The 143,242-nt window shown below is 50.6% G+C and overlaps 1 protein-coding gene across 6 annotated transcripts; it reads right to left on the bottom strand.

The window, feature by feature from the left end:
* Positions 1–79,576: 79,576 nt before the first annotated feature.
* On the bottom strand, positions 79,577–141,344 carry Lpin1 (lipin 1). 6 transcript variants are annotated; one of them, XM_013144449.3, is made up of 22 exons: positions 141,093–141,344; positions 123,066–123,122; positions 106,544–106,744; positions 105,132–105,227; positions 103,952–104,259; positions 102,326–102,451; positions 100,193–100,297; positions 97,669–97,798; positions 96,492–96,792; positions 95,561–95,654; positions 95,031–95,221; positions 94,511–94,604; positions 93,824–93,893; positions 90,773–90,865; positions 89,739–89,818; positions 86,090–86,216; positions 84,469–84,617; positions 84,170–84,256; positions 83,650–83,802; positions 83,147–83,261; positions 82,720–82,823; positions 79,577–81,385 (listed from the first exon to the last, which is right to left on the bottom strand). In XM_013144449.3, exons 1-22 carry the CDS (start codon positions 141,171–141,173, stop codon positions 81,226–81,228), a joined length of 2,922 nt encoding a protein of 973 aa, XP_012999903.2. In that variant the 5' UTR covers positions 141,174–141,344; the 3' UTR covers positions 79,577–81,225. The 6 variants fall into 6 exon arrangements, with proteins under 6 accessions (XP_012999903.2, XP_063110373.1, XP_023417678.2 ...); XM_063254303.1 differs by lacking the exons at positions 123,066–123,122; positions 141,093–141,344 and adding exons at positions 91,014–91,091; positions 118,613–118,631; XM_023561910.2 differs by lacking the exons at positions 123,066–123,122; positions 141,093–141,344 and adding exons at positions 91,014–91,091; positions 114,160–114,310.
* Positions 141,345–143,242: the final 1,898 nt, after the last annotated feature.

Here is a 143,242-nt window from a genome sequence, read left to right as displayed (position 1 = left end):
AGAACAGGGGTATTCACTCAATGACAAACCCTTTGCCTACCCACCACTGTATGGTGAGCCCCTGAAGCCCTCAAAAAACACAAAGTAGTATTTGGTGCCATCATATTAAATGTAATTTCCAAAAGAAATAATTTTTGTACCCAAGCACTTTGCAGTGAGCTACATACATGCTGAGTCCTTCATAAATTTTTTTCTTTTGAGACAGGTCTCAGTCACTAAGTTGCCCAGGCTGAGCACCAACTGTCTCAGCCCCCTGGGTGCTGGGATGGCATGTGGGCACTGCCAGTAATTTCCAATGCAAGTAACTAGAAGGTGTCATTTTATAACAAAAAGTAGATGGTGGCTATGAACATTCTTAATATTGCTGCCGAGATTCTGCAGGACTCTATGTGGCACTACAGAAATCAGGTAGATTTACCATTCAAAGACTGTAATCGGAAGTCAGTGACACTCATGCTGTCATCGTGACAATTCATCAGGCCTCCTCCCCCTAGGAAACTGTCATCAGGAATTACAGGGGGTTTTTTCTGACATGTAAAGACCACAGAAATTTTCTATTTTTAACAATTTCACCTTTTCTGGGCCTATCACAGTCAACAGTTTAAACAGGGGCAGAAACATAAGGCTACTTTAATGTTTAAAAATCTACAGGTTTAGTTGGGCCTGGTGGTGCACACCTGTAATCCCAGAACACAGGAAGCTGAGGCAGGAGGAGCGCCATGATTTTGAAGCCAGCCTGGGCCACACAGTGAGTCCAGCCTGCCCTGAAGTGTATAGTGAGAGCCTGTCTCGAAATTTAAAAAACAAAGAAATCTGCACACTTAAAATCCTAATCTTGACCGCCCCCAAAAAAATCTTACAAATGGGAAAGAACTCAGTTTGTAATGCAAGAATGTCATTCAAGCTCTGAACTTCAAAATAACTTAGGCTTTTCCAAGTTCCACTTATTTTTCCAAATAAACACAAATATCTTCTTCCAAATTATTTCCACCCAACTTTGAAACATGCCTGCTAAATTTCTCAAATAACAAATTTTATGTGTTTCTGGGTGTTGAGAAAAGCCAGGAAACCAAGCCAGGCAGTGACAGACACTCACTGATCTGGCCAGGGATACACAGGAAACGATGACTTTATGAGTCTTCCAGCAAACACAGACCTCTCCAGACTTCTTCAGGCTCCAGCATAACAGCCAAAAGTCATCGGCACAGCCTGATTCCACTGTGTCTGGGGCACAGGTCACATAGGTGAGTGAGGAGTGACACATAACTAAGCAAAGAAGTAAAGGAGGGAATTATTTCAATGTGACATGCTGAAATCCTTCCTTCTTTCCTTTTTTTTTTTTTTTCTTTTTAGTTACTAAGACCATTTCTATGTAGCCCAGGCTGGCTTCAAACTCTCAGTAATCCTCCTGCCTCAACCTCCCAAGTGTTGGGATTACAGGTGTGAGCCACCACGCCTGGAAATTTGCTGAGATGTCTCTAAACAAAACAAAAATGCCTTCAATCCCATGATGCTGTCACTTACAAAGCTCCAGAGGTGCAGCACCCGCTCTAATCTACACAGCAAGTCAGTCCCAGTGGGCACAGCCAGCGTCCCTGCGGTTCACACAGGAGCCACCTCGAGGAGGAGACTGTGCGTTCTTCACAGCACCACAGCACCCGGGGAGTGTGATGTGGTCAGAGAGAAACAGCCCAGGTTTCAGGGCCAGACTGACTCAGGTCGAGCCCAATCCTGTGCTTTCCTGCCCGTTCTTCAGAGTTGCACATTTATTATCTTGGCAGAAGTGTGGAATTTGAGGAGATGTGTAAGCCAGGAAAGTCCCCAGGGATCACCAAGATGATTGACATCTGTCAACAACCCAACCTATGTAAACATGTGGAAAAGCATCTTGGTCTACTCAGACTGCTAACAAAATACCAAGGCCTGGATAGCTTGTATAAGGTGTGATTGGAATACAGGATAAATGTTTACAATTTTTTAGTGTATTACAGTAAAAAACACATTGCCTTGACTCTCCCTCAAAATCCTCCGCTGGCTTCAAGCACACTCCTCCCATCATCCTTGCCACTTTCTGCAGCAGCTCTGGAGCCCTGTTTCCTGAGGGTCTTTACCAGAGGACATCACAAATGCAGTGACTGCTGCCACCATCCAACAGAAAAGCAGCTCGGAAAAACATGACACTGTGTTCTCATCCACCTTAGTCACCATATCTGGCACCGTGTGACTTCTGGCTCTTCTCCAAAGTCACAATGACCAGAAAAGGGAAACATTTTGAATTGATTCAGGACATTGAGGCAGCCAGGACAGTGCAATTAAAGACTTACAGGAAAGGGGACACCAGAGCTGTGCAGAAAGTGGTAAGGATGACATGACGGGAGGAGTGTGCAAACTGAGGGGGAGGGTTCTGAGGAGGGTTCATAGCAATGTGTCTTTCACTGCAATAATTTCTTTTTAAACATTCACCATATGAGTAAGAGATGGTTTGTATTGGTCACATTTGCATTGCCAGCACAAAAACCTGACTTCCACAACTTGCAGGAGGAGAGGTGGTTCCCTGGTTGACTGGCTCAAAGGCAGGCACATTATGGAAGGATGTGGCAGAGGATATATGCTCTCCTCATGGCAGTCAGGAAGCAGGAAACAGAGGAAGTACCAAAGAGGAAGAATCCAAACACTAGATGGACCCCAACGCCACATCCCTCGTGACCTACCCAGACAGACCCAGAAGGCCTTTATTCATCTCTTAGGCATCTCCCAAGCCAATCAAAGTGATGACCAAGATTAACCATCACACAGTCTGTGTCCCCCAAGGAATCCACACCCACAGAGGTACCACTTATAAATGCTGGTTTTTAATTAATACGGAACACGTTGGATAGCACAAGGTGAGGTGTACAGGGACCCTTGAGAGTGAGGACAGAGAAACAGCAGCTCCTCAGGGACAGGCATTCCAAAGTGCTGACCTCAGCCAAGCCTCGATGGTCTGGGCAAATAGGACCCATTTCCTTTGAAACTGTACCCCCTGCCAGCGGGCAAAACACTGTAAGTGTGCCCTCAAACACGCCAAACACATGAGCAATGGCATTTCTCTTAAAAACCTGTAATGCCCTCACAGTGCAGTTTGCCTTGACTATTTTGGCATCCACATTACTCGGCTGGTTTGCAGAGAGCACATAATCCTCTCAAATACTGAGAATCTCTGCTAAGCACCCCCTGCCAAGCTGCACTGATACAATGATTTTTCACTGTTTAAATAAGCTTTAGAACATTTGCAATTATTACCTTTCATTCTAACCCTTGCCCTGCACTCCAGCCACCACCCCGAGCTATTCCTTTGCGAGGAATTCAGGTTTCTGAGATTCTCTCCCCGCTGATCGACAAGGTTGAGGGAAAGTAAAACCGAATTCTGGGAAGGCCAGCAAGCCACAGGCTCCTGTGATTTCCAGCTTTTCATGTCCCATTGGAGTCAAGCTAACACTGTTACTTCCATTACAGGAAAAAGGTACCAAAGCAAAATGGCTACATCTCCACACTCCTGGAACAGCCCTGATTTCTCAGGTTTTGTCCATCTCATTGTTTGCAACCATCAGGGGAATGGCCTAAAAAGTGCAGGAATTTAGTGTCTGTATTTATTGTAGCTCCCAGATTGTCATAGCATCACAAACATTACTAGTGTCCTTTGTCAGAAGAGGCAGCCTTGATCTTGTCTGAAACAAGGTTGGGTGAGCTCAGAGGGGTGATACACAGAAAATCTCTTACAGCTGGAAATGCTGTCTGTATTCCAGTCCACATGCCTCCCGGGGTCACCAGAGAAAGTGGGCCAAGTCAGGGGTAGATTCCCTGCTCCCTGGAACATTCTACTCCTGCTCATCTGTTTCTACATGGTTGGGTTTTCTTTTTCTTCTTCAGTACTGGGGATTGAACCCAAGGCTTTGCACTTAGCTACAGCCTCGGTCCTTTTTCATGTTTTATTTCAAGGCAGGGTCTCACTAAGTTGCTCAGGCTGAACTTGAACTCAGGATCCTTCTGCCTGGATTTTTAAAATTTTATTGTTTTTTACTTTTTGTTGTTGTTGTGCCGGGAATCAAACTCACGACCTCACACTTTCCAGGCAGGTACTCTGTCCCTGAGCTACATCACCAGCCCCTGCCTGAACCGCTGGGCTTTGAAGTCTGTATTATTTTCATACACCACACTCTTGATAGCTATGAGAAAGTCAGCTCTGGAGAACATCTGAATGATATGTACTTCCGCATACTTATTTTTCAGATGAGGCCCTGAGACCGCTGGAGAAAACAGCTATCTTTTGGGGTTAGTTAACAGCTGGTCCACAACTGGGACCCAGGTGTCCTAAACCCCAACAGGATACGCTTCCTCCTGCACCACTCTAGCTTCCCTTGCCCAGTGAACTGCCATGCAAAGGACAGCTTAGCTCCTGCTGCGCCATAGCCCAATCATAAGAAAGCCAAGTTGGTAACTAAGCCAGTGTGAGCCATCTAACATAAGAGGGAGGCACGAAATAAATGAAAGATGTCATATCCTCACTGGTGGTACAAAACACCCAACACCCACACCTGAAGGGAGGAGAGGTTTATTTGGGCTCACGGTTTAATGGCACAGTAGAGGGGCCCAGGGCAGGACAGCTACTCACATCTCGGAGACCAGGAAGTACAGCAGAAGGGAGGAGCCAGAGAGACAGAACCCTTCCAGGCCACGCCCCCATTGGCCCTCCTCCAACCAATCACCTTCTAAACCCCTGGCCTCCGCATCCAGGAGAGTTGAGGAAACATTTTAGACCTTAACCATAACAAAACATATTTGAACTTGACTGCGTACAAGAAGCAAAAGTTGCCTGTGGGCAGCCTTAGAGGGGGTCTTCAAGCAGCCCTTTCTCTGAACTCCGCTGAGCCTGGAATCCAGTGTGGTGACTGCCTGTTAGGATAACAGTACAGACAGCTCAGGAAGAACAGTGAACCCATCTTGAGGAATTCCATTAGATGTGCAATACTGTGGCTTTCTGTGTGACTGATCTCTTACCCAGGCACGGTGCTCCAAGCTCAGTGCTCAGGGAAGCTGAGGCAGGAAGATCACAAGTTGGAGCCCAGCCTTGGCAACTTCACAACTTTGAGACGCCCGTCTCAAAATAAAAAATAAAAAGGGCCCTAGGATATAGCTCAGTGAGAAGGCCTGGGGTTCAATCCCCACTACCAAAGGAAAAAAAAAAAGATTAATCTCTTCCATATGGCCACTGGGCAATAAAAACTCTCTTCTATAAAACTACCTAAGGGGAAAATATACGTATCAGAATTACATGAAAGGTTCTGTTCGAGAAACAATGTATAAATGACAGAAGTAAGTCCCTTACAAACGATGGAAATATTTGAACGTGGAAATGTTCCAAAAAGTGTTTCTCTTCTCTAAATTGAACAAAATGGGGAAGCGTGGAGGAGACGCTGGGTGGAAAAGTATGATTTTTATTTAAATGGACTTCCAAGATGTAGCGCACTGATGGTAATGCCACTTATAATTAATTAGCAAATCAGAATGCAGACATAAGAACAGTCCTTGGAGTCGGTCTATTTTTACAGGATGGCATTTGCCTTTAATGTGATCATTGGTATTAAAGTCCCTGGATTAGGTCTGCTCCAGATGAGCCAGGAGGCTTTTTATAATGCTCTTCTCTCCAAAAGCAAACCACAGACTAAACTAGGTCACAGATGCTGTTTGGAAGTAATGACGAACATCTGCAGGGCCCCGTCAGGGCTGAGAGAGGGAATGCACATCCATTATCTCACTGGATGCACACAAAACTCCTGTGCGGCAGATATTATACTTCCATGGAGGCTCAGAGTTTGTGGCCAAGAGGAGAAAATGAGTTTGTGACAATATCAGGGTTCCTAGAAGTCCCCTCAAATCCCTGCCCAGCAAACAACTATCAACCAGACCCCAAACTCCCACGAGGTCAAAGTTACTGGAAGCCGGAAGCTGGGCTCCACACAGGCCTGGCCGCTTTGTTTATTCATTGTTTGTTGTTGAAGACAGAAGAAAAAAAATGCACAAACAATATTCCAGGCAACACAACTCTTCAGCCCTCCAACACTTTCCTAGATAATTTTTGGTTTTCCCACTAAGGACCTAAAATTAACTTCATCATCAAAAAATAAAAATTAGTTTCCTCCAACATCATGTTGATTGGGTTCCAAATTTTATTGCATTTATGTTTTTAAAATGTGGGGAAGGGAAGATTTTCCTGCTGATCCAAGAAAGCAAATGACTGAGAAGATTGGTTCCTGAGCCGCAGAAATATCGCTACATGAAGATGATCTTCCAGTCTACCGGCAAACACTGGCAGGGTTCGCTTTCACACTTTCACTGTTATTTCCTTTCTTCAGAGATGATAGCTGCAGGCAGGAAGTGAGATGTCAACAAGGAATTTTCAATAATTTTTATATGTATTTGTGCTGAAGTGTTGGAATCCAGACATACAAAACCCAAGGTCAGAAAGAAGCCTGTAAGGAGAGATCTAGATATTCTTCAGAGGCTTGGGGGGAGGACAGAAATGGTCAGACATATTCCTAAAGGGGAGGTTCCTCCATCCTGAAGTTCCTGTAAGAGGAACGCAGCCAATTTTAGATCCTGGGGCTCCAAAAGGTGTCTGAAAGCAAATCTTCAACTAGGGGAGCCTGAAATCTATATTAGAGATGAGGATGTAATGGAGGAGCCCCATTAGAGCCCAAAGATTGTCATTCCCAAGAGTTTCTGCACTTGAACCACAGTGTGATTTTACTTTTTACAAGGAAAGGAAGACATTCTTGCTAAAGCGAAACAGATTTGCCATATGATCCTCAGAAGCAAACGCTGCTTGGGCCATTAAGAGAATAAATTTGAGAGAATGAAATTTTACATTTGAAGAAGCCAGAAGTGGATCGCACTGTTTCCCTGAAAACCCCAAAGTATAAGAGCAAAACAGGCAGATGACAGGAAGCGGGGAGGCAGATCTGCCCGGATGGGAAAGAGGTCGGGAGGTAGAGGAGGGCGCGCAGGGGAAGGAAAAGGGATGGAAACCAGAATTGACATGTGCTGTGTGCAGCTCACAAATTTTCCCCCTGCTAAACGCTTTCACTGTTTTTGGTGGCTGGGTGACTTTGCTAAGAGCACCACAGTGAAAAGCCACCCACAAGGCAGCTTAAATCCCACACACTGATCCTCCTGTGTTTGTGGGAACAGAAGTTCAGGACTGAGGTGTCAGGGAGGCTGGATTCCTTGGCAGCCTCTCCTCGCCCTGAGAATTGCTTTCTCTCTGAGCGCTATGTAATGACACCAATCAGCGCGATTAAAGCCCACAGTGTGACCTCCTTTTACTTCGATTCTTCTGAAAACCCCCAACCTCCAACACAATCCCATTCTGAGGTACTAGGGGTCAAGGATTCAATATACACACTCAGAAGGAGCCCAGTCAAACCCTAACACTGTCCTCTGCTCACGTCCTTCTTGAATGTATCATACAAACAACCTCAGTATCCCCAAATTCCTAACCCAGCCCATTGTGAGCTCCAAAAATCTCTCCTAAAAATCACCCTTATCAGCTGCATATAAGATTGATCCTGTAGCCTGATTCTTCTCCAGCTGGGCACCAGTGAAACCAGGCAGACTGCTTCCCAAGTGCAATAGGAAGAGAGGCGTAGGACTGACATCTCTGCTCCCAAAGGAAAACTCAGGACAAAACGATGACAGGTCCCAAGCAAGTCTGAGTCCCAGCACTGCAAATTTCCTTAGATTTTAAGGCTCAAAAATAATCCTCCATGGCTCTGTCCTCTGTCCCCTGGGCCACCAAGGAGGCATCCCTACCCCCCAAGCTCCAAGCCAGAGAGATCTAGCATGGGTCGTTTTTTCATTTTTCTAGCTCTTCTGCCATGTGGGGCTGCCGCGGCTGGGCACCATCTTAGAAACTGGAACCAGGCTCTACCCAAACAGAAAACCACCAGGGGCTTCATCTTGGACTTGCCAGCCTATGACCTCCAAAACTGTGAGATATTTCCATTGTCTGTGTCGCCTGGGGTATTGTTATAATAGTACGAAAGAAAGATCCAACGAAAAGAGTTAAAGCTCAACTCAAAAAGTGGTCTCCTGGGAAAATTCCCCCTTGACTGATGAGCCCCACCCACAGTATGGAGGTAATCAGCTCCAATCAATGTCTACTGATTTAGACATTGATCTCACCTAAAAATGAAGCCTCTAGAGTAATGTTTGAGGGGAACCCACTCAGGACCCCTTCTGTCTGTCATACAAAACTTTCTTTCTCTCATTGAATATATTCTGCTCTTAACCTCCATGGTTCCTAAACTTCATTCCTTGATTTAAAGAACATGAACTCATACCTGACATCTGGTAGGTTGGGAGTTTCTTTCCCCTATGTCGTTTGGAGGTCCCACCAAGATCATTGGATGGAGGTTAGAGATCGCTTTTGTTTCATAGACTCTGGACTGGGACTCATTTAGGTAACAAATTTTTATGCTTCAAATTTTGTTATGTCTGTGCCCATTATTATAATTGCTTCTGCTTTGTCTCTTGTATAGTTTTGTTAAAGTGATGATAAATCTAGAGTAACGTTTGACCGGGTACAGTGGCCGAGCCATGTTGTCACAGGGAATTGGCCAACACACTGACACACAGCCATGGATTTCCAAGTCCTATTACTGGCCTTGCTTAAGGCCTGAGGATGAACCTGAGATATGAACTCAGAAGATGCCCAGCACCCTGATAAGAACCCTGAATATGACATCAAGGCAGACATATTACCTGGCAATTATGAATCAGCGTGTCAGTATGGTGCAATATATGATGTAGTTTTTAAATGAGGAAGTGGGACTAAAAGCAACACAAACCTCAGAGAAGTCAGATTTGAGGACTGAATAGCAAGGGCAGCATTAAAGATAGAAAATCATGGCCTCATTCTTTAAATGAACAAAGATAATGTCTGGAGTACACAGGAAACTGGCTTGTCAGCCAGGAGTGGTGATGCACATGTATCATCCCAGAACTCTGGGAGACTGAGACAGGAGGGTCATTAAGTTCCAGCCTGGGCAACTTTGCAATTTAATGAGATACTGTTTCAAAATTAAAGGATGGGGATACAGCTCAATTAGAAGGCCCAGGGTTCAATCCCTAATACAACAACGTTTCCTTGGCTTGGAAATGGAGTCCCGTCTCAGGAAACAGTGAGGAGGAAACTTTCACCCTGCTCAGCATGGGAGGCAAGGAAGGAGGTTCCCTATTTTAACTTTGTTTTCTAAGGACAGCAAAACACAGATCTGTGCAGGGTCTCTCTGTGCAGCTCTCACAGTGTAGCGCTAGGCTGTGGTCCGCACAGTCTTCCTTTAGTCTCCCTGATGTCCTGCAGTGCAGACTTTGTCCTGAGTGGCAAACAGCACCAGGGGGCTGCCAACAACTTGGAAACCAGGGAAATAAAGTTAACAACACAGAGCTATTAATAGCACTCTAGACTCAGGATGCTATAATTAATGGGGAAAATGGGAACCTTGGAGGGCCAAAATTAATAACAAGAGACACTCACACAGTTGGAGCTGAGCAGGGGAAGCCTGGTCACTCATGGATGCAAAAAAGAGACACATAACAGAGCCAGTGGCTTTCAGTAACAAGTTAGATTATAACTTCTTTCCCCATGCAGTTGGCCCACAAGAAGAGAAGCACTTGGGCCCATCCAAGTGTGTGGGCCAGTGTGACAGGGCTATGTTAATCTTCCCCAAACGACAACACTCTCCGTAAGTTAACCCTGGACGAGACTGAACATCAGGCCTTGAGCAAAGGAAAATTTTCTTCCATTCTATCACCTTGTGGAACACCCAGTGTTAACAATGGATTTTGCTTCAACTTTCCATATGAGTCCAATTGGACATTTCGATCCCGTTATTTGTTGTATATAACTTTCCCAATGCTTCTTTGTCTAGAAAACTCCTACTCATACTTCAAACCCTGATAAAACATTAGCGCCATCTCTGCTTTCCCCAAGTACAGCGATCTGCTTCCTCTTTTGTAATCAGGCACAATTGTGTACGCGATTCCGCTCACAGCGCTGTCTACGTGTGCATCTCTGAGGCCCCAGTCCAGGCTGTGTCTATCTTTACTGCTTTAAAAACATGTGTCTGATAAATGCTGGCAAATTTTTTTAAAAGATAACATAAAACCTAATGATTTGTTCTAATTTACTGCCATGGAGCATTTAAAGCAAATTCAAGAAAGTCTTGCTTTCAGTAACAAGTAGATTGATTACCTGGACTCTCCCCAAAATATAAAATGATACAGAAAGGAGAGAAATGCAGATTTTTGTGATTGGAAAGACACACAGCTCTAAGCTGGGCATACAGCATGCCTTGGTTCACAAATACATCCATTCACGATTTTGTTCACAAGCAGAAGCATTTGGTAGGCTTTTGTTTCCATTTGCAGTGCTTGACAAACATGAACTCGGCATCTCCCCCAGAATCTCAGAAGGAATTAGGCTCATGAACTGAGGTACCACCAATGCCTGGACCTCACCACCCCAGACTCACCAGGTTCACCTCCATGACCGCCTCGGAGCCTGCACTTCCTGTTCATAGAACAGGGAGGTGGTGGTCAGAAATTAAATGAGATAATGTCAGTCAAGAAGCAAGCAAGAGTCATTAACACAGAAACTCAGCAGCTGTAGCACAGGCAGTGTCCATCCTCTTTTCTTCTGGACCCCAGGGGTCTGTTCTTGGAAGTTAAAATCACAGAACATTATACCAGAATTCTCCTCCCTCTTGGATGAGAGTTCTCCATTCCCTAAGCAATATTCACTGGTTCCACCAGCTTTCTAGAGGTCAGAGCCCCTCCCTTCCCTGGGGGTCCTCAAAACAAGCGTGGGAAGATGAGAGGACACTTAATTATCAGGCACAGGAGCAACTTAACAAAGCTGTGACAGCCATAGATCCCCGGGGTCCTAGGGCTGAGAAGGAGGCTGCCACGTGGTAACCAAGCGAGGTGCAGCGGGCTTGCCGGGTTGGATCTGAATCCACTGTCTCTGGCCGAACGCCCCACAGGAAGAGGACCCCACACAACGGCCAGGCCAAGGCAACGCTCACTGTGCAGCGTCTGTGGTCACTGGCAAAGCCTTGGGGTCCACGGATCACCAATTCCCAGGTGTTCTTGTTTTCTTGGTCATAGACACGATAATAAAATGGGTTATTGCTGCTCTGGACAAATTTGAAGATGAAGAGAGTCGTGCAGTGCAAAGGAAGGAAGCTTTCCAAGGTGATTTCCTCCCGCAGTGAGTTCAGCCATGTCCAAGTTGGCCAGGCTGAACACACAGCAAGCCATGAAGCACACTGTCTGACACGGCTGAACTCCTCTCCTCTTCTTGAACGCTTCAAGATGTATTTTTATGGCAGCAGGGGGAAAGGAAGATGAATGTCTGGAAGGAGACCCAGGACCATATCTCAGCCCAACAGGAATCAGACAACCAAGACAAGGCCAGTGAGGGTCAGGGTTAGCGACTGGGCTGGCAGCACCGTAGCAGTGGAAAGAATCCGTCTCCTCTGGACCCCTCGGAGGAAGACGTGCATTTCCTACAATAAAGTCTCTTTCCATCCAAGGTCACCGACATCCATCCAGCTCAGCTTCTGTTGACACACAGGAAAACCAGGAAGCCGAAGTCATTTAACTGAAGATGAAATGGACATGCTCCAAGCAAAAGTTTGGACCAGGAACACTCTTTGCAGACTCTGGCGTCAGAGTTTTGAGTTTCAGTGCAGACTTGGTTCATGAGAAGGCACTTGGAATGGGAGAGGTGGAAAATCAGAGATAGAGACAAGGTCCAAACCCCAGAGCAAGCTTTGGAGCCAAAAAAAAAAAAAAAAACCCTGTCTCAGGCTCCAACTTGCACCACTAAATAAGACTGACCTGATGCACGTAATTTAAGCTCCCTGAGCTTGAGGCTTGGGTCCTGCAATCAGGACGCTGATGTGACCTTTTCTACCGGGCCGCTGTGCTGATTAAATAACAGAACGTACCCGAAGGTGCATGGCACAGCCCTGGTTTTGAGTGGATGCCAAGCAAATGTTAGTTTCTTTCCTCTTCCAATTACCTTTTTAGGATTTCTGAATGCATTCCTGCTGGGAGACACCGTTCAGAAGGGCGCCTTCAATTAAACTTGATTGAGATACAGAACATATGGGAGGAAGATATTGATCCCAAGCTGCCAACATTATTTTGGGGGAAGGAAAATTCCGAGTCACTCCAGACACACTGCGCTCCTGCTGCAGGTGTGCTCCTGAAGCGTTTGACAGGATGGCTCCCAATACATTCATTATGACACAAATAGAATTTGTCGAGCAGCTTCATTCAGGTTGGAGCCACGAGTGCACCATCCCCTTGGAATCCTCCCACTGGGGCTGGATCAACACATTTGGAAATGTCAGACAAGGAGAGGAAGTTTTCTCTCTGGAACTGGAACACCTGGTGTGAGAAAATCTAACGGAAAGGTGACAGCAGAGAGAGAAGAGAATAAATCTTACTTCGTATAATATGTTCAAGCAACACAACAGATCCTCCCGATACTTTCTTTGGATGGACTTTTTTTTTTTCATAGAGCTACATCTCTGGTCTCTTTTTGTTTATTTTGAGACAGGATCTCACCGAGTCACTAAATTCACTTGAATTTGTGATCCTTCTGCCTCTGCCTCCCACAGTGCTGGTATGACAGGTGTGCGCCACCGCACCTGTGCACTGTGTGTCTTTATTCTAGATCTGGTTACTGTGGGCCAGGTCCGGACCTCCTCAAGGTGGCCCTATCAGTGCCCCTCCTCACTGTACCATACCACCTAGTCACCTGGAGCAGCCTGGAGACACAAATCAAGAGGCCATGGCATTTTGAGTACTTGCCCAGACTTCTAGAAACCTAGGAAAGATGGTGAAGAGAAACTGAGGCAGAGAAATAGAACCAATATGCTGAAGTAGGTGCTGTACAAACCAAAAGACACAGTGACTCCCAGGGAAAGCTGCCTAGTTTTTACACCACGTGTCCAGTTCCACTCCAAGAGGGTCCCCAAGGAAAGCCAGGGAAAGCACTGTCTATCCTCAGAGAGGCATGGGGCATGCTGCAAAGTTTCTGCCCTGAAAGCCCTGGACTCCCGCTTCCCCCAGCTTCCTGGGGACCTGAAGCCCTGCAGAACCCCACTTCCAGTTCCCAGCGGCCCTCCCCTGCGTGGTCCCACACTCCAGGGAACATTTGACTCACACCCTGGACATTGCCTGAAGTGCCATGTAGAGTGGAGGCTCTGCCACCAGGCCCCACCGGGATGAGGGTGGTGTGGACCCCGTCCACTGCTCTCCACTGGCAGCCCCTTCCTTCCAGCGTCCCTGGGCTGCCAGACTTCCCTCCTCAGGAGCCTGGTCTTCTTGGGGTAAATGATCAGCTCAGAACTACAAAAGCCCAGCTCCTGCACCCTGACCCAGGAGCAAGACAGTACCACTTGAGCTTGCATGCCCACGTGGCTTGACTGAGGCCTTAGCTAGCTCTGTGAGCCCAGCCGCCAGTTCGCCCCGCTCCTGTCACTGCCCAACCTGTTTCCTGGCCGGTCCTGCAGTCAGTGTGATTCCCACAGGCACTGCAGCGTCCTGCGTGGCTTCCGACCAGCCAATCCAGCTCGAACGTGGCTCCCCAGGAAACCCAAGTTGTGTAGGTTTATGTCACTTCCACTTCTGGGACACTGACCCAAACTCAAGCCAGTGGCAACCCTGAGCTAAAGAGAGTCCAGGGGTCCAATCATGCAGCGAGCACCCAGGAGAAGAAAGGACAGGAGGCCAATCGGCACCGGCCACTCCCCGCCCTTCTTTCCTGTGTGGTCTTTACACTGAGCTACATCCCCGGCACTTCTTACTTACTATTTTGAGACAGGGTCTTGCTAAGTCTCTAAATTGCCCAAGCTGGGTTTGAATTTGCAATTTTCCTGCCTCGGCCTCCCAGAGTGCTGGAACTACAGGTGTACACCACCACACCGGCTTATTCTGCCCTTCTTTGCACGACTTTTCAGCCCAGTGCAGAGCCTTCCACCGACCACCGTGCAGTGTCTGCGAGTGGAGAGCACAGAGCATGTTTGAACCTGAGCAGACGGCTCCAAATCTCTGGCCCTGGACTCGGAATGTGAGGCCTGAGCCAAGCCCCGTCACTTGCCAGGATCAAGAAAACAGCATTTTCTTCCTTCACCTTGTAAACCCCTCTGAAATCTGAACACAGTGAAATACATGGAGCAGCCATGAGGATTCATACAACAATCCATCAAATTTGAGAGCCCCATCACTCGACATGGAAAAATACTTCATCCAAACCTGTCTTCTGACATTGGCTTGGTCCGTGCAAAACCCTGACCCATTTGCCTATCATCGGGTGGCTTCAGGCCCTCAGACATCACGTCCTAGCCGCAACTGGCCTAATGGAAAGTAACCTGCAAACTGCAGACTTAAATATCATCTGTGTTTCATTTTCCTTTGGTATGAAACCACTTGATCTCTGCTCAGGATTCTACAGCCTGAACTGCCCCTGAGTTCTGCAGTTTTTCAGGAACTGGATAGGGACCGGATGGTGGGTTCTGGGCTTTATTAGAGGCAAGGCTTGGCTAGAAAGGACCGAAAGGTTCTTCCTGGATTCCCAGCCTCTACTAAAGAACAAGCAGCCACTGAGAGAAGAGGCCAGCTGGACAAGACAGGCTGGGAAGCAGTTCCAGGACCGAGTCCTCCCTGGCCCATCATCTGAATCAAAACAGCATCAACCTACAATATAACCTAACCATCAGGGAGCTCTGGGAAGTGAATTCAATCTGTGCCATAGGCACCAAGGATGCTTGGGGAGACCAGCCCCATTTCATTAATAGCTGGAGTCCCTACGCCTGAGCCTTAGCACCCTTAGCTTGGGATGGAAGGCTTGAACTTGCAGAGACAGCTCCAGTCTCCGCCTCATTCTGCAGCCAAGAAGACTTCCAGTTCTCAGCCTCTGATTTCCATCCCGAGATAGTTTCTCTTCTATGAACACGCCCTACTGAAGCCCTATTATTCACCAGTGCAAACTCCATGTGTAGAAAATATTGCAGTCAGCATTTTGCATTTGTCACCAATGTAAGTGATAAATGTCTCCAAAGTCCTGCTGCTCATCAAGCGTGGATCTCACTGCAGGGACCCCATCATCCTTGAGTTCAGTGAGCCCCAGAATCAAACACTGGCTGTGTGGGAGTCAGACTTCCCACATTCAAAATATTAACTCTCTCATTTATTGACTGTCTGATCTTGGGTACATTTACTCTCTCTTGATTTACATGTCTGTTAAAAGGGAATAAAAACACCAACTTTGCAAGTTTGTGATCATTACAGCTGCAAAGTTATTAAAATTGTAAAGATTATGGACAGTGTGTGTAAAACATTTATCACAGTGCTTAGCACACAGAAATGCTCAAAAAATTAATTAACCTCTTATTGAAATGTACCACACATATATGAAAGTTTGTGAAGTCAATTCTAGTGTTCAGCTCAATGAATATTGTTTTGGTTGGGGTTCTCTAAAGGAACAGAATCAATAGAAAATATATGTATCATTAGGCAAGGGGATTCAGGAGGCAGGAGAGTCCACAACGACCAATGTGAGCTGGAGAAGTGGAGGACCCAGCAGCTGCTCATTCCAGGGTGCTGGAAGCTGCAGAACAATTGGGGTCAAAAGTGAGGCAGCTCCAGTCCAAGACAGAAGGGTTGGAAGCTGCCTGGAGAGCAGCTGGGGCGATTCATCTGAGACTGAGGAAGCTGGAGTCTGATGCCTCAGGCAATGACAACAATGAACAATGCCACTGCTCACAAAGAATAGAGCTTTTTAAGTGCAGACTGACTTCCTCCTTCTTCCCCTTCCATTACATCCATGCTGCAAATCTATTGGATGGCACCACCCACAATCAGCATGGGTCTTTTGCCTCTATTTGCTGGTCCGCCTGTCAGTCATCTCTGGAACCATGCCAGACACACCCAAAAGTGAGCTACCAATCTATCTGCCAGGGAGCTGTTAATCCAATCAAGTTGACAACCAAGGAAAACAGTCACAGATATTTAAAATTGAGCATGCTCATGCTACTGACCCCTAAACCCAAAACCAGACTATGCCCAATACCCAGGAGTCCCTTGGCATGCTCCAGAAGCCACCAGACCCCCCACCCCAAGACGACCAGCGTCTTATTTCTCCCGCTATAGCTCAGTCTTGCTTGTTCTCCATTCTGCATAAAATCAGATACTCTGCAATCTTTTAAATCTTGGTATTTTTACAGCATTTATATATGAAGTATTGTTATATATATAGGTGCAGTTTATTCCCAACACAGTTTTGTTCTTGTCCCTTGTTCAGCCTGTGAGTGGTCACCATGAAACAAAATGACCATCAGAGAAAGCAGCAGAACCAAGCAGCAGAACTCCTATAAGGGCCCCAAATGATGCACTAAATGCAGCTAGGCTGCTAGTTTAACCCCAGGAGGAGTCACATAATTGCCCCCAGAGAAAAATACATGAAGCATCCTGCAGCATCAGTGAAAGAAACCAAGCAGCAGCAACCAACGGCTGTTCAAATAGAAGTAGTCACAGATCAAACCCTTCTCAAATCCCAAGAAGAAAGGCCGGATTCAGACGAGCAGACCTCAGAGACCCGTGGCAAAGGGGAAGGAGGGAGAGCAGCATTACCTGAGGCCACCAGCATGAAACACGGCACTGGACAGAGCTGGCCTCAAACCTTGACCCACGCTGGTCGTTGACAGTGGGAGCTTGACCATATTGCTTCTCTGAGTCTCGAGTTCTTCATTTTAAAGATGAAAATCATAGAACCTATTTCTTAGGGTTGGTTTGAAGATAAAATTAAACTAAACCATTGTGAATGATACCTCATAGGTTTTATTGACTTTTGTTTTTAGTTTTGTTCTTTTTTGGGGGGGGGGTTGGTTGGTTGCTTTGTCTGTTTGTTTGTCTGTCTGTCTGTCTGTTTGTTTGGCAATACTGGGCATTGAAACCAGAGCCTTCGCCCTAAGATGCATCACCAGCCCTTTTTAAAATTTTTTAAGTTTTGAAACAGAATCTAAGTTGCTGCACCTGAGCTCTTAAAGTTCTTCCTGCCTCAGCCTTGTGCCGTGCTGGGATTATAGGTGTGCACCACCACACTGGCTTCACGGTAGGTTTTGCACTTAGGAAAGAGATGCCTCTTCATACCTTGGACTCAGATAAGCTTGACCCTTATGATGTGACCATTTTGAAGACAGAAGCTGAACCCTATTGGCCCCTGAATCCCCACCCTTAGCATCTGGTCCAGGAGATTAAAGCTGGTTGAATTTTCCTCATGGTGAGGCACACCTATGGCTGTGTGCAGAGGCTTACACATGGGAAGGCAGACAGGAGCCCTAACATCTATCATTTCTCCTGCGCATCAGCTATGGTGAAAGGCGTTTTGTAGCTGGAAACGGACCTGGATTGTTCTCTATAATAATTCCACACTACGATGCCAAGTCTGATGGCTCAAATCTATAATCCCAGCACTCAGGAGGCTGAAGAGGAGGATCATTATGACACTGAGGCCAGCTTGGGGCTACATATTGAGTTCAAGGCCCGCCTGAGTTACATTGCGAGACCCTGCATTAAAAACCAATATAATATTCATAATTATAATAGTAATTGTAAGAAACACTTTTACAGACCAGGAACTGAAAAGCAGCAAGGTTAAGGCCATAGATCCAGTTAGGAGGAGACAGCAGAGGCCCCTCTCTGCATGCTTGCTGATGCTTCCTCCCCACCACACCCCCTGGCTTCCTCCCCACCACACCCCCTGGCTTCCCACGCCCTCCCTCACAACCCCAAACAAAGACAGGCAAGGTGCAGACTCATGGCTGACCTGTGACCCTCAGACAGGACACCCAGACTCGGGGGGGGCTGCCCAGGGCCTCTGTAAAGGCCTCCTAGAGCGCTGGGGTTGTAAGTGTGTGCTACCACACACGGCTTCCTCCCTAGGTTCCCACTGCTGACCTGGAATACACTTTTCTTGCTATATACCTACCTCTTCTGTTATGTTCTTTTGTAATCCCCCTGCTTCAGTTTCCCAGAATAGAAAACCCAACCTTTTAATGGACTCTTTAAATGACAAGGAGGACTAGACTTGGGCTACAAACTTCAAGGTCACCAACATTTTCTTCCCACCAGAAATCACATGGGAAATCAAATTACGATCAGGAGGTTTGGGTATGAGTCTGTAATCCCAGCACTCAGGAGGCGGTGGCAAGAGGATCTTCATGAGTGTGAGTTCTGCTTGCACCTACAGTGAGACCTTGTCTCCAAAAAGCACCAAACACACACAAACAAAAATCAAGAGGTTTCCTGGTAACCACAGAAGCAGAACAAGAATGACTTGCTCACAGTCAAAGCTTTCTCCTTGGCTTTGAACTTATGGATGACTCTTGTCTCCACCATTCATTTTCATCTTTAGGCTTTTTCTGACTGTCCTCTTCCTCTTCTTAGAGGTCCTCACATATTCACTCGAGTTTCTTCACATTTCGTGGATCAAAAAAACACGTTTTCCTTGGGAGATGATTTTGCATGACCCTCTTCTGATCTTCCAATATTGGTTTTATAATTCACAATCTATCTACCACACCTACTGGCAGGGTTGCTGGGAACAGGCAGTGACAAAGACTGTGTAGAGCATCTGGGACATAGCAGGTTCTGCAGAAGGTATTGTGGTGACGATGTTTGATGATGCAATATGACTCTTGAATGCATTGGTCAAAATGAGCACATACTTCTCAGCTTTCCTGTTGCTGGGCCTTTGGTGGCTCCAAGGAAATAGCATGGCAGAAGGGTCTGGTGGAGGAGACTGCTCACGTCATGGAGGCCAGGAAGCAGAGAGAGAAGGGAGGAGCTGGGCAGGGAGTGAAGCCTTTCAGGTCATGCTTCAGTGACCTCCTCTTCCAGTCAAACCCCACTGCCTACTAGTGGTCACCCATGAACTCATCCTTTCATGAATCCACTGACAAGCACAGCAGCCCATGACTCAGTCAATTTCCAAACACCCCATCTCTAAACACATAAGATTTGGGGAGAACATTCTAGAAATCATAATAGCACTTATGTTCCAAATCAGGTGATCTTTTAAAAGACACAGCAGCAGATGTAAAGGGTGGAGGATAGGCGCATTTCAAATCATCATCATTTCTTCATCAAAAATCAAAACCTGTCCTCAAGGGGTGGGAATGAATATGTGACCCAAACTGAGCTGCTCATGATATCTGGACCCTATGACAATAGAGACTGCTCATAGGAAAGACACAAAACCAGCAGAGTCCTTGCAGTCCTTAGAGGGGCATTTGTGCCCTGGAATTTTGGACCTGCTCAGAGCACAAGGAGGTGACTAAGTGTACCCTGAAAATAGAGGAAACTCTCTACGTCTTGGAAAAAAGGGTACATCATGAGAGAAGAAATAGAGACTTAGAAAGTGGACCTTGGAGGGGGCGAGGACAGAGATTCTGCCTGTTCCAAGTTCCATTCTGTGGTAGTGAGGCTTGACTGTGTTTACTTGGCTGGCTCGGGGGGACGGGTAGAGCACATGTCTTGGTGAAGGATTGAAAGGTGACCCTGGAATCTGTGTCTGGCCTAGCCTCTTCCTCTCCAGCACTGTTTCCCTGCTCTTCTTCCCACCCACCATGAACCATGCAGCTTTGCTCCCCAACTCCCTCTCAACATGTTGTTCCTGCCTAAGAGCGAGTATCTGTGGACTGAACCCCCTGAACCTTAGCTCAGTACACTTTTCCTCCTTTAAGCTGTACATTTCAGGCCTTTGGCCCCTGCAATGAAGAGCTGACTAATGCATGTCCTTGGGTCCATATTGTGAAGAGTAGGATACAGTCAGGACACACTGGAAGGAGGATAAGCAATACTCTCTGCCTCTTCTGGTTAATCGGGACCAGCTAGGAAGATGGAAGCAGCACAGAAATCCCACATGAAGGAGCCAGGGCCATCTTCCATGAGAGGAGGCACATCACTCGGGGTCCCTGGTCAGGAGCTATTGTGTGAATCCCTCCTGTTATCCCAGGACTCACCTGCACTCTGAGGGGATGTTAGGGGTCCGCAGCTATGCATGGGATGCACAATGGGGAGTAGCAGCAGCTCCAAACCAAACCTGGGTACAACCAAAAAGTCAAAAAAGAGACCACATGGGACCCAGGAAGAGAGAAGCCAGGTCGCCTTTCCTGTGAGCCACTCAGAGCACAGGTTGAAAATTGAGAACCACCCACCATCACCCATAAGCAATCAGCTGGTTCATAGGACAGAGAGTTGATAGCAACTGAGGTACAAAAACAACCAAGTGCTTGTATTGTTTGGTTGACATTGCAGGCCGGGGGCCGGTGGTCTGAGCATCTATCAGGAGGACGACAGTATGCAATGTAGCAATATGGGGGATTTCCTTCTGTCTTATTTTTGAAATCCAATATTGTTCTCACTGTTTGGTTTTGCCGCATTTCATTGTTTTGCTTTATTCAATGCTCTGTTTTGATTGGTTTTATTCTGATTTGTTTTATTTGATTTTACTGTGACTGAGGAATAGATAGCTATTGTGAAGATAACAAGATATACTATGGTAGCCACTGCTGATGACCCGATGTCCTGTTTTGAAGCTCTGTACCACTTTCACTGCTTTGTTTTGGTTGGTCTTATTCTGTTTTGTATTGTTGGGTTCTGTTCTCTCTAAAATAATAAAAAGTCAAAAAAGTTTAAGTCAGAGAAGAGTAATTCAATTCATCATAAGTTAGGGACAGACCATCCCCAGTGAAGATTGCTATCTTGGTTACTTTGCTCTCATTGCTGAGATTAAACACCTGATACCCCAAGTTAGAGAACAAAAGGCTTATTTAGCTCACTGTTTGTGGAGATTTCGGTCCACAATCAGCTGGCTCCAAGGCAGGGTGGCATGGCACGGGGGCAACACTTCAAGGCAGCAGCCAGAGAAAAAAAGGGGAAAACCTCTTCTCCTCCTTTATATGCTACACAGGCCACCACCATCCCACCTTCAGGGCAGGTGTAGCACTCACAAAATCTCTGTGCCCTCCTGTTGCACAGGATGAGGATATTTTCAGAGGAAGGATGCTGGCTTCCTGTTGAGTCCCTCAGTTAAAACTACTAAACTTCTCAAGTTGACACAATGTATCAGCCATAATAGAAAACTAATTTTTTTAATATTTGTAATAGTTGTTCCCCAAAATGACATTCTTTGATGCAAAGGCAATAAAGAGATGCAAGGAGAGAGAGAAGGAAGAGGAAAGGGCCAAAAAAGATTAAGATGTGCTGTATCTGTGCACCAACTCCCCACAAGGAATGAAGTAATAAAATAAAAATTAAAAGAATAAGTAAAGTTTACACAGAAAGACAAAAGAATTAGATGAGCTAAAACTTATCGTTTAATGTCTAAAGTTGGAATAATTACACCACCCAATTTTAAAACTTATTACAAACTACCATCATCTAGGCAGTGTGGTGTTGGCAAAGAAATACATGCTTCAGGGGAGAACCGAAACAGACACGCAAATGTGAGCAGGTATCTGCCCTCCTCCTCCCTTGATACCTCTCCGTTTCCTGAGCCCCGTGCTATGAGCAGCCAGCCACCGACTGAAACCACAACAGCTGTGAGCCCAAATAAACCTTTCCTTCCTAAGTCATGGATGTCAGATATGTTGTCTCGATGACCAAAAAAAGTACAAAGACAGGGATGTAGGGAAATATATTAAAAGCATAACTAGTGAAAATATTGATGAACTGGACTTGATCAAAATTAAAGCTTTGGCTGTAATAAACTTCCTCTGTATCCGTTCACTGAGATAAAGAGATGTGCATGGGTGTTTAAATGAGCAGCTACCGGAATGCTTTTAGGTTGGATCCTGCTCCTCCATGGTCTCTGTGGTGCACAGGGGCTGTGGCCCTGCATTTCCTGGAAGCTACTATTAAAAAACATCCTGCCCTTCTCCCAGAAAAGACAAAACTTAGAAAGCAATGCCGAGGAGAAGCACCCAAGAAAATAACAAACTACTTGTTACATTTTTACCATGAAACTTGACAGTCTCATTTCTTCTTGAAATGATTCCTCTGAAAATTCTAATGCTGTAGGTAATTTTAAAGGCACAATCAATGGAGCTTTAGCCTGCTTCCTTTGAAAAGACTTCAATACCTCCGTCATAGGGCTTTCTGGTATTCGGGCTGGCATTCAACGTAGTAGCAAATACTTTTGGTGGCTTCCCTAGTAAGAGGCAGAAGAAGCAGGGCTTGGTGGCACATGCCTCAAATCCTAGCACTCCTGGAGGCTGAGGCAGAAGGATTGCATGTTCAAGTCCAGACTGAGCAACTTAGTGATATAGCAAGAACCTTGAAATAAAAACAATAGGGGCTGGAGATTTAACCCAGCGGCATAAGCACCTGCCTTGCAAACACACAGTTGTGAGTTCGATCCCCGGTACCGATGTACGATCATGTGAAGGCCCTGAGCTCAACCCCCAGTACAGCAAAACTAAAACTAGAAGACTCAGGTTTTACTACCAGGGAAAATACATGCACACTGGTATGCAACAAAACTAGGCCTCAAACAGTGACACCCCTGAGAGGTGGTCTTTTCTTTCCTCTCTTCTGAGCTCAGCTTATTTCTGCTCTGTCAAGCATATTGATTTCACAGCTCAGTCTACTGAGTAAACATTCAGGTTGTACAATCTACAGGCTTCTTAGCCATCCTGGAATCTGAAGCTACTCAAGCTCTGGGAGACGGCGGCTTCTGTTCTGTTGTCCTTTGAACCTGCCAAGAAGGACCAGGCCACAGAGAGAGGGATGGGTCTAGTGGACAAGGGAGAGGCAGAAAACAGCAGGCAAAGTGACCATTTCAGTGAGAGATCCTGGACCCCGCATGTATTTGGATTGAGCTACTCTGGAAGCTCCACTGCTGGGAGGTGACAGGGACATCTCTCTGCTCTACGGGAAGCCTGTGGCAGTGGCCTGGGGAGACAGACACAAAACGAGAGACACTGTCCTGCACAGGACTTTACTTGCGTTCTGTCTGGCTGCTAAGTATGCGTGAAGCATTCCTGCTTGGGTCAGAGATTTTAGTTACGTTTCTAATGGCCAGGGTTTCACTGTAATAGCCGATGGAAAATTCCATGCACTCTTCAAACTGCAGAAAGAGTAACCAGCCCAGAATAGCAAGCCACATTCACGGGAGAAACTGGAGCAGTCCGTGAAGGCCAAACAGCTGAGACCTGCCCAGACCACAGGACTAACCTAGAGGGTGACATGCTGGATGCAGAGAGCCAGACAGGACCAGCAGCCACAACTGCCAACGTGTTCAGCCCATGCGACCCGTCCCAAGACGTCCTGGGCTCAGGACGGAAGTGGGGCTGGAAGAGCCTGAGAATTTGACTTGGCCAAAGTCAGGGTGTTGAGGTTAATCTTGTTTCGTCTTCACCTCTAGCCAGTAACTGCAGTTCGAGGGTGGAATTTACTGGATTTTTAAGTCAAAACAGAAAGAGCTAGATTATCCCTGCCATACTAGCAATGGGAGAGAGACAGACAGACAGAGTAAAAAGAGGGAAAGAAAAAGAGCAGAAATAAGCTTTCTATGTGGCACTTCATAAATATCCACCCTTGTGCCAGGGACTCATAGCGAGACTCATCCCCTAGACTCTATCAAAGTCACAGTCTCGTGATGAGCACCCCCATCTCTGTCCCCCACACTTCTGGGGCTAAGGCTGTGTGCTGGAGCACAGCATAGCTGGGCCACCTATCCCTGTGGCTGGGCAGTGCTGTCTGATAAAGATGTGATGGGACCAGGGACCCACAACCTTTCCTGAAGCTCCTTCTTGCGTTTGCTGTTTCAGTGAGTGCCTGGTATCACCAGCAGCTTAACAAAGCGGGGAGGCTACCCTGACGGGCTGCAGTCCACAGGTTACCCACCTCTCTGTAAGAAACCCTAGTAATCTCATTTCCTTACTGACCCAGACTTGCCCCAGCGGCTCTTAGGGCTGGGCCGCCTTCTCAGCCCAGAGGCAGGCATTCTTCTATATTACTCTGGAAAGCCATGCAAGGGTTCTACCCAGAATATCTTGAAGCTAAGATCCAGCCAGGATTGAATGAATTTCGCCATCCTGTGACTCGTCGTGGAAGACAGGACTCTTTGATTCCAAAGGACCTCAGCTCTTGAGTAAATGTTGAATCCTATTTTTGGGAAGTAGCAGAAAGCTTCATTCCAATAAAATCAAGAAACCCCATTCAAAAGCAGAGAAAAGTGTAGCCATGCTCACAGACAATAAATGAGTTTCCCAACTGAGAAGAGTTGCCGAGAGAATCCAGCAGGAGCTCATCTCTATCTATCCCAGCCCTTCTCCTTGTCTCCTTATGCAGCCCTAATAAATCTCCCTGAATTCCTGTCTCCTCTCTGAGATGATAAGCCTGAAGGCAAACGTTAAATCTCAGGCACTGCTTTTTATCTGCCTCATCACGTTGACAGGACTAATGCACACACCAGGCTTGGAGAAAATCTACAGACAAACCCCGGGGGATTCCTCGCTAATGCAGGGGCACAAGGTGCCTCTGAAGCAGGTAAAGGAGGTGTGGGTGGAAGTGGGGCATTTGACGCCTCCCTCTTTGGGAGTAGGTGTGATCCCTCTCTTTGGGAGCAGCATTTTCTGCACAGCCCGTGGGGACAGCAGATGGGAAAAGGGTTCCACGTAGAGACAGGCAGAAGCCAGGGCTCCTGCAGACGTGTCCAGTAGAGTTTTCCAGAGCAGTACAGTCATGGAGCTGACCCCAGTCCAGAGTGGACAGAAGGGCTTCAAGCCAAGGAGCATCGCTCACGAGGGTGAGAACCTGGGACCCACACAAAACTAGAGAATGCACCAGGGTCTGAGGGCAAGAGATCAGGACAGGCCTGAGGCTGATGCTCAAGAAGAGGGATTCGCTGTGGAGAGCAGGCGTGCTTGCATATCCAATGCAAAACATGCATTGGAACAGATGACTAGACTGCCTCTCCTCCTCTCCTTCTCTCCCTGCTCTGCTGTGCAGGCTAACTAAACCGCTGTGGGCTTCAGGGCTGGGCCAGGGAGCTCACTGCAGGCATCTGCGGTACTCGGGCGGAGTGCTGAGCACCAGTCCAGACGTCCTTCCCTTCTCGTGTCCTTCCCTGTGAGTGGCAAATGGAGAGACTCTGCTCCTTCCAGGCCAGGGAAACACAGCCTGGCCCTCAAGAACAAAGAGTCTGCAGAAAAAGCTCAGGGGCTTTCAGTTCAGTTAACTCAGTGGCTGGGACCAAGTAGATGCTCAGTGCGCATCAGCAAAAGGAGGGAACAGGAGAGAAGGAAAGAGGAGGGGAGGGAAGGGGGTACAGGACTGGGCAAGGAGGGATGGGGAAGGGAGAAGGAGGAAGGGGAAGGGAGAGGGACACCCAGAGGAGGGCAATTGATATAGTGTAAGGTACCACGTGATTGCCTGAAAAATCATTGATAAAAATGTAATAAACGTAAAAAGAATTGTTATATTTAGAACACTTCACATTTTGCAAAGCACGCCTGTATGAAACATCTCATTTACACCCACAGCACCAGATCAGAAAGGGTAATCATCATCCCTTAGGAGTAAGACCCTAAAAATCCAAGAAACAGCAGGGCACACAGCCGGCACAAGTTGGGGCCGGGGCTGCTATCAGTTTGTTCTGACTGCAAAGGTTGTCTGTTTTCCGGAATCTCAGGCTGCCGCTGAGAATTGCCATGTCTCCGATCTCCACTTGAAACCTGCCCACAACGTGCACTATGACCGTGGCTTTGCAGGGGACCCTGAAGGTGTCATTTCAACCCCCAAGCCAGGATAGGAGGAAGCTGACTCCCAAAATATCTAGAGCTGTCCCGGCACCTCAGAAAACAAATGATGAAAAGAACAAGTTTTTAAAATAATATTCACACAGTACCATAGTCTCTGTCAAAAGTCCATTAGATGACCGCAAATTGATGACCATCACCAATGCCAGGTCTGAGGGAAGGTGAGGTGTTCACCTGCACCTGGAGGCTCTCCGGGAGTGGGGAGCCCCTACGCCTCTTCACATCCCCATGAGAAACAATTTGGGCTGTTAATGAGAGCTCTGAGGCATGACACTGCCTGTACACAGTGTCCATTGACAGTCAGTTCATTGTCCAGTTTGCTGTGCACCCTGGGCCTGGGAGGTAAAGCCATGTCTGCGCCCATGAGCCCTCTCCCTGCAGCCCAGCCAGCCCCACAATCATCTCACCTGGCCGCGGCCACCTCCTCGCTCAGCTGTCTCCAGCCTTCCAGAGCACTGCCAGGCTTGTCCTCTAAGACACAATGGAACCAGGTCACTCTCAGCTCCCCATGCCCTGCTTCCCGTGAGGCATAATGACTGCAGATGAGACCAAGGCCCTGCACCTAGCTCGAGGCCCAGGGAGGGCTCACTCAGGTCTCCGGTGCTAACGCGTGGTGAATAACCAAACAGCAGTCACGATATGAACATTGGCCCTCACAGTTTTGAAACTGGGCTATCTTATCCCTAACATGCACGGCTCATGAGCAAAGTTATTATTAAGTGAACAGTGCACTTTAGAATCAAGAAAACGAGGGAGGCGGGGGACCTGCCATATCTACTGGGGAATAGAATGGTTATTTTGAAAACTGAGGCGCACAATTGTTTTATGATCACTGTTTTTTAAAGGCAGGAAGGGAACAGCAGCCCTATATGCTGTCCAGTTCTGATGCTGTCCAGCTTTGGCGCTGGGTAAGTTATTTTGCTTGTTGAATCTATCATCCTGCTTTGTAAGTTGAATGCTACGATACCCACTTCTCGGTATTATTCAAAGAGTGAAATTACATGAGGTATGTCAGGCATTCAGCACTGGGAAGAGAATATCTAAGAAATGGAATTTCCTGCAATAGGACTAATACTGTCATTGATGATATTAAGTATTATTCACCATGAAAGCATTGCTTAAATGTCATTCTGCTCTGTTCCTCAATTGAGATCCATGACCATAGCAGAAATAAAATGCAGTCATGATGGATTAAGACATGTTACCTTCCCGAACCAGCTTCCCAAAATAAACCCCATCGCCATGGAACCTGAGCACGTGATAAACAATGTAATAAGAAAAGGAAATGGCTATTTATGAAAGACACAGGAATGTTTTCTTTTTTAAAATGCAATGGAGTGAAACTTTAACATAACTCTGATTGCTTACAACACAAAAATGCACTTATAAATTTCTAACTTTAAAAAGCTCAAACCCTACCCTAGCATTCCCACTATGAGTAATTATAAAATTTTCAAATTTGCTGTCACAAAATTGGATTCACTGGCAGTGAACATAGTGGCTGGCTCTGTGCTTCACAATGCTTGGAATCAGAGAGGAGCAGTAACCGCGCTGTGTGTTAAACTGAGTGAAAATCAGCATAGCTTCTCCTTCATGAGCCCTGTATTTCTGATCTTGTTGAAGGAGCCAGTGAAATTCTTCCCAAGCTTGCGCCATCCATGTCAATCAATCCAACAAGCACAACAGACTTGGTCTGTTTACTTTATCAGCACGTGGAATCAGTGCTACTCAAACAACAGCCAGACATCAAGACAGGGCTGATCATCCTCGACCAATCAGAGCGTAGTATTTATCCAAAAGATTTAGTCATTTTAAATTAATTAGCCTCTCCTCCACCTCATAATATTAGGGCCAAGTGAGGACAGAGGCAGGGCAGGTGAGAGGCAAGGCGTGCGTGCCCACTCAATTGACTTTTGTGTAATGTTGATGGTGGCTGTGCCCAGTGCTACCCATCCAGGACCCAGGGGCAGAGGAAGAACAAGGAGCCTGCCCAGGGAGGGGGACCTAATGGGCAACCATGCAACTACGGATCTTCACACACGTTTGAAAACAATGGACTGTGACAAGGAAACAATCACCACCTCACCATCTCATCTGCACATCCACATACAGTACATCAGTGTGGAGCTGAATCAGCGGATGAGGCTGTGTTACAACCTTCCGGCCTGGCTTTCTGATTTCTCCAGCAGCCAGAGTGGTGAATGAGCCCCAAAACCATGCCAGTGACCTCACCACCCTCCCCATCCCAGCCCTGACACCCATGGAACTGGGCCAGCCTCTCATCCTGGCTCCTGGCCAATGGTAAGAAGATATTACACAGCTGAAAACGAGGAATGCTGGTCTCAGACACTTCCCCAAATGGTGCTGTTTCCAGGACTCCTACATCGTTAGCTTGATCCCAACAAAAGCCCCTACGAACCTTCCCAAGTCTCAATCACTCCAAATCTAAGCGATGTTTGGAGGTTACAAGGAGCATGTAGGCTGCAGCACAATCCCCTGGAAAAGTCTTTGAAAACGCAGCTTTCTAGCTGAAGATGTAACAGCGTGGCTAGTGTGTGTAAGGCCCTGGCTTCAATCCCCAGCACCATAAGAAAAATAAAAATTAAATATCAATTCCTGGGTCCCCAAACCAGATGCACCAGATAGGAATCCTTGGAAGTGAAGCCCAAGAAACTGTGTCTGCAACAAATTCCCCAGATGCTGAGTCCACCCACTCCGGAGCCAATCATGAAATTTCTTGATGATCCAACAGTGATTCTGGTTCTGGAACTTGTCACGCTTCTCTTTTGATCATGGCACAGGTGGATCACTTACTGGGTATCAGCCAATCCTGGTTCTATCCCAGACTATCTCCCTGAACTTTTGAACAGACCCTGAGGAAGGGCAGCACAGCATTGCTTCCTACACCAGGCTCCTTGTCCAGCCTGTTCTCGGGGCTCCTTCACCTCTCTCTCATCTGCAAAGTCACATTATTTACACAAGTCCCTCTTTCCTGCTGGACAGTGAGTGCCACGGAGCTGGGGACCTTGTGTGCTCCAAGTTGGTACCTGGTAGGAGCTCAGTGACTCCAGGCTGCATGGACACCCGAAAGACAGAACTAGAGAAAGATTAGGGAAGGAACCTCAAAGCATAGATTATCAAACTGAGCTAACGTACACATACATTTTTTGTTTGTTTGTTTGTTTTTTATACCAGAGATCAAACTCACAACTTCGCACTTGCCAGGCAGGTACTGAACTCTGTCCCAGGCCCTGGTATTCTTTATGTCTGTCCCAGTATTCTTTTCTAAATTGTCAGCCTCCTTTATTGCAAGAGAGTCTGAACATACATCTTGGCAGCCATCCTGATGAGACCACTGCATTCAGATCTTGGATAGGAGTTGGCCTCTGCGGTCCGAGAAGTCACACCTTCGGGGGCTCTCACAAACAGGGAGATTCAGTCACCTGGCACACGCCTCAGCGTCATGGAGCAGGTGTGTCGCCTTCTTTCAGTTTAACAGTAGCCATCAGCCTTTGATAGATGAGGACACTAAAGCTTAGAAAAGTAACCCTGCCCTGATTACCCACCCGGGGGCATGGCCAGTGGGAGCTGGGTTCTGCTCCCTTCCCCCAAAGAAATAAACAGCCCAAGGTTGAGAGTTTCACCTCCAGTTTTAGTTAGCCACTAATTACCTAGGGGAAACTTGGATTTGGTTCCATGCTAGAAGATGCTGTAGTGCACTGTCTGGCCTGATGCTTAGCTTGGATAAGGAAATCTATCTTGGATAAGGAAGCCGGCCTGAACTGAATCCGATGCACCTACCCTAACTCTGCTGCCGATTCACTTTACCTAGCCTCTGGCTCGTTCACCTTGGGGATCCTGGCTTCCAGCCCCACTGGTCAGCCTCACCCATGGCGTGATGTCAGCAGTGCAGCCCCAATGTGTGCCTGGGCCAGCGTTAACCAACCGCCACAGAAAAGAAATAAAAAGGAGCCCTGCTCCCAGGGCCACCTCAGGAAGTTTCATTTCTGCTTTCCCTGATGTTTGTGGTTGAGTCAGCAGCAGAAAGACAGTTCCACCCATGGGAAATCAGCAGCCCCAAGTGCACTACGTTTGTTTCTGTTTCTCCCCAGCTGCTAAAAGCAGGCTGAAACACCCAGTGTTAGTGAAAGGCTGCCACATAAAACGTCAACGCCAGATGCAGAGGCTGCAGGTTAGAGAGCAGAGGATGACGGCCATGAACAGTCACACAGGTGTGAGGACCAGGCCGACCTGCTTCCCATCCCAGCCCAAACCCGAGCCCGAGGAGCTGAGTTAGGAGGAGAAAGCTCCTGAGTCTACTGTGCAGGGGGAGCCTCAGAACCTGCCTCAAATAAGGCAGGGGGTGAAGACAGAATCAAAGCGCACACAGGCTGCCCATAGCGGGCGCCTGCTATGGTGAAAAAACCCCCGGGGAATTTCACTGTCTGGGGTTGCCGTTATCCCTCATCAACTGCCATTTGGGCATAGGGAATGGAAAATTTCAGAAATAGACAAGTCATAAGTTTTAAACAGGGGCCAGGAGTTTAGCTCAGCAGCACAAGTGCCTGCCTGGCAAGTACAAAGTCATGAGTTTGATTCCCAGTACCAAAAAGAAAGTTTTAAATAATGTACCACTCTGAGGAGGAGGAGGAAATTGTACTCTGTCCTACCTGCCTCTCAAAGGGACACGATTGTCCCTCTGACCCACATCTATACTAGATGTGCTACCTGACAGGAGTCACCTCGTCATGCCTGTGTCTGTGTCATCTCTGTGTCATGGTGTGACAGCACATTCCAGGGCCTCCTTTGCCACACTTCATCTCATCACAAAGCCTTGCCTGATCCAACCTCATTCCCAAAAACTAAGTCCCATAGGCTAAGACGTTGTGAAGCCGGGGATGGCGGTGCACACCTGTGATCCCACCATTTGGGAGGCTGGGGCAGGAGGATTGTCCTGAATTTGAGACCAGCCTGGGCTACCCAGTGAATTCAAGGCCAGCTTGGACTGCATATTGAGACCCTTTCTCAAAAACAAACAAGCAAAAAAAAAAGTCAATGAGAACACTTTTCCACTAAGTCACTGTATAGATGTCACACAGGTGTTCATTATCATAACAAGATAATTTTGTGACAGCAGGGAGTTCAAGGCATGAGAAGAACCTGTCATTGTAAGGAGAAAATAAAAACAAAATAATGTCTGTGGTGCTACAGACCGGTCTGCAATTCCAAGGACGTAGCTTCGGAGACCCATCTTGGTTTTCTTGATGGAATCAGTGTGGTAAGAGACCACCAGATCAGCACCAGTGAAAATGACCGCCAGCCAAAGGGCAGATCCTCAGCTGGCCGAGCTCTAAGCCACTCAGAAACAGCACTTCCACAACCCAAGCGCCCGTGTGCCCAACCCAGAGCGTGAGGTGGGGGAGAAGGACCAGGGGCATCCCCTAGACCTCCCCTCCCAGCCCTGCACCCACCAGGGCCTGTGCACCCCCAAGTCTCCACTCACCCTCACGTGACCCCACGGTAGGGGTACAGCTGTCTAATGCAGTAAATGAGAGAATTAAAGCTCCCTGAAGTAAAGAAAATGACCTGGGACCCCGATTAGAAAGCATTGAGGCTGAGACCAAAGCCCAGCTCGCTCCACACCCCGGTCTTCTCACCCCAAGTCTCTCCCAAGCTGAAACCAACCAGCCGTGACTAAAGGATTCCATACCGTGTGAGGCGTTTATAACTTCACCCTCAGTTCTTTCCTGTGTACGGGAAGGCTTGCATGTAATTAACTTAAGGATGAGTCCACCATAAATCATCCTTCAAACTGCTACTATATTTGAATAATTAAGTTTACAACCAAAAAACTAATGAAACTAATGGTTACCCAAATTACGAGATTTTGAAAATCACTGATTTTCTCATGTGCTTGCTAAAATTAATTGAGGTCATTTACATACACAGATTGTCTTTACTTTAGCTTTGAGAAAATTCGTCTTCCCAGTCTCTCCACCAAAGTTTCAAAATCCATTTGCAAAACTCAGCTCTATTTCAATTATGCTTATTTGCACGGAAACCAAAGCAATAAACTCTTCTAATTATTACTATTATGATCACTCCCTTTATTTGAATGCAATGCCCTTGTAATTTAAAGAATAAAACTTTAAACCAGCCAAGTAACTTCAGAAATACATATGGAAATGATCAGTATAATACAATTTCTTTGGGTAAATAAAATAAATAAAAGCAAATTCTCCTGTTACAAAACACACATGCACAAAAACATTTTACGAAATACCTCTTTAACGATTTCCACGGCATTATACTCTGAGCTATTACAACCATGTGATACTAAGTGTTTATATATTGCATAATGAGAAAGTATTTCTTAGTATACTTAATGAACAGGATAAGCCCAAAGGCATTTCCAAGCTATACAGAAACATAAGGACCCAATGATTTGAAAAAGGATTAAATTTTTATAATTCACTATTTTTCAAAGTGCAGGTCACCACCCACAAGGGTTATAGTCATCTGTTTTCTGTAATAACATACAAAGTTAATGGAAAATACATAGAAAGAGCAAATATTAGTCTATGAAGCTTTTGTTTTGATATATATGTAGCAACATAAATATAAGCATGCCTCGGGGAAAGGTGTTCATACTCACGCCCCAAGTCATGCTCAAAACATAAAATATATTTCTTACTGTAGGTCAAATTCAAAACATGGAATAACCACACATCCAATTGATTCTTCAACCAGATAGTGTTGAAGGATTAATAGTTCGGGGACTTCTGAAGATAATAAATAATGAATTGTGGCACCAAAGATCTGGACTCAAATCTAGACCAATAATTCAGTTCCCTCCTGTCAGTGTTTTTCGTGTAAATGGGAGATGGTAAGACCCAGAGTTTGTTTCAGCGATGTAGTGAGATGCAGTAATGCCTAGAAAATGCCTGGCACAAGGCTCTACTGGGACACGTGAGAATATATAACAAAACGTAAAACAAACTGGATAACTGCACGCAGTATGTAAGTCCATAATGTGTCAGTTTTGCCCGTAGGGCTAAAATTTAAAATGGATTAAGGAGAAAATAGAGAAATGGAAAAAGAGAAGGACAGTAAGGTTGGAGGACAAAGATGGGTGGGCCAACTTGGGGAAACTGGTACAGAAGATTGAAGGAAAAGGGAGGTGAAAGGGAAAAAAGGTGGAACAGAACAGAACCACACCCGCAAAGAGGTTGGGAACCACGTTCACACTCATAAAAAAAGTAATGAAAGGGAAAGAGAAGTAAAAAAGCAAACTGAATACAAAACAAAACAAACATTCCACTTCCAGGACTCTCTCTGGGTTCACTAGTAGCCTGTGGAGACAGCATCCCGAAAGCTGCCACTGTGTCCCAGCAAGCCAGCCATTGCTTTACAGCAGAGCAGTAGATAACCTCAGCAGGCCTGCCTGAGACCAGACCTTTGGCCTCAGCCACGGTCCGGCCCAGCAATTTCCACAGGTCTGCACTCAGCAGCTAGGGCTGCTGGAGGAAGCCGGCAGCAGTTCTGGTTCCAGGCTTATTCAGCCCAACCCCAAATGGCCAATCGCTCTCTCCCATCGGAGGACCGAATCCTCTGCACGCACTGCCCATCAGTGCAGTCCTCCAGGTCTGCATGGCTCCCCTCCACTGCCACATCCCCTCCACTGTCGCACAGTGAGTCCAGATCTGGGCAAAGGCCCCACCTGCTACCGCCTTCTTCACTGAAGTTTTTCTTTTCACTCTTTCTGTGGCCTTCAGTTCACACTTCAGATTCTTCCTGGACCCAGGGGACCCACTTCCTTCCTTCTGGGCTTCCTCACAATGCTATATTCCAGCATCTGGACAGTGACTCTCAGAGAGGCTGTTGTCTCTGCTGCTCCTTGCTCCGCCATCTTCCCGGAAGTCTAAAACGTATTTGATACGTCAGTTACCATTATTTTCGAAAACAACAGAAGAGTTTCCCTGTCTCTGATTAAAGCTAATCTGCTTCAGCGTATACTCAGTTCCCTCAGGGACGTCAGCGGCTGTCTCACAACCTCTCACCTTTAGGCCATCTTCAGTTCCTCCTGTCAGCCACAGACTGCAGACAGGATGCAGCGGTGCGATAGCCGGGTTTCCATCACTGTAACAAATGCCTGAGATCATCCACTGACAGACAGAAAAGGTTTATGTTGCCTGACAGTTTGGAAAGATTTCAGTTCGTGTTCACTTAGCCCTATTGTAAAGCTCATTGTGGTCGCAGCATATGTCAGAGCAAAACCACGTCCAGCAGGGAGGAGAAACAAAAAAGAGGGGCTGTCCTCCCCTTCATGGCCATGCCCCCAATAGCCTGAATACCTCTCACGGGCCACAGTGATTAGGGCTTCTGCCATTTCCCAATACCACCAAGCTGGGTTCTGAGCCTCCCTCCCATGGATTTTGGGGGACGTTCTGGGTCCCAACAACAACAGCAACCAGCTCCAAGCATAGGGAAGGACAACCTGTCCTTCTGCCCACACACACCCTGACCCCTGCACAGATTCCAACCCTGGGGGTCAGGAGAGATGGAGGAGTAACAAAGGCCACACCTCCTTCCCCCCAGTCCTAAGCTACCTTCAAATAAGAACACCAGAACTACTAAGGAGACCCTGAACACCAATAACCCTCCATGACCTCTGGATCACTTTATTTATTATACTTGAAAGAGTTTACAGAAGACAGTCTTAAAAATCACGTGAAAATAATAAAAAATTGCCACTGGATCCAAACACAGATGAGTCCTGGCATCTGAAATGTAGGGTGGCTAGGAGAGACACAATGTACCAAGTGAGAAATCATGTGGGTTTTGCATCTTATTAAATTCTTTTTCTATTAGTCCATGTTTACAATACACAGTGATCACATTCATCAGAGGCATTTGGCACATGAGCATAACACATCTTAATACATTCTGTGTCTCCTCGCCTCCCCCTCTATACCCCCACCCCTGAGCTCTTGGTCCCCTTTCCTGTTGCCAAAGAGCTATCACATAGTGCCTTTTTAAAGAGACTTATAAGGCAAGATAAGGTTGTGACCTTTCTAATATGATAGTAAAAAGTAGATAAGTACTACTATTTCTTCCTAAGTATGCACAGGACAGCCAGAGCCTTACACCCTTTACCTAATTAATGCTCAAGATATGCACAGGTACATTTTCCAGTTATCTTCCATTTTTGAATGGAAAAGCCAAAGACTCAAGAAGCTAAGAAACTCAGGTTAAATGAAGTTGGGGTTCACATCATCTCGCTGTGTGACTCTGAGGTCATTGCTCTTCAGATTCCAGTGCCTCCCATGGGCCAGAGGGACATTGACACAAAGATACCAGGGTTTCCTCTGCTCCTTCTGCAGACTGGAGCTGGGAGAGACCCCTGGGAACCTGTCAGCTAATGCAGCGGTCCAAGTAGAAAGACAAGAAAGAAGGCTTCGGGTGGGGATTTAGCTCAGTGGCATAAGTGGCTGTTTGGCAAGTGTAAGGTCATGAATTTGATTCCTGGGAAAGAAAGAAAGAAAGAAAGAAAGAAAGAAAGAAAGAAAGAAAGAAAGAAAGAAAGAAAGAAAGAAAGAAAGAAAGAGAGAAAGGCGGGCTTCGGACCTCAGCATTGTAGGTGGAGCAGATAGCTCAGGACTTCACCTAAATGTGACAGGTCAAACTGAAATAAACTGAGGCGTTGTTCACATAGGCGCTCAGGGTTACAGCAGGAGCAGGTCTGGAGGCAGCATGATGAAGTCTTTTGGGCCTGGTGGCTGAAGCTCACCCAGAACAGCATGGGAAGCAAGACAAAGCAAATTTGCACACAAAGAGCTATACAGGCTCTGGAGCCAGACTGCCGGCAGCCAAGAACCTCGCTTGTGACACTGAGCAGCTCTGTGATGGAGGGCGAGTCAGTGGACCTACGTAAAACATCCTCAGAGAGGTCTGGAAGCCTGGCCTCAGGGGTGTCTCCACCAAGTGAAGAAAGACAGATCACCCACCAACCGCAGCCCCTTCCACCCAACCTGGCTTTCCTACAGCCCACAAGTTGCCTGGAAACCTCTTAGTGACAAAAGGAATTAGCGGACCCATCCTAAAGGGGTGCTTTCCACTGGTTCCCACGTCAGCCTTGTTCGCAGTTAGACCCAAGTTGAACAAGGGTGCTGTAGTTTAGATCTCAAATGTCCCCAGAGGTCTCCTGAGTGTACCGTGAGGGCTTTGGAAGGTGACCTGATCACTGGGCACCGCGGTCATCAGTGGATTTGGCCACGAATGAGTTCATGTTGCTTGTGCTGTAAGAGGCGCGGTCTGCTTGGAGCAGGTCACTGGACCTGTGTCTCTGCAGGATCTTTTGCAAGCTCCTTTCTGCTTCCTGGCTGCCATGGATGGGCTGAGGAGTTTTCCTCAACCAGGCCCTTCTACCATGGTGTTTCTGCCACACACACACACACACACACACACACACACACACCATGGACTGAACCCTCTGAAACTGAAATAAATTGTGGGTATCAGGTACTGGGTATCAGTGATGGTGCCAATACAAATGGGCTTCTTTCTCTCATTGTTCTTCTGAGTTGTGTATTTGTCCCGTGTTGGATTTTGGAACCAGTGCCTTTTGGGAGCATCAGTGACTCTTTTTGATGTGAATCAGTGAGCTGTGTCTCAGCCAGTGGAAGAGGATGCACCTCAGGCTCCCCACCAGGCCTGGCTCAAAGGTGCAAAGGGGACAGAAGGGAGAATCAGCACCCACATTGTCTTATTTACTTTTCTCTCATTGCTGAGACAAATACCTCACATAAAAGGTTAAAAATAAAAAGGTTTATTTAGTTCACGGTTTGCAGAGGTTTCAGTCCATGACCAGCTGGCTCCAAGGCAGGGTGGCGTGGCAGAGGGTCTGCTTTCAGCCTCTTATATTGTATGTAGTCTACCCATCCTAGGACAGGTACAGCAATCACACTCTCAATCCCAGCGCTAGAGGATGAACCAATCAAAACTCTAGAATCAGCTATCTCCCAAAAATGGCCCTGCATGACTGCATGAAGTTTAGGAGGCACATCCAGACACCAGCCATAACATGCTGTCTCATTTGCACCTCCCTCCCACTCTGATGCAGACAGTAAGCAGCTCAGTGAGGTTCTGCACCAGATCATCGACCCCAAATCTGGTCTCCCTGTCACTCCTAAGAGCCACCATCGCTCAGTTTAGCATCAGTGTTAAGGTCAGATCTAAAGCCCAAAGAGCTCACACTAAAATACTGTGTCCATGTTTCCAAGATTCACCACTCATGAAATGATTACTGAACTGCAGTGAGACTGGTGTTGCACACCTGTAACCCCAGCACTCTGGGAGGCTGAGGCAGGGGGATCCCAAATTTGAACCCAAGTTTGGGCAACCTGGCAATCTAGCATAACCCTCTATCGTAAGAAAAAATAAAAATAGGCTGGGAGTGAAACTCAAAGTATAGGTTCTGGGTTCAAACCCTAGTACTACCAAAGAAACAGATAAGCAAATCACAGTGGGGCATGGGAGTAAGTACATTACTATAACCCTGCACTCAGGAAGCTGAGGCAAGACCATCACCATGAGTTTAAAGCCAGCCTGAGCTACACAGTGAGGTCAAGGCCAGCCTGAATTAAATAATGAGACTCTGCCTTAGAACACACACACACACACACACACACACACACACACACACACACACACACATATACACACATGCAAATCACTACACTGCAGAGAGCACTGGATTGCTGCAGTTATGCTGCCCTGAACTCCTCCAGCTAAGCCCGTTACTGCTCTCTGCTTGCCCGGTACTGCAGGAAGCAACTGAAAGTTGCTTACAGCTATCAGCAAAAATAGAACATAAAGCAGTATGCAAAGAAATACAACCACCAAGATTCAGCTATCCATCTGCTTCAAACACTGTAACTTAAATATTGATTGAATCTCATCTGATTTCAGCCCATCAGGGATTTTCTGAGATCTCCCGGAGTCACAGCCTCTGTCCGCAGATGCCTGGGCCCTGAGCCCCTCCAGGGACTCAAAGGTTCCCCTCCTGCTCAGCTCGGTGACATCACAGTTCTGCATTTCCTCCACCCTGGGTCTTCACTGCTTGTGCTGCTTGGGATTTCTTTCTTCCTTATTCCATCTTGTTCCCACGGAGTGCTTCGAACTAACTAACTACTTCTTCAAGGGAAGCAGGTATTTTTTCCCACCAAGTGTTTCCAGAATCCCATCCAGCAGAAGAAGATGCACTTGGTGCAAACAGCCCTTTCTCCAATACAACAAGATCTGCCAGTGCAGAGAGAAGACTGAGTCTGCTTGAAGGCCCTGGAAGATAAGGGCGGGATGCAGGGGCTAAAAATCTGCAGGGAAGGGAGCCCAGGGAGATATCAGCTCTGGAATGCCAGAGGCAGAAATAAGAAACTCAGCAGACTGTGGTCATCCCCGGGAGAAACCGCCCTGGTGATGCCCAGACTTTCCATTGGGACTTCAGATAGATAATCCCTGGAGTAGGAGAAATCAAATCCAATTCCATGTCAATTACATCACACACACACACACACACACACACACAGAGGCACACCTTCAAATTAAGGATGCAGGAGCACTACAGGTAAAAAAAAGAATTAAGCATGATGGTGATGCCCGTCATCCCAGAACTCTGGAGGCTGAGGCAGGAAGATCACTGTGTTTAAGGTCAACTTGGACTATATAGAGAGGCTTTGTCTCAAAAAAAAGAAAGAATCAATGAGTTGGTTTTCCTTTTCCTTTCTGTTTTTATCATTCTTTCCCTTGCAAATTCCCAAGAAAAACCTTACAACACAAAAGTACTTTGGAAACCATTCCTCTGCAAATCTGTGTGCTTTTCCTTTGTGTTTCTCCCTGGCCACTAAGAACTTCCCCGGGACCCTAGGGACTGTCCCTGTGATTGGCAGAAAGCTGGTACCAATGAAAACATCATGCACCGAGCTGGTAGTCCAGTGAAATATGCACATAATTTAGCAAATACACACACCCACTTGCCCTGCTTCTGCACTGTCAGCAGCCCCAGCCCACCGGCTGGGAGTCACCATCACAGGCCGTCCCACTACCAGTGTCCCCAGTACTGATGTCAGCACAGCTCTGACTGTCTACAGCATCAGGATGTGGCTTCCGTGTAGCCTGACAATGTGGCTTTCCATGGGACTTGACGCTGGGATCAATGTCTGTGCAATTCTCCTTGGCATTCATATAAGCTTTGGCAACCCCCAGCCAGCTGGAATCCCAGGGTTCCAGAAAAAGAAGAAGAGTGATGTATCTCCCAAAGTGTACTTCCAACAGTGTCCTTCTGACTGTTCTTAGAAGATCAGTACAGAGCCTGGTATGGCTTGTCATCCCAATAGTCTGAGGAGTGGAGGCAAGAGGATCTCAAGTTCTAGCCCAGCTTGTGCAGCTTAGTGATGTGAGTCTCTGATTCTTAGATTTTTTTGTATTTCCACTTTTCAATTCACCTTCTTGGAGAACGAGCATCTCCAGGGAGAGCAGACCCGCCTTCCACCAGCCTTCATCACTGTCCCTTGTTAATAAGGCAGGAGGTTAGGGGCCGGTCAGATGGCTGGATAAGTGGGTGTGGCCTCTCAAACATGGTGCTTTAGGATACATGCGCAGAAAAAAAAAAAAAAAAAAAACAAAACCTCACCGTATGTGGACCAATCAGAAAGCACTAGCTTCAATTCTTCTGGGGTGGAATCAAGCAGATTTTTGATAGGCTGGCCTAGCTCTGATGGCAGCTTAAGCATAGAAAATAAGGCAGATCTTGGCCATTATCATCATTCTGTTCTCTCTCCATCTTCAGTGGCCAGCTCTCATTTGGCAGAGCAAACTCCTCATACTGCAATAAATGTAAAACCTCATTACCATTTGCACATATCTTGCCCCGTTCTTTATTCAGGACAACAAGGACCTGGAAAGAATCTATAGAAACACCCCATGGTGCCCCAGAACCGAGGTAAGAATAGCATCCCCGTTCCCCATGGGGTCACCTTGAACTCAGTCTCCAGCCTGATGGCCTTGGCTCTTCCAATGAATCCTGGAGATGCAGTTAGAACTACTGAGTCTCACACTGCAGGCAAGGCATCTGTGTTCTGGCTGCTCCTGGTTCCAGCTGCCCTGACCCAGCCTTGCCCAGCACTGGACCCTAAGGCCTGTCACCTTTACCACACAAGGCCGCTCATTAGGCCTCAGCTACCTGAGGTGACAGCCGGCTGCTTTTATTTTCATTTTACAAACAGTGGAGACCCATGATAGTCAAACTACAAGTGGTAAAATCAGAGATGGGGCTTTTAATTCTGTTCTTCCTACTTTCTTAAATGACAGAATAAGTTATTTCATCTCCTTGACACTCAGGTTCTTCATCTGCAAGATAAGAACGATCCACCAGGTCACAGAGAAGATGTGATGAGACAGCATGGACATATAAACCCCTGTCCAGAAAGAGAGATGAGTTATACATGGGTCAGGGAGCCCTGGAAGCAGAGAAAGCCCCTGGCTGCAGGCCAGCTGAACTTAATCCTGGAAGGACGTCTGGGTATCTGTGATGGCTTGGGTCTTAAATATCCCCCAAAAGCTCATCTGCTAAGGGCTTGGTCACCAGCTGTGGGCTCAGCCTTTAGCATGGTAGGCAGAGGAACTTTAAGGGGCGTGGCCTCGGGAGGCCCCCTTATCAGAACCCCACCTCTGCCTTCCAGAGCAGGCACAGCTAGACAGATGTAATGGTGATGAGGCGAGAATGGGGTGATGGGACGGCATTTTTGACCTCTGGTTCTCCATGCTATCTTCTGGCTAAGTCCTATTTCAGGGCAAGGTGGTCGCTATGAGGATTTTGTAGGAAGACATATGTTTGCATCCAGACCTGCAGCTCAGAAGATGATTTCAGAGTCAAAAAAATAAACAAATAAAACAAAAAGTACTATTACAGAGTCTAGCTTTCACCTTCCCACCATGCCAAGGCTCATGGACCACTTCGGTTGCCACCAAGAAAGAATTCAGTGAATCCATAGAAACTACACTCCACGTCCAGAAAACACAAGCACTAATTTCTCAATGCAAAAAAATACCCCTAACTCTGAGTGTCTTTGCCAGGTGAGATCAAAATATGGTAGTGCTGCTGCCCATCACCAACCAACAGAAAAGCAGCTCGCTATTCACCAGAGCTGGCACCTGTGACTCCCAGCTCTTCCCCAAAGTCATGATGACCAGGAAAAGGAAACGTTTTGAATCCATTCAGAACACGGAGGCAGCCAGGACCACACAGGTAAAGACCCTCGAGAGAGAGGACTCCAGAGCTGCTGCAGGAAATGGCAAGGTCGACTAGATGAGTGTGCTTGAAGCAAAGGAGAGGATTTTGAGGAGATTCATGGCAATGAGTCTTTTACTTCAATATGTTTTTAATTTTAAACACCCACCCTCACTCCTGATCACAGAGTAGACACAAAGACATGGAGTGAGAGAACAGCTAGAAGGAGATGCGCCCTCTCATCTGTCTTCCTGGGAAAGTCTGAGCAATACACACAAACACCATCCTTTACCACAAAGAGCAGCCCTGTGGGACAGGGGATTTGTCCCCAGTGCAAGGCTGGGCATCCTGCGAGGGGCTCACTGTGCATGATTAACACCCCATCAAAAGGCCCAGGTAGGCTTGAGGTCAGAGGGCTGAACTGTCCCTGTCCTCCCTGCCACCCACCTGAGCCATCAGCACATGGGCCGCGGGACCTTGGAGAATGACAAGCTAATTCCACCTGGGCCCATTCCTCCAAGGCTAATTTGCAGTGGAATTGGTATTGAGCTGACATTCACTTTCCATTCTAATTAGCTGGGCTGTGGTAAGGAGAATGTCATCCGTCAACAGAAAGCGCTGGAATAGAGGACCTTGGATTCTTATTCTGCCTCCAAATCTGCCGCCCCGATGGCTGGGACCTTCTCCCCAGCAGCTCTGGACCGCTGCCTCCCTCTGCTCCTGTCAGCCCTCACCTTTCCTCATTTCCATGCTAATGAGCCTCCTCTAATCCCAGCCGCTCCCTCCTTCCTGACCTCCACCCAGGTTTGAGGCTTCCCGCCTGGGCGCTGCAGCCCCAGCCTCTTAATTACTCCTTGCTTTATCCTCGGTGACCTGACCAGCGCCAGCACCGCCCTGTACTTCCCATCAGTCATTTTAACGGCTCCGCAGCTGCCCCGAGTGGCTTCTGTGCAGTTCATCACCGAGTACTCAGGGCTTCCTGAAGAGAACATAAACGCAACCACACTGGAGAGGGCAGGACGGATCCGCGGTCCGCTTTATAACCTTGTCTATAATAAGTGCGCTAAAAATTACAGTGGGCAGAGCTGGAGGGAAGAGAAGAGAGAATGTGACAGCCGGTTGGGCACTGGAAGAAACAGTGACCTGTCCGTTTGGGGGAAGAAAGGCAAGGCATGCCTGAAGGCTGGGGAGCCAGCGCAAAGGGTCCCCCAAAATTCAGCCCTTGACCCAGCAGCCTGCAAGGGCAGTGTCACAGTGGAGTGACAGTGTCTTGGCTTGGGGCAGGGGCTGGCGTAGGGAAAAACTAAGGTCTTAGAGCTCAGCCAACGCCAGTGGGTCCCTCACAGCCTGTGACTCCGTCCCACAGTCACAAGATGTCCATGGCAGATGAGGACGGTTATGTGGCTGCCCATGCCGAATCCTGCCTGCTGGAGTGCAAGCTCTTACACACAAGGCGCGATCAAAACTATGAGCAATGTTTAAATTTTTTTAAAGTATCAAGGTAAAAAGACATATTGTTGCTACTTCCTCTCAAAATAATCTTTTCTTTGAACTCATTCATCCCATCATCCTTGCTGCTTCCCGCAGCAGCTCTGGAGTCCTCTTTCCTGAGGGTCATTAGCAGTGTTGTCCTGGCTGCCTCTGTGTCCTGGATGGCTTCAAAATGTCTCCTTTTGGTGGTTGTGGTGGCTTTGGGAAGGAGCCAGGAGTTGCACAGGGCCACAGCCAGTGATTAAGGTGGATGAGGACACAGCGTCGTGTTTTTACAAACCTGCCTCTGTGCTGGATGGCACTTAGCAGCACACTCACTATATTATTAATCAGATCTCATAAAGACCCTCAAGACAGTGGGTTCCAGAGCTGCTGCAGAAGGTGACGAGTATGATGGGATAAATGTGCTTGAAGCCAGGGGAAGGACTCAGGGGAATTCCTGGCCTGGTTTCTTTCCTTTTTTTTTTTTTTAAACCAGAAATTGAACTCACAACCTTGTGCTTCCCAGGCAGGCACTGTTCCGCTGAACTATATATCCCCAGTCCGTCTCTTTTACTGCTAATAAAATTTTTAAAATTTAAACCTCCATCATATTGTTTAATCACCCTTCTAGGCCCCTCCATACTAGCTTGAGGTTGTCATGTGAGTCACTCTGGCCAATAGGGTATCAGTGAACACATCCCAAGCAGAGACCAGGTAACTCGTAGGGTTGGGAGCATTGGAGCACGGCTGCCATGATGCTCAGTGTGTGAAGCCCAGTCCTAAAGGGACCAAGAGAGCACAATTGTGCCTTCTGGGCTCACAGCCCTCACCAGTGACCTGAGGTCATCTGAAACCCTCCCACACCAGTAGAGAAAACACATAGCATATGTGGCCCCAGACCTGCCCAGGACATGAGCAAGCAGCCAGGTGTGACTCAAAGCCACTGAGCGGAAAGGATTTGGTAGGCAGCAGTGCATACTTGGATCCTGCACTCATCACTGAGGGAACCTGCAACAATTCAGAGGAAACAAAACACTACAAAAGTCCACCATTCCGGTGGGATTTAGAAATCACACAAACCAGTCATGAGGAATCATCCTGCTGTCCGGTGGTCATCCCACCATGTGGTGAGGTCACAACATGCACACAGCAGGGAAGGGACCACTATGTCACCATGGGGAACCATGTAGGCCTTGCAGACCACGTCAGGTCTCTTGGCACTGGTTTGGGGGACCACGGAGGATTGAATTGGGCTTCAAATCAAAAGGTGACACAGCCAGACCTGCATTCTAGAAAGGTCCTCCTGGCTACCAAGCAGAGAATGGAGAAGATGGAAACAGATGAGGGCCAGAGAGACCAAGTTGGGTCTCATGGAAGCCACATGACCACACTAAGCCAAGACTGAGCAGGTGAGTTGATGGAGGAAGCCAGTGACGTGAGAGCTGTTTATGAAAAATGGATTTGGGGCTGGGGATTTAGCTCAGCGGCATAAGGGCCTGCCTTGCAAGCAGGCAGTCGTGAGTTCAATCCCCGGTGCCGGTAAAAAGGAAAAAGACAAAAAAAAAAAAAAAAAGCAAAAAAGAAAAATGGATTTGTATTTATTTTTTAAAGTAACAGCAAGTGTGAGGCTTGTGATTATTCTGACACCCCAACAGTATATGTTGCAAGACAGTATCACTGTGGGTTTATGACAGACTCATTAACGCTCAGGGAGCCACTCCCAGACAGCCTGAGAAAAAGCCCACCACCATGGTTCATCCTAATCTATTGAATCCCAGCCACAGTGAAGACCACAGCACTGAGCAGAGGCTGCTGAGCAGCAAGATAGAGTGGGCCCTACTGTGGCCCTGCACCCTGCACAGGACCAGTCTAGGACTTGGGGTACCCAGTCCCATTCCAGTTATCAGCACCAGGATCCTTCATGTATCTGAGTCACTTTTCTTGTTGCTAAAACACAATATTCAACATCTAGAAGAGGAGAGGTTTATTTTACTCAGCTTAAGGTTTGCAGAGGGTACAGTCCATGGTCAGCTGCTCCAAGGCAAGGGCGGCATGGCACAGGGGCCTGTCGGAAGAGAGCTGCTCACAGCATGGGAGACAGAATGCAGAGTCAAGGGAGGATCCCAGAGACAGATGGACCCTGCCCTAAAGCTCATTTCCCTGGAGGAAGGGTCCTGCCACACTGTCCAAATCTCACCCTGTGACTGTTCCTCCCAGCTTTTCCTGGGGGCCCATGCCTCTCCCCCAGTGGCTGTGCATTGGAACAAAGGGAATCTTCAGACTCTTGGTCCTGCTGGGCACTGGCTTTTAGTGGGCACTGATTCCAAGAGACCCCAAATGTTGCGAGGGTCCACTATTCAGAGTGGGAGCTCACAGAGATTGGGTATCAGTGTGAGTTTTGTTCAGGTCCATCTCACCATGGATACTGGGTGGATGAATGGATAGTGCATGAATAGATAGTGGGTGAATGATGGATGATGGACAGATGGACAGATGGATGGATAAATGGATGGATGATGAGTGGGTGAAGCATGGTTGGATATGGATAGACAGATGGGTGGGTGGATGATGCATGATGGCTGGGCAATGGATGATGGAAAGATAAAGATGATTTGGCTGGATGATGAGAGGATTCATGGATGGAGGATGGATAGACAACGGAGTGATGATGGAAGGGTGGGTGGATGATGGATGGGTGATGGATAGATGGACAGATGGATGGAGGAACAGCACTCCCTGAGACTAGAGAGCTGCCAAGGGCCCCTCTGCCTGTAGGTGAGGAGCCTGCAGTGCACAAGGGAAGCCCAGACACCGGAAAGCAGCCGGCATGGTGCAGGAGGCACCACACCTGGCCTCCCAGGTTAGTTCTTAGGACCAGATGTGCTGAGAGGAGGAAACTGAAATTGCAGCAGTGCCTTCTGAGGCTGCTTGCTCCCTGCTTGGCCCCAGGGCCTTAATAATTCTCACATTCTCAGCTCCTCCAGGGCTCCTTCCTCCACCTCTCTTTGTCTCTGAAACCAGCTCTGCTCAGGATGGCTACAGAGGACCTACCCCGCCTAGCTGCACCGAGTTCAGCTCCGCCCAGATGCCTCACTCCCTGCAGCCCCTGAGGAGCCCACAGGTGCCTTGCAGGTACCCTGGTTGTGGCTTCTTTGTGCCTCTTCCTCAGAGCTGTTTGCAGCCTTCTTCATGCCAGGAGGATGCCCAGAGGTGACAGGCCCAAGGGACAGGAACCCCAAGCCTGGTAGAAGCACTTGGCAGGTAGGTGGCAGATGGGCAGCCGGCAGGGGCTGGGGTACCAGGCAGTGCCAGGTGGAGACTTGTTGACGAGGGCAGGGACAGGACGCTCCGAAGCCACTGGCTGCAGAGGGGAGAGGGTGCTTCTGCCGGCGTCTTTCACCTCATGCGACTGCTCCAGAAGCCAGGCGCTGCCCAGCCCTGGGAGTGCCTGGGTTTCCCAACTGAACTCTCATTCCAGGATCTTCGGGAAACTCTCATTCCCAGCTGGCCAGGGATTGCCGGCTCTCAACCCCCCCCCCCCCAGGGGTTGGGAAAGTGACCACAGAGCAAGCACGGCCACTGCCCCGGGGAAGCCCAGCCCTGTGGCCTCACTTCTGTGCACACATTGGGCTTGGGGCGCAGTGGGCACATGCAGGAGCAGGGACAGTCCCAGCTTCACCACCGGCTTCCCCACAGTCACTCCCTGAAGCACTGACACCTTTGTGATAACTCACTGAAGACAAGGCGTTTGGTTTTATTTGGGTTTGGTTTTGAGCAGCGCTAGAGATTAAATCCAGGGCCTGGTATATGCTAGACGGATGCCCTGCTACTAAGCTAAGGTTAGCTTTACTGTCTGACTCTGAGAAGTTAAGGGCCCTGCTGTGGAATGGCAGAGCTATCCCGGAATCCCAGTGCTTAGGAGGCTGAGGCAGGAAGATTGCTGTGAGTTTGAGGCCAGCCTGAGCTACACAGTAGGTTTTTTTGTTTTTTTAATTTTATTTTGAAAGTAGTAAAAATGCAACAGCACAAGACAGAACAAAGCCAATTGAGACAATGCAGTGAAATTGGTACAGGATCGCACAGTAGGATACTGGGATAGTAGTAATAAGTACTATGGTGTATCTCTTTAACTTCACAATAGTTGTCCAGTCAATTAGGTACTACAAAATCAAACCAAAAACAAAACATTATAAAACCAATTGAGAATACTGAATAGAGCAAAAGAAACATAACAAAACAAAACAGTGAAAAGAACCTTTGCCTTCAAACAGAAGATAGAAGGAAATCCTCCATATTTGCTATACTGCATATGGTCATCCTCCCAAGAGATGCTGAGACATCTATCCCCAATAGCTATGGGGGGAAGGGGGAAGGGTGCTTGATTTTCAGCCCTCCTGGCAGTAGGCTCACAGGTAATGGTTCTCCTCCTGGCCCTCGCCGGGGCGCTTACCAAGAGGGTGGATGAATAAGCTGCCTGAGTCCCACCATGGCTGGATCTCGGGAGTTCTGCTGCTCCTCCTACACAGTAAGTTTAAGGTCAGCCCAAAGCATATATCAAGACCTTGTCTCAAAAAACACAAAACTAAACTAAACTGAAGTACCATTCTCTGCAATCGTGTGAGCTCACAAGCACAGGATCTCACTCCACGATGCCTCTCTCCAAGGACACAGACAGCTCCGGTGACATGAGCCTTGCATGTCACCACGGCACCCTTCAGCGCTGCAGGTGGTGGAGTCTGATGTAGCCACGAAGTTGGAGCAAACTGGCAGAGGCAAAGGTCTCCCGAGCCATTCTGTGCAGCAGTGGTAGGATGCAAAGTTATTTCTAATTTGTTCCATATGAATTGTGAAAACCATGGCCCTTGCGAGGGGTTTATCATAAAGCTAGATGAGATCAATACTGTGTGGGCATGCAGTAAAAAAGAAAATGGAAAATATGTATTTAGTCCAAAACCTTCATTTTAAAGCAGGTTTACATAAGGAACTGATTTCCTAAAGTCTGGGACAGGAGACCAACTTACACAGTCTGGGACAGGAGACCAACTTACACAGATTAGACTGACCACGTGGATTGTGTTCCTGGACTAAGATACAGTTTAAGGCATGAATTACCCAATCAGCAAGATAATTATGGTCGCACCGAGCTTACATCCATTTCCTAGCTGTGCATCCTTTGACCAGTTGCTGGCTCTCTCTGAGCTTCTGTTTCTGACCACCATCATAGCCAGCTCCCACAGCAGGCAGGAAAAACCGATGAAATAGCAGAGCTTGTCGGGTAGCATTCAGTACCTTGGAAAAGTTTACAGTCAACCGAACTCCTGGATGTCACTGGGTCTCATCACGAGCTCTAGAGATGCCAGATACTAAGACAACGGAGTCAGATGACAGATGGGGAGGGGACATTCTTGCTGTCACAGCCAACCCTGACACCCCCTCCTGGGACTCATAATTCACAGATCCTTCTCACAGATAAGGAACTGAGGCTCCCAGCAGTTGTGCTATGACCACAAAATCCCCTCCCGAGTAAGGGAAGGCAGGATTTGAACCTGAGCCCTGAGCCCGAGCTCTTGTGGCTAAAGGAGGTGCAAAGGAACCTCCACAGAGGAAGAAATGGGCAGCCCCAGGGCGGACATCCCATGGGCGTCTACTTGGGTAGAGATGCTAAGGGTTCTAGGAAAGGGGCTTGGTGGGATGTTTAAGCCCCTCCCCCTTGGCTGAAGAGGGAGGGGATTGTATGGGACACGCCCTCTTTTAGGAAAGGAGGGGATTGGGTGGCACATGCCCCCTTTGGCTGGAGAGGGTGGGACTTATGTGGGACACACCCCCTCAACTGGAGTGGGAGGGGACTGGGTGGGAGATAGTCTCTGGGTTGGGGAGGGCGGGGCTTCCTTGGAGACACTTTTGTCCCACTGAAAGGTCTGGAGCCCAGGAAGAGGAGTCCGGATCACTAAAAGTGGCTTGAGCCTTCCCAAGGCAGAGCTGGAGCATCCAGGACTCTGGCCCCAGTGGCAATGTGGGAAGATCTGGGCTGAGGCTGACTCTGTCCCAGAATGAAGATGGGATGCCTGGCAGGTGACCCATAGGATACGCATTAGGTCCTCCATGGTGCTGAGGTCAAGTGAGAGCCAGAACACTGGCCTCAGGGTGCATGGAAGAAGTTGATCAAGACAGCCTGGGATGTGTGCCTATAATCGCAAGACTGGGAGGCTGAGGCAGGAGGATCGCAAGTTGGAGCCTGGACAACTTAGAAACTTATCAAGGCCCTGCATCTGAAAAATAAAAACTAAAAGATCTGAGGTTGTGATCACTGTGAAGTGATCAGAGTGGGTTCAACCACAAAAAAATTTTAAAAATAAAGAGGACAAGAACTCAAGCCACAAGCCAAACAACACAGAAACAGCAAGCAGAGACATTCGGCTGTTGGGGCCAGAAACAAACATGCTCCATCTCCCGGCAAAATCAAAGCAGAGTCATTTCAAATAATACTTTTACTTTAGCACAAACCTGGAAAATATGGAAGAAAATTCAAAACTCTGCATGAATTTTTAAAAGTAAAACATGAGACTTCAAAGAAATTTTACCTCTGGAGGCCACCACTGGAGTCTGCTCCCCAAAGCCCAGCCTTCGGGATCTGCAAGGGGAATTTGCCAACAGGAAACCCAAGACAACAGAGGGCACAACCCCAGTGGAGGTCAGGGGACAGCTCAGTCAGAGCCTGGAGTTAAAGCCCTGAGGGATCAAGGGGGACCCAGGGAACCAAAGGGCAGCCCCCGGGCTGGCACCAAGGACAACTGACTGCATGCCAACCCCCACTGTATCCTCCACGTTGGCTCCTACCCAACCACACCCACCTCCCCTGTAGCTCCACCCCCCATCCCTGGGCAGCGGCCCATGTGGCTTTGCTGGCTTTGGTCCCTGAAGCCCAGATACAGGACACACGCAAATGTCACAATGTGGGTGTCAGCTGCCGCTCAGGCCCCTCTGAGACCTCAGCTGTACATGCTGGGGGCTGACTCAGACCCCTTGTCCTGGCCCTGCCTCAGAAGTGGGACAGGGAGGACTCTGATGCAGTCCCTTGGTCCCCTGGACTGGCTGGGCCTTGATCTCATGGTCTTGCAGAGAAGGGGCAATTGGAGATGGCCACACACAGCAGAGAAGCCACAGAGATGAAGAGATCAGACTCACACTGCAAGCTGGGAGCCCTGCAGGTGACCAGAAGCCACTAGAGGACCAGAGAGGCCAGGCAGGTCCCCTTGTGGCTCCAAAGAGTCAGCCCAGTCACCCCAGCAGCTCCCAGGCAAAGAGTGCACTGGAAGTATGTGGTCTGCACGGAGGCTTAAAGGATGAAGACCGAAGATTTGGGATAGAAAAGGGCAAGGCAGCCCAGCCTGGTGTGCACGAATAATCTCAGCAGTCAGGAGGCTGAGGCAGGAGGCTGCAGAGGTCAAAGGCATCCTGAGCAACTTGGCAAGTTCAAGGCCAGCGGGGGCTGCAGAGATCAGGCGGAGCGGGCTGGAGAGGGAAGAGGGAAAAGAGAAAGGGGAGTGAAAAGACCAAAATGGGGAGACAGAGTTGTTCTGGGCAGAGTGAGGAGGCCCAGCGTTTGGCCTTCCCAGTTACCCTTCTGGCCAAGTAGCTGGCTGCGGAGAGAGAGCAGAGCCAGCAGTTTTCAATTTTGGAAGCTCCGAGGCAAGAAGTGGAGCTGGTGATGACCCTGCAACCCAAATCTCTGGTCAGGTCGGGAAGTAACCCCAGGGTCCCCTCGTGTAACTCAGACGCCTGCGAGGGACCGTGACCGTGCCCATTGTGCACACAGCCCTGCCCCGCGTGGGGACGTCTCAGTTCATGACAGCCTGCATGTGTGACAGTCGTCCCACCCCGCAGGGTCACCGTGCAGCGGCAGCCCCTCCCCCGCCCCCTGTAGTGCTGCCACCTCTGCCGCTCCCTGCGTGGATGCGCAGCCTCTCATCAGGATGTCACTGATGCCTACGTGCGCCACGCAGCAGTCCAACAGTTGTGAGGCCAAGGACATGCTGAAGGATTGTTGGCCCGATGAACAAAAACCGCCCAACAGCGCATTTCTTAGGATGCCTCGCATCCTTACAGGATTCATGACTCTACTTAGGAACCGAGATTCATAAACGTGAAATAACTTGAGCTGTGTGGCTTAATCTCCAAATATGTCCATCTTTTTCCCGGATGTGACGCCTCATCACAGTACCAGGCTGCACCTCAAAGTCCCAGGTCAAGTCCCTTGACCTCCCAAGGGACAGGCTCCAGCCTCCATCTGTCCCTCTCTTGGCCCTTGTCTCTCCACCAGCTACTCGACAGCCTTTCCTGTGTCAGCACACACAGCGTCATTACCAAGCCCCTGCCATGGTGTACGGTCTCTACCGGTCCCCTGAGACTTCCCTGCCGCCTCACTCTGTATAAGAGGTGGCAGTGAACTCGGGGTCCCAGCTCATCCCCATCAGCTACTTCCAGTTCTCACTGATTTTTCCTGAAATCTCCAGCTCTGTCACCTACCAGAACCTTCTCTGTGTCCCTGAAAGCTGAGCTCCTGGAAAGGCCACCACAGCACAAGCTCTGCCCCACACATAGGGGAGGATGATTATCCCATGGAGTCATCTCACAGCATGCCCGAGGAAAAAGAAAACTTGGGTCACCTTACCTTCTTAAGAATGCTGATCTTAATGCAAAATTTAGATGTCACCAAATCACACTGTTTACTCAGATAGATGCCAGGAAAAAAAGCTTCAACCTTCCTGATTCAGGATAAATTTCCTTGGGGTAAAAGAAGATATGTTTTCTTTTCAAGGATTTGGACTATTTATAATGTTTTTATAAGGGATAAATTAATTCCTTTGATAGGAGAAGCATCTAGATGGGCCCAGACTTTGAAATTTGCAGGTGACATTAACATGAAGCCATTATATCTCTTTTTCCCAGTACTGGGGATTGAACCCAGGGCTACAGCCACAGCTTCCTGACACATGTTTTTAGTTTTAAACCAAGGTCTCCCTGAGTTGCCAAGTTGTGCAACCTGGGCTCAAGCTTGTGATCTTCCTGCCTCAGCCTCCCAGAGTGCTAGGATTACACACATGCACCACCACACCTGGCCCACGGTATAACATCTTGAAAAGGAAGATTCTGTGTCCTCAGGTGTCCAAGATGTCTGAGATCCCCAGTGGCTGGAGAGGCTGCAGACTTTAAACAATGCCCATTCCTCTCAAGCCTTCCTATCTAAAGTAAACCGTTTAAAAATTAGCCAGACGTACTATCTGACATGAACCTGCCACAGGCCAAGTACCAACAGTTAACAATGACAAAGAGAGAGGAGAGACAGGGCAGTGCTGATCTTACACTGCTGTGAAAAACCAGCCCAATGTCTCAGCGACTGAAAAGCAAACAAACGCTCCTTGTCCACTGACTAAGAGCCGGGCTATTGGCTGGGCGCTGCTGGCATCAGTGATGCCACAGTGCTGAGAGAGGGGGCTGTGAGTGCTGCCCAGGAGACCTGTGACATGAAATGGTTAAAAAGCATCCCCTCTCACCGCCAGGGCTACAGCCAGGACTTCTGGTAACAGTGCAGTAGAGAAAATGTCCCCAAGTCTGCAGGGTCCCTGGGAGCGTGTCTGCCTCCTGCTCGCTGTGAGGAGGTCAGGAGGCTTCCACTCACCCCCTCCGAATGGAGCAGCAGGACCCCACACTTGGAAGGAGCAGGGAGCCAGCATTACTGGCAGAGTAACAGGAAGTGCCCTCCACCCCCGCCAGCAAGCTTCAGTTTCTCAGTTGCCCAGGTCACAGTTCCTGTCCCAGTTCCCGTTACTTCTGTGTCCTAGAAACGGCCGGTCACTGCAATGCACACTGTGTAAACCAATCCCCAGTGGACACACCATGCTGCCTCTGCACTTCCTGCTTGCTTCTCCCAGGTAAGCCCTAGACCACCAGAGATCAGAGCCTGATATTCTGAGGGTGATCCCTCCTGATCAGTGCCCACTAACATTAATAAATCTGCCTCCAAATCCTGGGTATTGTTTTGGTGTTTCTGCTTGCTGCTTGCAACAGAGCAGCAAAGGAGTCCACAAAAATCAAAATGACTGTGCGGGAAACAGGGGTCCTGAGAAAGGGCTCCTGCCTAGCTGTGGGGGCTGGAGTGGAGTTTCCAACTGGTGGGCAGGCGCAGCGATTGAAAAGCTGCCAGGGCCACGTAGTTGACAGCAGTCCCTCAGCCCACCCAGCTGTGGAACCTGAGAACTCCAGTCCCTGTTCCCCGCCCAGGAACACAAGGACAGTGTCATTTCCAGCCCAAGGTCAGGAGAAAACCAATGTCACAGCTCCAAGTACGGGCAGGCAACATTCCCACCTGCTCTGCCTTTCCCGTCCCCTTCAAACCCACAGTGGACAGGATGATGCCCGCCAGCCCAGGGACGCTTGCCTGCCTCAGTCTCTGGGTTCGGGTTTTCATCTGACCCCTAAGGATGCCAAGCAGGGTGTCCAGGCCTCTGGGGCTCCGTCAAGTTGAAACATGACATTAACTGTCACCAACCCCAGCTAGTCACTCCAGCCATGAGGGCCACCTCCACCCTGCACAGGGACACCTGACGCCTGAATTTCCACCCTGAGCCGGGGAGCAGACCCTGTGGGAATGCAGAGGGCCACAAATCCACCTCCGAAAACAGTGGGCGCTCTCCGAACCTTCTCACCCCACCGCAAGTCCCCCTGGACATGCTTCTGTGCTGTCACAACTGGGGGCAGTGGAGGCAGCCTTACCGCCCCCTGCTGGACCCCAAGAGTTCATCAAGCAGGGACCAGCGGCCACTGCTCATTTCCAAGACCCACAGCTCCAGGCGGGAAGTGTGCCCGCAGCCCTGAGCTGTTATGGCCCTGGCTGCTGCTCAGAGACACTGGACGGGAGCCATGGACTTCAGTCACACAGCAAAACTCATCTCCCCTTGAGAAAAACCTTTGACTTCCCTGCCTCAGTTTACATTGCAATTACCAAACAAGCCCCTTGTGCAGAAGCCCAGGATCCCTCTCCAGTACTCTCCACTCCTCAGTCCCTGGGTCACATCCATGAGGCCAGCCTCACATCCCAACTAGCCCTTGAATCGGTGGCTTGAGACAGGGTCTTGCCATGTAGTCCAGGCTGGCCTCAAACTCACAGCAATTCCCCTGCCTCGGCCTCCCAAATGCTGGGATTACAGGAGTGCACCACCACATCCAGCCCCTTGGTCTTTATTTCTGGAGCTGTGCTTTTCCTCCCCTTCCTTCTTCTCCTCCTTTCTTCTTTGTGGTACTGGACGCTGAACTCACAATGAGCTACATCCCAGCCCTTTTTTATTGTTTTATTGGGTCTCCCTAAGTAGCTCGGGCTGGACTCAACTGTGTTATCACCTGCCGTGGCCTCCCCAAGCGCACCCACTGTAGGGTTCTCATGTGTACCCACTGCTAACCCACTGAGACCAGAGATTATCCAGAATGAGTCTGACCTCTCTGCCAGCTCTCAGTGACCCCCTGGGTACAACAATGTGGCTCTCAGAGCTGGGGTGGCCTCATACCAGCCAAGAACTATAGACCCCGCCTTCACTCTGGGCACCAACACTGCATCTACCAAGCCACACCTGTCTGTTGCTTTTGTAAATCCATACCCGCGCAACCTTCTTGAAAACACTCATCTTTCGAGACTCAGCTACAACATCCTTTGCCTCCCAAAAAAAACATCCCGGGCTCTCCAGGACCTGAGTGAGTCCCCTCGTGCAGATTCCCAGTGTGTTTTCCACTACTTAGCACCAAAACTCAGGCATGGTGGGCTGGCTCAGGAACACTTGTTGAGTGAATAACTGAACACTCAAATCATCAATACCAGTTTAAAATACAGCAGAGATGAGAAAAGGGTGCTCTAGGAGCACAGTGGGGGGCACCTCGCCCTTCTGCGGAGCCAGAGTAAGCTCTGTGCAATGGAAGCCACAGGCTGGAGCGTAAGGGTGGGCTGGAGGGAGGCTCGAGCCGGGTGTGGGCAGGTCACAGAGCCGGCTCCACCCTGTGTGTCTTACACAATCCTGCAGGACTCATTTACTTTCATATTCTGCTGCCCCTGGCTTGATGGTTTTTATTTTTGAATCTGAAGACCTGCTGTCTCAGTCTGCTCTCTGTTGCCATCACACAAAAGACAGGCCCAGTTACAGTCACCCTCAGGTCTATGGATTGGGCCTAGAATGTCCCCCACAGAGTCCTGAGTGTGTGGAAGGTGATTGGATCATAGGTGCTGTGCTCATCGGTAGATTTATCCATGGATGAATTCATGATTGAATGCACTGTGGGGGTGGCCCTGGTTTGGAGGAGATCCCTGTGGTGTGACCTGTAAGAGCCCATTCTTGTCACCACGTCCTCCCTTGACCGTGCTTTCTGGCCACCATGCAGTAGACAGTGTTTCTCCACCAGATCCTCCCGCCATGATGTTCTCATACTGAAACAGTTACCATGGACTGAACCCTGTGGAGCCGTGAGCCAAATTAAACCTCTCCTCCTTTAAATCATGGCTGTCTGGTATTTTGTCCCAGCTATGGGACAGTGACTAAGACACAACAGACAGCATCTGACTCCAATCCCAGGAGGACAGCAGAAGGCAGGCAGGCAATGGAGGTAGGGCAGAACAGAAGAGAGAGAAAAGATATCTTGAAAAGCCTGCAGGAGGCTTTTACTAAGACTTCCTGTTTACTAAAAGACTTCCCGTTTAGTCTAGATTAATAGGCACTGCAGGAAGAGCTTGTGCATCAAGAATAAGACAGACTAGGGGGGCAGAGGGATTTGGAGCAAAATATGAAGTTATATGTGTCAACACAGATAGAGGACACCCCATTTTCTCTCTTTCAAGTATATGCAAAGTGAGCTATAAATTAGTAGTAATTAGTATCCATAAGGTGAATTAATTTAAAAGTTGTAATTCACAAGAGGCTCACATTACTTGGTAATGTATGACCAAAGTTTATGAATGTAGGAAGCAATTCACTGCCCCAGATGTTAAAAGAATGCTTAATTTCTGGAGCTCTTGATTTGAAGCCTTCTCTGATTTAGGTAGCATTCAAATAAAGCCAGCACACCTACAAATTTACTGAACTATTAGCTTCACAAAAAACTACCATGTACTCATGAGTTAATCGTGGCTGCTTTGTCTTGCTAAGAATTTTATATATGTCATAGCATTTACATTTTTCAAAAACTATTTAATGTAATTATTATTTCATGTTGCTTTCAGAATATTTAGGCTCAATGACCTAAGCAATCAAGTTTATAGATATTAATTAAAGAACTAAACAGACACACTCGTGCCGGTGTAACTTTGCCCAATGCAATAGCCCCTGCTTCAAAAACCTCTTGAGAATTCCAATGCTGAATAACTAAAACTCCATTCCACTTGTAAACTGTATGGCTTTTCCTGTTTTTCCTTTGATGTTTACCATGCATCTGAATCTCCAGTCTGCAGACATCCGAGTCCATGTCCACTCCCATGCTGTGTGTTCATTGCTTTTCATTATGGTTAATATTATAATATTCCAGCAACTTTCAGCATTACACAACGAAGGATTCGTTTACCCTCAGTTTAAAAAGAGGAAACTGAGTCAGGCATGGTAGTGTGTGTGCCTGTAATCCATGTACTAGAGAGGCTGAGGCGGGAGGATCGCCACAAGTTCAAGACCAACCTGGGCTACGTAGTGAGTGTGAGGCCAGCCTGGACTTCTTTGCACCAATAAGCAAACAAAAAGGTGTAAACACTGGTACCAAAAGTGTGTCATTACTGCTGCCATATCAACCAGAGTCCCCTCGCCAGAGCCTAACCACCAACCAGGGCAGACCTTGCAGTGCTAATGTGTTTACATCAGGACTCAGGTCTCCTCTCATCATCCAGGGCACTAAGCCCTCCCTTGCTCTGGGCTCCATGGACATCACAGTGTAAGAAGGAAGGCGACATATGGTCCCAGAAGAATGCCAAGGGCAGGGGGCTGGAAAGTGATCAGGAGCAACCGAAGTGTTACCATCCAGCCGGTGGGTTCATTTCTCAACAGAAAGATGAGACAGAAATTAGCAAAAGCATTTATTGGAGATCAAAAGCAGAAAGCTCTTGCTACCAGGAGGGTCCCGTGGGGACTCCTTGGCCAGGGGTTTTTACACATGGAAACTACAGCATCTCAGACCACCCCAGGCCGAGCCAAGGTCTGCCTATGGCAGTAGTGGCGAACCCAGGGCATGTGCCACAGGGGATGTTTGCTGTGGCCTGAAGTTCTCAAAGGTTCGCCGTCACTGGCCTGCAGGGTTATGAGCAGGGCAGTTTGACTCAGAAGTGGGACTCAGGGTAAGCAGCCGGCATAGTTGTTTGTGAGTTTTGTTTGCTTGCTTGGGGGGTTTTTTGGTTTTGGTTTTTGTTTGCAAGCACCGATGTTTGTAACCTTTCTAACCTTAGCAAGACAGGGACGTTCCTCTGAGTATATAAGCAGAGCTTGGTCAGACTGGCTGTCCGTCACCTTGTCCCTGGGTCAGCTCCAGCTCCTTGCTCATTGAGGCACCAGAGCCCAGCCTTCAGCCATCGTGTCCCTTATCATGTCCTTCTCTGGGTCATCCAGCTGCCTCTGGGCCAGGCTCTCCCTGGCAACCTGGAACACTACTGTGGGCCTCTCTTCAAGGATGGAAGTCCCAAGCCTTAAGCAGAAGAAAACCCCAGGCCAGCCCCTGTGCAGGGGCGCAGGGCTCCTCTTCCCTGCTGGTCACCCTGGGACAGACGAAGGGCCCTGCAGACCTGAGCGAGGTTCATCTGCAGGTGTCGTCACGCAGACCAAGAAGACCTGAGCTCAGCTCCCCACACTGGGCATGGAGCAGGACACTAGGGCCAGTGCAAAGCCCAGGCGGTGCCTTGGTAAGAAACAGCCATGCAGGGCTTCCAGGAGGACAAGGAGGCAGAGAGAAGGGAAGGCTCCACTGAGCTCTGTCTGAGCTCCCGGGCCCTCGCAGCCATGGCCCATCCTGTGTCTCCCAAGACACTCTTAGGCCCACACCAGGCTGACAGCCCAGCGCAGAGAGGGGCTGCTCCCTCCACAGCAGGCACAGAGGCAAGGAAAGGGGCTCAGAGAGGCAAGGCCTTTACCAAAGGTCACCTTGCGGGAACGGGGACTGATTCTCTCCACTCCATGCCCAGCGCCGAGTAGGGATCCCCAGCTCTCTGCCTGACTCTGCACTGCCCTGTGACTGCTGCACCCAAGCACAGTGTGGGCCTTGGTAAGATTCGGGGTGCCGGGGGAGCATCCTCCTGTGGCATCAAGGACAGAGCCAGACAGATGTGTCCCTCAGGACCCAGTGATGTTTGATTTGGCTTCCTGGTCACTACGGCTCCAGGACATTGGATCCCACCTGAAAGTCTCCCCACAGATCCCCATCAAACTAAAGCAAGAAATTCCATTCTGCCTATCTGTCCCTCCAAGCAGAGTTAAGGACACCTTATGACAGTGACCCACACACACCCATGTTTACAGCAGCACAGGCCATTGTAGCTGCCTTGGAAGCAGCCTGTATGTCCATCAGCAGACAAGCGGGTAAAGAAAATGCAGTATTCACACTCCATGGAGTGCTACTCTGTCATAAAGAAGGATAAACACGAGTCACTTGTAGGAACACAGGTGCGTTGAGACCATAATAAGTGAAATAAATCAGACACGCGGGCTTCAAAGCCATCTGGTTTCCCATATGTGAGAAACTCAAAGTCTACATGAATGAAACAGTAAAATTAAAGGCTGGCAATAGGAAGTAGGGAGCAGGGGATGCAAATGAATGAAGACGGGTGATGCCCCCCCCCCAGGAGCGTGATCATTCTGAACTGCAAGTGTGGGCTCATAAAGTAAAACTCTTTTTAAACAGAAAGGCAAGACGCCACCTCGTAAGACACGGCTCATCTGAGGACTCACCTTCAGGCCTCGGCCCCACCCGGGGAGCCCTGCCATGGCCCCTCACTGTGGGTCCCACCGCTGGGAGGAACTTTGACCAAATCAGCATTTCCCCCTCTCTGTGGCTCTGAGCTGAGGCTGCAGCGGCCAGTGCACAGCTCTGGAAATCAATTCCTGCAAGATTCGCTCTTGTCAGCTAACTTCTCTCCCCGGCAGCAAACCAAGGCAATCACTTATGTGCAAACTGCATTTTCCACTTCTGCAGAGCCTTTTAATTTAAGACACTGCTCCAAAAGCATAACTCAGCAAAACCTGTGGGTGGGGTGGGGTACCGGGAATTTCAGAAACACTCACTGAAAATTAACAGGGAAAGGGAGAAACTGCACCGGGCACTGGGTAAGAGAACCATGCATTCACCAGTCATCATGGCAACAAAGGGCAGTCCTATCTTTGCGCTTCCCAAGTCTCCCAGCCCAACTCAGCATCAGCCAGGCTGGGGCCTCCTGTGCCGCTCGGGATCAGGGTCACTCAAGGGGTGACCATAGAAGAACGAGGTCCCACTGTGGCCCTAATGTGCACCATCATCTTGGACACGTTAGTCATTCACCTTCTCTAAAACTCAGTTTGTAGCCAGTAGCAGCAGCACACACCTATCATCCAACTCTCAGGGAGGCTGAGGCAGGAGGATCATAGGTTCAAACCCAGTCTGGGCAGTTTAAGAACTTAGGGAAATAGTGTCTCAGAATAAAAATTTGTAAAGCTGGGAATGGAGTTTTGCCAGGAGCCTGGGTTCAATCCCTAGAGCTGCAGGAAGAGGAGGAGAAAGAGGAGAAAAGTTACTAGAAAGTAAATTTGAGAAAGGAAAGAAGGAGGAGAGAGAAAGGGAAGGAGGCCCGCAGAGCTGAGCTGGAGGAAATGCAGGAGGACACAGCCCAGTTCTCACTGTTAAATTTCAAGTCACCGAACTTAAAGGCTGAGTCCAGGCCGCCCCAGAGAAATCCCACGTGACCGTGGATTCAATGGCATGTCACATCCTCTAACTCTGGTATCCCAACGTGACACAAAAAGGACACTAAAAGCCAAACAGCAGAAAGGTCTGCTGCTCCTTTGGTGAGATTACAGAAACGCCCACCCATCTCCCCCCCTGACGTCCTCCCATATGGGCCCAGGACGTCCGTAAGAGATGCTGTTGTTTGCTTGGGTTTTTGGAGGCAGGGTCTCGCTATGCAGTGCACGCTGGCCTTGAACTCAGTGTGTAGCCCAAGCTGACCCTGAAGTCACCATGATCCTCCTGCCTCGCCTCTCCAGTGCTGGCTAGCAGGGGCTCACTGATTTAAGAAGTTATACTTCGGATTAGGGAGAATTTGGAAGTCACTTGAGTTCTTATTTAACAAATCTTCATCTTCTGTGACATGGTACCATTTTCTGCCCCTAAACAACTCCAGAAGACCATTTCGTCATTACCTAAAAAAAAAAAAAAAAAAGCACATTTGCTCACAAAATTTGCATTTATAATGTCCCAAAATGGGGCAGCACATTTTATTTTTAAAAAATAATAAAATAGGAACAGTGGAGAGCACATTTGTAACTTTATTAACCTCCCCATTCTCCATCTGAACAACTAATAATTACTGTCTTCCTCCTATTTACCCAAAGAATTACACTGTGATCGCCGTCGAGGTTAATCAAAATCTCAATTTGCTGAGGTTTCATTTCCTGGATTTCCAAACACAAGCTGAGAGAAGTTTAGCCATCGCATAATTGCCCATAATATATTTGCTACACTAGCGGCATCTCGGGTGGGCTTTGCGCGGTGAGGAGCAAGGATGCTGTCCCAGGGAATAATACCCGCTGGCTCCACTGTTCCCAGTCACCTCCCGGAGTTGGGAAACCCACACGCTCCTTTGTAAATGTGCACATTGAAATCGCCCGTACCTTGGTTATACAATGTGCATCTCATTACTGCACAATGTGTTCCAGAATGGAACCAATAAAGCTGATGTTTCACGGTGTCAAGCACAGACGAGAAGTTCGATGTCATATTTCAGCTCCTGGTTCCTTTTACACAAGCAACAGATTCATCTCTCTGGGCCACCCATGGCTTCACGGCACAGGTGAGGCTCGGACCACCGCCTTGGGACTGTTTTCATGCAGAATGGACGTGACCACTGACATACCTCCAAAACAAGCGAGACAGAGCCGTAAATCAACGGACTCCAGCCCTATTCTGGGAAGACCATGAATAAATTCAATTAGATCCAAGAAGTTAAAATGTGGTAATCACTGAGGTTTATTTTATTTCATTGGTTTGGTTTGGTTTGAACAGGCCCAGGGTGGACGTGGACTCATTAGGTAGCTTAGAATGGCCTTAAACTCTTGGCAAGCCTCCTGCCTCAGCCTCCTGAGTGCTGGGATGACAAATGTGCAGCACCATGCCTGGCTCAGCAGGGGGAAGCCTTTTAAGATCAATGGTTTTCATTTCTTTGTCCCCACATAGTGAGTGGGACATGGAGGCCTGGGCTTTGTGACAATTCTCTCCATATGGGGGACACAGTCGAGAGCCCCAGATGCAGGCTGGCCCAGGACAGAGGTGAGAAGAACCCCAGCAAAACCATCACTGTGTCCCTTGACATGCCAACATGTGCAGCCCCTGAGATGTCCTTGGACACCATGTCACATCACACAGAGGTGTCACCTGTGAGTCTAACTAGTGGTCCCCTTTCTTCTCCACATTCATTCATCAAAACCCATCTTCACCCATTCACTGGTTTGGAAACCACTGAGGAGGCCCCCTGGACCACGCCCCAAATCCCATGCTGGGCTTCCTGCCAGACGCTCCTTCTGCACCTATGGGCTGCCACAGACTCAGGTGGCTCCCACGTGTATGGCTTTCCGTGCTGTGGTCCTGGGTTTGCTGGAGGTAAAGCAGGGAGCTGCGGCGGGCAGGACATGTGCACAGCCACCCAGCTATGAACCAGATTCCAGGTCTACCTGACCACAACGCCCAGGTCCCCTGTTCCACAACTTCTGCAAGCCCCGGGCCTCGAAATACCACAAGAGCACCCACAGACCCTCTCAATGGCACTGCTGGGGACACAGGCAGGCACTGTGCTCTGTGTTTAATTTTTATTCCTTTTGCATCAGTACACATCAGCGACACATGAGGAATCCACTCAATCCAGGACGTTGGGCCACGAGCTCCTCTGGGCTTCATCTCCTCCCTTCCACCTCCTCCCAGACCCTTCCCACCCCCATAATTCCCACCTCCCTCCTTCCTGTCATCTGCCTCTCACTTTGCTCTGTAAATTATTTATGCTCTGGGTTTCTCAGGTGAAAGAAGCCAGGTACAAGGTGACCTTCTTCGTCTGTGACCATCTGCATCACTGAGGCACCATGGTCTCGAGGTGACTCAGTTCCCACGAGTGACCTAGGTTTATCCTCCATGGCTGAAGCTCTAACTCTACACCCCAAGGACTCCTGACTGGCAAGGGGGCCTAAGGTCATATTAGTCACTAACTGCCTCCCGGGGGCAGCCTCAGACAGACCCTGGATCCACACGCATTAAAGAGACAAAAGGATTCGTCCCCTAGTCCAACTTATAGCATATTGGGAGAGACAGACATTAAGTCAGAAAAGAACTGCAAAGGAAAATGGACAATGGGAGAAAAAGCAGGTCTGAATGTCGGTCACCACCCAGGGTTTGGGGACATGCATCCACCAGAGACGAAAGCTTCGCGTAGGAAATCAGCCTCGCCCATCAAATCCAGATCCCGAGCAAGACCCACAACCTTCCCCAGCGAGGCTGCTAAGCAGCTCTCTAAGAGATGGATTAAGGGTGACGCTGTAAGCAAGAGAGCAGTGCCTAATACTGATTCACCAGGGCAAAGCTTTATACCTTACTATGTCCAAAATTTAAATGGACAGGTGAAAATGGCAACCTGCAGGGAAGATATTTGCACCTTAGAAGATCATGTATCCATAATGCTAAGACAGGTAAATTCATGCCAACAGATCTTGAACTCGTGTCAAGAGGGCAGTCACAGAAGTAAAAATCATTGTGAGGCATTTCTAAAATGCGTCTCCTGCCAGGCATGGTGGTGCACACCTGTAATCCCCGCACCCAAGAGACTGAGGCAGGAGAATCTCCCCAAGTTTCAAGCAACCCCAGCTGCATAGTAATAAACTGCATTAAGATCTTGTTTCAAAAGGAACAAACAAAAATGAAATAAAATCTTTATCCTTAGTAGTAAAAAGAGATATGAGTTAAAATAAAGCACCATTTTTTAAACCTAATTGACCTTTTTTAAAAAGACACCATGCAGTCCCCTTGAGCATTCACTAAGCAGGCGTCTCTCCCGGTGCTGGCGGAGAGTAAATTCCAGGAAAGCAATTTAGCAAGACGCACCCAACACCAGAGTAATGTCCTCTCCTTCCATCCCATAATTCACTTCTGGGAATCCACCCTAGGAAAATCATCAGAAATGTGCAGGAAAGGTTTTCCTGCCAGAATTTTAATACAACCTTATTCATAATAATCCAAAAGAAAGAAAAAGGGAAGGAACCAACCTGGAAGGCAAAAATAAATAAAAGAATCTGTTTAAATCAAGACATGATGGTGGTGTAGTCAGGGGCTGTGGGGAGGAAATTACATACAGGACACAGAAGTTATGGTATTATTTCATCATGGTCACCCAGAGTTAAATACAGAAAAGTGCAGGAAATCTATCCACAACACTACAGACCTAGAAAATCCAGCCGAGGACCTGGACCCCACAGCAATGTTCTGCGTGAGTCCAGCTGGAGGCCTGGAGCCCACAATAATGACTCATGCAAGTCCATTTCATGGATCTGCATTGGGAAGGCCCAAAGGTCAGCTGTGGAAGCTAGAAGGTCTGTGCCAGTGGGTGAAGGATCCATGTCAGCAGGCTGAGGGTCCTGTACTGGAGCCAAGAAGCGACACTCAAGGTAAGGACCAGGGCTCCCCCAAAAAGTACCACAGCCGTCTTCAGCGACAACAAGGTCCTGAGCTCCTCCAACTATGAGAACAGCTGAGTCCATATCAGGAAGCCAGCGTGACAAGCTTCCTTCTCCTGGAGATTAAACAGCACACATCTTCCCCTCTGGAGCCAGGAAGCAATGCTCAATGTAAGGACCAGCGCCCCCAAAGTGAACCGCAGCCATTCTCAGCGGCAAGGTCCTGCCTGAGCTCCTCCAATGATAAGGGTTGAACTCACACTGGGGAAGCAGCATGATGAGCTCCTCCAGGAGAACCAGTGACTCCAAACAACACCATTTAGGAGAAGCCACTCTTCCTCTCCGTGTCTCCTTTTATGCTGGCAACTTTGCTCAGGTGGGCCAGCTACACTCAGCACCATGCCGACTCAGTTCAGCTGGTGTTAAGCTGACCACCAGGTTTTAACCCATAACAGATGGGGAGATACAGCCAGCGCATTTTCAAGGGTGACTTCATGACATAGAGAAGGCTCAGCTTTTAAAAAGCGGTACCACTCTATGCTACCACTGCTTGACAAGAAGTATTACTCCAATGCATGCAGTGTCACTCACTCGAATGCTTGTGAGACAGATAAGGAGAAAACCTGCTACAGAATTAGCAGTACAGTTAGCTGGGCGTGGGGGCATGGACCTGTCATCCCAGTGCTCTGGGAGGCTCAGGCAGCAGGATCACAGGTTCAAGTCCAGCCTGGAAAATTTAGAAATGTTTTGAGACCCTGTCCCAAAATACAAAAAGGCTGAAAATGTAGCTCAGTGTGAAGGGCTGGGTTCAATCTCTAGTGTTGAAAATAAAAGAAGGAAGAAGAGGAGAAGAAAGAGGAGAGGAAGAAAAAAGAAGATGAATCAGGACAGATCTAACTGCAGCCTTTAGCAATGGACTGAATTATTTTAATAATCGAAGGATTTAATTATTTTGAGCAATGGGTGGAAGCTCTGGCCTTGGGCTAGGACGTGGAAGCTTGAGTTTCGAGTCTCCAATGCACTAAGAAGTGCTGTGTCCCCAAATCCATATTTGAACTCAAACCCCCTGTGAGGTGGGGCTGGGTGAGGTCCTAAGCAGACAGTGGGGTCCGCAAGATGAAGCCCTGTGAATGGGACCAGAACCCCTAAAGAAGCCAGACAGCCGATGCCTCTCCCTCTGTTGTGTGAGGATCCAGCAAAAAGTCAGACACCTGCAACCCCAAAGTGCCCCACCAACCAGACCACGCTGATCTCCAGCCTCGGTTTCCAGCCTGGAACTGTGAGAAAGAAGAACCAGCAGTTCCCAAGCCATGCAGAACACTGCAACCACTAAGCGACTGCGACGGAGCTGGGCAAGCGCTCTCACAGGGGGCTCAGGCCTCGAGGTGTGACCCCGGCTTGGCCCCTTGAAAACTCCTGCCCCCCTTAACTCCCACAGCCTGCAGCATCCACATGCTTGGTCCTGCAGCAGTATCTGGGAGCTGCACTACACAGCGTGGTGCCTCGGTCACCTTGTGAGCCCCTTCCTGTGATCACCTCCTACCTGTAGCTTCAACACAAACCCAGAAAGGCTCCCTGGAGCCCTCCCTCTGTCTGCATCTCCCTCTGTCTTAATCACTTTCTTGTCACCAGACACAACACCTAATACCCTCGACTTGGAGGAGGGGTTTATCTTAGCTCATCAGTCCACAGTTGGCTGCTCCAAAGCGGCATGGCACAGGGGCCTGGCAGAAGACTGCTGCTCACAGTATGGTGGGCAGGAAGCAGAGAGAGCAGGGAGGAGCCAGGAGGGAGTGAAACTTCCAATCTACACCCCAGTGACCTCCTCATCACCCTAGGACGCACCTCCTGCAGTAGATTCAGCCGCTGCACTCACCAGCACCTCCAAGACCCTTGGAGTGGGTAGCAGGGTGGGGCAGTGGGAACAGTTTGGAAAATATGTGGGTTCCACTTTAGTCTATGTGAGTGGGGTAAGAATGGATCCTCAGTCATCCGGCTGAAGGCTGGGGTCTGTCTGGTTTTCTATCAACTATGGCTGGAAGCCATGGGCATAAACTTCCAAGTATTTCCAAGGCTGCACTCATTATCCAAGACAGTGCAGGGACAGAGATGCTGCAAGCTGAGAATGAACCTGGTAAACGGGATGCAAAGGACACAGCACCATCTGCTACAGTCCACCCCTTGAACCAAATACACTCACTTCTCATACAGTTTCCTCAGGATTCCTGGCGAGGTGCTCCATTTAAACCCAGCTTCCTCAGAATTCTGACTGGCCATAATTTCTGGATGTTTCATTGTGTCAACCTGATTGGTATGAGTGTTGTCCAGGGGGTTGGCGGGGCACACTTTGGGGAGCATCTGAGTGCTCACAGAGGGTCTGTATCTAGTACCTGCCCCTCCTCCTTCTCTGTTCCTCTGCTCTGCTTTCTGGGCACCATGAACTGGGCAGTCTCCTCTACAGTGCCTTTCTGCCATGATGCTCCTGCCTTGGCGCAGCTGACCATGGAATGAATTCCCCAAAACCATAAGCCACATTAAACCACTCCTGCTGTAAATTGTGGGTATCAGGTTTTCTGCCCCAGCCACAGGAAAGCTGACTGTATACTGAGAGAAGGCACAGGAGGAAGAACAGAGGCACTGCTGCTGCATAACTCCCAGGGCTTCCTGTCTCACCACCCATTCTAACCCTCCCTGCACACCAGAAGGCAGGTGTGTGGGTGCGAGGATTCCCTCAGGAAGAGGGGTCCACATCAGGTACCCTCAGAGGGCACCTGAACCCTATGACCAGGCCCTTATTAGGCCACAACCATGGAACTCACCTACTTCCTGTTAGAGCTGAGTGTGAGGAATACCCGAGAGACACCCAAAGAGTGACTTCAGCACCAAACACCAGGTTGCCTGGGCTCATCTGGAAATGCACAAAGCAGCAGCCCTTTCCTCCCGAAGAGCAAGTTCCACGGCCCCTGCCAGGATTCCAGCTTTATCCTCTGCCTAATGATCTACAGGCATGAGGAGCCCCTGATGACCAAAAGCAGCTGGAGACTTCATTTCCTTGGGCTCTTGCTGAGGGTAATGTGTCCTCTAAAGGTGCAGAGACAGATATGGGTCCCCAGAGGGTGCCTGGGGGAGCAGAGCCTGCTCCTCCCCTCCTCTCAGCTTCTGGACCTGTTTGTCTGGAGGAGTCTCACCCAAGGACCACACATGTGTTTGCGTCCTCACTGGCTCTGCCTGGGACTCCTCCCGGCAGGTTTTATTCTCTTTGGTCTCTGCAGAGCCCGCACTGCCTGGTGCGCAGGCCAGGAAGGTGGGGGAGGAGAAAGCTCTCTTCTACCTCATACCTCACACCTCTGGGTAGCCCGCTTGATACTTCCAGTATCCAGTGTTGGAACAATGGATCAGAATGGTGATCAGGGACCGCTCAGGCTACCTTTTAAAAAAAAAACAATTGGGTGTGGTGGCACATGTCTGTCATCTCAACACTCAGGGAGGTGGATCACAAGTTCAAGACTAGCCTGGACAACTTAGTGACTTACTGTGACCTTCCAGCAAAATTTAAAAATGAGAAAGTTGGAGATGCACCTCAGCACAAAGGCCCTGGATTCAATCCTGAATATCAGGAAGAAGGAAAAAACAGTTGCTCCATGGAATTAAAGAACTGGAGAAGCTAAAGGTCTTTGTAGTCGCAAAAAGGAAAGAAGGCTCCAGGACTTCCGAGCGCCCTGGTGACGCCTGTTTCCCTGATGGGCCAGGGAAGGAAAGCCAGAGGCAGGGAGGGACCCTGGGGACTGGGGGACAGGGAGAGGGGAAGAGCTGGCAGCTCCCAGGCCACTGTGTCTCCTGAGCACCTGCCTGGGCCACAGGAGCTGGGGACAGCAGACACCAAGCAACTGGGGAGGGGCTGCACCACGGCGGGCTGCAGTCAAAACCATGATGCAAGGCAAGGCAGGGGAAAAAATGGAGGAGGAGAGGAAAGGAGTCTCCCGCGCCGGACAGGAGCAAGAGTCCCAAGACGAGACCTTCCAGGAATCTGCTGACGGTCGCGAAGTGCCTGCTCGACTTTCTGCCGGCTCCGGAGGGAGGACAATGGGGGGGGGGGGGGGCTGAGCCGGCCCAGCCCCGCGGAGGGGTCGGCCGCCACCTGCTGGTGCCAAGGGGAACCACGCGCTGACCCCAGGAAGCCCGTGAGGCCCTCTTACCTTGTTTTAATTGTCCGGAGTCCCGTGCCAGCCCATGCAGACACACGGCGCGTGGTATTTCCCCTCCCCTCCTTCCCGTTTGCAAAGGGAAAGGGCCTGGGCCCCGATCCCCAGGTTGGTGAGGGCAGGGGCACACAGACACAGTGCCCCCTTACCGACACCAGCGCCTCCATAGCCTTCCATCTGCCCGCGTGTGACCCCGCCACCCCCGCTTCACTGTGGTAAACTGAGATCCGAGGAGATGACCGCGTCCACGCAGAGCAGGACTGGACAGGCGCGTGGCTGCTGAAGAACCGTTCCTGGCCACGCAACCTGCGGCTGGGGAGTGGGGGACCTGGGCCGTGCATGAGGCTGGGCCAGGCCGAGAGCTCGTCTGTGCAAGACAAGGCTGCAGGAAGGAGGCAGAGCAGAGCGCGCTGGGTGCCAAGCCGGGCGCTGCCAGCCCCGGAGGCTCTCGGGAAATGTTCAGTGCGCAGCCCGCCCCTCCTGCCTCTTCTCCTCCCACACAGGACGAGGTCTTCAAAGCCCAGGCTGGGTCCACTGCTCTGACCTCAGCTGTCTCGGAAGAAGGGAGAAAGGGGAGATCAGGCCTCAGAGGACCGCAAAGAGTCTCTAACCCGTCCAGGCCACGGGTGACAGACCCCCGGCGCGACTTCTGAAGGGCCCCTACTCCTGTGCTGCTTCGCTCCAGGCACCCGCTGCAGGTCCATGGCTCCGAGAAAGACCCTGGTCCTCCAAATGTCAAGCAACACCCAGCACTCCTTCCCTCCGGCCTCCTGAGGCTTCCTTAGACCTCAGTCCACAGGCCCTGACCCCACCACACAACCCCACAGCCGGAAACCCTGGGATCGATTACATTTGCAACCTTTGAGTGCTTTTATTCCCCTACCGCCTCTGACTCAAATGCACACTATGCTTCCCACAAACTCCTATGTAACCTTCAAACCCTATCTTCTAAGCCCAAGATGACAGGGTTCTAGACGACTGTCTTCACAGTGCAAGGGACCAACTATGGCACCACAGCATCTAGTTAGAGCATTCTCTCCCCAGCCAGCAGCAGGGAGCAATTGGGCTCCAGTCATGGCTCTGGGCAGAGGTTCAGAGAGACAGCATCTGAAGATGGGCACTGCCCGGCCCTCCCCGTCGCCGGCCCCACCTGGAGAGCCGCCTCCCTGGTTCCACCTGTGAGCTGAGGACCAGCCCTGGCTTGTGTCGCCTGCCTTGATCTGACGCTCGAAGACCCCTCTGGTAGAGCACCCACGTGGGCTCTACCCATGCATTGCCTCTTCTGACCCTCACCCCATCAGCTGCCCCATCTGGATCCCTCTGCGGGGTGCGGGAAACTGACGGACGCCAGAGTCGCAGCCTTGATCCCTGATGCCTGGCAGGGCCATCCCGGTGCCCTCTGCACCCGCCGTGGGCTTTGCTGCTCGCGGGATCGATGTGTGTCTGAACCCGCAGCCCAAAGCCCGCCTGGCTGCTTCCATTTCTTTGCCTCTATTTCTAATTTGTGGCTTGCGGTACTTACTAAGCGTGAGCACGGTGGGGAATCAGTACTTGTGCACGTTGAGCCGTGGTCCTTTGCACTTCCCCTTCCGCTGTCTCCTCTTCCCATCCTTACAAAGTCCATCTTCCTGATTCTTGTCATCTGTTTTATTTTGTGTTTTAAATTATGCATCCTTTGAGTTTCTCATTTAAAGAAACCATGAGAAACTGAAGCTCGTGTGTCTATTTCATTTAGCATTATGTCTCAAGCTACATCCATTTTCCTACAAATGACTGAAATTATCCTTCTTTATGGCTGAGTAGTACACCATGGAATGTAAATCCTGCCTTTTCTTTACCCGCTCATCTGCTGATGGGCACACAGGCTGCTTCCCATGTAGCTGTTAGAGCCATGCTGCTGTATGGGGGGTTGCGTGGTCACTGTGACACGGGGTCTTTAACTCCTTCACAGGATCCCTAGCAGGGGCACAGCTGGCTTAATGGAATTCCTAGTTGTAGTTCCACGCTGATCCCCACAGTGGCCACACCAGCCTGCACTCCCATCATCAGCGCAGAGGGTTCTCTCTCCGCCCATCCTTGCCAGCCTGTGCTGCTCTCTGGTTCTTGGTACGCGCGGTTCCCTGTGGGGTGAGGAGGAATCTCACGGTCCTCTTGCTGCAGCTTTCTGTCATGGGCAGCGATGCGCAGGCCTCTCCCTGCACCCCGGCTGTTACCCAGGGCAGGCTAGGGAATGTGTGGCCATGTGTCCTTTACTGTAATTTTCTTAACATTCATCCTGTTCCTCCTCACCTCAAATAGGTTGAGGAACACGGAATGGGCAGTGCATAGAGGAGGGGGCCGGGATCACCATGGGGTGCTCAGCACCACCCCCAGACCGCAGGGACCCCACTCAAGTCGGCCTGGTGACTGCTGTGCTCAGGTTCTCAGATGCATGTTCCCTCGTCCTGTCCCTAGATGTCAGCTGTCCCCCAAGGGCTGGACACCAGCTGTGAAACTGCTCCCTCAGCCCCCACTACTGCATCCTGCCTACTGCCACAGGCTCTGAAATGGGAACTAATTAAATTAACTCTGGGTCACCCTGCCCCTCTGCTGAATAGACACCCCCCATTTTATTACGAGCTATAAATAAGTCCCACCATATGGTTTAAAACAGCCCTGGAGAATCAGAGGTTGAGATTGTTCCCCTGCATGGATATGATGGTGTTTTACCCCAGTTTTTTAAAATTCCACATAGGAATTAAAATCCTAATAAAATTCAAATAATTCTCTTTTCAAATATCACATTCTTCATAGTATCAGAGCGAGACCCTGAAAAAAAGTTTCACGTGGAGTTTTTCAGAAGCTGTAGTTTCCTGTTCACTGTGGTTGTGTGTGCATGTGTGTGTGTGTGCATGTGTGTGTGTGTGTGTGTGTGTGTGTGTGTGTGTGTGTATCACTGGGTACTGAACTCCAGGGCCTTTGCACTAGGCTAAAAGGAAGTAACTTGCAAAGGAACACAACTCTAATACCAAGTCTGTTGTAAGCCCCAGTATTATCAGGGTCCTTCCGGAGATTTTTTTCTAGGTTCTTATGATCCTGAACAAAGAAATTGCGATGTTTTATGTTTATTAAAAACAGAAAAAGAAATAGACTTCGCATAGCAAGTGTGGATAACTGCAAGAGCGCCCACTGGCCTCCATCTTGTGTATCCTCCCACTTCTCGCTGATGTGAAAGCCAGGCTGTCCTATCAAAAACCTGCTTATTTCCTGCCCGAAGAATTGAAGATAGCATTATCTAATTGGTCAGTTTGTCCTGGATTCTCCGTGATTGACAGGTCATGCCCTCCTTGTCCGGATGGCTGGCCACACCCTAGTCTCCTGCCTCCCTGAATTTCCAAAAGGCCAATAGAACCAGGGGCTTATTTCAGGGCCACCCCGCCTTCACAGAAATAGAAAGTCCTTGGGGAAGTCACACACGCAAAATAGTAGTGGCAGGATGGACTGTGCACAATTCGGTCCCAGCCAACAGCATCACATACACACAGGGAAAGTGGGGCATGGGAAAATAAGTAGAAAATACAGAAAGCTTTGGCATCCACGATTCAGCCCTGCAGCATGATAGTGTGTCCTGCCATTCACTTGGCATGTTTTCTATAAAAGCAAATTCAACATGAAGACCTCATCTCCAGTGGATTCCTGGTGACATCAGAAAATCTGTCTCCTCCTGCCGATTCCAGAGGTTTGAAGCCTCCAAGTTTTACCAGAGTCTCCCGTCTGCCTTTGAAAGCCAAGCCCTCCTGGTTTCCCAGGATTCCCAGCACCCTGCGCTGACCCCAAGTATCAGCTCTGTCTCCTCGCCTTCCTGTCTGCAGAGCGTGTCTTGCTTATTTTTAGCATTTCTCTTCCTGATAACTCCATTTTGATGGATTTTTTTCCTCCGTGTGACTTAAGAAGATGGACTAGGCTTGTCCAATAATCCCCTCCCAGCCCACAAAGGTCTTTATCTTTTTATAGATAAAAATCCAATGTCACATCGTGGCTGAAACCACAGTCTGGATCATTCCGACGCACAGTGACTGTCAGAGTTTATGGGCTTAAACACATCCAAATCAGCCAGACACCATGTAGAGACTTAGCTCTAACAGGTCTGGAGTGGCACCTGTATTGGGGTGCCAGTTAGCACCTATAATTTTTAAAGCTGCCCCCTCCCAACTAATTCTTACGGTAACTAAATTTGAGGATCCTTGCTGCTAAGACCCACAGGACCCTCAGCTCCTAACGCCTGCACCAAGTGCCAGGCTGAAGCTGCTTTGCTGATAGATCTCGCACCGGACAAAAGGCCTCGAGCCTCGCCAAAGGGGCTCAGAGCAGCTCTGCACCACCCCCCAGCCCCAGGAGGCTTCCCTCCAAGGACAAATCATGAGCTGTGTTCCCAAGATTCCCAGCCAGACTTGGCCAGTATGTGCCAGCCACTCAGCCTGAGGTCACCCACCCAGGCTGGGTCAGAGGCAGAAGCAGCCCCCGACATTGGGGTCCATTCATTCACCTGCCAGAAAAAAGCCCAACAATGGGAAAGTGAGTTTATTCAGAGTTTGGCCACACTGGGCAGGCAGCTAGCCATCCCCAGTCCACTTTAAACTCATAACAGTGCTCCCTTTTTCGGGGGGGGGGGGGGCTAGGGGAGTAGAACAAAGCCGGGAAACATAACTACATTTAGCCCAGCTTTGCCCCCAGGGCTGGGAGGGTTGAATGGACAGGTTGCACACAACATGAGAAAGCCTGCAGAGATGCTTTATCCTTTAAAATTCTAGTTTTTTTCTCCGTCTCTTTTTTCCCTTTTCTTGTCTTTTGTGCAGGACTGAGGATTGAACTCAGGGCCTCCACACAAAGCCGCACCCTCAGCCATTTTCTTGGCTTTTTTATTTTGACACTGGGTCTCACCAAGTTCCCCAGCCTCCACACACTGCCCAGCTGAAATCCTACTTGTTATAGATCAATGTCAACTTCTCCATTGTACTAAAGGGTAGAAACACACAGAACTAACAATCTTGACATGCGTACACACTGTGGAATGATTAAATCAAGTCTGTGAGAGTTCCTTCACCCATATTTAACTGAAATGTGATGAAAACATGTAAAATCTACATCTTAGCAATTTCCAAGGATACAGTGAATTATTACATTGTACAATGTTGACATACATCAATGGATCATGTTGTACATAACAAATATGTCTATAAGTCAGTCTGCCCATAGAGAGGATACAGTCCCCAGTACCAACTGCTATGTAAAGAAATAAAGGTTTGTTTTAGCTCACAATTTCAGGGGATTTAGTCCATGGTCAGCTGCTCCAAGGCAGGAATGTCACAGCAGAAGGGGATTGGGAGCAAAGCTGCTTAGTTCATGGTGGCCAGGAAGCAGAGCAGGGGAACAGAGCCAGAGAAAAGGGGACAGGGGTCAGAGGAGACCTCAAGGTCACTCCACCATGACCCACCAGACATGCCCAGAAGCATCCTATACTAATTTATTAGCCATCTCCTAATCCAGTGAAGTTGACAACTCAGGATTCACTGTCACATACACATAATTTTTAATTTTGTTAATTAAAAGTCAATCAACTAAGGGCTGGGGATTTAGCTCAGCAGCATAAGCGCCTGCCTTGTAAGTGCACAGTTGTGAGTTCGATCCCTGGTACTGGTAAAAAAGAAAAAAAAAAGTCAATCAACTTTTTAAAAAAAGACAAACAGGTATATAAACACCAAATATCTGTTTTGTTCATCTGAAAATATGGGCAACAAACCCACCCTCCCAAGAACACAAGAAGAGCTAGAATGGAGGCCACACTCAGATCCAAGGACCAAGAGGGCTCCTCACCTACTTCTCCACAGATGTGGAGATGAGCAGCATCCCCCAGCAGGGCGTGGGCTAGGAGGGACAAGCAGAGTCTGCTGTGCTCCACACGGAGGTCAGAGGTCGACTTTTCCTCAGCCCGCCAGAGGCTGCCCTGCTGTGGGGCAAGGAAGCACCTCACCAAGTGACCAAGCCCTCTCTCTTCCTCTTGTCTCAGTCCTTCCAGAAAAATCAGAAAAGGTCAGGCTGACAAGAAGTGAAAGGACAGGAAGTGGCGTCACATTGGATCTCTTCAGAATAGATTTGCTCCAGTGACTTCTCTGGGCATCTCTTGTAGAACCATACAGTATGTTTCAACAGGGCTCACTGGCCATGAGGAATGTGCTCCTTGGGGGACAGACCTTGGTGCCAGCTAATCCTGGACCTGCCCTTCCGTGCCTGTGGCTGGCTCTTTCTCAGCCCCTGGGTGTGGTAAGTGTCCTCCTTCTCTCTCAGGGCTGAGCTGGAACCTGAGGTTGTCCCAGATCCCCCAGAGTCGCTTTCCCCACCCTGCACGCCAGCCTGAGCCACCCAGGGAGCCCCTCCGCCCCGCCTGAGAGATCTCAAAAACTCCACGCAGGCACCCTGACACCCTCCTCCTCTCTTCAGCAGCCACCAAACGTTGTGCGAGATGACATTACCTGACAGAGGAACCCTTGGCGCTTCTTTCCAGGCTGTTGCTGTCCCAAAGAATTGGACAAGACACGGAAAAGTCAGAAAAAGTGTGCATTTATTGAAAATGGAAGGGAAATATGCTCTGTAGAGAGAAAGCAGGGTGGAGAAAAGGCTCACAGCCTCCCAGGCTAAAGAAAAAGGCCCTTAGTACCCACATTTCCTGGATTACTGCACTTTCCTGCAGGTAAGGCTTTGAGAAAGTCACTCACTCACTTGGACTCAGGCCATGTAGAAACTTAAAAAAAAAAAAATGCCTCCTTGGGCTTCCTGTGACGCTTAAATGAGGGGTCAGGCACAGTGTCTTTTGATTGGGTGTGCCCACATGCAGATAAAGGATTGAAGAGGGCATCTTCTGATTGGTCCAGCGGCACCATATTCAAATGAAGGTTTGAAAATAGCCAGGTTCTGATTGGTTCACGGTAACACTTTTCTGATTGGTTCTGTCTACTTGATGGTAGCCAGCACTGTATAAGTGTCCCCTCCCCAGAAGACCAAACCATGTAAGGGGCACACGTCCTGCTGTGGCCCCTGTGCACACGTCCATCACCATCTCCATAGCATTCAAAGCCCATTCCAGCCACACCATCACCCTCCATCTCCACTCCGAAGCACATGGTGAAAGCCCTCCAAGGTACAAGGCGTTCACTCATCCGAGACAGTTCCCTGGGCCCCCTCCCAGGGGTTCCTTCCTCCCAAGAATCCCCAACATACCCACACCCAGAGGAACTTGGTCCTCCATGGTGTCGTCCAGGGACACCAACCCACTCCTACAGTAGAGTTCTTTTCCTTCAGTACTGGGACAGAACCCTGCGTCCTCACCTGACCAACATTCCCAGCCCAGTTTTTAATGTTTTACTTTGAGACCAGCTCTCACAAAATTGCCCAGGTAGAATGCAAACTTGCCACCCTCCTGTTTCAGCCTCCCAGCGTGCTGGGATGACAGAAATGTATTAAATATCTGCCTCCTGCAGGATATAAACTCCTCAGTCCTCCTAACACCTGTCACCACACGGGCCTCATAGCAGGCCTTCAAGATATTTGTTTTCTCCAACGCCACCTTTACTGGAAAGTGTTTTAGTCAGTTTCTCTTCCCTGGGACAAAATACCTGACATCTACAAGTAGGAATGACTTTAGGTCCATGGTCGGCTGCTCCCAGGCAGGAACACACAGCGGAAGGGTCTGGCAGAGGAAGCTGCTCACCTCACCGTGGGCAGGGAGCAGAGGAGGGGAGCCGGGTACATTCTGTCCACAGCTCACACCCCAGTGACCAGCCGCTCCCCGGCTCTTTGCAGACCTTTCAGCATGAAAAAAGTGAGCACTGTTGAGTGTGAGTTCCTGGTCAAAAGAGGCACGGGCAGCCACGATGATGACTTTACCCTGCGCAGAGTGGAGAAGCGGATGGCGGAGGAGGGGGCAAAAAAAATCCCCAGTGCCCCAAATAAATTAATAATAAAAGTGTGAGCCCCGACTGTTGGACAAGCTGCCCAAAGTGCACTGTTGTGAATGTAGTCAGCTGGGTGCTTTTTGGTTGTTTTTTGTTTTATTTTGTTTTTGTCTTTGCGGTATGAGTTAAATCCAGCACCTTCACACGGAGCTGCATGCCCAGCCCTTTTATTAGTTCTTACTCTGAGACAGGATCTCCCTAAGTTCCCCAGGCTGGGCTCCAACTTGCAGTCCTGTCTCAGCCTCCCAGCGTGCTGAGATAACAGTTGTGCACCATTATACCTGGCTTGGGGTCTGTTCTTTCGTCATCAGGGGAACAGCACATCAACTGTGATAAGGACAGCACCCCACGAAGATCCACCATCTGGAGCATGGGGCCTCCCAGGACTCGTACCCTAGCCTGGTCTCACCATGGCTGCCCACAGTTCCCAGGCCGCAGGCGGACCCTGAGCGGCTCTGCATGTCAAGGCTTCGAGCTGTCATCAAAGGGCAATGCCAGCAGAGGCCACTGCTGTGCAGGAAGCCAAGAAGCCCTGAGGCCAAAGTCAGGGCAGCTGTCCACCTCCCTGGCCCCGGGTACCAGGGCCCGGCACTTCCTGCCCAGCCAGGCCCAGCACTGAATGAATTTTAAAGAACAAAGGTTCCCATGCAAAATCACGGGGCAAGGACACAGCTGTGATCAACCAGTAAGACATAGGTGGCCCTGGTCAGAGGAAGCAGGTCCCGGAGCATGAGCACATGAGGAGGACAAGAGCGTTTTAGGAAGAGATGACTCGGGGTCTGGGTCACCCGCCCAGGTGACTGATGATAACTCAGTACCTATCTCTGGGGAGGCTGTGGGCCTGGTTGTTTCACCGTTATCTGGAGGCCTGGCCTCCAACAGATGGGCCTTGGACCACAGCTGCCCCGTGTTCCTATCTTCTGCCTGCCCCCACCCCCACACAGAGAGCCCAACCCCGTGTGGCTGCCTAGACTGTGTCTACCCAGCTTTGCTGTCTAGAATAAAATAATTCTTCTCCAGTCCTGGGAATCGAACCTGGGGCCTTCACATCAAGCTCCAGCCCCAGAACTTTTTTGTATTTTTTGAGACAGGGTTATACTAAATTGCTAGGCTGGGCTTGAACTTTCAATCCTCCTGCCTCAGCCTCTTAGAGTGCTGAGATTACAAACTTTATCCTTTACATAATCCCAATAATTTACTTTTTTGGTGTTGATTTTATGGGGGTGGGATGTTTGAGACAGAGTCTAGGCCCACTTGTAACTCACTGTGATCCTCCTGCCTCAGCCTCCACAGCCAGCAGGCAACGGTAATTTAAATGATGGTCCATCATACTCAAAAGTTGAAAGAATCGAGCCAACAAAGGAAATATGAAACAGAATTTCTTCTGCTATACACCCAATCCAGCATCATTTCTGTGGCTTCCATACGTCAGCATTTCCACCTGGTAACATTAATGTTAACTGGGACTCTATTAGCGCTATGGTCTCATCTGCACTTAATTATAAATGCATTTGTTTTATAATTGGACAAGCGCTACCGCTTTATGTTTGTGCATACGTGAAAAGAAGTCCACTGAAGTAGTTCGACAGCCCAGGACTCTGTAAATCTGAACACAACGCTGCACGGCACTCACCCTCAGAATTTCATCCACCGCGAAAAAACATTTTTTTGTGTGCACAAAATTCTCTCAGCACCCACCTTTCTTGCAGAATAAATCTCTCCCCGTAAGCTGGAGACGGCCCCTTCTCTCTCGGCCCACAAGCAATGTGTCTTTTTTCGGGCTCCCCGAAATGCAGATCAAAAAGACAAAGAACAAAAGCCGAACTCGCCAGCCGCCAGCCACGCTGGGGGGGGGGGGGGGACTCCGAGCTCCCGAGTGACTGCGTCCCTTCTCAGCCCTGCGGGAAGGACGGTTTTGCCACCGGGGCAGGAACGCCGGCCGGGCCGCGCCTCCACTGACATTTCTTTGTTGCAAAATGTTTGGGGCTCGCGGGGCTCCCAGCGGGAGAGGCGGCGCGGGTCCTCCCCAGAGCCAAACTGGAGCCGCGTCCCGCACAAAGGCGCTGAGGCTCCGCCGGGGGTCAGCGCCCGGCCGGGTCGCCGCAGGCCCAGTGCGCTTCCTGCCGCGGGCAAAGGGTCCCGGCGCGCGGGCTGCAGAGCCTCAGGACCCCGGCCCCGCGGCCCCGCACCCGCCCGTGCACCCCAACCCTGCCCGGGGACCCCGCCCCCCGGCCGGGACTGCGCCTCCTAGAGAATCCCCGGACTCAGCCCAAGCCCTGCGCTGTGTATCACAGAGCCAGGACGACACCTTGCGACTCAAACCAGCACCTGTCCGGGTCGCAGAGCCTCTTCCTCTGCTGAGATTGGGGTGTCTTTCAGGGGCTCCCCAAAGGCCTCATCCCAGGAGCACTGTCGGAGTCGACCTATTCAAAAAAACCAGGAGCCAGGGCATGGTGGGGCACACTGTCAACCCAGCACCCTGGGAGGCTGAGGCAAGCTCTGGGCGACTTCGTGTCCTAGCCAGGCCTTGTCTCAAAAAAAAAAAAAAATTGTGTTTCTCAGGGGCTCCCCAGTGCTGGGACTGCATCCCCAAGACCTCAACCCTAAATGGATTTATAGCTTGGGCCTCATACCAACTGCACTCAGGACACACATGCACACACACACACATGCACACGTGTGCACCGCACAGCCTGTGCCAAGCCCAGGGCCACAGGAAGACGCCCGTGCTTAACTCCTGTGCCGCCCTGGGTGGCCACTCAGGCCCCTGGCTTCCTGTATGGCTTCTGCTCCATCCTAGTCCAGCTCCCTCCGGACATTGCCTCTGCCTGATGGCAGCAGCAGTTGCCATGAATCTAATCAGCATGGCCTGACATGGGTGACAAAGGGTACTGGGGAGCGGTGGCTATGCCTGTGATCCCAGCACTCAGGAGGCTGAGGCAGGAGGACTGCCATGAGTTCAAGGCCAGCCTGGGCTACATAGCAAGACCTTATCCCCCAAAACATGGGCCAGACTTAGACTATGTAGGCGTCAGACTGCAGACAATAGAGTCGGGGGGGGGGGCAGTATTGAGAGTTAAACCAGGGTCTTTGTATGAAACTACATCCCCAGCCCCCCTTTATTCTGAGACTGGCCCCTAATTCCCTAAATGGCCTGGGCCAGGTTCAAAGTTGCCATCATCCTGCCTCAACCTCCCAGAGAGCTGGGATTACAGGTGCCTGCACCACCACACCCAGCTACCAACTTTTATTACAGGTAAGAACAATGAATCTGAAATGTGCCACGCAGAAGCCAGAAGCCCTAAGGCAGAGGCAGCAGATGGGACGGGCGAGGGAGCCCCGAGACACTGTGATCAGCACCATAGGGCACTACTCCTGTCTCCCTACCAGGCCGGTGCAGGTCCCCTCCCTCCCATGGGACAGAGGTCAGCACTTTACACATCTGAGCCTTTAACATCCCAAAGCGCCAATGGGGCACGGCCTTGAGGATCTTGGGGGTTTCCTGGCCTTGAGCTTCTTTGTAGCCCAATCTAGAAATCCTCCTGCTCAGCCCCACAAATGCTGGGATGTGCACCACAGGACTGTGGAATGTGCTCCCAGGACTGTGTCAAGAATAAAACATAATGCTCAGTAACCCACTGGAGGGGGTCGGGGCTTTAGCTCAGCGACATAAGCACCTGCCTGGCAAGCACACAGTTGTGAGTTTGATCCCCGGTACCGACGTAATAATAATAACCCACCAGAAAAACTCGACCCCTTAACAGAAAACTAAAATTCACAAGTCTGATTTTCAAGGAAGTCTTTCAGCCAATTTATTACAGCATTTTCCAGCTTTGTATCCAGCACAACTCAATGAGACAAGTACAGGATGACTGGTACCCCGAGCAAGGTGGGTGCTCGCTCTCCTTGGCTCCCCAACCCCAGGGCATGAACATGGTGTAGGACCAGACCAGCACCGGGCAGGGAGCTGGGTGCTGGGTGCGGCTGGGTCCTTCCTAACAGCTCCCGAGCGAACGTGAGGAGCTCGAGTCTCGATCTGCGACTCATGACAGCTGACTGTCGATCCCCTGTGTGTCCACAAAGCCATCTGTCCCCCACACGGCCACCCACGCCCACCAGATGCGGTGCCGCCAGGGACTCGGGATTTTCTTTCACAGAAAGAGTACCGATTCCTTTGAGGGGTTGTTTTGTTTCTTCTTTTGCCTCCAAAGAACCTAACGATGTGATTTAAATAGGAAAAGTATTTCAGTCCCGGGAGCAAAATGCACTCTTTACAAAAATAGTATGTCAGAAACGAAAACAAACTCTTTCAAACTCTTTTACCAAAATAATTCACCTTTTCACACTATATTCTCCACAAGCCAGCTTAATAAACAGGAACCATCCTAATAAGACAGGAACCATCTGCTATTGGCTCAAAGAATGTCACTCCAAGTGTCACTGTCCCCCTGCTCTTGATTTGAGTGGGAAAGGAAAGCTAAGAAAAATAGCTTCTGTGCAATTCCGAAAGGCTTGCGGCATGAGACCTGCGGACGGAGCACTCACCAGCCCCATGCACTCCTCCTTGGACACCTCTGTGACATCTGTCACCGAAAGCCTGTGGCTGGAAGCCTTTTGACAACAACCCAATCGGAGTAAAGCAATAAATAATATCCGCAAACAATATGGCTCAAGCTCTCCAAACAACTGTCCGAAAACCACGCGTCTCTTTCGGGATTTTTGTTGTTTTCATCTCGGTTTTTTGTCATGTCAGTTTGGCCGCAGGCCGGGCTGGCTTCAGAGCGCTAGTTGCCTCTGCGAGCAGCTGTTTGGTTTAAGGCGTTGCAAAGTTACCGAGAGCTGGACTGGGCCAGTCCTACATCCGATGCCCCCAGCGCAGTAAGGCAAAATATTTCAGCCTTGCAAGCAGCAAAGGGCAGGGGTGAGCTAATGGCAAGGTATCCTTACCAAAGGAAAGACGGCATCACCTGAGAGGGTGCTAAGCGCTCTGCAGGAAGCTCTGCAAGGTGGCCTAGTCGGAGCCCCAGCTCCAGCCCACAGTGACCCAGACCCTGCAGTGCCCTCGCCTGACCACTGTGCCCACCATGCCCAGGTGGCAAAGCATCGCCAGCTCAGAAGTGCTGACCTACGTGCCTGGGCAGAGTGGTATTCCACGGGGGGCACTGTCACCCCCAGGCACAGCCCTCGGACACCCTATTGCACATCAAGAACCAATGGCTGGGGTGGGCTGGGGCACAGCTTTGCACGCGACCTGCGAATGCACTCTCACAGGTTTGTCACTTTGCATTTAACAGCATCACTTCCCACTACACCCCCACCCCGGAAACGCTTCTGGGTCTCGCTCAGCCCAGATGGTCACAGTGCGCTCCCAAGTAGGGTCTGTCACAGGGATGCCAGGCTTCTGTGTTGTGGCAAAGGGCCGACCAGTGCCTGTCACGCTGAGGCTGAGTGGACACCCTGGTTTTCAAAGGGGGGTGGTGGCTCCCTCCAGAAGGTGAAGTGGCTGAAGGTGTCCGAGCAGGGGAAGTCGCAGGAGGGGCTGCGTTTCAGGAGCGGGAACACGTGGTCCACCACCTCGCAGAGCCGTGCATATCTGCAGGGAAGGCACAACGGGACATGAGCAGGTGGCTTTTGGTGCCAGCTCCATGCTGGGAAAGATTCTCAGGGACCTGAGAGGCAGGGATGGGAGTCAGGCCAAGAGCACAGACCGGCATGACTGGAGATCAGCGGACCACAGAGCCACACTCGGACACCCTAGAGAGCCCAGGCTGCAACAGAGATCCTCCTGCCTCAGCCTCAGAGAGCACAGAAGTCCCAAGGAAAGGAGGAGCCGCTTGTGGTGGCCCACGCCTGTCATCCCACCACTTAAGGAGGCTGAGGCAGGAGGATCGCAAGAATCAGGAATCCGCAAGATCCGAGGCAGAAATGTTCTACTAAACAGGGCCGAGTGGCTTGGAGGGCCGGGTGGGAGACAGCATGCATGCCCATAGCCGGACAGCCTCTCTGGGTGCAAAGCTAGGCTGGCGCCTTTCCTCTGGCTGCTCCTAGCTCGGAGGCCTCTGGCTTGAGGTGCTGGGTGGGGCACAGTGTCTGCCCGGCTGCAGCTGCAGTTGGCAGCAGAGCCAAGCCTGCCCTGTCCACAGCACACATGGCTCCATCACCCGCGGGATCCCTGCAGCACACTGGGAGGCTGAGGCAGGAGGATTGCAAGTTCAAGTCCAGTCTGGGAAACTTAACAAGAACATGTCTCAAAATGGAAAAAGAATGAAGGAATGAACATGGATACAGCTCAGCAAGGGGGCCCGGGGTTCAATCCGCAGTACTGCAGAACAAAACAACACCAAACCAGGCTCTGGCTTAGCCCACAGACTCACACGAACTAAACTCTGACCAAAATACAAGGCGGATTCTTCGCCGTTTCTCGGGACGGGGAGGTGCTCAGGGTATGGCAGGTCCTCGTGTTCCAATCCGCCCAGATTTCTCATTCATAGGCGAGGCCTCCGAGCCTAACTTGGCAAACTGAACCTCAAAGTATTCAAGTCCGTTCAATTCTTTCTCTCACAAAGCTGAACCTCCTTTAAATTTTGTTGCTGCTATTCTTTGTTTTTTCTGTTTTGTTTCTTTGAGATGGGGTCTTGCTCTGTGGCCCAGGCTGGCCTCAAACTCACAGTGATTCTCCTGCCTCAGCCTCCAAAGTGCTGGACTAACCAGGGTGCACCACCACGCCCAGCTTTATTCATAATTCACAGAGTTTGAACCTGTGATCATCCTGCCTCAGCCTCCTAGAGGTGGGATTACGAGTGTATGCACCACTGGGCCCAGGAAAAATATATTTGCAAAGGGATTAAAGATGAAACACAGGCAGCAATGGCTGAGCAGCCCAATGTCCCCACAAAGCCCCCTCGGGGACAGGGCCCCAACACTCACGACGAGATGTTAGTCTTGGCGTGCTCCTGCACCAGCTCGCCCTTGGGGTTGACAGTGAAGATCCTGTTCAGAGAGACGCCCACTTGCTTGTAGGAGTAAACGTCCTGGGGTCGGCAGAGGAGGCAGAAGGAAGAATTAGAGGAACAAATTCACGGACAGTGAACTCAGGGCCTTCGCACTGAGCTCCATTCCCTGCCCTTTGTGTGTTTTTTATTTCAAGAGCAGAGGCCCACAAAGTTACCAAGGCTGGGCTTGAACTTGCAATCCTCCTGCCTCAGCCTCCCAGAACACTGGGATGACAGGTGGGGGGCCACCAGCCCCAGCTTGTGACCAACGGGCCTTGAGGTGCCTAGTCCCTGGCAGGGCCCGCAGGGCCCAGTCATCAAGAGTAGCAGTTTGCTGGCCCCGTGCGGGTGGAAGTACTCACGGTGGGGCGGTTCCCGAAGGCAGCGTAAAAGGGCTCTGTGTTCGGGAAAAACAGGTTCTTGATGTCAGTCAGACACTGCACTTTAAACTTCTCCGGCTTCTTCTCAATCACTTCTCTGTTAAAACCAACACAGGAACAGCAGATAGGGATCAGGATGGCTTCGTCCTGAACTGCTTTTCGCATCGAAGCTGGCCAGTCCACCTGGACCCAGGAAGGATGGGCACATGGCCAATCTGCCCATCCAGGGCCCTCTGGGGAAACAGAATTGGAGCACGAAGCCCCCGGGCCAGGTGGCAATGCACCTCTGCCAAGTCAGCACTGTGGGAGGCTGAGGCAGGAAGATCTCAGGTCGGAGACCAGCCTGGCCAACTTAGTGACTTAGTGAGACCCTGCCCAGCCTAGAAAATGAAAATAGTGGCGGGGATGCAGCTCAGGGTGAAGGCCAGGTTCCATCTCCACACCCCAAGGGAAGAGCTGGTGGGGGGCAGGCGGGAGGCGGGTACCTGTGCAGGGCCGAAAACAGGCTGCTGGGGCTGAGCAGCAGGGGCCCCTGGGGCAGCACCGTGCCGCGCTCGTTGACCCAGTGCAGGTAGCCTCGAGTCATGTCGGCCATGCCAATGGCCCGCGCCGAGCAGTAGAGGAACTTGTACCCGTTCCTGGAAGAGACCAGCCTCACTTCAAATGGCGGCCACATGGAACCTTTTTTTTGATTTTCTGGTTTTTGGGGACAGAGTCTTGCTATGGAGCCCAAGCCTGCCTCGAATTCCCAGCGATCCTCCTGCCTCAGCCTCCTGAACACTGGAATACAGGAGTGTGCCACTGTGCCCACACAAAGTCCGTCAGGGGTGGGGTGGGGTATGGGGTGGGGGTCGGACCCAGGGCCTCTTCACCAAGCCACACCCCAGCCCTTTATTTATGTACTCATTTTGAGGCAGGGTCTGTCCAGGTCGCCAAAGTGGCGTCACCTGCATGGGCAGCAGGGGGGACGCAGGGCAATCCAGAAGCCACCCCACCCGCACTCACTGGCTCACTTTGTGGTAGAGTTTGGCGATGCCCTGGTGGGTCCAGTCCTTCCCGAGTGTGGGCAGGATGTGGCCGAGGGTGTCCGATCTGAACAAAGACAAGAAACATGAAAGTCACAGAACCCAAGTAAAACCAAAGCCCTCTCTGTGTCAACGCACCACCCACACCTCACAGGGAACACTGAGGAGATGGGGCGGCAGCGACACCTGTCATCCCAGCATTCCGGGAGGCTGAGGCAGGGTGATTCCAAGTTTGAGCCCAGCCTGGGTGACTGAGTAACCCTGTGCGACCCCGTGTACCTGGTGATGGTCCCGTCGATGTCGGAGATGATGACCTTGTCATCCCAGTCCCAGAGGTAGATGGTGCCCTCGCAGCGGCAGGTGCCCTGGTACTGCGTGGTCACACTGAAGACCACATCGTTGGGGCCATTCTTCAGCTTTAAACTTTTCTGAAAAACACCAAGGCACCGTGTCCACCTGAGGGAGGGCCACCTGGCTTCCCTGCCATGAAAAGGAAGGTTAAGCTTTAAAAAAATCACCCTGCTCAGGTTGGGTACAGAAGTGCACATCTGTCATCCCAGCACTGCGAGGGAGGCTGAGGCAGGAGGACTGCCAAGTTCAAGTCCAGCCTGAGCAACCTGGGGACTTGGCAAGACCCTGTCTCAAATTTTTAAAAAGGCTGCAGATGGGGCTGGGGATTTAGCTCAGTGGCATAAGCACCTGCCTTGCAAGCAGGCAGTCGTGAGTTCAATCCCCGGTAACAATAAAAAGGAAAAAGACAAAAAAAAAAGGCTGCAGATGTAGCTCAGTGGAAATCCCTGAGCTCAAAGCCCAGCACAGTGCCTGCCTGGCAAGTACAAGGTCATGAGTTCAATTCCTGATACAAAAAAAATTCCCATTTCTTGTTCCAGCAAAATAATCACAAACTTAGAACAGGACTCGACCTTCCATGCCATGTTGTGAAGGGGCTTGTTACCTGGACACAGATCTAAGCCAAGTGTAAAAATACACTTCCTTAAGTGACAATGGTTCAGCTGGATAGGGTTAGTGTTTCTTCTTTATTAAGATGGGGTCTTACTGCGTAGCCTGGGCTAGCCTTGAATTCATGGTGAGCCTCCTGCCTCAGCCTCCCCAGTGCTAGGACTCCAGGCGTGAACAACTGCCTCACACCCATAAGGTCACAGTCCAGACTGGGCTGATGAGGCTCGCCCGGGTCAGGACACAGGACCACCTGGGGCCACCCAGGCTCTTCACTGGACCCGTGGTGTGCACAGCCAGGGGCTCCAGCCCCAGCATCTCAGGACCCAGCTGGCTGCCTGTTCTGCCTTCCATTCAATCCATCATGAACAAGCCCACATGCCTCTTTCTCGGGATAAACAGGGAAGTTTCTAGAAAGGGCAGAATTTTTGCTCACAACTGGCTGTGGTTTGAAACAGAGTGCAGGTACAGGAGAGGCCTAATTAGAAGTGGGGATGCACAGGCATGCACACACCCATACATGTGCATACACGGGAGCACACACGCACACACACGTGTGACACCACGACCCACAGTCCCCTGCTGTCTGAGGCCCCCTCAATCCCTGTACAGCTTTTTTATTTATACCAATTTATGAAATGTGAGCTAACGGGTCACCCCTCTCGCCCTTCATCTTTCGTGGTAGTGCATACCTATAGTCCCAAGCACTCAGGCTGAGGCAGGATGATCACTGTGAGCAAGGCCAACCAGGGATACACAGCAAGACACTGACTCAAAAGCAAAAATAAAAAACCGAAAAAAAAAGAAAAAAGAGGGATGCATGGCCACTAGGGGAAGCCAGCACTCTGGTGCACAAAGGCGCTGGGTAGACGGGAGAAGCAGACGAGTGGCCCCTATCGGCCTCCTGCACCCCCCAGGTCAGCAAAGCTCCACCAGGACTCACCAGCTGCTCTGACGTGAGCCTCAGTGTCTTCTTGTAGCTGACGCTGGACAGCAGAGGCAGGTGGCCGGTGGAGGCTGGCTTGGTGGCTGTGTGCTCCTCGTCACTGGAGGATGACTCGTGCTTGATCCTGGAACACACAGGACGCCAGCATCACCGATGGAGAGGTGAGCGAGGGTGTCACTGGCTCTGCGTCCACAACTCGGCCACACTGTCCCCCTGGCACCGTCACCCCGGGCACTGAGCTTGTCTGGGAGCCCCAGGGACCCCATCACACAGCACGCAGCACCTGCACCAGGCTGTGCTTCTCCTCCACGTGTCTCCTCACCTGCTGCCATTGCTCTCTCTGAATTTCTAACTTTCTGAGGCCCTGGAGACTGAACCCAGGGCCTTCTCACTGAGCTCCACCCCCAGCAGCCCCCGTTTTGAGCCAGGGTCTGGCTAAGTCACCAAGTTGCAAGCAATGGGCTTGAGCTGACAGGCTCCTGCCTCCTCCCGGAGCGCTGGGATAATAGGCATTCACCACCACTCCTGGCCCATTTTCCTTAACGTGCCGGGAAACACGCTGGGCCCTGTCCACCAAAAATTTCAGGATGCAAGCAGGGGACAGCCCGGAAAGAAAAGGAACCAGCAGAGCTAAGGCCAGGAGAGGCTTGCTGACCAGAGGATTCTCAGCTGGGCCTCAGATCCTGTCGGGAAAATGACACGTTTGACCCAAGGCCCTTGGTTCCACACCCCACGGATCCTAGCAAAATGTGAACCAGCAGCCAGGAGGATTATAACAAGGACAGCTGCTTCATGGGGTGGCCAGCCACTCAACAAGTTGGGGAAGGAGGCCGGGTTGCCCACGAACTTGGGAAATGACTCTGCAGCAGACAGTTCGGAGTAGAAGGGAAGCAGTGTGCAAATTGGGGTTCTTAGATTACTGCGCCTCTGGGCTGGGGGGAATGGTGTGATTCCCAGCTGCTGCTGTAAGGACAAACGCCTGCAGGATCCACACAGCGCCTTGTAGAAGGGAAACAGAAAACACAGGTACGAAACTTAAAAACTAAAGCGGCACTGCACGGCCATCTGGCAGCATCTTCCAACTGTCCCCTGGCAGAGCTTCTGAAAGTGGCTTTTGCTTATCAGCCTCCACTAGCAGCAACAAACCAAGACAAAAGGCTCCCCCATCATCCCAGCGTTCAGGAGGCTGAGACAGGAGGATTATCAGGAGTTCAAGGCCAGCCAGGGCCTCATAGCAAGATCCTGATTCAAAACAACCAAACAAATGAAACACCAACAAAAAGTCTCCAAACCTCATAAGGAGCATAAAAGCCGAACATGCCCATACCAATTAAAAGATTTCTAATTTCTCAGGGGAGCCTCAGACACACTTTCTAAAACCTCATTTCCACCTCTGTCATGCTGGTGAGGTGACTGACTTGGGAATGACAAGCAGTTGGACCATTTCTGGCCAAAGGGAACCATCGCTGTTGTCAACATTGACCGTGACTGGTCGTTACTGGGCGTACGGGTGACTGGCGGGGGTCCTGGTTCCCTGCACCCTCAGCCTGCGTGGTGCCGCTGGGGTTGTCTCCACCACAGCCAGAAACCTCATGATGACATCATTGTCTCTCTGCATGGCTGACATGGCTGCCACGACCCACCCCAACCATCCCTGTTCAGGGGCAGCCTCACCATGCTATGTGTGGAGTGTGTCCAAAAACCACCGACCAAGACTGCACAGTGTGGGGTGACCCTCATCCTGTGGGAAGGGAACCATGGAGTGGGCCAGGGCTCCTGTCCCCTCCTGGGGTTGTCACTTCTTGCATCAGCATCCCCCAGTCCATATGGGCATCAGCGCCCGTGGGTGGCTCTGTGCTGGCACAAGCAGCAGCTGGCTGGGGTCACCCAGCCACACCTCAGTGAAGCCAGGCTCCTGGCCACCTCGGTGTGGGTCCAAAGACACCATTACTGCACAGTCTTCTGATAACGGGAGGCAGACACCACCTGCCAGACAAATACAGCTGGTCTGCTGCCTGCTGGTGACTCCCAGGGAAAGACCACACTTCTCAGCCACCAGACACAGCAGCAAACACCACCGCTCCCTTCCTGGCCTACACCGGCCCGAACTCTATGTTCTCCAATGGCAAAATGTCCAACAATCACACCTGTCCCCAGAGAAGGTATGGGACAGAACCAGCACGGGGACCCTGCACCCTCCCTCTCAAGAGGGACCAGGACATGGGGAACCAACAGGGGACCAGTGGAAAGTGCCCCAACCCCATAGGTCAGGCCAAGAAAGACCACACTGAAAACCCAGAAAATGCAGTCCTGGGTCCACCCACCCACCTTCACAGTGAACTAGGGAGAAACCCTGTGACACAGGTATCCACTGCTCACCTCGGACTCCAGGAATAAAACACAGCTACGGCCAGCAATCAGCAATTGCTGCACCAAGGATCAAGCCAGCGTCCCCCAAAAACCAACCAAGGGTGGAGAAAATCTCACCTTCCTTTCACTCACCACCCTGGCCACTAACCACACTGATCAAGACAGGAGTCTCGCCCTTAACTCACCTATCAGTATTTTTCTTCTTCTTTTTAATGTTTTTCAGTACCAGGGATTGAACCGAGGGTCTTCACCTGGAGCTACATCCCCAGCTCTTTCCATTTTTTGAGACAAGGTCTCACCAAGTCACTAAGAAGCCCACATGCTGGACTCAAACTTGCCATCGTCCTGCTTCAGCCTCCCCGGGTACAATCCTGGTTTCTTTGGGTGAGGGTGCTGTAAAACGTCACTGTGCAGACACTCACTATCGTACAGTCTATCATCGGGGAGTCTATTATTGGGGAGCTGAGTCAGTCTCAAATCCTAATCATCAATAGTGATTAATAGCATCACAACCTGTCTCCTACGCCAAGTTAACATCTCTATCAGCATTGAGAAAAGGCATGAAGTCCTAGTTAGTATTGAATTCCAGACAAAAGTTCCTTCAGCAGTGCAGACTTTCACGCCACTGTTAATGTCATCATTATTAGATCTCCGGCTTCGGTATTCAGGGACATCAATCACCAGCGACAAGCAAAAAGCTCTGGTTACCATTATGGTTCAAATCAGACACCTCCAGAGCGCAATTCGGTCATAGGTGGGGCTTCTGGAAGCTGATTGGATAACGGCAGTTAGCCCTGCCTTGCTATTAGAAGGCAGGACCTGATTGGTAGAGGTGGTCCTAGGGGCGTGGCCCTGAAAAGTTTATCTACCCCTTTTCTCTACTTCCCGTGTCTCATGAGGTGAGCAGCTCTCCTCGGCCAGGCGCCTGTGTCATGGACCCTGCCTTGAAGCAGCTGATCTTGGACTAAAACAACTTCAAACTGTGAGCTAATCTGAACCCTCCCTCCTCTACTTTGTAGGTGTTGAGTGTTTTGTCCCAGTAATGAAAAAAGTGACTAAGACTTATGATACCTCATTTCAATTCCCATTTCCCCAGCAGATGGATGAATGAGAAAAACAATTGAAACGGCACCAGGTCTCTGAATGAATCCCAGAGTCCAGGCCCGGGGTGAGGCCATCCAGTGAAGGCTGTCTGCATCTGGCTCACCCGGATGTGACCATGAGCGTGGGAAGGCAGCAATAACCCATGAGGACCACCCCCAACACTGCCCTGTACCTAGTGGCCATGCCCAGCTGTGACGGCTGCTCCCCAGTACTGTGGCCTTTTCCAGGCAGGCACTGCTCAGGCTTACTCTCCTGCAGAATGGAAAAAAAGAATGACAGAAGTACAAGGAAACAAGATCGCACAATAAAGCCTGACCTAGGCCATGTGTGACTGGGAACACCTGTAATCCCACACCTGGGAAACTACGGCAAAAGAGTTGAAATAAGGTCAAGGTTATCCTGGATGTGGCGGCACATGCCTATACTCCCAGCACTTGGGAGGCTGAGGCAGGAAGATTGTCCTGAGTTATGGCCACCCTTGGCCTACAAAGTAAGTTCAAAGTCAGCCTGAACTGTACAGCAAGACTCTATCTCAAAAAAAAAACTAATTTAAGAAAAAAAAAATAGCCAGATCAGGTGATGCACACCTGACATCTCAGCATTCTGGAAGGCTGGGGCAGGAAGGAGGATCACAAATTGGAGCCCAGCCTAGGCAACTTAGCAATACCCAGGTTGGTGCAAAGGTCCCAGATTCAGCCCCAGCAGTGCAAAGAAAGAAAGAGTTTGATAATGCTTGAAGCTCCCAGGTGATACATCTCCTTGGCCATTTGGTAAATGGACGGTGGGACATCTACTTGGGTATAAAAATGGAGCTGTCCCAGGAGCCAGGATGAGTTGCCAGGCAGCATCGAGGCTCAAGGCAGAATCCAAGGTCCCAAGAGGAGGAAGCCACAGCAGGGAGTGGGGGAGGCCAGGCTGAAGTGGCCCAGAAGGCAAGCACCAGAAAGCACCCAGGATTCAAGGCTGGGCAAGTCCAGTCGGGGCTCTGCAGGCTGGGCTTCCTGGGACTTGGCCAGTGGGGCTGCTCTGCACAGGCAGCAGGAAGAGGTCTATTTTTTTTTTTTTTTTTATGTTAAATGACCCTGTTGAAGGCTTTTCCTTCCACAGGTGAGGAAATTTTACAGGGAGCGTCAGGGCTGCAGCTGGGGCTTGCGTGTCTCTGAGCAAACGTCACAACCCCACTGCGGACAAGGTGTGCAGGCTCACCTCTCTGATGGTGGAGCTCCTCCCCCGCCACGAGAACCACCAGCGGCCTCCCTTTTTGGGCATCTTATCCCTCATGATAGACTCCACCGTGGCCTGTTTCAAACGGATGGGAACAGAAATAATGGAACCGAAAGGAGATTAACTCAGCACACATTTGAACCGAAAGAAACACACAGGCAAACTAAAGAAGGACTAAAACAAAAAAGGAGAGAAAAAAAAAATCAGAGAAAACACAACATACTATTGATGGATTGAAAATTTTAGAGAAACAAAATCTAATGGCATCCAAAATTACAGTAAGGTAACTTAAGCATGAAGACTTAAAAAGGCGTGAAAAGAATAAACGAGCCACAAACAAAATACAACACGACAACGAGAAGAAAGAAAAGCATTAAAACATCATTAGTGATTAGGAAGACCAGGAGAATGCAAAGTAAAGTGCCTAAATGATTAAGATGCTGCCAGCCCTGTATGAAGAGTGTAAACTAAAGCATGACGTCACTAGTAAGGTGCAGGGTAAAACAGCTCTAAACAAACCCTAGGCTCTCAGGCTGTTTAGTAAATGTGAGTTCCCAGAGTTGACAAAGTGAGCTGTAATCGATGTGTTTGATTTAAACTCTCAAACATTAAAATTCGTATTGACAGCTTGAAGGAATAAAAGGTTTGATGGCACAGACTACATACAGTTTAATAATTTTCTAAGTATTTACAAAAAAGAATATCTACCCTTGGCTACTGTCAGGACCGGGGCAATGCTTTCTCATCTCTCACTTTATAGAACTTCAAGTAGCTGGTAATGATGAAAAGATTCAGTTCTTTCAGCCTACGGGGAAGCAGCTAAGTAGCAAATAAATAGGGACAGGTTTTTCCCGGAAAGTGCCGCTTCGTGGTCTTCTCGCAAACCCACCCGCTTTTTGCGTATGCTCAAATGTTCCTCCAATCAGCTGTCAACACGTCATCCTGCCTGCCTCTTTAGCCCCGCCCCTGTCAAATTCCAAATAAAACCTCACTTTTTTTTTTTCCCCCCAGTTTCCAGAGGATGCCTGTGTCTCTTCAGCAGCCCACCTTTGCCCGCAATAAAGTCCTTTTTCTCCTCTGGGTGCACTCGCTCTCTCTCCACGGAAGACCAAACAAAATAATTCATATATTTAGTCTAAAGCATGTTCCTTTCCATCGCTTAAAAAGATATATAATGGGCATTACAGAAAGCCTGGGCATACTGAAATGTATGTCAGATGCACACCACTCTATGTGCAGACCTCCCTGTCCTCCATAAGGTCACCCACAAATGTAACAAACCCTAGATTTATAAAAAAGAAAAAGTCGTCACGGGATTGTATTTTCAGACCTAGCTACAGATTCTGAAGTGGATTTCCAAAAACAAACAAAACTAGTGAAGAAAATTCTCTGAAGTCACAGAAGCAGATACAAATCCGACAAGCTAACAAAAGATATTTAAAAGCTACCATAGTTTACAAATGCACTGTTGGTCTATGAGTAAACATCACTGGAATACAGATTGAGGAATTTAGCTTGAGAAATAAATCATAAAAAACTAGAACAGATGACAGCAATGTAACTGGCAATCATCAGGGCAAGAATATTTAATGGATAACCTTGAAGTCATTACAAAACCACACCAGATCCCCCAGCCACCCACACCCCGACTTCCTCTGGGCAACAGATCTCAGACTGCTTCCGAGAGCCGGCTGCCATCTGATCAGGGCAACCTCAGCTTCAGTGAGTGAACCCCAAATCATCTATTGCTCCATCCACCACCACAGCAACCACCACTTGGAGGCGGTCTTGAGTTTCAGCCCAAGGAACAGGGGCCTCTGTCCCCAATCTTCCGGTTCTCAGCAGGCTGAACAAGGGAACTATGTGTCAAAAGGCCATCAGAGACTTATCAACCTGAAATACCAACCCTGCAGGTGCTTACTAACTCAGGACAATAAACCCCTACTACTTAAGCTGCTTTCTGCAGCTTAAGGTCACTGCATTTTCTGTAACCCATTGTATCCTGATCCAATAACCAGCTGGGAAACAATAGGCTTGGTTCTTCAAGTCTCCCCTTCTTAGCCACCAAATAAAAAAGTACAGATCGAAGTTGTAAAATGTAAAAAAAAGGCCTTTTTCTACACTGGTTTTGGAAATAGGGAAGCAAGATCATGGTGAGTGTGATACAAAATCCAGCACCCAAAACAATAAGATTGACAAATTCTACACTGAAAGAAATTCCTGTGTGAGAGAATCACCCTACACAGACAGCTTCAAAAAGCTTCAGGCTGAACTTGTTTGGCGTGCATATTACCAGGGCCCGTTTCACCAGCTCAGAGGACGTGTGACTCTTTCTCTATAAACTAAATTCTTCAACTCCACTGAAATTTTCTTTTTCTTATTAATTTTTTTTTAATTTTTTTTTTCCTTTTTATCGGTACCGGGGATCAAACTCACGACTGCCTGCTTGCAAGGCAGGTGCTTATGCTGCTGAGCTAAATCCCCAGCCCCCTTTCTTATTAATTTTAAGATCTGAGAAATGCAACATAAAAATATACCCCTGGCCACGCGTCTTCTGAAGACCCTGGCAAGGACAAGACCAAGACTGCTCTGTCGAGTACCCTGCCTCGGGCCCTCAGCCAATACGAAGTGCCACCAGGGTGAGGTCACAGCCCGACTTACACCGCCTCAAAGAACCTGCACCTGGGTCTCACTATTCACCATCACCCGCTCTGCACCAGCTAGCTCCCACTTGTAATCCCTGCACTGTGGGAGGCTGAGGCAGAAGGATCACAAGTCGGACTCCAGCCTAGGCTACTAAGTGACTCAGCAAAACTCAGAATACAATAAAAAGGGCCAGGGATGGAGTCAGGGCAAAGGCTCGGGGTTCAACCCCAAGAGCGCAAAAGGAAAATGCACAGAGAGATGTGAAACCCCTGATGGGTGCTCGCCAGTGGCAAAGCACACAACAAAATTAACTCTGCAGTCCCTAAGGGTCCAAGCCAAGCACCCGAGGGACCCAGCGGTCATCTGCAGGGCCGAGTCACAGCTCACCTTGGGCAGAGGTTTCTGGAAGGCCTGCATGGCCAGGAGCAGAGGGGCTGCAGTCGTCCAGTTGTAATACCTGACAAAACAGACAGCAGTTACTGGGGACCCGGACACTTGGCCACGCGAAGCCGCAGGTCCCCTGGAGCTCCCTACAGAGCTGCTGCTGCCGCTCCCTGCAGCCTCCCCTGGGTAGCAACAGGGTGGAGGAGGGACAGGGACAGGGGCTTCATCTGCACTATCCTGGCTGCCTTGATGCCAGGAGAGGACTCAAAGCATCTCCCCTTCACCGTCACTGCGACTCTGGGGAGGAGCCGGGAGTCACAGGATCCGGTGACTGAGGAGGAGGACACAGCCTTTCTGAGGGAGGATGCGGGCAGCAGCGGTCACTGGGTTTTTATCACACCTCAAGAAGACCCTCAGGAAAGAGGCCTCCAGAGTTGCTGCAGAACATGGCAAGGACAAGGGATGGGTACGTGGGGTGGGAGGGGAGGACTGTGACGGGGCTCATGACGAGGTGGGGTCTTTGCTGTCACAGTTTCTAAAATTTAAACTTTCACCATATTTTTTGATCACACCCCATATGAGTTTGTCAGTTTCAGTAAAAGGACGATTATGAGGTTTAACCAAGACTTTGTTCTCTGTATTTGGAACCCAGAACAGCGTCACGGCCAGGGGGAAAGGTCGGGCGCTTACTTATTACCGATCTTCACCACAAGGTTGGGGTCGTCGATGATGCCCGGGTTGTCCACAAACTGCTGGTACGACACGGCCTGTTCCAAAAATGCATCTGTGGAGCAGGGGAAAGGGACAAAGCGGGAGGGGGAGGAGATCTGATTTAAAAAGCAGGCTTTGTCCCTTTCTCTTTCACGAGTATTTACCGAGAGCTTATTCTGTGATGCAAACGAGCCCATAAAATATACCTGTCAAGGGGGGCTGGCTTTGTTCTGGGATCAGCGCCATGGGGGGCCTCACACATGACATGCTAGCACTTTGGGAGGCTGAGGCAGGAGGATTGCTGGGAATTCGAAGGCAGCCTGAACTACATTCATGTCTCAAAATGCAAAAAAGTAAGAAAAGGACTCTGAGATCAGCTAACTGCCAGCCACGTGATCTCCCCTCACCCAAAGAAAGCTGTCATAACCTTGGCCTGCTCGCTGGACTTCCCACCTGCGGCCACTGTGAGGCGCTGTGGTATCACACGCAGCCGCCTTACCTGTGGTGACTTCCCGGTGGTCGCTGAGGCCCCCGCACAGGGAGATGGCGATGGACGGCAGGTCCCGTAGGCCATCCGAGGTGCTCTCCACGCCGCTGTCTGCGCCTGAGCTGCCCACCGACTGCGGGGACTGGTTAGCCGAACGGGGTCCGAGGTCGCTGGTGTGCTTGGGGAGCCCGGCAGGGTCTCCGCTGCAGGAGAAGGACCTGTGTGAGGGCTCTGCTCTCCCTCTCCAGCCCTGGGAGCTCCTTACCCAGGTGTGATGGTGCCTGCCTATCATCCCAGCAGTCTAGGAGGCTGAAGCAGGAGGATCCCAAGTCTGAATCCAGCATGCGCAACTTACCAAGACCCTGTCTCAACATTAAAAAATAGGGAGGGGCTGGGCTCACACTTGGGGTCCTCCTGGCTGCTCTCAGGGTACACCACCACACCCAGCTCCACTTTCTAATCAAACACAAACCAGGGAAAACCAGACTCATGCAGACTAATGCTTGGCTTATGGAAAACACTAAGAACAAAAGGAATTTTACTTTTTGGGAAAGTACAGAGCTGCCACTTCAGGGTCCAGGTCAGTGAGCTCGTCCAGGTAGACGCCATCAGCACCGAGATGTCTACTCCGCTTATCTGCAAGTGGAAAGGATCCAGTCAGCAGAGCTCTCCCACAGGCAGTGGTGGCCTATGATCACAGCCCTTGGAGGCTGAGGCAGGAGGATCACCAAGTTCCAAGTCTGAGCCCAGACTGGTCACTCAGCACCTTAGTGAGACTGTTTCAAAAATAGAAAAGGGCTGGGGATGTAGCTCAGTGCAAAGGGAGGGCCTGGGTTCAATCCTCGGTACTGGAATAATAGAACTGCAGAGAGCGTGGGCTCCCCAAGACCAAGCTTGACGCCATCGCTACAGACAGAAAACCAGGTATGCACTGGGATTCAGGATTGGCAGGTGAGGGATCCCTGACCAGGACCACCTGTATTAGAATTCCAGAGTTCACGGACCCCAGCATCTGAAACACTTCTGGTCCTTGGCACTGGGGATAAAGACTCTCAAACTGGGTACTCAAAGTGACCGGTAACCCTGACCTGTCAGCCAGGTTAAGTAACATCTGTGAGATTAGAAATGTTCATCTCTGGGTGTGCCTGGGTGACCAGAGGGTGTGACACTAGGTACTCAGTCCTGGCTCTTTCCTCCCTGATGCCGTCCCCTGCTCTGCTCTTTGGCCACCATGAATCCAGCAGCTTTGCTCCCCACGCCCTTTGGCCACGATTCTCCTGCCTTGGAGTGGCTGACCATGGACTGACTCCCCTCAAGCGTAAGACCCACTCTCTCCTCCACTCAACTGCAGAAGGATGTCATGTCCAGCCATGGGATACGTGTCACATCACAGTGCCAGCCTTGGCTCACCTGGACCTCTGAGAGGACAGAAGGCACCGCGTACCACAGCGCCCAGCCTGCCTGGCCTCTTACCTTTCCTGCGGGGAGAGTCCGTCTTGCTCGCCGCCTGTGCCACGCTGGCAGCTGGGGGCTTGAGCTCCTCAGTCACAGGCAGGGGCGGGGCAGCCGCTCCCAGGGCCTCGATGTCCTCCTCCATCACCAGCTGCATCTCTGACTGTGGCTGGCTCTGGGCAGCGAGCAGCGCCCCGGTTAGCGTCGGCGATTGGTCACTGAAGGTATCTGAGGACTCGCTGTGGATGGCCTGGAAGTGGGTTTTGTCGAAGATCTTTCTGCTGCTCAGTGGGCTGGATTCTTTTATCTTGTGCAGAGAGGACTAGAGCAACAAGAAAGGGAGACGGGAGAAGGTCAGAGAAAGGGCCAGGACACAGGCAAGGAGACTAACAGCCACTAGTGGGGAGAGGTGGTCAGTTAACAACGTACTGTAGCAAAGGCCTTTATTTTTTACTTTTTCCAGTCCTGGGGATTGAACCCAAGACCTTTTCAAAAAACTGCATCCCCAGCCCTTGTTAAAATTGTTTTATTAGAGCTGGGTGTGGTGTACACACCTGTAATCTCAGCACTCAGGAGGCTGAGTCAGGAGAATCTGAATTCAAGGCAGCCTGAGGTAGAGTGAAACCTACCTCTAGACAGAGTGAAACCTTGTCTCAGAAAGACAAAAAAGGCCGGGGATTTAGCTCAGTGACACAGCACCTGCCTGGCAAGCACAAAGTTCTGAGTTCAATTCCTAGCACTCACCCCCAAAAAAAAGACAAAAAAATTTTTTTATTTTACTTTGAGACATAGTCTCACTAAGTTACTAAATTGGCTAGGCTGGACTTAGATATAGGACCTTCTTGCTTCAGCCTCCCAGAATGAATCTAATTAGAAAACTATTCTCTGCTACTATGAGGCGAGGTGGTATGGTCAAAGCAGCTACAAAGACAGGGATCCCCACGTTGCCAGCCAAGCTGCTGTCCCGTGTCTTTAAAATATACACAACCAGGCAAGGTGGCACACACTCCCAGCTCTCAGGGGCTGAGACAGGAGAATCTCATCCAAGTTCTAGGCCAGCCTGAGCGACACAGCAAGACCCTGATTCATAAAATGATAAAATGTAACTGCAACGAGTTGCCCCCAGAGTGCTCCCAGTTCCCTGGCCCCTTGGCTGGGGCCGTGGTCACTCTGGACCCCGAAGCTCAGCCGGGCTCACCTTGGCGGCCTGAGGCAGCTCCCCCCACAGCCACAGCATCTCCAGGTTGATCTTGGGCGCCGCGCGCTCACTGGACTTGCTCACTAGCTCAGAGTCGCTCTTTGGGGTGGCGGGGCGAGAGCCTGCTGGGCTGAAACCAACCAGTACACACGGTCACTTGAGAGGGCCATTGCTATCCCGCCTCCCGCCACCAGGCGTCGCCGCGCCCACGTCCACGAGGAAGGCGCCGGAATGAGAGCTCCGGGAAGACAGGATGAGGAGGAGGTGCAGCCAGGACCTGCTGGCCCTGTGCTCAGAATCCCCCCTCTACACTTCGGCCTGCGCCCTGCGCTCACGACTCCTGCAGTCCCACATCAGATGTCTACAAAAGGGCCCCAACAAGCCGTGACTTTCTCCTTAAAATACTCGCACCAGCCGGGCCTGGTGGCACACGCCTGTCATCCCGGCACTGGGGAGGCTGAGGCAGGAGGGACACCACAAGTTCGAGGCCAGCCTGGGCTACATAGCGAGACCAAAATAAATAAACAAACGACTGCAGGTCGGCACCGGTTTGAAAACAGAGAGAGCGTGTCACCGCCTGGCTTCCACACCAGTCAGGTGCCTGGGTTCCTCTGTGCCAACCACTCTCTAAGGTCAGCCTCGAAGATACATAGCATCTCCTCACCTGCATGCTCCCCACATTTCTAGTCTCTTTTTTTTTCAGAAGCACTGGAGATTGAACCCAGTTTCTCTGCACTGAGCTACAGCTCCACCCTTTATTTTTGATTTTGAGCCTGGGTCTCAGAGTCAGCTAAATTGCCCACACTGTATTCCAATTTGCAGTTCTCCTGCCTCAGCCTCCTAGAGTGCTGGGGTTACTGGGGTCCACTACCACGCTGGCTAATAGTTCTACTTTTAAGACCTAAGCAATGTCTCACTTCTGCCCAAAAGGAACTGCCCAAAAGAATCAACTTATGTACAATATTTGCACATCACACTAAACAAAATACGGCTGGAAAGAAGGCGCTCTTTATCTCTGTCTTATCTTTACTCTCTTGCGTCATTTCCTCTAGAAGGAGACACCACAGCAGAGCTTTGCAGTGGAGCAGGAAATGAAGAGACCACAATTTTCCTTTACATCTTTATCTATGTCTTAAGCAACTGTTCCTTGATGGCTGGGGCTGATTTACCGATGCCCGTAGCACACAGACTGCATAGCTTGCTTCCAGCCAATTGGCTCCCTGGTGGCCAACGTGGCCCTGAGTGTAGTGGCAAACGCCTGCAACCCCAGTGCTTAGGTTGAGGCAGGAGGGTCGCCCTGCGTTCAAGGCCAGCCTGGACTATACAGTGAGACTTTGTCTCAGAAAGAAAGACAGAAAGACAGAAAGAAAGAAGAAAGAAAGCTTTCAGTGTTTCGGCAGCCCCAGTTAGGCAAGTTAATCATAACTTCACTGTCACTGTTTTTTAACCTCATTTCCCTCATTTTAAAATGGTCCTTCGCACACCCAGAGCCTGAGGTTTGGGTTGTTTGGCTACTGGGGTTTTGTTTGGAGTTTGTATGGCATTTACTCTTTTGCTTATTTTTCTGTTTTTGTTTGGTTTTGACAGTGGGGTCTGAACCCAAGGGTGCTCTGTGACTGGGCTACGGTGCCCGCCCTTTTCAGTTCTTTATTGGAGGATGGTCCCAATCCGCTGCCAATCAGGACTCAAACCTGCCGTCCTCCTGCCTCAGCCTCCCCCAGCGCTGGAATTATGGCTGGGACCACCACCAACTTGGTTTGGTTCTTTAATCAAAAAGAAAGTTTTTCCAGGTTTTTATGAAGTAAACAATGTGAGGCCACAAAGTAGTAAGTGTAACACTGTGAAATTGCTAAGACCACTGTTTCAAATTAAAATATACAAACCCCGGGCCCATTTTATGTTGGTGAATCTCCCATGTGGGTCTCCTAAATCCTGTTGCAGGACTGCAGCGGGAAATGTCTGAATCTATCCTTCAGACAGCCTACTGGGCTCTTTAAATATTTATAAAAAAGTTAAGTTAAATTTTACTAACTCAGCATCCTAAGAATATCTAGTGGGTCTATCTGCCCAAGAACCCCAGACAAAAAAATAAAACATCATCTTCCCAATCTATATTTAATTATTCCACCTTCCAAAGTACTCCGCAGAAGTAGCGAGATGAATGATATGCTCAACCATATTTTCCAGAGACTGAGTTTTAAAGCTTTAAAAAAAAAAAAAGCTAGGGCCAGGGATTTAGCTCAGCGGCTCAAGCGCTTGCCTAGAACCTCGAGGTTGTGAGTTCAATTCCCAATACCAAAAAAACAGCTAAATAATCTACACAGTGAAAGGAAAACAGTATCCTCTGTGCCCTTCTTTATGAGTAAGGTGGTTAGTAAATTAGATCTGTTAGATCAAACTTCCTCTCGGTATTGTTTGGAGCTAAGGTCGGTCCGCTCCAGGCAGGGTTAATGTAAAGGAGATTAAGCGTTAGATCCGTTAGATCCAAAGATCCCCGACTGACCACGTCCCAGGGCTCGTATACCTTTCCGACGCGTGCAGGTAGGAGGACTGTGGCGGGCAAGAGCTAGAGAGGCCTCCCTCTGTGGTGACCTCGAGATGAGGGGGCGTCCGCTGGTGGTCTACTGGGCTGCGGATGTACCGTGATACACATTAAAACAAAAACAATCGCAGGTCAATTAGATGGCATTTCCTACTCCTTCTCTCCTACCTGTTTTTCTTTTTAGACAGGGTCTCACTGGGTAGACCAGGCTGGCCTTGAGCTCACTTTGTAGTCCAGGCTGGCCTCAAATTAGCAGCGACCCTCCTGTCTCAGCCTCCCAAGTGCTGTGGTTACAGGCGAGCACAGCCACACCCAGCTTCCTACCTAATTTTAACAGTGACATTTGTAAGACATAAAAGCATTTAACAGTGGGGCATGGTGACGCACACCTGTAATCCCAACACTTGGGAGGCTGAGACAGGCAGATAGTTGCCAGTTTGAGACCAGCCTGGGCTACAAAATGAGTCCAAAGCCACCTGAACCACATAGCAAGACCCTGTCTCAAAAAGCATTTAAGCATCTCATGGTTGACAGCTCTACCTAGAAATCTACAAGAAAGTGTTTGAAATTGACAAGAAATTGACAACACTTTCAACCACAAACAGGAAAGGGTTAAGAGGATTTCACCCCCCTTTACCTCCAGTGCCCCAAGAAAGGCCGCCTGGGTCCCGGCTCCTCATTCCCAAGATTTGACCAACTGTGCTGCCGGTCACCTCAGAATGGGAAGTGGCCTCCTGGTCCTAGCATGTAATTCCATCCTGTGGCCTCAACTGCAGCCCTGGCCGTGACCGCTGTCACAGACTCACAGTGCACAACTCGAACGGCTGAGCGCAGGCCGGGTTTAAGACATCCCTTCGAACCCGGAGACTCACATCTCTCACCCCACTGGTGGACGCTTTTTCTTTCCCTAAACTACGGTTTTCCCCTCAAAAGCAGTCTCTCCAGACCCAGGGAAAGAACACGAGGGTCCCTCCGAGATCTCCTACCCGCTCATCTGGAGCAAACTGCACTTTCCTCGTGGTGACACGGCCAGCTCAAACTGAGCGGAGCTGGATGTGGAGAACACACAGCGCATTTTGAAGACTAGGTACGAAAACAAGAATGTGCGCTATCTCCCCTGCTCCCCTTTTTTTGAGTGGTGGTGCTGAGGGTCTTTGCCCTGAGCTACATCCCCAGCATTCATTATTTATTTTAAAACAGTTTCTCTGTACCAGGACTCTGCACTCAATGGCCCAGACTGGGTTTGAACCTGAGATCCTCCTGCCTCAGCCTCCCAGAGTGCTGGAATGACAGGTGTGTACTGCCACACCAGCCTGGGCTATCACCTGTTTTATTCCCAACCTCAGCCCACACCGCTGAGTGCTATAGTCTCATTCTTGGGAAGACTCTAACCTCACTGGGACCAGGAGAGGCTGAGACCAGCTCTGGACAGAAACCCATGCGGCATATACAGGGTGATGTCTCTGTGAGCCATGAGAAAACAGGAAAAGCTGGGTACAAGAAAACCCGGATGTCACCGCCTCGCGGGCAGACAGGCAGTGCCACAGGCTGAGGGCTTTGAGGAATTCTCGGCCCGACTCCAGCCACCTGACCTCTCAAAGCCACAGCCCGTGATGGAGACCACAGCCTGCAGTAACACCTAAGCTCTCTGGAGGCTGAGGAAGGAGGGTCCTTGAGAATTCAAGGCCAGCCTTCGAGGGGGCTCCAGGCACAGTGTCTTTTCCTGGAATGCATTCTCCTTGCATTTAAACATTCAATACGTTGTTCAAGCCCACCTCTGTTTTGTGATTCTGGTACCATGGATTAAGGGCTGAGGATGGCATCACTATCACAGCGGCCCCAGAAGGAACAGTTCCACTTTTCACCCTGGCTTTGGATTAGGAACCAAGGGCAGCTCAGCCACACTGCCGTCCACGTCCACCAGCATCCCTCAGCCACACGAGTATCTACTGTCAGGGACACTAGGGACCCTGCGTTTTTCGAACTCCAGATGATCCTCCTGCCTCAGCCTCCCGAGCTCTAGGGTTACTGGCGTGCACCATCACGCTCGACCCCGTAACTGACTTCTAAGCCTCTGGGCCAGGAAGGCGAACCCTGATGTGCACAGCAACTCACCTCGGGCAGGGGGACCACTCTCTCTCTGAGTTGGGGTAGGAGGCCGACTGCCTGTACAGTGAGACGGAGGGGAGGTTTTCCTTGGGAATTTCATCTTCGAACAGCGGAGCATCACTAGGAGGCACTCTGGAGACAGAAGACGGAAGAGGTCAAAGGCTCACATTCCAGACAGCTGAGGGCGAGGCAGAGATGTCAGCGTGACGCATGTGCTTGCACACTTGGGCTTCGGTTGAATTATAAATCTAGAAAGTGTTTGTTGAGTCAGTCGAGGTGACACACATTGCAATCCCAGCCCTGGGGAGGCTGAGGCAGGAGGACTGCTGCCAAGTTCCAGGACAGCCCGGGCCACACACAGAGCTCAAGACTAGCCTGAACTAGACAGTGAGACTCCATGGGAAAGAGAGGTGCAGGGAGGGAGGAGGGGGTTAATGCTTCTGCGGAAACATGGGCACCAATCCGTGGGGTAGGAGATGACACCATGGCATCACGTCTGTCACCATTCGTGTTTAAAGCAGAATCCTGAGCCATCCAGAGCCCGACACTAGGCCCCAGTGGACAGAACCATTGAGGCCTCCACACAGCAAGGGGAATGAATGACCTTGAGCAACTGGGGCTTTGGGCTGCAGAGCCGGGCAGCTGGGGGTCCGCACAGGCATCATGGACGTAAGCCTCAGTGGGGGGGACTCCCGCAGGGGGCACAGCAGGGCCCCCTGCCCATCTCTAGCCAGCAAAAAAAGGCATCTTCTTCAGTTCTGAATCATGTCGAGAAAGGACATTCCCGACCTTCCTCATATCGCTTCTTCATGTGACCAAGATATAAACCAGGGAACAGCAAGACACCTTTAAAAATGAGTTTTCAAACGGCTACTTTTCACCAAAAACGTCAGGCATACAAGCAGAATTTCCCAGCAGACTTAGAGGTAAATAAAATGGGGGGGGGGGTGTAAAAAAATATATATATCCATTAAATTCTGGGCCCGGTCCGAATGAAAACGGAACAAGTCTGTTTGTAGACTGGAGTGTGTGCCTCAGCCACTTCTGTTTTTATTTCTTGAGACAGGGCCTCACCATGCAGCCCAGGCTGGCTTTGAACTCTCGGGGATCTTCCTGTCTCGGCCTCCCAAGTGCTGGAATTACAGGCACGTGTCACCTAAGTAAGACTCCTAGCTATCGTTTCTCACTAGGAAGGACCAACCCCAGGGCTTTCACACCGAGCGAGACCCTCAGTCTCTTTTATCTCACTTCATTTCACACACGGTGTCATGAAGTCACTAAACTGCCCAGACTGAGCTTGACCGTGGGGCCTCCTGCCTCAGCCTCGAGTTCTGGGATTACAACGTGCACACCACCGGCTTCCATTCCTGTTTCTCGACTCCATCCTGGACAGCTGACGTCCAGAACACTCGGCACTCCCAGCTGTCTCTCCGTCACATGCTGTATCTCTATCCCACTCCACACCTGGGCCCCGATTCCAACTTCAGCCTCACCGAAGATAAGAAATCCCATGTGGAGAAATAGTGCCTGTGAGACCGTGGCGCACACCTGTGATCTCAGCACTCGGGAGGCTGAGACAGGAGGGCTGCAACCAGGGCCAGCCCAGCCGCACAGCAGCCCCGGGGCAGTCACCTGCTGCTGTCCGGCAGCCCCGCCTCCTCGTCCGAGCTCATCTCCATGGGGAACATGTCCTCGTCCTCAGACGTGTTGGTGGTGTCGTCCCTTTTCAGGCTGTCCAGCTGGGACTTCCTCCTCCGCTTCCTCCTCTTCTTCACCAACGAGCTGTTGGACGTGGCCTCACTGGGTGGCAGGACTGGGGCAGGGGTGCTGGGCTCCAGGCTCCGAGTCCCGTCCGCCACATTCCTCCGCAGGTGGCACTCCATGCGCGAGACGCCCTCCGAAGGGATGGGGGACGTGGCCAGGTACGTGGGGATCACCTCCTGCGGGGGGATGGGGGACAATGGGCTGGGGCCTCGATTGGGAGCCCGGCACCCCGGGGACAGAGGGTCACAGCCCCAGGACTAGGGGCACAGCTGCTCCCTCCCACAGAGGATCAGAAAGTAACCGTCACCAAAGATGGGAGGATAGCAGACGGATACGTGCCAGCGACTTTAGGGGAACAAGCCACGCCAAGAGGAGTAAGGGTTGGTGTGGGGCACAGCGCTCTCGAAGGGGACTGGATTTCACATTTCAGACGGAGGACAAATACAGGGTGCGTGTTTCTAATACACACTGAATTAAGGTAAGACTTTTTTTTAATGAGGAATCACCAGCTGATGGCTGTGCCTAAGTGTAGGGGCACCCATAGGGTGAGGCTGCTGAGCAGGGGTCCCTTGGCCTCCTTCCTCAGAAACAAACAAGTCCCAGCACCCGGGAGGCTGAGGCAGGAGAGTCGTCATATGTCCAAGGCCAACCGGGGCTGCAAGGTGAGTTCAAGGCCAGCTTGGACTCCCCAGCTAGACCCTATCAGAAAGTAATAGAGAATAAGGCTGGGGATTCAGCTCAGCAGCACAAGCGCCTGCCTGGCAAGCATGAGGTCGTGAGCTCGATCCCTGGTACCAAAAAAAAAAAAATTGAACACACATACATACATATATATACACACACACACACACACACACACATATATATAATATATATATATATATATATACACACACACACACACACACACACACATATATATATATATAAAATATAGAATATAGCAGGGATCTGGTCACTCACTAAATAAAATCAGGACGCCTGGCCATGTGACCTCTGCCCCAACAGCGTGGCCCACATGCTGTGGACATGGCTGGGCCCTCCTCACCTGATCGTTATCGGCCTCCTGCACAAAAAAGGCTTCCCCATTGTCCCCCAGTTTCATGTGCAAGTCCACAGACTCCCCGTTGATCTCTACGTCCACCTAAAAGGGGAAATCAGAAATGGGCAGTGCTAGCCCCACAGGACAGCTCACGGGCACAGGTGCCTCTGGTGACCAACACCCAAGACACCCACAGCCCTAAGCCCCGTGCATCCCCATCCAAGCACATCCACCCCTGGCACATCCGGGTCCAGCTCAGGACAGCGCAGCCCTGACCCTGAAGAAGAACAAAGTCTAGGATGGAGGCTGGGACAGATACACTGCCCCAGGCCACCTAGCCCAACTCCCCCTTTCCAGCTGAGATGCTGAGCTGGGACCCAGGGACAACCGACCCCAGGCTGCAGAGGGGAGGGTGCAGAAGCCAGCGTCAAGCTGCAATCCACATCCAGTGCCCGGACTTCAGACAACACCTGGAACAGCCTGCCACGGGCTGGGACCCCAGAACCAGCCTCCGCCCACAGAACCAGCCAGGTACCACATCCCTTCCCGGCTCCACAGCCAGGACGTGAGCAGCCACTTGGAACAGTTTCTCTCCAGGCGGGCGGCAGGTGGGCTTCTCCAACACTTCGCCATGAACCCCCCTCAGAATCCCCTGACTTTGCACACACTCCTCCCATCATCCTTGCTGCTTTCCGCAGCAGCTCTGGGGTCCTCTTTCCTGAGGGTCTTTACCAGGTGGGATGAAAACCACAGTGACTACTGTTGCCCAGGGCCACCCAACAGAGGCAGCATGTAAAATCACGACACCATCCGCATCCACCTCAGTCACTGGATCTGGCACCGTGTGACTTCCGGCTCTTCCCCAGAGTCACAGTGACCATGAAAGGGAAACATTCTGAATCCATTCAGGAGATGGGGGAAGGCAGGACGGCACAGACAAAGACCCTCAGGAAAGAGGACCCCAGAGCTGCTGCAGGAAGCAGCCAGGACAGTGAGATGAGCACTTGTAAGGACAGGCAGGGTTCTCGGGGATGCACGGCAACACACTCGTGGCTGTGACACACTCCTCACTATAAACTTCCCCGTGTTTTTCAGCCTGTGCTCCCTGCCCACCTGTCTTCATGAGTCGCTGCCCCTAGCCCCACGGGGGGGGGCATGGAGGTGCCCCCCATGGAGGTGCCTGGCCAGAGGTAAGGCTCAGACCTCATCACAGAGGGGACCAGGTGCCAGCCACAGTGGTGAGCGGACAAACTCTGCCCCTGAGCCCACTCAGATCCCTGAGCCTGGGGGCCCGGCACCTGGGTGCTGGGGCACAGCCTGAGGGACACAGTGGTCACTGTCAAGAAGGGGGCGGCTGACAGGGTGAGTCCGAGAGTCAGTCAGGACGGCGGTCCCAGGCCCCCTCACAGCAGCCTTACCACTTTCTCCCGGGAGCGCAGGACGCCCATCTTCCCGAAGCGGACGTGGAACGGGGAGCACTGCAGGGTCCCATTGGGCTGGCGGACAACGATGATGTCGATGCACCCGGACAGGGTGGCGGGGTTCAGTCCCTTGTAAAGCTCCTTGACCGTCACGAACACTTGGCCGGCCAGCTGCCCCACGTAGTTCATGGTCTGAGCCTGGAAGCAGACGGGAACCTCAGGACTCTGAGCTCAGGACAACCTCACGATGCTCTCCCGCCAAGCTCAAAAATCAGAGGCTCTGGCAGGAGGTTTCCAAGTTCAAGACAAACCTGGGGAACTGAGACTCAGCAAGATCAGAAAGAATAGCTGCCATCAAGAAAACAACCAACAACAAATGCCGGCGGGGCTGAGGGGAAAGGAGCCCTTCTCCGCTGTTGTTGGGAGTGCAGACTGTGCAGCCCCTGTGCAGGTCAGTCTGGAGATTCTGCAAAAAACTTGGATTGGGGTCCCTTTCAACCCAGCTATCTCCCTTCTGGGTATCTTCCCAAAAGAATTAAAAACAACATTAAAAAATTAAAAACCACCGTCATATATGTGTACTCATGGTTATAGGAGCACAATTTGTAATAGTCAGATCTTGGAAACAAACTAACATGCCTGTCAACTGAGGAATGGATAAAAAAGATGTAGTATTTTAGGGGCTGGGGATTTAGCTCAGCGGCATAAGCACCTGCCTTGCAAGCAGGCAGTCGTGAGTTCGATCCCCGGTACCGATTTAAAAAAAAAAAAAAAAAAAGATGTAGTATTTTAAACAGAACGGAGTACTACTCAGACATAAGGAAAGATAAACTTGAGACATTTACAGCTCAATGGATGGACCTTGAGCCCACACTCATAAGTGAAATAAACTGGACACATGTGTAATTATCACGTTATCTCTCCAGTATGAGAAACTGAAAATGTGAGAACACAAATGTACGCTAGACACTGTGAAATAGCAAGGAACTGTTCCAAAGGGAAAAGCAAATGGGGAGGGGGCATGAGAAACAAAAGACAGGAAAGAAAAAATGAGAAAAATGGATAAAATGAAGACCCAGCTTTGTTAGTGGGGAGCAGAAGGGGATTTGAAAAGAGGCGATGGGAATGGGGGGAGGGGAAACAAGATGATTCACGCACACATAGGATTTCTCTATAACAAATGTGGTCATTATATATACCGAAATTGTACCAATAAACTACATAAATGATAATAACAAATTAATTAATAAAGATATTAAACAGGGCTGGTGATGGAGTTCAGTCCAAAAGCCTCGGGTTTGGGCGTGGTGGTGCACACCTGTAGTCCCAGCACTTGGGAGACTGAGGCAGGAGGATCATTGAGTTCAAGACCAGCCTGAACTACAAAGTGAGTGCAAGCCCAGACTGAACTGCATAGCGACTTTGTTTCAAAAAACAAAACAAAACCAAAAGAAAAGATCCTCAAAGTCACAAGTTCAAACCCACCATGCCTGGTGAAGATACACATTTCCTATGTCTGTGAGTTCCCAGGTTTAACTAACCTGAGGCTAGCAGGGGAGGGCCAGGGTCCTACAGAAACAATAACAATGTATCCTAAATAAGATGCAGTGTATCCTAAGGCCTGCCATATTGCTACAATGGCACACAATAGGATGTTACTGTATAACCTATTATTAAAATTACTGCTGAAATGATACATTGTAACTCAGTGCTTCTTACAATGAATCCTCCTTTATGGACTGCGAGGTCACTGCATGGCAAGGTCACTCCCCCAGCCCAGGGCAGTCCCACTGAGAACTCCAGCTGATGGACTGACTGGTCACTAATTGTGGCTCTGGTCAGATGTCTTCCCTGCTGCACAGGGAGCAGCAATTCAAGGTGACCTCAAGGTACCCAAGTTCAGAGCAGGAGGATTCTGTTTCCAGAAAATAGAAAACACACCCAGAGACTGAAGTCACTCAGACAGGCCTTCCAATGTGGCACAGGAGACAGGGCTCAGACTCCCACAGGACGCCCCCTGCAGCTGACACTGGACTGGGCTGGAGTCTTTTCCGACTGCATAAATTTTGCAAGGTTCTCTTGAACCCATTATGTAACCCAAACTGGCCTTCCATCCTCCTGCCTCAGCCTCCCAAGGACTGGACTCACAGGTGTGCACCACCCCACCTGGTAAAAAGAGAATTTTCACACACACCACTTCATGGATAAACCACAGGGCCACTACAGTAAGGGGAAGCCAGTCACAAAAGACGTACACTGCAGGACTCAGACGCCACTGGATGGGGCACTTCATGGTAATGGGATCACAGTTTGTTAGGTATATTTTACTGGGAACCACAAATTCACAATGGCTAATCTTGCATCCCTCCTTGAGGGAAAAATAGAGGCTTTGGATTATGGTGTCACCCTTCTGAGACTTCCTACCAGAGCTTGGGATCAGCCACCCACTAGAACTAAACTATGACTGTAAGATGGAGGAGAACACTCCAGAGTCAGACTCTTCTTAGTGTAAAATCAGCTCCGTCCTCTGGAGGCATCCCAGGATTATCTGTTGCTGCTGAGTAACCCACCTCTGAATCTACAACCAGCCCAATACCCAATAAATCAATACTGACTGGTGCGAAGCATCTAGGTCTCTGCCCGTCCCGAGGTGCTGACCTCCAGCCCCCCATCTTGCATTACTAAATCTATTTCATCCTTCATGGAACCCCTCACACAGGCAGCTGGGGATCACACCCAAGTCCCTGATAGTATAGTATCTTACCTCAATTAAATTTTTAAACAAAGGGGGAGGGAGAATTCTGTATTAACCAGAACTCATTTCAGGAAGATGACTTAAAATACTATGTGGAAAGCCTATCATGGTAGCACCTTTAATCCCAATACTCAGGAGGCTGAGGCAGGAAGATCTCAAACCATGCATTTGAGAACTCAAGAGTAGACTGAGCTACACAGTAAGTTCAAGACCGGCCTGAACTGCATATACAGTGTCCTGCTACCCCTCTCCTCAAAAAAGGAACTTAAAAAAATAAGGCTAAGCACTTTTTCCTTCCAGATTCTCTTCATAATCAATGCTGGGCAAATACTTAGAGATCGCGGTGTAAATCAGCTGAGCCTCGACTTCCAATGGTCACTTCCTCCAGCTGCCTTTAAAGTAAGAGACCAGGAAAGGGCCAGCTGACATGAAGACCTGAAGCCAGCTGAAACTGGCCCGACCCCTCCTGCGCCACTAGAAAACCTCACCTCGGCTCTTTCCCGAGTCCTGGTGTCCAGGGAGACGCGGGATCCGGGAGCGGCAGGGGTATTTTATAACTTCAAGGTAACAGAAGATAATTTAAGCAGGGAAGAGAAGAGAACAAAATAAAACGCTTCTATTTCCAGTGGAACAGCTTTGAGACTCCTGCTCCTTGTCAGCCCAGGTAGCCTTTTTTTTTAATTAGGTGTTGAGAAGGGGTCTTGATATGCAGCCCAGGCTGGCGTTGAACTAGATGCAATCCTCCTGCCTCAGCCTCCTGAGTGCTGGGATCATCATTGTGTTTTTAAACGCAGTGTCCTCACTTTGACCTTCTGGAGCCTCGCAGTTTTCTGAGCTTGGGCGGCCTAGGTGGGCGGATGCTTCCCTGGCAAAGGCAGGTGCCATGGGGAGTGCAGGCTCCAAAGGAGTTCCAAAGCCACGGCAACCTCAGATTGTTCCAGAAAGAAAAACGCTGCCAACCCCGTCAGGAAAAAGTGAAAGGGGTCTCACACCTCCTCGGCCAGCTGTGATGTTAGGAAATTCTGTGTCTAGTGCCAAATAACCAGAATCTGTTCCCAGGCTTCTTCACCAGGTCCCAGGAGCAAGGCCCGGCCTCAGCCAGAGCCCCGGGGCCAACACAGGACAGGCCAGTGGAGGATGAGGGTGGGGGAAGGGCGTGGTGGTCACAGAGAGGCCAGGGCAGCCCCACCCAGCCAGGGCCGCAGGTGGCCCAGGCACCAGCATTTCCCGGGCACCCCCGGCTGGGTATTGCTGGGGTGGGGTGACACCCATAGCACACTTCCGGGCACCCCAATCCCACTGTGGGGAGGGGCAGTCCTCAGACACAGAGACCCACTCCAGGGGTCACAGCTGTGAGAAAGAGGGAGGAGTGAGGTGGCGGGCTGAGCTCAGAGCTCAGGACAGGAAAGGGCAAGGCTGATGATGATGGACCAGGGCAGCTTCAACTCGGTAAGGACTAATATTCACGCATAACTGAAAGGAAAAACTACAACACCATTTATACCCTAAACCGGGGTTTTAATTCCAATGCATACCACTGAAGTCTGGAAGGTACAGACCCACCAAGCAGGGCTCCTGGGGATCAAGCTGGGTGTGAGGGCGCACACCTGCCATCCTGGCACTCAGGAAGCTGAGGCAGGAGGATCACCACAAGTTCAAGGGTTTCACCAAGTTGCCCAGGATTGGCTTAAACACGAGATCCTCCTGCCTCAGCTTCCCAGAGTATCTAACCATTTTTTAATAATCTCAAAGAATTGGTGGTAAGGGAGGCAGGAAGCTCTGGTCCCTCCACTCAGTCTCTGTATCACTGAAACCACTGGACAGGACGATGGGGAGGCCGCCTGCTGTCACTGGAGAGTCAGGGGTGACCACTGGCTCTGCCACAGCTGAGGTTTTGCAATGCGTGGCACTTGGATGCCATGTGACAAGTGTCCCCGGGTTCCTGCCAAGGAACACAGAGGCCCTGGAGAGCAGGGGTGAGGATATCAGAGACACAGTGTGCCCCTCCTGCACTGCAAGATGGCCTGCGGCTGGGAGAGCCCATCTTACCCGAAGGCGTGGTCCCTTCACTGTCTGGCCAGGGGGGTGTGGGCGGGCACTCCAGCAGGGGTTGGAGTCCAGACCCCTCTACCTCAGCGGCAGGGCCCTGCCCGTCCCCAGCAGGGCGCATGGCCTCCTCCTCCTATGACTCCATAGCTCGGGGTGGGTTACTCACTACCTAGGCCTCAGTTTCACGCCTGTAAAATGGCTGATTTCAACTGCGCCCTGAGCACTGGATCGCGGGATTCGAGGACCAGGTGCACGCACCCTATAAAAACACGGGGTGCATTCTACAGTCATGCAGCTCCAGACAGCTGGGCACAGTGGTGCACATTTGTAATCTCAGCACTTGAGAGGCTGCGGCAGGCAAATCCCTGTGTTTGAAGCCAGCCTGGGCTACAGAGTGAGACCCTGTCTCAAAAATTAAAAACAGTGGACCAAAAAAAAATACAGTGGACACTCACTAAAGTGCACAGAATCCACACAGTTCTGGGGGGCCTCCAGCAGCCCCAATCACCTCTGGTTGCTATAGAGCAAGTCCACGGACTAAGGTCAACCAGCCTTGGCATCCTAGGAGTTCCGAAACTCCCCAGAGCACCCTGTCAGTGCGTGGTGCACCCACCCCGGGGACCACATGCAAGTCAACCGAATGAGGGCTCAACACAGCACCCAGGGCAACAGATACAGCAGATACAGCAAGGATCTGCAGGATGGCTGGGATAGAAGGGGACCCCAGGGAGGGGCTGTCTGCACCCACAGAGAGCCCCTTTACAGGCTGCTCCAGCCCAGAAGCTTGACTGATGCAGCAGGACTGTAGCACTCTACGAGGCTGAGGCAGGAGAGTCACAAGTTCAAGCCCAGCCTGGGCAAATTAGCAAGACCTTGTTTCAAAATAAAAAAAATTTTAAAACTGGCTGGAGGTGAAGCCCAGGGTGAAAGCTTCAATCCCTGGTATCAAATAATAATAATAATAATAACAATAATAATAATAAACCATAATGACTCCTTGACTCTCACTGTGTCCTAAGGGCTCCCCTGAACCTCAGTTAAGTTTGCCCCCAACCATAAGCAAACATGATTTCCTCCTCTTTACACAAATGGGAAACTTTGGCTCAGAGACCAGCAGCAACCAATTCAAGTTCCACAGATGAGAACGGCCAGGGAAACAGTGGAGCCCAAATCCTCACACTGCCTCAGCCTCCAGGCCCTGCTGCAGCTCCTAACCCTGCCCTGCCCTCGGCTGGCACCGGGCACAGCTGACCCCCGTGCAAGCCTCTGCCAGCCTCCTCGAAGCACACACCTTTCTTTGGGTTTATTTTTGAGACAGGAGATCACTCTGTAGTCCAGGCTGGCCACCAACTCACAGTGATCCTCCTGCCTCAGCCTCCCTAGTGCTGGGATGACAGGCCTCAAACACCACACCCCACAGGTCACTCTAGAGTGAGGTGACTGTCGATTAACTAACTGTCCCCTACCCTGGTGGCACTTGCACAGGGTGACACGGGACCCAGGGCATAACTGCGGCCCAGGCCTTCCACCTGACACCCAGCTGGCAGCCCTGGGCCCATAACAGGTGACAATAAAAGCTCCCACACGCACGGGAAAGCTCCAGATAATGAAGACGTCAGCACAGGAGCCGTGTTAGCAAAACACAGAACCCAGAATCAATCCGGAGCTCAACGCTGGGGGCGTCGGGGTGGAGGTAGAAGGCCAGTGCTAGCAGGGCTCACATTCCTCAGTTTCTTTTCCTATGGGGCATGGGGCTCAGGGCCTTGGTACTGAGCTATTTCCTGGCCCTTTTTTGGGACAGGGTCTCTTAATTCTCCAGGTTGAGCTCTGACTTTCAACCCTCCTGCCTCAGCCTCCCAGAGTGCAGGGATACAGGCCGGTGCCACCGCGCCCAACACCCAGCATATTCCTTGGTCTCTACACATTCCTCAACTGCCTGCATCCTTTCCTAAAACTCAGGTGAGAGCACAAAAGAGAAAGCATAAATTTCACAGCCCTCACTACCACACCACTGGCCCATTAGAAGACAAAATAATTACAAGCTCATCTTTCCCCAACATCTCTCCCACCCTGGGAGAAAGGGTTGGTTCTGAAAACTCTCCAGGCCATCCATGGCCGTGGCACAGGCCTGTGATCCTAGCACTCAGGAGGCTGAGACAGGAGGATTGTGCCAGTCTGAGCTCCATAGTGAATTCAAGGCCAGAGCTACTATGAGACCTGCCTCCAAAACATAAAATAAAACACAAACAAACAAAATACTACCAAATATCCCCTCTCAGCCAGGCCTGGTGGCACAACTCTACATTCCCAAGCATTCTGGGAGGCTGAGACAGGAGGATTTAAAGTTCAAACCCGGCCTTGGCAACTTAGCAAGACCCTGACTCAAAATAAAAGATGTACAAAGGGCTGGGACCGCAGCTCAGTGCGAAAGTCCTGGGTTCAAACCAGTACCGTGGGACAAAACATACCCCCATTCCCACCCTGGGTCTCCCAGCTCCCCACAAGCCCTGACTGGGCCGGAAGGGGACCAGGCCTGCCCAACTGCAGGGACCTAACCCAGAACCACTCCCGGACCTGGCCCGCCGCCCGGCAGGCTGTGACCTTGAGCGCCTAAGGCCTGCCCGAGCCTCAGTTTCCCTGGATGCTCCGGGAGGGTTCATCACCCCGCGATCCCGCCAGCCCAGAGGAAGACCTTAGCCTGGAGAAGTCCCGAGCGATCCAGGGCCCCGAGAGGCTCGGCGGCCTGGGCCTGCGCCCCGACAGACCAGGAACACAGAGGTTCTCACCCGGGCGCTCCGGGGACACTCACCGTCCGCGCAGTGCGGGGCCTTTGTATGCAAACACCCTGCCCGGCCAACGGCAAGCGTGGCGCGGGCCGAGCCGGGCGGGGCGGGGAGTGGGCGTGGCCTTGTGGTGGGCTAGGAGGGGCGGGGCCAGATGGGAGTGGGCGGGGCCGACTCAGCACGGAGCGGCGCCAGGGGGGCTCCGAGGCACGGGCGACTCGGCTGCTTTCAGCGCCGGCTGTGATCGCGGCCTTTGGCCCTGAAGCTCTGCGGGCCTCGGCTTCACGGGCTGGGCCCTCAGGTCGCGTTTCTGCACCCCCGCCGGAGCCAGGGTCCAGTATTTCAGCAGCCTGGACAGATCGAAAACTGCTGTGGATGCCTAATTTTTATCAGTTTCTTCCATTAAAAGACTCATTGGCATGAATCCTCCTCAAAACCCGGGTCCTAGCTTTGGCCACGCTCATCCCGTGGTCCTCTGGTCCTCGCCACGTTCTTTGGAGGCGGTGAGACGGTCTCTCCCTGTAGTCTGGCTGAGCCTCCTGCCTCAGCCTCCAGGGTACTGGGATTAAGACCTGCGCCACGGCCCTGTCCCACCCCCCTTTCCTGAGGGTCTTCAGCTGCGCAGTCCTGGCTGCCTCAGGGGGCTCAGTGGATTCAAAACGTTTCCCTTTCCCGGTCACGGTAACTTTGGGAAGAGCCAGGGTCCCACGGTGCCAGACCAGGGACTGAGGTGGAGGAGGACACAGCATCGTGTTTTTCTGAACTGCCTTTCTGTGGGATGGCGCTCAGCCGCGTGTCTGTGACCCCACCTGGCGGGGACCCTCAGGATAGGAGCTGCTGCTGGAGGCTGTCGGGGCGAGGGATGAGCTTGTGCGCGCCCCAAGAGGGTTGGGAGGCGATTCCCGCAGGTGACCAGCTTCAGATATAAACTTTGGTGCGGCTTCTGATCGCCTTCGTGCCAGTCTTCCCGGAGCAAGCGAGGTGAGACAGGGAACAGCGCGGGGGCGCAGGGAGCCGCCTTCTGGCCATGCGCGCCCACCCCACTGGCTCCATGGACCAGCAGCCGCGCTGTGACTGCCGAGCTCTCAGCCCCCAGCATCCAGGGTCAGGGGGCGCCTTGAATGACTGCAAAACTCCAGGGCAAACAGAGGGAGGAGCAGGGTGCCATCCCCGGGGGCTCAGACAGCATGCACCAAGGTCCTGGGACAGACGCCGACCCCAGGACCTCAGGGCTGGCGACTCACAGTGACTCCAGGGGACACTGCCCTGTCCAGGTAGAGGCCGGGGCTCTGAGCCAAAGTCAGAGACTCAGGTCTGTGGCCCTGCAGGCTGGGCTGGGCTCAGACAGCTCTGGTACTGCTCCTCTGGCCACCAAGGGGTGGAGGTTGCAGCGCCCCAGGAGGAAGCCCTGATGTTAGGTCTGGTGCCAGGAAGAGGAGCAGAGAAGGAAAAAGAGAGGAGAGGAGAAAAGGGAGAAGAGGGAGAGGCGCAAGCCGTGTGGTGCACGCCTGTGATCCCAGCACTCAGGAGGCTAAGGCAGGAGAATCATTGCAAGTTCGAGACCAGCCTGGGCTGCAACGTGAGCTCAAGGCCAGCCTGAACTGCATAGTGAGACTCTGTCTCAAAAAGACCAAAATAAAAAACAAAACAAAAATAAATCTACAAGGCCAATCTGGCCTACACAGTGAGACCTTTTCTCAAAAAAGAAAGAGAGGGGCTGGGGATTTAGCTCAGCGGCATAAGCACCTGCCTTGCAAGCAGGCAGTCGTGAGTTCGATCCCTGATACCAATAAAAAAGAAAAAGACAAAAAAAAAAAAAAAGAAAAAGAAATAAAGAGAAAGTTCTCAACTACCCAGTCATTATAAGTTGGGGGGGGGGGGCGGTCTGAAGTTTTGGGAGAAGGAAAAGGTAAAAGCAGCAGAAGCTTTAGGAGCTCCAGCCCCAAGCCCCAGCGCTGGGGACCGTAGTCCAGGTCAGAGCGCCAGGCAATATCGGCCGTCGGGAACCCCCACGGGGCCCCGCGCGGTCCTCAGCCTGGTGACCGCGTGACTCAGCCCGCTGAGCTGATCCCCTGGGCCAATCCTGACCTGCGCCATGCGGCCCACGCAGAGGAGGAAGGCGGGGCTGGGACCCAGCGTCCAGGTCTGATGTCACCACCGGAAGTGAGAAGTGAGGGCCTGAGGGCTGTGCCACTTACTGGGGTCAACATTGTGGCTGAGCCGGCCCTGTTTGTGAGGCCGGCATAGGGCTGCCTTGGTTTTTAATTCTAAAGTCTGGAGCATCTTGGCCGCCCCGCCCCCCACGCAGGCCTATAATCAATCCCTCGCAGCGGGGAGGCTGAGGCAGGAGCATGGCTGCAAATTTAGTCCAGCCTGGGGTTCACAGTGAGTTCCAGACCTCAACGCGGCCGGTGAATGGCGAGGACAGTCCCTGTGGAACTGAAAACATCTCTGTCCCCCAGTCAGTACTGAGTCACCATGTGACCTTGGTAAACAGGTGCGGGTCCCTGTCTCCAGTTTCCAGCCTCCAGTTTCCAACCTCTGGAAGGAGAAGGACAGAAGTGACTGCAGAGCTGCCTCAGACTCCCCTCCCCCACAGGAAAACTAAAAACCAGGGAGGTAACTGTAATCCCAGCACTGGAGAGGCTGAGGCAGGAAGAGCACAAATTAGAGCCCAGCCTAGGCGGCTTAGCAACTTAGCGAGACCCCATCACAAAATAAAAAATAGAAACAGCTGGGAATGTGGGTCAGTGTGATGGCCCTGGGTTCAATCCATAGTACTTCAAATGAAACAAAACAAAACCCAAGGGCCAGGGGTTTAGCTCAGTGGCATAAGTGCCTGCTTGGCAAATCCGAGGTCATGAGTTCAATCCGTAGTACCAAAAGGGAAAAAAAAAAAAAAAAAAAACAAAGAAAGCAAAACCACTCAGAGAAGCCAGCAATAGTTCTAGTCACTCAGTCAGTTTGCAAACACCAGTCCTCACCCTGCTCCAGCCCTAAGCTGCTTATTACAAGAAAATGACACCCCACAGGGTGGTTTTTGTAGGGATTTTTCTCAAGTTTATGTTCTTTTAGTTTGAGGGTTTTGCTTTTTGTTTTGATTGGTTTGGTTTGGCTCTGGATTTTTGAGACAGGCTCTTGCCGTGCAGCCCAGGCCCAGCTGGGGCTTGTAGTCCTGCCTCATCCTCCCAAGGGCAGGGCTGGCAGGGGTTCAAGTGCCACCTCTGGCCTAAGTGCCTGTTCTACATGGTGAGCTGGGCAGAGCAATTCTCTTTGGAGCCAGGCCTGCAAGACAAAGCAGCTCAGGGAGCCTTGCCAGGCCAGGCCCCACCCAGGAATGGGAGCCAACACCATGCCCTGAGGGCCCAAGAGCCTGTAGACACACAGAGCTTCTGAGGGTTCCTGTGTGACTGGTAAATAAGGTCAACCCAGCTCCCAAGAAGGCCAGACCTGGTGGCACTTCTGCTCCTGACAGTAGGCAACCTGGCTGGGCAGGGTATGGTACACCTGTAATCCTAGCACTCTGGGAGGCTGAGGCAGGAGGATCAAAAGTTCAAGTCCAGCGTGGGCCTTAACAAGACCCTGCTTCAAAATGCAAACTAAAGGCCTGAAGATGTATCTCTTCATGAAGGCTACAGGTTCAATCCCCAGGGCCTCAAAATCAATAAATAAATGGGTAATGAGTTTGAGTACAGGAATTCTAAGGTTCAAAGCCTCAGAAGCCTGGCAGGCATGGGAGTGCAGGGCTCTGGATCCCAGCACTCAGGAGGCTGAGGCAGGATGATCATAAATTTGAGCCCCAATCCAAGCAATTAATGACTTAGCAAAATAAGAAAATATTTTTTTTTCAGTGACTAGGGGCGTAGCTCAGTTACAGAGACCCTGGGCTCAGTGCACACTGTGGCAGAGAAGGAAGGGAAGGAAGCAGGGAAACAAAGTGACTGTGTATAATTTTAAAAATAGAGTAGGAGCTGGGCATGGTGGCACACACCTGTCCTCACATTCTGGAGGCTGAGGCAGGAGGATCACCAAGAGTTCATGGGCGCCCTGGGCTACAAGAGAAACCCTGTCTCAAAATATTTTTTAAAAAATTTTAAAAAGACAAGCATATTGTGTGATCGGCATTTTGCCAATAGGGACCATAGTTCAGCATTCTTGAGATCCCCTAGAGAGGGCCTCAAGCAACAGGTCACCTTTAAAGGATGGAGCCAGTGCCAGGTGTGGTGGTGCACACCTGTCATCCCAGCACTAGGGAGGCTGAGGCAAGAGAATCGCCAAGAATTCAAGGCCAATCTGGGCTTCACAATGAGACCAGGAGGTCTCAAAAACCAAACCAAAACACAAGGAAAGCACGGTCTCTAAGTCGGGAGTGACTCAAATAACACGAAGCCAGCTCCCAGGGTCCCGCTTCTCTGAGCCTGTGACCCCCTGGAGGACCGCCCCCTGGAGGACTCTGCTCAGGGTCCCGACTCCTCGCACCTTAGCAGCCGCCGCGTCTCCGTCTCCGCTCCGCGGTGGGCGCCCCGGGCCCCTCCCGGGTCCCTGCAAAGCCCCCGGCCCGCAGCGGGAGAGGCGGCCTCCGGGGGGCGGGGGCAGTGGTCAGGGCCGCGCTCCGCCTGCAGCTGTCCGCCCTGCTGGGGGGGGGGACTGTGACGCCCCCTGCGGTTGTGACCTCAGCGTCCGCCCCTCGCGGGGGTTCGGTTCGGTTCGGTTCGGTTCGGAGCCAGCGTCTCTGCACCGCTGGGCTTTGCCTGTCCCCACAGAGGCAGCCGCTGAGCCTGAGGACGGCCCTGCTGGGGGTCCTTGGTGTGGGGCCGGGGTCCCTGCTGCCCTCTTGGGCTGATCCGCGCGAAGTGAGGGACAGGAGGGGCGTTTCCTGCCTCAGGGTGTCGGTGCTGCTGCTGCTGCGTCCCGCACAGCAGGCGCCTCGGTCCCCAGGCTGCGGGGAGGGGGGTTCCGATGACGCGGGGGATGGGGGGACCGGTTCTGCGCTGCTGGCTGGACCTGAACCCAGTGCTCAGCAGGCCAAGGCAGGAGGGCCAGGGTGCGGGCAGGCCAGGGGGCAAAAGATCATTCCGGAATTGAAGTCGCACGGCCAGCCGGCTGAGACCCAGGGGACCGCATAGACCCCAGAGAGTGCTAGGCAGGGTTCCTCACCCAGGGGGACCTCGCCCGCCACACCCGTCCCAACCGTGCTAAATAAACACACTTAGACACCAAGCCACAACATCAACATTGGAGCAGAGCTCGCCCTGCTAAAGAAAAAGCATGACAACCAGGGAGCCAGGATCTCAGGAGAAATAGGGAGCACAGGGAATGGAGAGGGAGAAATCCCCGTGTTAGGGTCTTCCTGAGAGCTGCAGAGGCGCTTCACTCAGATACAGCTTCGAAAGGGGGGTGAGGAGCGGACAACGGGAAAAGCTGAGCCAAGCCAGTGGACACACAGCAATGAGACTGGTGCGGAACCCCAAAGCCAGACAACAGGAAAACATCAATAGCCCCCAGAGTATGTCTCGTTATCTTCTGGACACTGGTCCACGTTGGAAAGCAAAACACAATTAATTTGCTAAAAATAACAATTGTAGAGGTTCAGTTGGTGTGGTAGTGCCCACCTAGTTCTGGCACTCAGGAGGCTGAGGCAGGACAATCACCGGGAGTGTGAGGCCAGCCTGGCCCACAAGGAGAGCCTTTATCAGACAATATCTGTACAGCAGGAAACACCAGACAGAAGAGTCCATGAGACACCAGCCATATCCTCATTTCTTTGCTTTGTCTTCCTGAACACGCTCTGTGGTGGCTCTCACACTGTGCCCAGTGAGTTAGAAGGGAATTGTCCCCAAGACCAAGTTTGAGCTGATAAGAAAATCCACTGAGAGCTGGGTGCAGACACCTGTCATCCTAGCACTGGGGAGGCTGAGGCAGGAAGGGCCATTTATGAACTGAGAAGACCCTGTCCCAAAATTAAGAAAAAAAGAAAAAGGTCTGGAGCTGCAGCTCAGGGCAAAAGCCCTGACTCCACCTCTAGTATTAAAACACACACACACACACACACACACACACACACACACACACACACACAGTAAACCGAAGGACCAAGAGAGCTGTAGTGAGCAGACGCCCCTGCCAGGAGGAAGACAGGGGCTCCAGGGGCCAAGGCCCACCTCGTTGGAGAGCCAGGGGACCGGAAATCGCGCAGCCTCTCCCCACAACCCCTGCTGTGTGGCCTCCAGCAAGTGACCAGGCCTCTCTGCGCTGGGCCCTCCCGCACCTCGGGACAGCCTCCGCACAGGTAAGAGCTGTACGGTTAACCCGGTTTATCCACTCAGTTTTCTGTTTGTTTTATTGTTAGCCCATAACTGCAGCATGGAATGATGGCATACATGGGGGGGGGTCGGTGCCCCATTTGTAAATTTTGGGGATTTTGTTTTGCCAGCACCAGGTTTATTTATATTATAAGCCTTTAAACAAATTCTTCATCATAAAAACAGCCAGACTAGCAGGCCCAATTTCGTTAAATCAACAGCCATGCTGGATTACAAAAACTTTTTTTTCTCTTTTTCCCCTAATGTCTATCATATATATCAAAGGCAAGGTTCTGAAACCAGAACAAACGAGCATGCGCATAAATAGTAGCGTACAAAAAGGGAGCCTATTTGCAGAGAATGGGGCGGAGTCGTCAAGCCCCTCCTCCATAGGGCCGAGGTTCTCAAATGTAACATGCAAATGAGCTATGTAAATCAAGTGGGCGGGATCAGGGCACAGTGGCTTTCACCTTGAGCCAACATTTCCTGGTGGATTTTCCACAGGGTGGGCACGTGAATCACGTGGGTGGGAGAAAATTTTCACACTCAATCTAAGATCCAGACCATGTTTCATTTCCTCCCCTTGCAAAATGTGCAAGAAAACTGAAATTCAAATCCATTTCTTTCTGAAACCTAAAGACATCAGAAAATAAAAGGAGTAAACAAAACACGGTGTCCAGTAACTGGGCCCGGATGACCTGAAATTCTAGGAACTGCTGCCCTGGGGACCAAGGCAGAGGACAACAGGCAGGCAGCTCAGAAAAACACGACAATGTGTCCTCATCTGCCTTCGTCACCAGATCTGGCACCGTGTGACTTCTGGCTGCTCCCTAAAGTCACAAAGACCACGAAAGGCTTTGAGTCCATTCAGGACATGGAGGCAGCCAAGACAGCACAGCTAAGGAAGAAACTCAGGACAGAGGACTCCAGAGCTGCGAGAAGCAGCCAGGACCCTGCGACGAGTGTGCCCGGAAGTGAGGGAGGACCGTGAGGGGGTTCACAGCAGTGTGCCTTTACGGTACTAAATGTTATATATTTAAACACACCATGTGTTTTTTACTCGCATCTTAGTTCTTGGGGTTTCTGCAAACCACAGCTCAACCCTTCAAACTGAGAGCCCCTCTCCTGCCCACCCCTTCCCTGGGGCATTCCTGGGTCCGTGCAGAAGGTGACCCCTGTTGGCTTCTGTGTGCCCTGTCCCTCTGCGATGCCGCATTTCACATACACGGTCTCCCTGAGCCACCAAGCTGAGCTGCCCAGGCTGGGCTCAAATTTGCCTGCAACCCTCCTGCTTCAGCCTCCCAAAGTGCTGGAATTACGAGTTCGCACCTGGTATGCCAGTGCCATACTACTTCCTGCCTGCTGGCTTAGCCAATTGCTGGGCCCTTGCGATAACCATGGCAGACTCCCTTCTCTCAGAAGCCCTGGGGAGGGTGCAGTGGCATGGGCCCCTGCGTCCTGGCATGCTACCTCCCCAGTATACTGAGCCACTGTCCCATGTGTGTGGCAGCCCAGGGTACTGAGCTGCCTGAGAACTGCACCATGTGCTCCCCAGGCATGAGGGACTCTCACCGGGCTCCACCCCTTCTCCCCATTCCCCACCCAGCTGCCACTGGTAGTCCCACCCCATCCAGGATTCTCAGATGCCCATTGGGCACTGCTTCTGCCACTCCTGGGAAACAAATTGGGCCGCACCTTCGCAGCCTCCTTCATCCCTGCCACGGAGCCCCTGGGTCCACCTCCAGTGCCAGTCCCTTGCCCCAGTTGGCAACATGCCAGGCCCCAGGTACCTTGCCAGAGCCTTAGTCCACCCTGTGCCTCAAGTGCTCCTCTAGCCTGCAAGCTCCTCAAAGGGCCAAGACTAATTGATCTTCATCCTGTTTGGAGACAGGGATGGCCTATATAACCCAAACTGACCTTGAACTGGAGATCCTCCTGCCTCAGCCTCCTCAGTGCGGGGATCACAGGCATGTGCCACCACACTCAGCCACTTGGCTTTATCAGTTCTTGTCTAGACTTTTCCACTGACCTGCCGTCCCAGAACCCCTCACTTCCTGTGGTGTCCAGTTTAAAATCCTCAGGAAGCTGTGGGATGCAGTGAAAGGTTAAAGTCAAACTCCAGGATGGGATGGCCTGCAAGGTGAGGGCCACCTCCAAGCCACAGGCACCCACAGAGTGGCTCTCAGCAGCGTCCCCAAGCCCAGGGCAGGCTCTGGGACCAGGCAGAAGCCGAGTCACCAGGGTCCCCAGGGAGAGGCAGGCTCAGGGTTTTTGGCTGCATGGGGACCCAGGAGTCTGGGCCAAAAAGCACAGTGCTTGCTCGACCCAGCAGCACAGGCCTGTGAGCTCAGCACTCAGGAGGCCTGGGCAGGAGGATCATTATAAGTTTGAGCCAGCCTGTGCTATATACGACACCCTGTCTCAGAAAGGAAGAAAGAAAGAGAGAAAGAAAAAGAAAGAAAGAAGAAGGAAGGAAGGAAGAAAGGAGGGAAGAAAGGAGGGAAGGAAGGAGACACATATATGCCTCGGAGGTGCATCCACCCAGGCAGGGACCACATAGGATGAACAGCACTGTTCTCTCAGTGACACCTCAGAGTGTGGTAAGGACGTTTCACACAAACAGCACTCACATTAATGTTTGCAGGCCACACACTCCGGATCCACCCAGGGTCCTTCATGATGGGAATCTGTAAAGCAGAAATGCTAGGTGTGAGTGAATGGTGCACACGTGTTTGAACAGCGCATCTACACGATGGTTCACAAGTACAATTTTTCTGTTTTTATCAGTTGGAAAAAAATCACCAGGGGCAGGAGCATCCACCTGTAACCCCAGCACCCTGGGAGGCTGAGGCAGGAGGATGGCAAGTTCAAGCCCTCCCAGGGCAATTTAGCAACCTGTCTCAAAATAAAATATAAGAAAAGGGCTGGGGAGTGCAGCTGGGTGCGAAAGCCCGGGGTTCAATCCCAGCATGTCAGAGAGAAAGGAAAGGAGAATGAAGGAGGGAAGGAGGGGGGTGGGGGGGAGGGAGACGCTGGTCCATCAGGCCCTGGGCCGGAGGGGACATCGAATTGGAGCCACTTCGGGACCTGCTGTGCTTTCCCTCGGGTCAGGGTGCCCTGCAGTGCTGAAAGTCAGGGGATATGGCCGGCTGTGGGGACAGTAGGCTGGCCTCCCCCAGGGCCGCCCGGTCACACGGCCGAGTCCTCCATGAACAATGGCCACGATGAGGTCCCTGGGCCTGGGTCCGCAGCTGCAGGGCTCGCAGACCTGGGCTTTGGTCCTGACTGAGAGCCAAGTCTCCAAGCAGAAGACGAACGGAGGGCAGCCCAAATCCGCCTGCGGTCTGGAAGGCTTTCAGGGATCCAGTCTGAACCCAAGAGCCCCAGTAATATGCAAGCAGGCGGTTTCCACAGGTCCCTTTGCAAAGTTACGAAGAAAACGTTCCTTTCCCCACTGCTGGCCACGGCTGGGAATCCTCCCAGGACACGCGAAGCCGGGCTTGGCGGTAAACAGCTCGGGGACCAGGCCGGCCCTGGCTGGCAGCCCCGCTTCTGAGGAGAGCTGAGAGGATTAACCTCACTAAGCTTGGCTTTTCGTCTACGCAGAGAGGGCGGTGATGAGCACAGCCCTGCCACAGTGAGAGCTGAGGAGTAACAGTCCTGTGTGCAAAGGTGGACTGGAACTTGCACTCCTCCTGCCTCAGCCTCCCAGGGTGTACATGGATATGGGCCTCATGCCAGCCTCTGTTTTCTGCCTCAGCGTCTTTCCTCCTCTTGCTCATGAGGTTTATCTAAATGGCCTCACTCACTACACTTGTGTGTAGGTGCCCCAGGCCCATGCCAGTGTGGTGAATGTGACGGGCCCTCGAGGCAGGGCCCCGGGAGGGGACCAGGGGACACGAGTGGGGCCCATGAGCACAAACAAGCCTGGCGACACACAGGTGTTTGAGTCTCATCTGGGCTCCTCAGCAACTCAGAGAGGCCCTGCCTCAAAAACCCAAGAAAAGTGACCCTGGGTGCTGGCTGCAGGGGGGTCACACTGCGGAGGCCACGCCCTCGGGGGGTTTCGGAGAAACAGAAATCCCCCCGGAGCCACCCTGTGTCACACGGAAAATGGAGACCAGACCAGGATGCCACAGGCAGTGTCTCTGTGGTCAGCAGCTGTCCCTGCCGAGGTGGCCACGCGGGTCCCCTCCAGGGCCTTCGGGACACCCTCCTCCATCCCCACTGGGTCCTGGGGCTCACGGGGTTGGCACTGTGACCGTACCTATCATCCCTGCCTGCAATGCTTGTCGCATCTGACTGTCATCTGTCCATCTATCATCTGTCCGTCTGTCTATCAGTCTATCCCTTCCTGTCCGGCTCATCATTACCCACCTCTGCCCCACTCTGTCCTCTACCGCCTCTGCCCCTCTCAGAGTGGGCAGGAGCAGGGCAGCTCTTTCTGCCTCTCTCTCCCTTGTGACTGGGGGTGGGCCAAGGGCCTTCACACTGGGTTGCCTCCCGGCCTTTTATTAATTTTTCTTTTGAGACAGGGTCTTGCTTAGATGACCATGCTGGGCTGGAACTTGGGAATCTTCCTGCATCAGCCTCCTGGAGTGCTAGGGTTAACCGGTGTACAGCTGAAGCCCAGCTGAAGAGTGTTGTTCAGGGTGGGGTCCCCTCGTGCCTTGGAAAGGCTGCATCCTGCATGGACATCAGGCCAGCAGAGGCGGCCCGGAGCCGGCGACAGCCTCGCCAACCTGCTCTCCACATCTGCGTGGTGGCTGGGTCCCCTGGGACAAGCCAAGGGCACCTCCCTATTTTAAGGCACTGATGAGCAGCCCTGGTTCCATCTGAGCTCACTTTCTCTTGTTGGCTACGCTGACACACTCTGGCTCCACAGGTCAGGTCGACCGCCTTTGGGTGTGGCCTTTCCTGCCACCGCTGCTCCAGGGTCACCGCCCTCACCCGCTTCCCCCTGCATTGCCAGCCCTGTAAACTGTCTCTCCATGATGCCGCACAGTGAAAAGTTCTCGGTGACTTCCCCTGCTTTGGAATGGAAATTCTGTACTGCAATTTTTTTTTTTTTTTTGAGATAGGGTCTTGCTGTGTAGCCCAGGTTGCCCCTGAACTTGTGGCAATTCTCCTGCCTCAGCCTCCCAAGTGCTAGGATGTAAGGATGAGCCACCACACCCGGCTTTCCTGTGTTTTTCTATCACACCTTCTTGCGCTCCATATCTCATGCTCTACTCCGAGTCCCATGGTTCCCCAGCTGAGGGGCTGTCACCAAGGCAATCCCACTACCATGACATTGGTCATTTTTTTAAGGGAGTAGGAGGAACTTGAGTATTCATTTTCTTTTCCACATCTGTTGTATGTGCTCAAGATTTTATATATTGTTTTAATTTTTGCTTTTTTATTACTGAGACAGGCTCTCCCTATGTGGTTCAGATTGGCTTTAAACTCACTGTGTAGCCCAGGCTGGCTTTGAAATTGTTGTGATCCTCCTGCCTCAGCCTCCTGAGTGTTGGGATGAAGGTGTTCACCACCATACCCAGCAGATTTTATATATTTTTACAATAGTGGATGTATGAAATCTATCCATGCCTGTTCCATGCTCAGTCCTGGGCTAGGTGTTGAGCTGGAGAACCGAGAGGGCCAGGAGAACTGTGGTCCTGCCTTCCAAAGGTTTGAGAACTGCTGTGCTGTCATGGGAGTCCTTACAGAGCCCTCCACTGGGCCACGCAGCAGCCCCAGGCTGTTGCTCTACAGTTTATCTCCACCTCCATCTCCTTGCCTATCACTGATCCCATGACCCTTCCTCTCTGGCTCTGCTCCGAGCTCTGCTTCCTGGCTGCCGTGATGCAAGCACTGTCCTCCGCCAGGCCCTTTCGCCATGGTCCCTGCCTCGGAGCAGCCCACATGAACCAGCGTCTACCTCTGCACCTTGAAATGCTCAGTGAGAGCACCAGGCCAGCTGACCTCATGCAAGGGACCAGCAGAGGCTCTGATCACTACTTGGACTCTGACCAGGCAGGTCTGGGTGGGGGCTGAGCCTGTGTCCTGGGGAGCAGCTGGCATGCTGCCTGCCACCTCTGAACCTAGGCCTCTGGCTCCCAGCCAGGCCCTTCTACATGGCAGGGGGCCACACCCATCATTCCGGACTCTGCACAGGTGCTGCTACAGGCACCTCAAGTTCAGTGCTGGAAATTGTGTCCCATGGGGATTGGATATGGGCTTCAAGGTCTTGGAAAAAGCGACAGAGCCCTGTGTTGCTGGGGTGACTCTGATGCCAGCCTTTCTGCACATCGAGCACCTAACTGACTTTCTTCAGGCCCTCAGCTCCTGACTCTCTGCCGTTTCTCCATCTTTCCAGCCAGGCACAATGACTCACACCTGTCATCCCAGCACTCTAGGAGGCTGAGGAGGGAGGATTGAAAGTTTGAACCCAGCCCGGGCAACTTATCGACTTGGCGGGACCCTGTCTCAAATAATAAAAAGGGACTGGAGGTATAGTTCAGTGCAAAGGTGCTGAGTTCAATTCCCAGCACTGGAAAAATGAAATTAAAAAAACGTGCATTGTGCTGGTTAGCGCTGACTGTTCCAAGAAGACTTCCAGGTCTGTGACTCTCTAGCTCCACCTACTGGGTGTGTCACAGCTCGGGAAGATTCCAGGAAGTCCAGAGGCGCCTGAGGAGGGCTGATCCCTGACCCTGCCTCCGCCCCAGCCCCCCAAACAACATTTCCCAGTGACATCAGCTGATTTCCTCTGTGCCTTGAGTTCCTCAGGCTTCAATGCACCCACCACCACCGGGGCAAGGTCAGGACCCTGCTGACCTCTTCCAGTGCGGTTTACTTACGCAAAGGATCCCTATGAAGGACCCATAAATGGGCGTGGAATTTAAGTGGAAACTGAGTGCAGCCTCCTCCTTCTTTTTGGCCACCTTCCTGGCCACAGGGAAGCAGTATAAATGAGTTTTTCTTTACAGTTTTCCTCTGTCGCTAGGTGTGGTGGAATACGCCTGGACTGGGGAGGCTGAGGCAGGAGGATCACTGCCAGTTTGAGGCCTACCTTGGCTACCCAGTGGGTTCTAAACCAGTCTGGACTACACAAGGAGATCAAAAGACCCAAAAATACAATTAAGTTTCCTCTGTGACCCAAGCTGGACCACTCCAAGAGTCCTGTACCAAGGAGGAGGCCAAGAAGGAGGTGTGGGTGCAGGGAGGGGGACACTCACTGTGTGCTGGGCACTTATGCAGACATCACACTTAAGACCGCTAGGATTTTTGTTGTGTTCCTGGGACTTGAACCCAGGGCCTTCACACTGAGCTACACCCCAGCCCTTTTTATTTTTCAGTGAGACAGTGTCTCCCTAAGTCATAAATATACCCAGGCTGGGCTCAAACTTGTGACCCTCCTGCCTCAGCCTCCCAGTTTGCTGGGATGACAGACCTGTACTGCCACCCGTGGTCTTGCTCCTCCTTCTTTAACCATTTTGCCAACACTGGTTAAGACAAAAAACAAGTTTGGGGCTCATGGTCAAGTCATGATGGTGAGTCCTCCTTCAGATCACCCTGCTCCGTGGGTGTGACAGAGTCGGCCTCTGTGAAAACACCACAAGTAGAGCCCCACTGAAGGCCACCTCAGGAGGCGATGCATGGGACGCTTCCTCGGGATCACTAACAGACAGCATTCAAGCAGTTCCCGGAACCCTGGGGAGGGGACAGCAAAGACGTGAAACCTGAGGTGGCTTTCAAGCAGCATCCTTGAAGTGGGGGAGCAGAAGGTGGGGAGGGGCAAGGATACTGCAGAAGTAGGAAAATCCTCTCTCCAGCTGTTCTGAAAGATGCAACGCACTTTTGTTACTTAGCTCTCCTCTTCCCGGACACAGTATCCAGTACTCACAGCCTGAAGGAGGGCAGGCTGGAGCCGGCTCATGGTTTCCGGGCATTCAGTCCATGGTCAGCTGCTCCAAGGCAAGAACACTGTGGTGGAAGGATGTGGAGAGCAGAGCTGCTCAGTTCATGGTAGCGGGAAGCACAGCCGAGAAGCAGGAGGGACAGATGGAGACCCACGGTCACCCTCCGTGGTCACGCGGACACATCCGGAAGTGTCACCTTCTCATCCTTGGGCAGCTGCTGACACAGTGAAGCTCAGTGGTCACAGCACCACGGCTAACCGTAGCCACCCTGCCATGTGATGTGGGACACGAGGACCTGTGCCTCCTCGCAGGGACAATGACCACTGCTGTCCTCCTGAAGTTCAGAACCCAGCAGGGAAAACAGTGCACGGGGGCACTGACAGAGGGGCGGGAAGGAAAGGTGGGTTTGTTTGTCTTGAAGCATAGACAGAAACTTTCTGGAGGAAGCAGCAGGAGCTTGGGCCACCAGGGACAAGGAGGGGGAGGTCAGGGGACAAAACGGGGGAGGGGGAGCGAGGAGCGAAGGTATCCAGGCCTTGGTGACACCTCGAGTACCCATGTGCCAGCCACAGCCCAGCATGACCAGGACCCAGACCCCGACCGGTGACCGTGTGGGAAACCCCAGTCCCAGAGCCATTGTGCGGGGGGAGACTCCGCTGCCTGAGGATTCAGTTCCACCTCCCAGTGTTGTCCCAAGGGAGCAGGGGCTGCAGTTCTGGGGGGACAGCGGGACACAGCAGCCCGGGTGGGAAGGACTGTGCCGCTTGAGACCCTGTCCAGGGACCCTGCCTCTCCCAGCTCCCCTGTGTAAACTGAGGCAGGACAGTGCCACACAGTTCTTGCGAGGCCTGAGAGGGCAGATTACTGTAGGTGGCCGCTGGGGCCAGTGAGGGAGCTTGGCCTCTGGAAGCCCTCAGAAACAGCGGCACATCTAAACCCGGGCATTCTCATTTGGAAACCCGGCTTGTTTGCACAATGCTGCTTCCCAGGCCGGGGCTGCATAGGAGACCTCGCGGGGCTCCGGCCTTCTAATTGGAGAAGACTGGAAACCTGATCCCGCCTGCTCCCCTGTCCCTGCCCGTCCCCATGAGGTGTCAGTCACCCGGCTATTAATAAACTCCCTTCTGCACAGGTCCGCCGGGGTGAAGACCAAGCTTGCCAAGCGTCTTTCTTTTCAACCCCTTGGAAATTCAGATCACTCTGTACCGGGCGGGCGCCACCTCCGGAGAATTCCTTGAAAATGTGTTGCAAACCCCTCCGGCTGTGAGCTGAAAATGTGGGAAATAACTGACTTATTTTCTGTTCTTCAACAGCCCCCACAGCCTTGCCTGGGGGAAGGGAGAGGGCTGAGTCCAGCAGGTCCCATCCTGGGTATCAGCGTGACCTCTCCACCAGATCCTTTCATTTACTGTTATTATTTATTTATTCTTTTTTTGAGACAAAAGTCTTAATGAATCGCTAAGTTGTCCAGGCTGGGCTCTCAGCTGAGACCCTCCTGCCTCAGGCTCCCGGAGCGCTCTGCAGACTGTGACTGCGGAGCAGAAGGGATGGGGGCGCGGGGCGCCGCTTCCCCCAGGGACTCACTGAGTGCTAGTGGAGAGCGGCCGGGAGGGCACAGAAGGGGGCTTTGTGAGGGCACCGCGTGGTGTCCCCAGCCCCACCCAGCTCGCCAGCCTTTGCAGGCACACAGAACCCCTGGGATCACAGAACCTAAGAGGACCTCCCGGCTCACAGACCACAGCCAGCCGCCCCGCCCTCTGCAGGCCTGGGGACGCACGCACCGCCCGGAGCTCTTCTCCAACTGGCCCTTGGCGGCGTCTACGCAGTCCACAGCCAGCAGAGCCTGGCGTCAGCCCTGCCTCCGACCAGCTTCCCAGTGCCTGCCTGTCACGGGCCGCCCACTGACCGGGTACCGGGGTGCACCTCTGTGATTCCGGCACCTGGGAGGCTGAGGCAGGAGGATCACCAAGAGTTTGAGGCCAGCCTGAGATCCTGTCTTCAAAAATCAAACCAAACCAAAAAGAATTCAGGTAACAGAACTGTTTAAAATTAGATCTTGGCCGAGGGTTAGCTAAGCGCCTCAAGCACTTGTCTAGGAAGCACGAGGTAGTGAGTTCCATTCCGGGTACCAAAAAATAAAATAAAAATAGATGTTTCTTGTTTTTTTAAAAAAAAAATTTGGTACTTTTAAAATATTATTTATTTATTTATTCTGGTCTTTTCTGAGGCACGGTTTCAGTGTATGGTTCGGGCTGGCCTTGAACTCACTCTGTAGCCCAGGCTGGCCTTGAACTCTCAGTGATCCTCCTGCCTCAGCCTCCGAGGTGCTGGGATATTGGCACATCTTAGATACACGTAAGGATCTCACTCATCACAGGGAGTTTGTGCCTGCACATGATGTAGACTGATCCTTCTCTTTCCCCGCAGCCCTCTCCCCTTCATTATTTACGAAGCTGCGTTTCCATGTTCTCTTCCTTTTGTCATGTTTTCTTTTTCCCCACCCTCCTCCCTAGTTCCCCTTCTCAGTGGAGCATTTTCTTCCTTTTCATATTATCTAGTATACATTCTGATCCTTATTTACACTTCTGACTTCTCCCACCACAGAAACAACACAATATTTACGAATGTGTGTCCAATTTGTTTCACTTAAAAGTGTGGTTTCGAAGTGCATCCATTTATTTAGAAATGTCTCAAGCTGTTCTTATTTATGACTGAGTAACACTCCATTGTATTTTTAAAAGCCACATCTACTTTCTCCATTCATCAGTTGATGGGCATTTGGACTATTTTCAAAATTTAGCTGTTACAAACTGTGCCACTGTATGTGTGGGTGTGCATACATTGCTATGGTATGATGCTTTTAATTCTTTTGGGAAGATACTAAGAGGAATAGATGGGTCAGATGATCCTCTAGCTTTAGTTTTCTGAGGAATCTCCACACTGATTTCCGCAGTGGCTGCACCAGTGTGGAGTCAGCAACAGTGGAGAAGTCTCCTTTTTCCCCACAGCCCCACCAGTACCTGGTATTGACTGATTTCTGGATAACAGCTGTTCTTTCCAGGGTGAGATGCAATCTCAATGCTTTAATTTGCATCTCTTTGATGACCAGTGATGGTGTAAATGTTGTCGTATATTTATTTGGCATTTATACTTTTTCATCTGAGAAGTTTCATTTGAGATGTCCATTTTTGGACTGGGCCTTTGAAGCTGAGGTGTCTGATATTTTTAGTTCTATATATATCCTACATATTAGTCCTCTGTCTAAGGAAGAGCTGGCAAAATATTTTCCCGCAGTATGAGTTGTCTCTTTACCTTGTTAGTGGTTTCTCTTTCTGTGGGAAAGCTTTTCAGTAGGGTGAGATCCTACTTGTTGATTCTTTGTGACAGTTCCTGTGCAATCTGCATTTTGCTCATGAAGTCTTTGCCTACACCCATGTCTTCTTCTGCCTATTCCATCTTCCAGCAGATTTAGTGTTTCTGTTTTATGGTTTTGTTTTGTTTTTTAATCTTAATTTTTTGAGACAGGATCTCACTATGTAGTGCAGGCTGGCCTTGGACTAGCTTTGTAACCCAGGCTGGCCTCAACCTCACACCAGTCCACCTGCCTCAGCCTCCCGAGTGCTATCTGTTTTAATATTTAGATCTTAGTACTCACTTTGGCAGCACATATACTAGTATTTTATATGTTTGACCCATTTGTATTTCAGTTTAGTGCATGAAGAAAGTTTTAATCTTTGGCATGTGGAAAGCCAGCTTTTCCAGTGCCATTTATTGAAGAGACTATGTCTCTTCCAATGAGCATGTTGGGTTCCTTTGTCAAAGATAAGGCAGTTATGTATGTTTGGAGTTGTTTCTGCATCTTCTAATCTATTACATTGATCTTCAGGTCTATTTTTTTTTTTTTTTTTTTTTTGCCAATACCATGCTATTTTTAGCATAGTAGCTTTACCATAGACTTTCAGGCCAGGGGTTGTGATGCCTCCTGCCTCACCTTTGTTACTCAGAATTGCTTTTGTTATTCTAGATCTCTTCTGGTTCCAGATGAATTTTAGGATTGTTTTCTCTGATTCTGTGAGATATGCTATTGGAACTTTGATCAGGGTTGCATTAAGGCTGTGTAACAGTTTTGGGAGTATGGCCATTTTCACAATACTGGTTCTTCCTACTCAAGAGCAAGGGATATCTTTCCACTTTTTGATTTCCTCTCTAATCTCCTGTTTCAGAGTACTGGAGTTTTCAATGCAAAAGTCTTCACTTCCGTCATTAAACTGATTCCTAATTATTTCATTTTTTTCAATCAAAAGTGTTGTTTCCCTAATTTATTTCTTGGTGAGTTTATTTGTGTACAGAAACTTTACTGATTTTTCCTTGTTGACTTTGTATTCAGCTATGCTACTGAATTTGGTAATTAAATCTAGAAGTCTTTTTGTGGTGTTTTTGGGGTATTCTATGTGGTATATTATGTAATCTGCAAATAATGATAATTTAAGTTCTTTCTCTCCTATCCTTATTCCTTTTATTTCTTTCTCTTGTCTAATTGCCCTGGCTACTGTTTCCAGAACTATATTGAATAAGAACGGTAATGGTGGACCTTCCTGTCTTGTTCCAAATATTACAGTGAAGGCTTTTAGCTTCTGATCATTCAGTACAATGTTGGCTGTTGGTTTCCCATAGAAGGTGTTCCTCAGATTTAAATAAAGCCCATGTATTCCAGTTTTCTCTAGGGTTTTTTTTTTTCCAATCAACTTCAGAAAGATCTAGAGTTTTTTTTTTTGTTGTTGTTGTTTTGTTTTGTTTTGTCATGAATGAGTGTTAAACTTTGTCAAATGCTTTTTCCGCATCTGTTGATATGATGTGATTTTTGTCTTTGGCTCTGTTAATATGGCATGTTACATTCATTGATTTGCGTGTGTTGAACCATTCCTGCATCCCTGGGGATGAATCTCACTTGGTCATCCTGTACAACAATACTTGCTGCATTCAGTTTGTCCGTATCTTACTGAGGATTTTTAGGTCTATTTTCATTAGGGAGATTGGCCTGTGGCTCTCTTTTTTGTTTGGATTCTTTGCTGGTTTTGGTATCAGGGGAATGCTTGCTTCCAGGACTCAATTTGGTAGTACTGCTTCCCTTTAAATTTCATTAGTTTGAGAAATAGTAGCATTAAGTCTTCTCTAAATTTCTTGTAGAATTCATCAGTGAATCTGTCAGAGCCTGGAATTCTCTTTGTTGGTAGATTTTATATTACATCTTCAGTTTCATTGACTATTACTGGTTTATTCAAAATTTTTACCTCTTCTTGATTCTGCTTTCATGACTCACATGTGTCTAAGAATCTGTCCATTTCTTCTGTGTTTTTCTTCATATTGGAATACAGGTCCTTGGGCTAGGGGTTTAGCTCAGCAGCACAAACGTCTGTCTGGCAAGTGAAAGATCATGAGTTCAATCCCTGGTACAAAAAAGACAAAAAACAAGTTCTTAAAAAAGGTATGAATGCTCTTCTGGACTTGTGGGATCTGTTTTGGTTTCAACCTCTTTATTCCTAATTGCATGGACTCAAGTCTTTCCTTTTTTGATAAGGTTGGCTAAGGGCTTGTCAATTTGATTTAATCTTTCAAAGAACTAACTCTTCAGTTCTTTTTTGTATTGGTTTTTGGTCTGTATTGTTTTCTTAGTCTGCATTGTATTAATTTCTGCTCTGATCTTTATTTATTCATTTGGTACTAGGGATCGAACTCATGACCTTGCACTTACCAGGAAATTGCTTGAGTCTCTGAGCTAACTCCCTAGTCCTTGCTCTGATCTTTATAATTCCTGTTGTCTTATAAGCTTCGAGTTTCACTGGCTTCTTTTTCTAAAGCTTGAGGTTCAACATTAGGTTGTTTCTTTGAGCTCACTCTGTGGTTCTGATATAGGGATTCACTGCTATAAATTTCTTTTGTAGAACTGCTTTTGTGGCAGCCCATACATTCCAGTATGTTGTACTTGCATTACTATTTAACTGTCTGATTTCTTCTTCAGTCTCACCTGTGACCCATTGCTATTCAGGAAGGTGTTATTTAATTTCCACGGTTTTATAAAGTTTTTGTGGTTTCTTTTGATATTGATTTCCAATTTCATTGCACTATGGGCTGATAACACACATGGGGTAACTTCAGTTTCCTTGCATTTAGGCTACTACGTGGTCTATTTTGGAGAATGTCCCTTGGAAACCGAGAAGAACGTGTCTTCTGATGTTATTAAGGGAACACTCTCTAGCCATCTATGAAGTCCATCTGTTCAAAGTCCATCTGTTTCTTTGTTGATTTTGTTATCTAGTTGATCATCTGTTTGTGATAGTGGGATATGAGATCCCTCGTTAGAATTGTATTAGTGCTTGTTTGATTTTTCATGGTTTTTTTTACTTGTTTATGTAGTTGGATATGCTGGGATGTGTTGCATATATGTGATTGTTACCTCTTCCTCTTGGATTATTTCCTTTCCAAGGATGTAGTGACCGTCTTTGTCTCTCTGAGTCACTCTTCACTTGAAATCCACTTTGTCTTCGGAGTAGCTATCCCCACCTTTTCCCCCTAGGTTCCTGTCACGTAGAGCACTGCTTTTCTCCCCTAATTTTCAGTCCATGAATTTCTTTTTGAATTAAAGTGCTTCTTTTGTGCATCATATTGTTGGACCTTGTTTCTTGATCCATTCTGCCAGTCTGTTTCTTTGACTGGTGAATCGAGACCGTTTACACTGATGGGTATGACTGTATTGACTTATCCTTGTCATTATTCCCCTGTTGTGGTCCCACCCCGACATATAATTATTCGCCTTTCTTGATGGATTCATTGTGTTGGGGTTCCTGGAGCTGTAGTCCTCCTTATCTCTCTCTAGAATGTGCTTCAGAACACTTTGGAATGCTGCTTTGGTGGTCATAAATTTCTTCAGCTGTTGTTTGTCCCAAAAGTATCTTATTTCTCCACTAATTTTGAAAGATAGTTTTGTGAGACACACCAATCTAGGATGGAGGTTGTTTTCTTTTAGATCTTGAAGTTCTTCATTCCAAGATCTCCTTGACTTGAGGATTTGTGTGGAGAAGTCAGCTGTAATTCTGATGAGTAGTTTCTTTTCTCTAACAGCTTTTAATATTCTGTTCTTGTGTCGAATTTCTGGAATCTTGACCACTATCTGCCTTGGTGTAAATTTCCTTTGATCACGGATTACTGACTTCTATATGCTCATGTATCTGCACGTAAAAATCATTTTTTCCAGCTTGGAAATTTTATGTCATTTCTGTGAACAGGATTTTTTAAGTCATTTGCACTATCTTCTGCTTTTTCATTGACTCCAGCCAACACTATGTTATTCTTCTTTGCATCAGACAGAAGCTGCTGGAATGATTTTTCTATGGTCACTTGCTATTTTTAAGAAACCTTTATTTTCTATGATCAGTAACCACAATCCTGTCTTCTATACCTGATACTCTGTCCTCACATTGGATCATTCTGTTGCATATACTTTCAGTGGAATTTTAAATTTTGATCATTTTGTGTATTCCATTTCTTCCCTATGTTAAGCACTCACGGTTTCCTCCACATTACTAAATGCTTCCGTTTTTAAAAATCGGCATGTCTTTTATTATGATCACTACCTGGAGTCATCTGAGAAAGCATTTCTGATTGATTTTTTCTAGACCTCATTTTTCTGGTTTATTACTTCCAGCATTACCACTTCAGAGTGTCCAGGTGGGTGGCTTTTGAATTGTTCTGTCTCATTGCTTCCTGGGTTTGCCTTTGGTGAATTGGAAGTCTGGGGTTGCATCTTGCATAAGTATCTTTTCATTTTCTTTCTTTTTAGTTCAATTCCTTTGCAGATCCTTGTAAGTTGCTTATGCCAGGTAGCTTTATGGAAAGTATTGAGACCCCTTAGGAAATGACTACTTCTCAGGGATCTCTCAGGTGCAGCTGGCTTTTGGGTTTTGAGTCTGTTGCAAGATCCTACCTCTACAATTTATTGTGAATGAGAAATTGCTGCCTATTTGGTCCAGCCCTATAATATTTTTTATGACTCTTAGGTGATCTAGCCTTTGTGTGTGTGTGTGTTTTTGAGACGGGGTCTCACTATGCAGTTTAGGCTGGCCTTGAGCTCACTTTGTAGTCCAGGCTGGTCTCAAACTCACAATGATCCTCCTGCCTCAGCCTCCTAAGTGCTGGGATTACAGGCATGAGCCACCTCACCCGGCTAGGTGACCTAGTCTTAGTATACCAGAGAAAACCGATTAGAACAATTATGACACCTTGGCTAAATAGCACAATCAGCAATAACAATAGCATGAAACACAACCTAGAAAATGACAAGCTGTGGTAACTATTAATTTGCTACCTTAACTATATGAACTATATTGGTGGCTATATAACAAGATCTAAAATGAACTGGAAAACTGTAAACAGTAAATATGCCTCCAACGGGGTAATTTTATCCTTAGAGGACAAAATTTAAAAGGTGCTAGGTAGACAATAGAGAAAAAGAAAAAAAAGAGATTAGACGCAAGGCTGGAGGACAAACATAGTTTACCCAAATTTGGGGAGTTAATAAAGAAGATAGGAGGGAAAGAGGAGGGCGAGATGAAAATAAGAACAATAACAACAAAAATACTTAGGAACAAGGTTCACACTCATAAAAACGAGAACAAACAATCAAGGAAAAAACAAGAAATACAAGAAAAGAAAAAGTCCACTTCCAGGCGTCTCCGCTATGACCGTAGACAGCACCCACATCCGTGCTGAGCAACCCCAGGAAACCAGCCATGGCTCTGCAGCAGGACAGTGGGCAATCCCAGCAGCACCTTCAGTTCCGCTGGCATCTGGGTCGGTTTCCAGCTGTGAGGCTGGAACCCCATTTGTGCAGCCTGCAGCAGTCCCTGTGCCTCCAGCCGGTGTGAACTCAGCTCCTTGGCCTCCAGCTGACTGGAACTCAGTTCCTCCTCTCCGTGACACTGGGACCCTCTGCTCTCCAAGGTGCTACCAGCCCATCTCTCTTGGCTGAGGGACATCTGAACCCAAATAACTCAGCAGCCAGTGCAGTCCACTGCATCCACTGCTCTGCTCCACCGTTGTGCTCCTCTGCGGGGGCCTCTGGGGTCACCAGTGGTCACTGCAGGCCTGCAGGGTCAAGTCACCTCTCCCACATGAGTCAGGGCTTAGGGGGAAAGTGCCTTCTTTCCTGAATTCTCCCTCACTCTGCTCATGGGTCTCAGATCCCACCTCAGATCCTTGCTGGGTCCTGGGGATCCACCTCCTTACTTCTTCTCTTCCTCACATTGCTCTATTCCAGAGTCTGGACACCAAATCTCAGAGAAGTTGTTTCTCTGCCATCTTTCTGGAAGTCTTTTCCTTTCTTTCTGTCTGTCTTCCTTCCCTCCTTCCTTCCTTTGGTTAGTTTGCACTGGCCTTGAATTATGTAGCCCAGGTCCCAAATTCTAGAGGATCTTCCTGCCTCAGCCTCCAGAGTGCTGGGATCGCAGGAGTGTGCTACCTTGCCCAGCTCAGGAATATTCTTGGGTTCTCCCACAGCAGAGCAGTCACAGAAGGACAGCACCCGAGCCCATTTTGGGGTTTCCTCACTCCTACATGGCTGAGATGTTCTCTTTTCAGTGGGCGTGTCCTGACCCACAGAGCCCAGGCTGTGGGTGCCCCTCTCCCAGTCATACACCCACTGAACATACCATGCCGGACCTGGGCAGCCTGCCTGCCTCTGCCTCCCCAGCACTCTGGGCTCCTGTGTCCCCACCTTCCCTTCTTGCACCCCATTGGATGGCTCCTCCACTCCTGTCAGCCTGTGGTCGGCACCTGCCAGGTCACAGTTTAGCACAGTTCGTTCCCGGCAGAGCACAGTGCCAGCCTGGCTGTTCTCACATGACCCACACAGCTCGCAGCACTCCTAGCTGGCCCGGCAGGACCTCCCTTCCAGGCCGCACGCAGACTGACACTAACCTACTGTGCTGGGGACACCGCCTTCCTCCGTCACTCACTGGCACCACACAGGCAGGAAACCGAGCCTCTCCATTTAGCCTTGGTCCCTGACTTGGCCCTGACCACAGGTCAGCACAGCCTGGTTGCCACCCCATGCCAGCCTCAAGCTAGGAAAAATAAACTCCTGAAGGCCTGAGGAAGGACTGATGGAGCTTTAGGGGAATTCTGTTCTCTCTGCCACCTTCTGCTCAGTTCACTGAAATCCTCTTGTTGTCGCTCCCCGCTCTGCCGACCCACCCCCGCCCCTCCTCCGCTCCCGCTCACCTGCAGCCGGCTGGTCCCAAGCAGCCCAGTGCACCCTGCCTCCTCCAGGGCCCAGGCCTCCCCATGGCTTCACCACCAGCCCCCCAGCCCTGCACACACTCATGGCCCCACGGGTGCCAGAGCCTCCATGACCGACGCCCAGGCAGCGGTGCCAACTCAACAGGTGGCCCTGTGGGCTCCGGTTTCTGCCCTTTCCCAGCCCAGGGTGCCTAGTCTCTGTTCCCCTTCCTGGAGCCACCGCACTGGCCCAGGGCCAACCTTGCTGCAGCTGTGGCCTCTCCAACCTGCTTCCCAGACCCCGGCCCTGCCTGGCACCCTGCACCATCTCAGCCTCCGAGTTCCTGCCTCAGTCTCCCGATTGGCACCCCAGGGAGGAAACCCTGAGTTCACCAGGGCTGCCCACTCGACTCTGCGGCCCCCAGCACACAGCAGGGCCGACTGTCCCAGGAGCCGAGCCCAGGCCCCTGGCCTTCTGCAGCCAGGGGCAGTGCTTTCAGGGGTGCATTGAGACAGGCAGGCTGGGTGCACCCTGGGACTGCCCACCTCAGACCCCTCCCTCCCATCCAGGTCCATGGCCCAGGGCCTCAGAGGAGAGTGGGGGCTTCAAAGCCCCTGAATCAAAGGCCATTATCAAATGCTAGGGCCAGAGGTGGAGGCTGGGCAGCAAAGGGGACACAGAGGTGAACTTCAAGTCCTCTCTGCAGCTCTGCTTACACAGCCTTCAAGGAAGGAAGCTCAAGCTCTGTTTAGAAAACCCCTGACCCCTGCGCCACGAGGTGTCCCGCATGCCAGCACCCTGTCGTACCCCCTCAGCACGCCGCGGTTAGGGATTAAACACAGTTTTATGCTTTTTCTTTGTGGGGGGAGTTGAGACCGAGTCCCTCTAAGAAATCCAGGTGGGTATCTGAATGGCAGCAATCCTCCTGCCTCAGCCTCCCCAGTGCTGGAATGACCAACACGTGCTTTGGTGCCTGGCTAGAGCATGCTTTCGTAATAAGGCAAAATAATCAATAACACAGTGAACTTCAGACCTCAGTTCAGACCTTGGTGAGAACTTCCTTGGGTCACAGACCTTGCAAGGAGACCCCAGGAGAATGAGGCTGCGCTAGGAACCACAGCCACCACAGGCAGTCCCAGTCCCGCAGTGCTTCCCAGGCTGTCCCCGGGAGTGGCCCTGGTGTCATGCCAACCACCAGAGGACGGGCTAGATGGAAGAGCAGTGTGTCCCGCGTGGATGTGGTACACTTTGCAGAAATCCAGCACCCTCTACAGTGAGCACCACAGTCAGCACCAGGCAGGGACACACCCAAAGGACATTCGGAGGGGACCAGACAAGGCCATTTCCATCCCAGAAACCACAAAACCATCCACAGCCAGGAGTGGTGATGTACCTCTGTCATCCAAACCCTCAAGGAGGCTGAGACAGGAGCACTCCAAGTTCCAACCCAGCCTGAGCATCTTAGTGACTCGGTGAAATCAAAAATTTAAAAACAATAAAAATAAAGGGACACCCTCAAAGCACTGCAGAGCGACAGGGCATAGGTACTCCAGGTACAAGCAGTGGGTCTCCCTCCTTCCCAGGACACTGTCTGGCCCCCAGCTCCCCCACCCCTTCCATGTGGGACCAGCCTCTGGCAGCTGGGGCTGAGACACTTCTGGGGTGGTCAGGATGCATGTCCAGGGCAATGGCCTAGCACCTGTCATCCCTGAGCCACCACCATCACTCTCATCCTCTGCAGAAATGGCAGGCCTGAGCCCTCTCGCCCACTCCTGCACTCCCACTGCTGCCCGGGGGACTGTGCTCCTCCACTTCCCACAGGAGTTTTCCACGGAGTGCCTGCTGCCCAACCCTCCCCACACACACACTGGCTGGCAGCTAGGACCAGGTCTCCAATGGGCCATGCCAACAGGTGCCAGCTTTGAGGGCCCAATACATCACTGAGCCAACTGTCAGGGACCACAGTGGCACACGGTGAAAGCGGGAATCATCTCCACACCCCAAAACACCAGGAGCTCACAGCCTCACTGTGCTTGCTCCAGTCAAGCAAAGCGTACACCTTTAGTTCTGTGTTTTTGCTCTGGGGGTTAAATCCAGGCAGAGCCTAAATACTACATCCCTGGGGCCCCTTTTATTTTATTTATTTCTTTTTTTTCTTTTTTTTTTTTTTTTTTTTTTTTTGTGGTACTGGGGATTGAACTCACTACCTCACACTTGCCAGGCAGGCACTTATGCTGCTGAGCTAAATCCCCAGCCCTATTTTTTTTATTTCAAGACAGGATTTTACTCAGTTGCCCGGGAGGGGCTCAAATAGGGGTCCTCCTGCCTCAGCTTCCCAGTCTTACAGGCATGCACCAGCACCCCTGGTTAGGTCTTGAATAAGCACTGACTCCAGGCCACGAAAAAGCCTCCAATATAGGAGCCTGAGAGCCAGCCAGCCGCTTATCCAGAAAAAGCAGAGCGCTACCGGTCAGCCTTACCCATGACCACGCCGAGTCCAGGGGCCCCTTGCCCTGCAGGGCATCCCAGCCGGAGCTGTGGACACGGCTCTGCTTCGCCATGGCTGGCCCAGGAGGGAACTGTCCCTGTCCCTCTCCCTCAAGACACCATCTCAGGAGCCGGTCGGTGGCGACACCCGTGCCCAGGGTGGCTGCGCTTCCTCCTGGACGCTGGGTGGAGCAGGGCCAGGTCACAAGGCCGTGGGGCAGCAGGGTGTTGGGTTCCTTGTCCTCTCCCACCTGGGTGCTGCTGGCAAACTGTGCCCGCGGCAAGGAGCCACATGCTCCAGTCCCTGCCCATGTGGCATGGGGCAGCTGGAGGGGGTCCCACTCCGGCCATCTGCACTTCTGGGCTGCGCAGCTCTAAGACAGGACCAGGACGGGGCAGTGTGGTGGCATGGGACTGTGACCCCAGCACTCCAGAGGCTGAGGCAAGAGAATCACCAGTTCGGGCAACTTAGTGACTTTAATGAGACCTTGTTTCAAAATACAAACCCAAAGCCCTGGCGTTGTGGCTCAGGGCAAAAAGCCCTGGGTTCAATCCCAGTGCCCCAGCCCCATGCCAAGCCTGCCTCTGAGCTCACGGCAGAGCAAGACCAGCAGGGGACACTGCGTGCTGGAAGCCCCTGTCTCAGGATGAGCCCGACGTCCCAGCTTGGCTTTTCTGCTCTCGGTGTGGAAGTGGAAACAGGGAGGTGCTGGTTCTCCACCCAGGTCTGGCTCGGGGCTGACGCCTCCTGGAGCAGCAGCACAGCCATCCGATGCCCTGAAAGGTCCTCCTGGGGCCAAATGCCACCCTGCTGGCCATGTCCACCCCCTTGCTATTTTTAATCCACCCCACTGAGATATTTTAAGAAGCTGATGACCATGGAGTGATAAGGTGGTGAGGAGTCGGGACTGGTGACGCATGGCACTGGCCGAAGGACCGACAGGCAGCCGTCCCTGGGGACAGCGTGGCCGCAGTCGCCCGCAGGAACCCGAGTGTGCACAGCTGCGGCTGCACCGTGGTCCTCAGAGCCCTCAACACGGCATCTCACAGCAGAGACAGCGAGGCAGGCAGGGTGACACGGGTCTAGCTGCCAGGGTCCACGCTGGGGTTCGGTCTGCACCACCTGGCCAGCACTCACGTCTGAGAGCCCTGGTCCTCTGACCCTGCAAAACAAGCCATGCTGGGCAGGGGCACAAGAGCAACTGTCAGCCTCTCATTTTTTAGACTCTCTTCACTCTGACCATTTTTCTTTTTTGTGTATTTATTTAGTTTGATATAGTTCCATTTGTTCGTTCTCAATATTATTTCTTGGGCTATTAGAGTCCAATTTAGAAAGACTTTGCCTATAATTTTTTTGACACAAGTTCCTGCTATGTAGTGCAGGCTGATTTTGTACTCACAGCAGTCCTCCTGCCTCAGCCTCCTGAGGGCCAGACTGCCTGTGTTTATGATCTCAAGTTTGTGGCACAAAATACATGCACTCAGCATGGGGAGCAATTGCATGTACACATCACGTCTTGATCTTTTTCTGCTTCCCCCTGTCCTCTCCTCCCTCCAACGCCCTCTCCCATTCCCAGGTCCCCTTTGCGTCTCCACCAAAAACCTATCTCTCTTTTTTATCCGCTATCTCCTGCTCTGTTCTTTAATTTATTTACCTATATTTGGTATTTCCCATATGTTATGGGGCTTTGTTTAGATGCCCTCACAAGGCCTCATGCCATCAGGCAGCTCTTTCAGAGGCGGCTGATCTAGAGTGTGGGATGCTGGGATGGATTCACGGTGCAGTGCTAGGCTCAAGGGCACTGGGGGTGAGGGTGTGAGTGCTGCTGGCCCTGAGCAGCCTGGCTAAGACAGAAGGGATGGAAAGAGCTGGGGTCCGCCCTGTCACTTGCTTGTTTTGCTATGTTCTGCCCGCCATAAACTGTTTCTCCTCTGCGATGCCACCCTGCCTCCAAGCCAGTCCATGATGGATAGAAATCTCTACAAACTGTGAGCTAAATAATCCTTTCCTCCCTTAATTTTGGGCATTCTGTCTCAGCAATGAGAAAAAGTAACTAAGACACCATATAAGAAAAACCATATGATAATTAGGCTCATGTGTCTGATTGATTGTACCTAGCATTACCGGTTCAAGGTGCACCTG

Source organism: Cavia porcellus, unplaced genomic scaffold (assembly GCF_034190915.1).
Source record: "Cavia porcellus strain 051 isolate PalLab524CR breed Dunkin Hartley unplaced genomic scaffold, mCavPor4.1 scaffold_8, whole genome shotgun sequence".
NCBI classification, from domain to species: domain Eukaryota; kingdom Metazoa; phylum Chordata; class Mammalia; order Rodentia; family Caviidae; genus Cavia; species Cavia porcellus.
The sequence above is the reverse complement of the archived record's forward strand: the minus strand, read 5'-3'. Positions and strand labels throughout refer to the sequence as shown.

Coding starts and splice junctions, on each gene's coding strand:
- Lpin1 (XM_013144449.3), bottom strand. CDS start 141,173: ATGGCGAAGCAGAGCCGTGTCCACAGCTCCGGCTGGGATGCCCTGCAG. Junction 105,228..106,543: donor TGCGCTCCCGGGAGAAAGTG/GTAAGGCTGCTG, acceptor TTCCCCTTTTAG/GTGGACGTAGAGATCAACGG. Junction 83,803..84,169: donor CTCTACCACAAAGTGAGCCA/GTGAGTGCGGGT, acceptor GGTCTCTTCCAG/GAACGGGTACAAGTTCCTCT.